The 108,110-nt window shown below is 36.2% G+C and overlaps 5 protein-coding genes across 6 annotated transcripts; 2 read left to right on the forward strand and 3 right to left on the reverse strand.

Annotated features, from left to right (window-relative positions):
* Positions 1-371: 371 nt before the first annotated feature.
* Positions 372-24,349, forward strand: LOC123663996 (biotin--protein ligase). 2 transcript variants are annotated; one of them, XM_045598631.1, is made up of 15 exons: positions 372-507; positions 703-962; positions 1,179-1,332; positions 2,289-2,671; positions 2,765-3,168; positions 6,407-6,602; positions 10,050-10,174; positions 11,470-11,602; positions 13,200-13,376; positions 15,922-16,107; positions 16,832-17,017; positions 17,665-17,768; positions 23,077-23,177; positions 23,578-23,794; positions 24,175-24,349. In XM_045598631.1, the coding sequence occupies exons 1-15, from the start codon at positions 372-374 to the stop codon at positions 24,347-24,349; spliced, it is 2,937 nt and encodes a 978-aa protein (XP_045454587.1). The 2 variants fall into 2 exon arrangements, 1 of the variants encoding a protein (XP_045454587.1); XR_006744730.1 differs by lacking the exons at positions 372-507; positions 703-962; positions 1,179-1,332; ... (9 more) ...; positions 23,578-23,794; positions 24,175-24,349 and adding an exon at positions 9,678-9,770 and having other exon boundaries at positions 10,050-10,129.
* A 5,153-nt stretch (positions 24,350-29,502) lies between these two features.
* LOC123664269 (regucalcin-like) lies at positions 29,503-34,318 on the reverse strand. Its single transcript, XM_045598862.1, has 6 exons — positions 34,235-34,318; positions 32,860-33,016; positions 31,845-32,042; positions 30,741-30,959; positions 29,943-30,058; positions 29,503-29,793 (listed from the first exon to the last, which is right to left on the reverse strand). Exons 1-6 carry the CDS (start codon positions 34,316-34,318, stop codon positions 29,563-29,565), a joined length of 1,005 nt encoding a protein of 334 aa, XP_045454818.1. The 3' UTR covers positions 29,503-29,562.
* A 3,223-nt stretch (positions 34,319-37,541) lies between these two features.
* On the reverse strand, positions 37,542-59,115 carry LOC123663995 (SWI/SNF complex subunit SMARCC2). The gene is made up of 19 exons (XM_045598630.1): positions 58,869-59,115; positions 58,543-58,662; positions 55,301-55,414; positions 53,325-53,493; positions 52,692-52,846; positions 51,283-51,426; positions 50,947-51,071; positions 50,015-50,121; positions 48,606-48,727; positions 47,750-47,931; positions 47,151-47,292; positions 45,628-45,748; positions 44,834-44,973; positions 42,944-43,142; positions 41,426-41,580; positions 41,026-41,140; positions 40,094-40,237; positions 38,517-38,723; positions 37,542-37,744 (listed from the first exon to the last, which is right to left on the reverse strand). The coding sequence occupies exons 1-19, from the start codon at positions 58,983-58,985 to the stop codon at positions 37,638-37,640; spliced, it is 2,685 nt and encodes an 894-aa protein (XP_045454586.1). The 5' UTR covers positions 58,986-59,115; the 3' UTR covers positions 37,542-37,637.
* Positions 59,116-65,259: 6,144 nt separating this feature from the next.
* Positions 65,260-72,400, forward strand: LOC123663924 (regucalcin-like). The gene is made up of 6 exons (XM_045598566.1): positions 65,260-65,409; positions 66,865-67,000; positions 68,790-68,993; positions 69,456-69,674; positions 71,779-71,891; positions 72,135-72,400. Exons 1-6 carry the CDS (start codon positions 65,323-65,325, stop codon positions 72,381-72,383), a joined length of 1,008 nt encoding a protein of 335 aa, XP_045454522.1. The 5' UTR covers positions 65,260-65,322; the 3' UTR covers positions 72,384-72,400.
* An 8,621-nt stretch (positions 72,401-81,021) lies between these two features.
* Positions 81,022-100,921, reverse strand: LOC123664052 (mitochondrial glutamate carrier 1-like). Its single transcript, XM_045598670.1, has 8 exons — positions 100,888-100,921; positions 100,147-100,207; positions 96,740-96,874; positions 95,111-95,260; positions 83,950-84,083; positions 83,115-83,313; positions 82,556-82,696; positions 81,022-81,201 (listed from the first exon to the last, which is right to left on the reverse strand). The coding sequence occupies exons 2-8, from the start codon at positions 100,188-100,190 to the stop codon at positions 81,063-81,065; spliced, it is 942 nt and encodes a 313-aa protein (XP_045454626.1). The 5' UTR covers positions 100,191-100,207; positions 100,888-100,921; the 3' UTR covers positions 81,022-81,062.
* Between the last annotated feature and the right edge of the window lie 7,189 nt (positions 100,922-108,110).

Raw genomic sequence — 108,110 nt, forward strand, 5'->3', positions numbered from 1 at the left:
ACGTATGGTTAACGTAACGTAACTGACAAAAGTAACCGTGACTTACGTTAACGTAAGTCTCAGGCATTTGGGAAATGCAAAATTAGGCACAGAATTTGAAATTATCTCAATTTTTATTGCTATGAGCCATAGAAATTAAGGTTTTTGAACAATTAAACTTAATTGTCTACTCTTCTATCTACATATTGGTGTTTCTGTTTAATTTTTATATAATCATTATTGGATTTTATCTGCATAAAAGATGGACTTTAGAATCGATAATCAAATACTTGGCGAGTATAATATTTAGTTCAATAGCGTATTGATCAATCTGAGTGAAATGGTTTGGTATTTTGTTTCGAAAAAGTTCGTTTGATTAAAAATCAATAAGCATGCTTTTTACACCGATTTACATTGCAATGACTTTTATTAAAACTTGGCGTATTCGGTCATTTAGAGCTCGTCTTTTGGAGTTTCTGAGTGGTAACACGAGTGTTGCATTTTGTAAAGTGCCTGAAAATGCTGCAGGTATGTAACTAAAATTTTTATCTTAAAAAGATTCATCAGGAATTGAATTGTGATTAAAATTTATTTAAATCTAATTAGACAACATGCAAGAAATTTTCATTTAGCCCTGCTAATAATAAAAAATGCAAAAGTGACATCATTTTCATCAAAATATTTTTTAAATGTCGTATATGTTAACTTAACCATATATTACAGAAACACCAACCCTGAGCTCAAAATTATGCACGAACCCAAAAAATGCATATTTGTGTGACCTTCTCGACTACACAAATGCCTCAAGGATATGCAGTATGAAACCCACCCAGTGTATAGAAATTAATGATTGGGTCTCCTGTACAGGGGGGTTGCCCTTGGGTTCTGAAGACACCACACCAATATCTGATTTAGATCTTGAATTACTATTGGAATGTGAAATGGATCCACATGAAGACAGCTCACAGCACAGTATAATTAATGTAAGATCAAATTACATAAGTTTTTGCATATCAGCCAGTATTTCATATGTTACATTGCTAATTGATTTCAAATGATTGCATATGTTTTATTGGACTTATGTCCAATGTTAAGTTTAAAATATTAATCTATTCAAGCGTCAAAGTTAATTAGTCATCATCTCATCAGATCATAGTCGTATATCAAAAAAAATTTAATTTACAATTTTTTAATTACAGTTGGAAACAATGGGGAAGCCAATAGCATGGAAGGCAGGTTCTCATTTGGCGATAGTTTTAAAAACAAACATTGAAAACCTTAGTATTGTTGGATTTAATTTTATTGGTGGAGAATACATCATTGACCATAAACTACCGGTTGTTAGGATACAAAGTAAGTATAGCGAAGGAAGGTATCACAAAATCTATAAAGTTTATCCTTAATTACATAAGGAAAAGAATACATAAAGTGTATTATTCAAAATTGACTAACATTAAAGCTGGCATTATAATTGGATAGTATTAATGTAATTTTGTTTTATAAATTAGTTATATCTTTTGTAATACAATTTGTCAGTACACAAACACAACAATTCTAAATAAAATAATATTGATTATATTCCTTATGGAACTGAAGAAACAAAAATATAAACGGTCATTGTAATTCAATCATCAAGTATCTTAAACTATTTTGTAAAAATACAATAGAAAAGTATTTACCTAGCAGAATAGTTTGTCTAGTTATGTATTTATATGTTTTAAAAATACACATTTAATGTTAATTTGGAATTGGATAATTGTATTAAATATCTGTCTCTGTATTTAAATAATTTAAATTTTAATCATACTGAAGACATTCTTATTAGGTGTATATATATATATATATATTTAAGTATGTAAGTGGGTTATTTATGTCAGAATATTGTATCATCTTCATTACATAACACACACATAAACATTTACATTTAATATTTATATAGACGCCGCGTTGGCGCAACGGTTACAGCCATGGATTGTACCTGTTGCGCTGGCGGTTGTGAGTTAGATCCCCGCACATGACAAAAATTTGTATTGGCCATACAGGTGTTTGCCGTGGTCTGGGTGTTTGTGCAGTCCTTGTGGGTCTCTCCACCGAGCCTCGGAGAGCACATTAAGCCGTTGGTCCCGGTTGTTATTATATACACCTGATAGCGATCGTTACTTATGGTAGGGAATATATCCGCCGATCCACGTTGGAGCATAGTGGTGGATTAAGCTCTGATCCTTCTCCTGCATGGGGAAAGAGGCCTATGCCCAGTAGTGGGATATTACAGGCTGAAGCGTATTTATATAAATCCTTTTTCTTTCTAGCTGTTCAGATATCTGGAGAACCAAATAAAGCTACTGATTTATCAATGAGAGGGCTCCGAAGTGAAATTCAACATAGTCTTAAACAATCCAGAGAAGAATTTCAGTGGCCTGTACATGCTGCACTATTACGTAAACTGTCAAAAGTAGTCGATATTAAATCTGATAGGAGGAGTGCTCCGGAAATGAATGGTGGAAGTGACCAAGTCTATGAATCATCTGTCAGTAGACGAAATGTTACACTAACTGATGTCAGTACCATCACAACTAAATCTTTGTCTGCTGAAGATGTCAATGAGCCAGAGACCACTAAAGCGTCTACTTATACTGAAATCAAAGTGTCAGAAAAATCGCCCGAAAAGGTTCCAGAGAAGCCATTAGAAACTGTATTACACAAATCTTCTGAAAAGAAAATTGAAAACTCTCTTGAAAATAAACTTGGCAAATCACCTGAAAAAACACTGGAAAAATCGCCAGAGAGAAAAATTACAGTTCCCGAAGAAGTAGTTCTTGAGAATGTTACTGTTGAAATACAACACAACATAACACCCAAGAAGTCTAGTCTGAAATTAGATCTAAAGAAGGGAACTAGTCAGATTTCATCTTCATTGTTAAATATTTCAAGTCAGATAAAATCTATTACAACTCACAAGCGAGTAGTAAGTACAACTGCGCCAAAACGACCACAAAGCCAGATGGAGACAACTACTTATATAAAAGAAGAAACTCCAACAAGTTCTCCGTCTCAAATGACGCCAAAGTCCACAAAAAGTTCCCGTCCATTAGTGAATACTAAGTCGCCAAATGTTTTAATTTATTCTGATAGTGTAGTGGCTAGAGATAACTTGGAAGCATCTTTGAAAAAAGTTTTAGATTGTGATAGGTAAGTGCAGTTCCTTCTGCTTTTGGTCCTAACATAAGAATAAATTATTGCAAGAAAGTTACTTTGAAAAAATTTTGGTCATTTTTATTTATGCTTGTAATTAAGTTAAATTTAAGGCACAGTACGAAATAACCTTGTTATAATTAAGTCTTATTGGCATTGCATAGATAAAATGTAAAACATTCCTAGTTCCTTTTTAAAGCCAATATCTATTTACAGATTTCTTTATTCCAATCAATTGGCACATATTCTCCATAGTAAATCAAAATTATTATTTTCTTATCCAGCTTGTTAACTATGGATAATATATCCAAAAATTTCGACATAGTTACTTAAGCCCTTAATTCTTGACAATTGCCTGGAGTCCTGGAATCCTTGAGTTCTGAACTCCAGACACTTTTTCTACATCCGTGAAGGTGATGGTACTTGGATTTCCCAGGGTATCTTCGGTTTTCTGGCTCACAAGAGTCTTAACTAGCAGCATTGTGGAAATTGGCAGTGTGTCAACCTGGGTTGCATACCTAGTCCTAAAACTTACTGACACACCTTGCCCTCGCACACTCTGATGATAAAGTCGAAGACATGTATGAGTATATAACAAAGACCATACATGACACTACTTCGGCTTCCTACAACGCTGTTATGGGAGACTTCAGTGATCAAAATGAGAGTGCAAGATCGCGATGAATCGAAAACTGGACCACACGGATTTGGGAGCAGGAATTACAGGGGGTAGTTGCTTGTTAACTTTCTCGAGTGGCAGTGGACATGGCAGAGCCCTGATACTGTGACGAGGAACGAGATAGATTTCTTCATAGCGAATAAAAGACATATTCTCAATGGTTAATAGATTTAACACCGGCAGCGACCACGGCTGGAGCGAGCGCTGTTGATGAAATCTACTGTCCGACCTTTGCTGCCCAAAATACTCTGTGTATTAATATATACTCTGAATAGTTCCAGCCGAAACTCCAAAATCGAGTGGATTAACTGGAAACCACAAGCGACGTGAACGAGATGTCTTCACTACGTTGTCACTTCAACGTGGTGAAGACGGTGTATACTCTGGATCGCAGACACTTTTCGCTGACGAAATTAATGAAGTAGTCCAAACTCTCGTGAAACCTAGGATCTGATAAAGCGGAGGCGTGAAATCTCCACTGCTTAAGCAGCTTCGCCAGAACAGAAGGCTCTTTCGAAAAAGCACAAACTCTTAAGGAGAGAACTTGGCTGCTCAAATATTAGGGAGTTTTTCCACTGAGGAGAAGTTTTCTTGCGATGCTTAAAATAGCGAATAGCAGAATCGTTTGTTCTCGCCCTCAGATTCGAGAAAAGGTCGAGAAATTTTATGGAGTGTTGTACTCGTCGAGCGAACACAATTCTGGGACTCGGGACACTGAAGAACCACGTATTCCATTGGTGCGTCAGTTTTTCGACAACATCTCGGATATAGTGGTCGACGACATTATTGAAGTGCCCTTAAGCTTAAAAACAGCCTCGGTTTGAAATAGCTATAGCGTCATATATAACCTACATCAGTTCATCATCATCAGTTCAGCCTAATACAGTCCACTGCTGGACATAGGCCTCCACAAGTTCGCACAAAAACGGAGTGGACTCATGTGTTTTGCCCATAGTCACCACGCTGGGCAGGTGGATTGGTGACCGAAGGACTAGCTTTGTCGCACCAAAGACGCTGCTGCCCGTCTTCGGCCTGTGTATTTCAAAGCCAGCAGTTGGGTGGTTATCCCGCCATCGATCGGCTTTATAAGTTTCAAGGTCGTAGTGGAACTGTGTTATCCCTTAGTCGCCTCTTACAACACGCATGGGAAGAGAGGGAGTGGCTAAATTTTTAATCCCGTAACTCAAAGCATATAACGTACATTCAGCAATTATAATTATACAAAAGACTGAAAAGTATAATCAGCCGCTGTGTAAGGAGTTTGTAGACTACGAAAGCCTACGAGTCGATCGAAACCTAGCCTGTCCTTTATTCTCTGCAGAGATGTCATATCGACTGGCGATATATCGAGATACTGAGGCGTGTGTACGACGTGGCGACGATAATCGTCCGGAGTAAGATAGAAGGATGAAACTGCTTACCAATATGCTGAAGGATGTCTTTTAGACCTTGGAGTGGTGAGTGACGAGGCATCATGGTCAACGGCGTATACATCTGTGATCTTCGTTTCGTCGACGATGTCGTTATCTTTGTGGAGACGTGAGAGGAGCTAGCAAAACACCGGGCGGCCTAAACATCCTTCCCTAGTCAGAGTCCCCCCGACGATGTCGTTATCTTTGTGGAGACGTGAGAGGAGCTAGCAAAACACCGGGCGGCCTAAACATCCTTCCCTAGTCAGAGTCCCCCCGACGAGTCAGTATCGATATGAATTTGGACAAAACATAAGATATGCTTAACAAACAAGTCGTACCGACACCGGTATCGGTATACGTACGAAGATACTAGTCTACGAATTCAAAGTCAAGAATGAATGTGCTATAAAGCGGGCTATGCTGGGGTCTCTCTCAAAGATTGGATCAGAAATGAGAGTATCTGCGAGTGAACGAAAGTAACCGACATGTAGAGTAAGCAAGTGGAAGTGGCAGTGGGCTGGTCATCTGTGTCGCAGGATCGATGGCCGTTGGAGCAGTCGTGTCCTGGAGTGGAAACTGCATATTGGCAAATGCAGAAAGGGCTGCTTTCCGGCCCGCTGGACAGACGATCTACGTAAGATCGCCGCTGAGGGTTTATAAGGACTGCGGAGAACCGGGAAGCTTGGTGTGAGTTTGGGAAGGCCTTTTTCCAGCAGCTGACTGTAATAGGCTGCAGCAAGCTAGTAAGCATATTTTATGCCAAACAATTATACACAAAAATTACATACAAATCGCTCTAGATATTTAAGAGGAGTGTGACAACAAACACCGAGAGAGAAGTATGTTGGATTAGTGACTATGAAAGTTTAAAATGTTATAAAAGATAACCTGTGTAACGTCAGAAGAACAACAAAGACAGAATTACATGTTGTATTTCATAAATTTATTACATCGATTCTGACAGGTTGAATAAAGACTGGACAGTTTTGACAATGGACTTAATTATTGCCACTGCGCCACATTTTAGATTGATAATTACCATCGATCAGGCAACTAATCGTGCAATAATTGTAACAGAACGCTATGATAAGGAAGGGGAATAAGATCAGTAAATAAATACGTGATAATTATATGTGGTGGTCAGGTATACGGTGTATGGCGTGTCACGTGAGACGCTGTGCGCTGGCGCATGGCGAGGGCGAGCCGCACTCGTGGCGGTGGCGGGCTGCGCCGGGCGCGCCGCTCCGCTGCTGCTGGCGCACCTGCTGGACGGCGGCCGCCTGCTGGCGCTCTGCTCCGACCTGCTGCACACCGTGCTGCCGCACTACAAGACTGCCGAGGTGTGTGAGTGTGTGTTAAACTCGTCACTTAGAGACACGCTGCTGCTGGCGCACCTGCTGGACGGCGGCCGCCTGCTGGCGCTCTGCTCCGACCTGCTGCACACCGTGCTGCCGCACTACAAGACTGCCGAGGTGTGTGAGTGTGTGTTACACTCGTCACTTAGAGACACGCTGCTGCTGGCGCACCTGCTGGACGGCGGCCGCCTGCTGGCGCTCTGCTCCGACCTGCTGCACACCGTGCTGCCGCACTACAAGACTGCCGAGGTGTGTGAGTGTGTGTTACACTCGTCACTTAGAGACACGCTGCTGCTGGCGCACCTGCTGGACGGCGGCCGCCTGCTGGCGCTCTGCTCCGACCTGCTGCACACCGTGCTGCCGCACTACAAGACTGCCGAGGTGTGTGAGTGTGTGTTACACTCGTCACTTAGAGACACGCTGCTGCTGGCGCACCTGCTGGACGGCGGCCGCCTGCTGGCGCTCTGCTCCGACCTGCTGCACACCGTGCTGCCGCACTACAAGACTGCCGAGGTGTGTGAGTGTGTGTTACACTCGTCACTTAGAGACACGCTGCTGCTGGCGCACCTGCTGGACGGCGGCCGCCTGCTGGCGCTCTGCTCCGACCTGCTGCACACCGTGCTGCCGCACTACAAGACTGCCGAGGTGTGTGAGTGTGTGTTACACTCGTCACTTAGAGACACGCTGCTGCTGGCGCACCTGCTGGACGGCGGCCGCCTGCTGGCGCTCTGCTCCGACCTGCTGCACACCGTGCTGCCGCACTACAAGACTGCCGAGGTGTGTGAGTGTGTGTTACACTCGTCACTTAGAGACACGCTGCTGCTGGCGCACCTGCTGGACGGCGGCCGCCTGCTGGCGCTCTGCTCCGACCTGCTGCACACCGTGCTGCCGCACTACAAGACTGCCGAGGTGTGTGAGTGTGTGTTACACTCGTCACTTAGAGACACGCTGCTGCTGGCGCACCTGCTGGACGGCGGCCGCCTGCTGGCGCTCTGCTCCGACCTGTTGCACACCGTGCTGCCGCACTACAAGACTGCCGAGGTGTGTGAGTGTGTGTTACACTCGTCACTTAGAGACACGCTGCTGCTGGCGCACCTGCTGGACGGCGGCCGCCTGCTGGCGCTCTGCTCCGACCTGCTGCACACCGTGCTGCCGCACTACAAGACTGCCGAGGTGTGTGAGTGTGTGTTACACTCGTCACTTAGAGACACGCTGCTGCTGGCGCACCTGCTGGACGGCGGCCGCCTGCTGGCGCTCTGCTCCGACCTGCTGCACACCGTGCTGCCGCACTACAAGACTGCCGAGGTGTGTGAGTGTGTGTTACACTCGTCACTTAGAGACACGCTGCTGCTGGCGCACCTGCTGGACGGCGGCCGCCTGCTGGCGCTCTGCTCCGACCTGCTGCACACCGTGCTGCCGCACTACAAGACTGCCGAGGTGTGTGAGTGTGTGTTACGCTCGTCACTTAGAGACACGCTGCTGCTGGCGCACCTGCTGGACGGCGGCCGCCTGCTGGCGCTCTGCTCCGACCTGCTGCACACCGTGCTGCCGCACTACAAGACTGCCGAGGTGTGTGAGTGTGTGTTACACTCGTCACTTAGAGACACGCTGCTGCTGGCGCACCTGCTGGACGGCGGCCGCCTGCTGGCGCTCTGCTCCGACCTGCTGCACACCGTGCTGCCGCACTACAAGACTGCCGAGGTGTGTGAGTGTGTGTTACACTCGTCACTTAGAGACACGCTGCTGCTGGCGCACCTGCTGGACGGCGGCCGCCTGCTGGCGCTCTGCTCCGACCTGCTGCACACCGTGCTGCCGCACTACAAGACTGCCGAGGTGTGTGAGTGTGTGTTACACTCGTCACTTAGAGACACGCTGCTGCTGGCGCACCTGCTGGACGGCGGCCGCCTGCTGGCGCTCTGCTCCGACCTGCTGCACACCGTGCTGCCGCACTACAAGACTGCCGAGGTGTGTGAGTGTGTGTTACACTCGTCACTTAGAGACACGCTGCTGCTGGCGCACCTGCTGGACGGCGGCCGCCTGCTGGCGCTCTGCTCCGACCTGCTGCACACCGTGCTGCCGCACTACAAGACTGCCGAGGTGTGTGAGTGTGTGTTACACTCGTCACTTAGAGACACGCTGCTGCTGGCGCACCTGCTGGACGGCGGCCGCCTGCTGGCGCTCTGCTCCGACCTGCTGCACACCGTGCTGCCGCACTACAAGACTGCCGAGGTGTGTGAGTGTGTGTTACACTCGTCACTTAGAGACACGCTGCTGCTGGCGCACCTGCTGGACGGCGGCCGCCTGCTGGCGCTCTGCTCCGACCTGCTGCACACCGTGCTGCCGCACTACAAGACTGCCGAGGTGTGTGAGTGTGTGTTACACTCGTCACTTAGAGACACGCTGCTGCTGGCGCACCTGCTGGACGGCGGCCGCCTGCTGGCGCTCTGCTCCGACCTGCTGCACACCGTGCTGCCGCACTACAAGACTGCCGAGGTGTGTGAGTGTGTGTTACGCTTGTCACTTAGAGACACGCTGCTGCTGGCGCACCTGCTGGACGGCGGCCGCCTGCTGGCGCTCTGCTCCGACCTGCTGCACACCGTGCTGCCGCACTACAAGACTGCCGAGGTGTGTGAGTGTGTGTTACGCTTGTCACTTAGAGACACGCTGCTGCTGGCGCACCTGCTGGACGGCGGCCGCCTGCTGGCGCTCTGCTCCGACCTGCTGCACACCGTGCTGCCGCACTACAAGACTGCCGAGGTGTGTGAGTGTGTGTTACGCTTGTCACTTAGAGACACGCTGCTGCTGGCGCACCTGCTGGACGGCGGCCGCCTGCTGGCGCTCTGCTCCGACCTGCTGCACACCGTGCTGCCGCACTACAAGACTGCCGAGGTGTGTGAGTGTGTGTTACGCTTGTCACTTAGAGACACGCTGCTGCTGGCGCACCTGCTGGACGGCGGCCGCCTGCTGGCGCTCTGCTCCGACCTGCTGCACACCGTGCTGCCGCACTACAAGACTGCCGAGGTGTGTGAGTGTGTGTTACGCTTGTCACTTAGAGACACGCTGCTGCTGGCGCACCTGCTGGACGGCGGCCGCCTGCTGGCGCTCTGCTCCGACCTGCTGCACACCGTGCTGCCGCACTACAAGACTGCCGAGGTGTGTGAGTGTGTGTTACGCTTGTCACTTAGAGACACGCTGGTAGCGGTGGCGGTGGCGAGATAAATCTGTTGATTCAGCTACGAAATAAGATTTTCAAACTGAGACGTGGTACTTTTTTCAAAAAAAGGTTTTTCGCACTTATTTCTCGCATTCAAATTATATTATTCCATGTAAATTATCTAATTAAATCACCGAAAAACGCTTAAGAGCTATTTTTTTCCCATTTACAAAACTTTTGATCTAATTTCTAATTAAAAAAATTTGCTATTTTTACAGATTAGAGAAAATGAAGTAGTTCAATTCTCGTACGATAAATGGAAGTCAGTCAAAATGAAACATCATATTTTCTGCTATCAAGCTTCGCCGGCTAAAAAACAGTTTTCCACTGAGAGCGATCGACAGTAAGAATATACCCATTTATTTAAACAAACCTCACCTTCGTATATATTCGATGGTGACTTTGCTTTAATTTTCTTTTACTTCTTTCTATAAGATGATTGCTTTAGATTTACCAAATTCAATTAATTGATAAAAAAAGTTAAAAGTATAAAAATATAAAGTGATCGTCTTACCTGTTTACTAACTATCTAAAGCTACAATTGATCAATGTTTAACGTTTATGTATGTATATATATGTGCTAATTGGAAAACGCTTTGCACAAAATATAGGAAAATAAATTAAATTGTAATAAAATAATCGAGTCTATAAGAGAAATAGGTTCAATTTCCGACTACCATTTTTGAATCTTCAAATTCCAGAAAATGTCTCTGTTTATAAATTCACTATCATTTCTCTTATTCTTGATGGTTAAGCAAAACATCATTAAACAGCATGCATTTCTTAGGAGAATTTTGGGTCATGTATATTTCTTTAAAACATATGCCACAATCAGTGACGCAAGTTTCACACTAAGTGGTGACATAAACTCCTAGAGAAAATTCTTTAGAGGACAACCTTTTTGGTGATTTTTGTAAGTTTGTCTTAAAGAGTGTGTTGGATTTTAAGCGTTTTTAATGGTTTCAGAGCGAGTCAGGACGCTAATATGTGTTGGTACGCAATACGCTTTCTATTATAATAGATAATCAGAGCTTACTTTTAGTACGCATATCGCTACTGTCCTGTTTCTAATTCTATCGCTATCGATGTGTAGTATGAAGATGCCTTAACGTCTTGTGCAATGCGTATTAGTCGTATGAAAAGTCTATTTAAGTTATAAAACGTTGTCAATATTGAGTAATTTGCTGTATATAGAAATAAAATTGCTTGGAATTTCTTCAAAAAATATATTTATGCTATTTTTGTGCTATGATCTTGGGAATGTAAATGAAGTTTTATTTTATTTTATTATCAAACATGATTAAAATTCGCAGTACTATTTTGTTACTAACATAAAATTAATAATTTTAGTAAGGCATGCGTTGAAACATTTTAAATATAAAAAAACGGCTTTTTGCTGAAATGTTTTAATGTGTATTTTGATTAGTGTTGTAGTGTTGTAGTGTTGTACGATTCGGTCGTTAACAACGAAATGCGCAATGATAATAATTGGTACATCACTAATCTTGATATATTCAAGAATACTCATGATAATGCTTTGGTATTTAATTTTTATTTAAAATAATGTTATAATATTAACTTTATAAAGAAGTATGATCTAGCTACATAAGTTTGTGCTAAAGATAAAAAATAATATAGGCCATCAAAGTATACGGGTCATCCTGGTCACGAGTTGGACATCCAAGTATTGGCTTCAGAAGAGACCTGGCGCACACCGTCCTTGCTGCGAGCTACAGACTTAACTAATAATGGCGTAGCGATATTCTCGCAGGTAAGATTTATATTTAGGGTCCGTGATTTAACAAGCTTTTCGCTTTCGAAAGTCAAAAGTAGGTTTATTATTAACCCCCGACGCAAAAAGAGAGGTGTTATAAGTTTGACGTGTCTGTCTGTCTGTCTGAAGCGGTTCCCCAACGCGATACTCGTACATACTTAGCTACTTTAAGATTGAGTTTCTTTAATTATTTTTTACTTTTTAAAGGCAACTCAAGTTATTGTGTCGGGGTTATATTTTAATTTTTAATTTAATTTTTATTTATTCTTAATGTACACCGAAATACAGACACATATAAAGAAAGATACAATACAAGATGTACAAAGGCGATCTTATCGCTAAATAGCGATTTCTTCCAGATAAGCTTAGGGTACTGGACACGATACAGTAGCAGCGGTTAGAAGTGTGTACAAATTAAAGAGGAAAAATCAATAATAAATAGATAAGAACTACGATATGATAGACTTATTTATTTATTTATTTATACTTTATTGTACACCACAACTACATTTCAAACAATAAACACATTAAAAAAAAAAAAAAAAAAACATTTACAGACTGTGAAGTACAATGGGCGGACTTATGGCTATTTAGCCATTTCTTCCAGACAACCCAAGATCAAAATCAAAAATAGTTTTCTTCAAATAGGCCCCGCAGTTGGTATTTTAAAAATAATGTATAAAAACTGTGTTTTAGTACAAAATTAGTAATAATATCTTGCATGAAATACGACGTTAATAAGTCCACACATGTTTATCAACTATGTAATCCTGAACCGAATAATACGCTTTGTCTCATCATCATCATCACTTCAGCCTAATACAGTCCACTGCTGGACACAGGCCTCCACAAGCTCGCGCTAAAAATGGCGTGAACTCATGTGTTTTGGCTGTAGTCACCACGCTGGGCCGGCGGGTTGGTGACCGCAGGGCTGGTTTTGTCGCACCGAAGACGCTACTGCCCGTCTTCGGCCTGTGTATTTCAAAACAAGCAGTTGGATGGTTATCCCGCCATCGGTCGGTTTTTTAAGTTCCAAGATGGTAGTGGAACTGTGTTATCCCTTAGTCGCCTCTTACGACACCCACGGGAAGATAGGGGGTGGCTATATTCTTACTGCCGTAACCACACAGCACGCTTTGTCTATTAATTTATTTCTAATGAACACTTTAAATTTGTGTTGAAACCGTCGCAAAATTGTTTGTGGGATTTTATTATACATGCGAATACCGAAACACAGAAAGGAGACGCCCCTTTGCCCAGTCGAAAAAGTTAATGAATATAACAGATAAACAAAACAGACTATACATGATTATTTTAATTTACAAATGTGGTGAGTAAGGAAACCAAAAATGCTGATGATGTACATGCAGTGATAGCAGATGATGTGTTAGCAGCGTCTGATGTTACAGGTGTCCATAGGCTGCGATAATCGCTTATCATGGCACAGATACTGTTTTGTTTCCTTAGTTGTATAGAAAAAATAAAAAGTTCGGTTAGGATAGATATCATAAACAGTCCAATTTGATATTCTGGCTACGACATATCTATCTCAGTATTAATTATAAGCCAGTACATTTACCTATTTTATTTCTAGATTCATTTAGAAGCAGATCCAAGCGACTATCTAGGTGAGGAGGGTATTCGAAGTAACGAAGCTAGATTAGAAATCCTTCACAAAATCCTAGGAGACATTCTAGGTCTCCATGTTAAGGACTCCCGGGAAATATCTCAAATAGAATATACACGGGGCTATTTCCTCGGAAACCACGTGGTAAGACTGTTTCTATTATAGTTATCATCACCCGCATCGCCATCTTGTTATGTCATGGTAGCAATTGCTGAATTTTGGCGTTTATATTGTAGTAGGTACTCGTATATCAAAATTATTCAATACATAATTGTATATAATTTTTTACTTTAGTATAAACGTCAATTGCTAAAATGTAAACGTCAATGTTATTAAGTAAATTATTCAAATAGTGGTTATGTGCATACTTTAGAAGTAATATGAGTGATTTTAAAGTCTTAAAATATTAAAATGTGATTTAGGAGCTTTTAGAAACACCGTCATTTGGTATGTTACTTTATAATTGTGTCTGATGATCAGAAATTGATTAATATTTATTTTTCACACAGTCCTTGTACACACAATTATGTTTATACGTAGTAATAGTAACACATATACGTTATAATTTTGTCTTATTTAAATATAGACACATAGAAAATTCCAAATACACAAAACATACATACATAGACACCAAAGATAACTAATATTATTAAAACCCATATGACGCACCTATGTAAAACAATGTAAAGTTATAGGCCCCTGTATCTGTAGTAAATTATGTACATATTTACAAAGATTGATAGTTTATTTGGGCTTCAAGCAGTACAAAATACTAAAACAATATTTGTTCAATTAAACCCAAATAAGCTATTTAACAAGAAACATCTTTAGTTTCGAGTATTGTACTCATTATTTATACCCAATATTCACTGCACTAGGAGCCTCCGCCCACGTTTGATAGTAATACTAAATAATCTGATGAATGGATCAAAAATAGAACCACATCAAACGTGTTTTTGGTAAAATTGAAATTGGCGCATACTGGCCGATCTGATATCGGTTGAAAATCAAACCAGAATTCTCTTATTCTCTTCTATTCTTTTTCTAGGAATAACCAACTACTTTCTTCTATAGATTCATCTTTTTACGTTTTGTATACCTAAAGACCGTTTTCCAAAAAGGCTGGCAACGCACCCACTCCCAAAAGGGTCGCAGTAAAAGGGTTTACATATTCAAACCAATAAATAAATAAAATAAATAACGCTTTACACTCAACAGCCCCTCTAGGATCAACTCCTGGGTCGGGGGGAATGGAAACACACACAATAGACAAAGTACAAACGCCCAGACTGCGGCAAACATATATATGGCCAATACAGAGTACGCACAAGTACGCACCAGTGACGCACTTATTTGGTAAAAAAAAAATTATCATGCCGATTATTGGAGCTAAAAAATGTCGTTGGCGGAGGATCTTAATTATAGGACATATAGCACGGTACACATAGAGTGCGTACATAACGGTGGTGTTTGTTAGGGCGGATGGGCGGCGCGGGCGGGCGGGCCGGGCCACGTGACGGTGTGATGCCCGGTGAGCGGTAGCGAGCTAGCGTAGCGCTTGCTTCACTGAGATTTTACGAATATCATATCAAGGTGTTTTTAAATTATTACTAATTTGTACAATCAAAAGCTTGGTAATAGTAAAATCGATCGAAACATTTACGAACTCATATTGAATTTAAAGTCTTTTAGTTCATACTTCTATACTTTTTACTTGGCTATTATTTATATTGCAAATGGTTTGCTGAATCAGTTCGTAAGAATGTCTTCGTTGAGTAGTTCTGTTTTCAGCACATATATTGCTCATTTGAATAAATATTCAAAATACACAAAAATTAAAATTAGACTTGCATTAGTTATTTATAATTCTAATATTGATTGATTTCGGTTGTAAGGTCCGCGCTACATAAAAAGAAAAATTCTGATATAAATATTCCTAAAATTTCATTGCGTGTGCATATTTTTTATATTTCATAGCTTAAACTGTGCAGCATGTTATTATATCTGGACATTGCAAGCACTATTTTAAGTATCAATTCTTATATATATTTTGTTAGCTAAATGTATGAAACGAAATATATTTAACAGATAAGATTAATAAATAATTTACAACTAGAATTATATTTTAATAATTAGAATTAATATTTAGAATTATATTACTAGCGAATGCTATTTGTAGCATAGAATAAAAAAATACTTATTATTAAACTGTTGTGTGACGCTTTACGTGTTGCTTAAAATGCTAAATGACAATGCAAAATTAAGAGCTACTTAATTGTTTTTAGTGCATTACAAAAAATCTAAAAACTGTTCTTTTTTTCACGTTTATATTTGGCATGTATTTTAAAAATTATTGCTATTATTATTGACTATATTTCAAATTATAAGCTATAATTATGTATAAGTATTTGTATATATATTTAATGGAGGGTGAGTTTTTTAAGAAAAATTAAATTCGACACTAAATATGAATTTTAAAAAAATCATAGAAAAAATTCTTACCATGGAAAATAAAATGTTTCTTTTTTTTTTATAAATTGAACACAGGTATACCACTTGTAAAATAATTTTGAAAACTTTACGGTGTATAAATACTTTTGATTTTCCTATAATCAAATAACCTATAACCAAAGTTTTTTTTTGTATTACTTTAATACAGATTATATAATGCTTATAACTGTTTTGGTAGCAAAAAATGTCGCTCGTGGACAGTTGGTGCCCGGCGGTCGAAGGCAGGCGCGTTCAGAAATTCGACGACTTTACGATACAGTGGTGCATGAGAGATGAAACGCCCCTCCAACCCCCCTCGGAAAACTTCTTACCTGTTTACCTGTATGAGTGCCCGGAAAACTTCTCGACTGTTGAGTACTTTGATGTGAGTTTTAATCTTGTTTCTATTATAAATTTATGTTTCTCTATACATGATTTCTTTCAAAAAAAACTTGAGATATATCGTGTATTTATCATATAACCAAATAAATAACCAACAAACATCCTGCAACTTTGATGCCTGTTTGAGAATTGTTACCACGGTGTTTAATTTGTCAAACTTTAATTAGAAAATTTTTATTAGTCTAAAATTTTATAAAATTTCAATTTAATTACACAATTTCTTTTTCTTGTACTGTGTGGCTACGGTACTAACGAATTTAGCCACCCCCTCTCTTCCCGTGGGTGTCGTAAGAGGCGACTGAGGGATAACACAGTTCCGCTACCACCTTGGAACTTAAAAAGCCGACCGGTGGCGGGATAGCCATCCAACTGCTGGTTTTGAAATACACAGGCCGAAAACGGGCAGCAGCGTCTTCGGTGCGACAAAGCCAGTACTGCGGTCACCAACCCGCCTGCCCAGCGTGGTGACTATGGGCAAAACACATGAGTTCACGTTATTTTTGGCGTAAACTTGTGGAGGCTTATGTCCAGCAGTGGACTGTATAGGCTGTAATGATGACACAATTTCTTTGCAAAAAAAGGACACATGACTTTTGGGCACAGGGAGGAGAGTTTATCTAAAACTTCACCAGATATCACCACGGGGAGTAGGGGGTTAAAAAGTTGTTACGTAACAGAAAGTAAGTAATAACAGAAACGTGTTCCAGAACCTGAGTTCCGTGCACGTGGGGCGCGCCATGGTGTACGCGGACGTGGTGTCGTCCACGGCGCGCGTGGCGCGCGGGCTGGCGGCGCACGCGGCGGGCGCGGCGGCGCGCCGCCAGAGCGCCGCGCGCGGCCGCGCCGGCAACCGCTGGATCTCGCCGCCCGGCCAGGCCGCCGTGTCGCTGCAGGTCCCTTTTATTTGCGAACACAGGCCAATCGACTTTATTGCTTTTATTTATTTAATTTGTTTCAAATTTCCACGGTTGATCGCATACGCTGCCGGGAGAGGTCGTAAACGTTTTTCTTTTTTAATTTGCTGTTCTGGAAGTAACATAAGATTATTACTCGCCGCGATTATTATTATTAGATTATTATTAAACGCCGCGTTGGCGCAACGGTTACAGCCATGGATTGTACCTGTTGCGCTGGCGGTTGCGGGTTCGATCCCCGCACATGACAAACATTTGTATTGGTCATACAGGTGTTTGCCGTGGTCTGGGTGTTTGTGCAGTCCTTGTGGATCTCCCCACCGTGCCTCGGAGAGCACGTTAAGCCGTCGGTCCCGGTTGTTATCATGTACACCTAATAGCGATCGTTACTCATAGTAGGGAATATATCCAACCCGCATTGGAACAGCGTGATGGATTAAGCTCTGATCCTTCTCCTACATGTGGAAAGAGGCCTATGCCCAGTAGTGGGATATTACAGGTTGAAGCGTATTACTACAAAAGGTATGAGTGAATTAGTACAAGGTTACTAGAAATAGTCAGATACATGTCGGTAGTGCGCTACCCGCGGCGCGCTCGCGCAGCTCGCAGTAGTGGTGTGTGCGCAGGTGCGGCGCCGCGTGTCGCGCGCGCTGCCGCTGGTGCAGCACGCGGCGGCGCTGGCGGCCGTGTGCGCGCTGCGCGAGCCTCCCTACGGCGCGCTCGACCTCAGGTCCGTCTGACTCGCACTGTGTTCTCATACGATTTGTAGGTGCTGGTGCCGTGCGGTGATACAATCACTGTATGACGAGGCTCAAGCGACCGAGAAGCGATATAAAAATTTTTTATTTATTTATTTATTTATTTACTGATACACCAACAGCATAACATACTAAACATTACAATATCACGTTCATGTACATAGTCCGGTATGCATGCCAGTTACGGGTGCATACATCACTCGCCTTAGAAGACATTAATTAACAATTTTAGAGTTGCAGCAAATCATAAAAATATAGCAGAAGTATAACAATTAAAAAAAAAAAGAATAGTATAAATATCAAATTAAACATTATATTTATGTGCAGAAATGTGCGGTAAGTTTTTTTTTTAGACTTGTCCCTGAATCATGAAAGATATCAAAGTCTTTAATTGACGCGGAGAATCGATTGTACTCAGAACACATCCTCGATAATGGAGAATGTTTAAGAGCATTTGTTCTACCTACATGTTCAACAAGTATGTTATTAATGGGCTTTCGTGGATATCTGTACGGGATTTTAAAATTTATTTTATCAAGCAATTCACCGCATGCAATCTGTCCCGATATCAACTTTTTGAGGAATGTTAAATCTAGTATTATGCGGCGATTATAAAGTGAAATCATTTTAAAGTGTTTCAGCCGTAAGTCATAGGTGGCCTTATGAGAGATGCCCGAAGTGTGGTATGCCAGGTATCTAGTAAAAGATCTTTGTAGTCTCTCTATACGTTGAGATGGTGCTACGTATTGGGGACTCCACACAACCGATGCAAATTCGAGTTTGCTGCGAACCAGTGAGTTATAAAGGATTATTTTGGTTTGAGGAGAAACAAATCCTTTGGTGTTTCTTTTAAGAAAACCTAACATCCTGGCCGCTTGTTTTACCGTTGTGTCCATGTGCACTTTAAATTTCAATTTTGCGTCCATTATCACGCCCAAATCTCGAATCTCCTTAACCTCCTGTAACGTATCGGACTGTAATTTATACGCTGATGGCAATTGTACTTTTTTCTTTGTGTACTTAATGTGATAAGATTTCTTCGTGTTTATAATCATACCGTTTAATTTACACCACACATTTATTCCATCAAGATCAGCTTGGATGAGCTCTACATCATTATTCGTACTGACAGTTTTGAATATCTTGAGATCATCAGCAAAAAGGGAGTATTTACAATGATGTATAGAAGAAATAATGTCATTTATAAACACTGAGAAGAGAACAGGACCCAAATGGGATCCTTGTGGTACTCCTGAATACGCAACATACTCATGTGATACGTGACCGTTTAGCACCACAAACTGAAGTCTTTTTGCTAGGTATGACTCAAACCACTCAAGTAAGGTCCCACCCACACCAGACTTTCTCAATTTATGTATAAGACGCGAGTGACACACCTTATCAAAAGCGCTCGAGAAATCCATGTATATACAATCCACTTGTTGGCGTCTATCTATTTCTTTACTAAGGTAGGACATAAATGACACCAAGTTCGTTTGAACAGAACGTCCCTTGCGAAACCCATGTTGATATTCTGAGATCTGGCTTTCCAAGTGGCGCGTGACAATTGGGCAAACAAGGGATTCAAACAGTTTAGGTATACATGAAAGTATGGATATAGGACGGTAGTTTTTGACGTCTTTATTGTCACCTTTTTTGTACACAGGAACGACCTTTGCCTTTTTCCACAACTCAGGAAACACCCCGTCATGCAAAGACCTGTTGAAAAGCAGTGATAGTGGCAGAGCAAGAGTAGGGCCGCAGCGCTTCACAAAGATAGGAGGGATCTCATCCGGACCAGCACCCTTAAAGATATCTAGTTTATTAATGGCACGTTTGATTTCATTTTCACTAAATTTAATTTTACTCAAGTATGACAGACCGTGCACTGTGGACTCTAGACTATCAGGTAATACTATGTTACTAAACACTGATGAAAAATTTTTAGCAAATAAATCTGCGATTTTTGTACCAGTGTTAGCAGTTTGGTCATCAAGGGTCATTTCGGCAGGTATCGTAGTTTCACCACCTCGCCTATCCTTGATAAAGTTCCAGAAACATTTAGGATTCCCGATAATATTATTCTCAACCCGTTTTTTGTAATTTTGTAGGCATGCGTCTATCATTTTTTTACTTCGTTCACGAAGTAACTCATACTCTAACCTATCGCGTGGATTTTTGTATTTCATAAACTTTTTCCGCTTGCTTTCCTTCTCCAAGATTATTTTAGTCAGAGACTTACTAAACCATGAGGGGAACCTGCTTTTCTTTGGTCTCGAAACGGGGACGTATGTTTCCACGGTATTGTTCAATATACGGTAAAACACTGCGGTCATCTCGTTTACGTTTTGACACTTATCGAACTGTTTTGGCCAATTAATTTCCCTTAGATGAGCTAAAATTAGATTATAGTTCGCTTTGAAAAAATTGGGTCGGGGTCTTTCGGCTGATTTAAGAAAGTGTGGTTTTAGTTCCGGTACAATAATCAATAAAGGAGGATGCTTTCGGTCAATTTTACTTATAATATTTAAAGAATTAGTAACTTCTAACGTAATGCAGTTAGTCAGAACAAGATCCAGCACTCCGCCATCCTCGTTAGGAAGAGGGTTCATTTGTGTAATATTATTCAGCGCCATGAAATCAGTGAGTGCCAGACCTTGCGGTGAACCATAATTAAATGCACTACATGAAACACCATCCACGCCGCGAGACCAACCAATAAAGCCCATGTTGAAGTCTCCCAATATTATGACTTGGTCATTTCCGTCTAAAATATCGCTAGTATGCTCTAAAAACCGAGTAAGGCTTTCCAAATTTACTGGTGGGGGAAGGTATACCGCGCAAATTAATATTTTTGTGACAATGTTATTTGTTTTTACATCAATTGAGACCCATAGGTCCTCCGCATCGCTCTCCCAGTTTGAATGTCTGGAAGAAGGAATATGATTAGAAACAGCGACCAAAACTCCTCCACCGTCTTTTTTAGTAGTTTCTGAGCACAATCGATCTCTCCTATAAACAGTATAACGCTTATCTATAAATTCCGAATTCGTTACTTTACTATTGAGCCACGTCTCAGTAAATACAATTACGTTGTAGTTATTAATCAGAATATTTGTAAAAACATCCTCTGTTTTGGTTCTTAAGCCCCGCACATTCTGATAATAAATATTTACAGCCATTGTGAAAAACAATTATATAACTACTACTTGGATAATTCTAACACTTATCGAATACTAATACTAAAGCAACAATTTTAAGCTTTCGTCGTTTTTGATGTGAATAGCATGACTTTGCTCGTTTTTCCTCGCAAGTATTCTTCCATCCCGTATCCACACAAACTTGAACCCAGTCTCCTTGGCTTTCTTTCGGGCTGCGGCATGTAACTGTTTATTTGTGAGAGTAAGGTGTTCAGATACGAATACGGGTTCGCGACGTCCTCCGAGTCCAAGATGTTCGGTGCTGAGCTTATTATCTTTGTTCTTTTTATTGAATCGCGTCACTGCAGCCAACAGTTCATCGCGGTGTCGCTGACTGCGAAGCTTTACAATGACAGAACGGGGACGATCACTCTCCTTGTTTAATTTGGCAATTCTTGTTACATGCAGTATATCAGATTCAGCGATAGGACTCTCGACAATTCTTCCAAGTTGTTCTACAGTGTTTAGGAGGTTCTCCGACTTATGTTCGGGAATGCCGGTAATTTCAACGTTACAAACACGCATGTTTTGCTCTATCTGCACCAGCCTATCCGTCAGGTTTTTAACCTGTGATGCTAAGTTTTCATTCTTGGACACCAATTTATTGATTGTTTCCGATTTCTCGTTAACAGACATTATTAGTGCATCGTACTGTTTACTGATAAACGACAGGGACTCCTGGAACTCAGATACTTGAAGGTTTAAGTTGGTTAGGTGTTCGGATACTAGGGATTTAATAGTGTCAGTGATTTCCTGTTTTATAATTATGCGCAACCTCTCCTCGGTTACACAAGAATCGCCGCTATCAGACTTGGAACATTTATTCTTCACTCTCATGGTAACACTACTCTCTTCAGCTGGGCTCAGGATGCAATCCTCCTTAGAAGCGATAGGATGACCAGTGGCACGTACAGGAGTGTTCGAATTACCTGTCTTTGGTAGTTTACTGCGACATTGTTGGCAGTTCCATTTAATCCTACTTTCAGCATCCATCTGATAAAAGTGCTTAGATGTCAAGTTTGCGCAAAGCAGATCGTACCCAAGCTTACACGTGACACAAGTCATATACTCCCTCCTTGGCAGTGAATTTTGACACCCAGCACAAGTCTTCTGCGACGACATCGTACAGAACCAAGATGAGCGCAAGAAACAAACGAGCAATGTCCACTCAACTTTCTTTCACTTACGTTTAAAAAAAAAAAAAAATATAATAAAAAAAGTTAAAGAAATTTAAGCAAAGAAAAAAAAAAATTATAACAAAAAAAATGTTTTTAAGGAAGGATTTGATCCTTCGCCCTAACGAGTGTGCAGACGACCGGCAATCTGTGTGTTAGACACTAGACCACTCAGTACTCGTTTGTGTGCAGCGAAATTTTCAATCCGTATGAACTTTTTACGATTACTTCTTTGTAATAACGGGTAGATGTTAATGAATAAGTCCAATCCTTTGTTCACTAAGTTCAATTTATACATCAACAACGAAAGATTTCAAACAATTTTTTCCGTTTTAACACTCATTCACACACTTATTAATTACCGTTTCACAACACTTCGTTAGATTTTTATCTACTAAACACGCTGATACAACTCAATACTAGGATTTTGTGAATATTTAACCATTTACTAATATTTATCTTCCAGAACCACAGAAACACGTCTTCTCTCGATAAGCAAAAAAGTGATCCAAATAGAGGGCACTGTGCCAGTAACTACACGCTTATCCATAAATCCTAAAGATGGCGTTCGGAAATTAATATATTCTTCTTTTTAACTAAGTAGAGACAAACAATGACAATACAGCATTTTACGCACGCACGCAAGCACGCACGCACGCACGCACGCACGCACACACACACTCACGAACACACGCGCACACGCACACATGCGCACACGCGCACACACACACACACACTTTGTGTTTTAGACACTATATATTACACACACACCCGTAGTAATTGTAAAAGAGAATAGGACCAACAGTTCTACTCATTTTAAAACATTAATAGTAATTATAGTCACTCATTTTAAATGTAAATGATTGTTAGAATAGGTTTTAAATATTTCATTTTTTCGTTACTAGAATAAAATGGCCTAACGATGTGTACTACGGACGCGAGATGAAGATCGGCGGCACCATGACCACAGCCAATTGTGTCGGCGACGATGTTATGGTCGAAATAGGTATGTTGTATTACTTAGCGGGGAAATACATACTTATATTTTAATTGATTTCCTAATCTGTTTTTTTTTTTTTTTTGTAGAGCAAAATTTTAATCCTTTGCACTTTTTTCTCAGCGTAACAAGATCTTTAAACGTAGATTCTAAACTGATTTTAAAATTAAAATAAATGACATTTTGATATAAAATGTTTAAAGATTTTATTCATAAAATTAAAGTAATTTTTGATTTATTATTTAACATTATGATTATTTGTTGTTGGGTAAATTTAAATGGTATATCTTTTTTTATAATCCGCAAATTAATTGTTAAAATGTCGTCTAACTAAAATATTACTTAACAGATAGGACATTTTCAAACAAAAAAAAAAATTGAACGAAAAACCAACTCTAAATATTTTCAGGCACGGGCGTGAACATATCCAACAGTATTCCGACGACATGCGTCAACGACATAATATCGGAGTACAACAATAAAAACGGTACGACACTGCCACCGATATCGATTGAAAAGTTCCTCGCTCGGTACTGTTCGCAACTTGAGATATTACTGGATATGTTGGATGATGATAGCGGAGTTGAAGCCTTCTTGGAACTGTACTACCAGTACTGGATGCATAGGTAAGAGTCATTTAGTAATAGACAGTAGATTTTTGTTATTATACGGGCTAACGTACAAGCGTAAAGTCTGGAAAACCTCAATACCAAAAACTGAACTGACTACTGAAAAACAGTATTATTTCGCTGTTAAGAAATTGTGATGTTTTCTTGGAACAATAAATATCGAAAATTATACAGACTTGGTAATGCTTTTTAAATACATATCAAAAAATAAGTGTTGTGCTGAGTAATCTATATTCATAAACATATAAATGTTAAAAGACAATCAACTAACCATAGATATTCTGCCTCTCGTTTTACTTAACATCCATCCATAAATAACTGTTACAATTTTATATTTATTTACAATCCAAATTATTACTGAATAATTTTATTTTAAGTGGGGAAGAGATCAAAGTGAAAAGTAGCGAAGACGGAAGTCCGATCGAAGGCACTATATCCGGTTTGGACTCATCTGGATGGTTGCTGGTGAAGACTCCCAGTGGGGAGATTAAAGTTTCGCCCGACGGTAACACCTTCGACATCATGAGTGGACTGATAGCACCCAAGTTTTAATTTTATAATCGAATTTAATTTTTTTGCTTCTATGGCGCCTAACGATGCCGGAATATCGAGAATTTCGGGAATATCAGGAAATGGGGGGTGTTAATAATCTCCATAAGTCCCGTAGACTCAAGTGTTCAATAGTGACCGTGAAAGCTTAAAAACTTTTATCAAATTATATATATTTAATGATCTTATTAGTGCTAGTAGCTTTTGAAAATAATTTTGAGTAATTATTCAAAAGTTGGTGGATATTATTTGGGTGGTGAATTTTTTTACATTTGACGTTTAATGTAATGCCTTTAAGATTGACACTTAAGGGGTTACACACGGTCACACGGTCTTATACACAGGTCGTGCAACTACAGTGGTGGAGGTACGTCGGCTTAATGGTTGCGCTTTTCTTTTAAGTTTACGGCCACTAGAGGCATGAAGATCGTGGATCGATGGATGTGCTGTGCAACGAAGACAGAATAGCATTCTGTTTCTCTTTTTATCAGACGTACCGCATTTATCTTTTAAAATATAACTAGTTACAATGAAACGTCACTCAAACGGCGTGTGCAGTGCGCACCGCACCACGTGACTGCACACATCGATAGCAGTGACGTACAGCGGCGTTGACGCGAACGAAAAGTTATGACATTCTCGTACTGATCTCTCACCATTGAAATTGGGCTTAGTTGCATGACTTGTATATAAGACCTTGGGGTTAGGTGAGTTGACAGCCGAAGTAATATTGTAACATGTTTTTGCGTTTTTTTAATCAGAAAATGATTGCTGGTATTGAGCTGATTTTCTTTTCTAAATCTGTAAAGTATGTTAGAACTACATCATACATATTTTTATTTTAATAATGTCACTAATATAGGAGTTATAATATATTTCTCGGTGCTCTGTTCAAAAAGGCCTTTTGCGGTGACCACTGTAGTTTCTACACCGATCACTTAAAATCAAAACACTTAGTGAATTATGTTTTTGGATCATATTGTCCTTGATCGAAGATTTATCACACCCTGGTTGTTAGATCAAGTTTTTATTTTGTGGAAATATATGAGAGATATAACTGAATACTTTAAAATATATTTTACATTGTAGTTCCGTACAGGTATAACAGATACGCAAAATTTATCTAAGGTAGTATGAAATTATGAATTTCTTTATATAAATTAGGACACATACAAATAATTGTTCTTGCAAAAATGCGCCGATCGTATATCGACATACCGTCGAGGGTAGTATAACATATATAACTAGATTTTTTACGTGAAAAGTTGCGTCAACTTGTATTCCCTCTAACTCCAATAAATATTTATTCGTGTAGCCCGTTTGTGATAAGAAAAGTAATATAGTAAAGTAATAGAAAAGTAATATAGGTCAGAAAATAGTAATTCTTTTTAGTACAACTTGGTCTTGTTTAGTCTTGGTAGAGGCAATGTGGGACGTCCTCCGGCCCGTTGGACCGACGATCTATGTAAGATTGCCAGTGTAGGCTGGATGAGGATTGCAGAAAACCGGGATTTCTTGCGTGAACTTGGGCGGCCTATATCCAGCAGTAGACTACAATAGGTTGACTGGCAATTTGGTCAGCAAACAAGCGTAAGGCTCATTTCATAGTAACCGATTACCGTAGCTTATAGACGCCTACAACAACAGAAGCATCGCAAGCGCGTTGCCGACCGTACCCCTTACCTTCCCCAGGAGCTCTGCCCACCTTACTCACCACAGGAGCAAGACACTATATGAGAGCAGTATTATTTAACTGTGATCTTCTGTAAGGTCGAGGACCGAGGCTCTTTCCCAGTCGAGCTGCTTCAGATATTGAGCAGAATATTTCCTCCTGTGCCCAACCTCAGTAATCGTAGTCAAATATCTTAGCCACACCTACGTGCACACTTAAACGTAGTAAATTAGAACGCCGTGTTTTTAATTCACCAGTTAATGAAAGCGACTCAAACAGACTATTTTACTGTCATTTAATTGGTCAAGAAGTGTGGCAAGGTAAGAGACAGCGATAACTCATTATTTTCACGACGCGATTATAGTAACATATTTGCACTACCCGACGGTATGTCGAGTAATATGCAATGATCAGACTAAAATAGATCTTACTATCTCAGGTAGATTCGGTTTAGGTTGTGTAGGTAGTCGTAGCGACGCAGGCGTCATATTACGTTGTGTCGGTCAGCCATAACACTGCCAACGCTATATCGGATACGGTAAATAACTTATATGCTAATGTAGTATGTGTAAATACATTTTAAATAGAGCAGGATATTTTAAAGTATTTATCTATGTATATTGGTACAGTGAATAAGATATCAACTGTTGTAGCTACAGGCCACTATTAATAAACTTAATTTCGATGTCCGAATATCAAAGTTTTTGCACAGAAAGCCAACAAATTTGTATTACAATCAGAAGTTTCGTTTTCAGTTAACGTTTTATACAGATAATACAAAGCTTTAAGAATGTTTTTGTAGCTACGATGAAAAAAAAAATGACTTCACCACAAAATAAAAATTCACAAAAGATTACTTTAATATTTTCTAAAGTCAAAAAGAAAAAGTGATTAGAGTAGATTTGATATATTTGTCAATTATAAGCTCTAAATAAGTTAAGAATCTCTTTGGAAATGGCGGATGCCCATGTATTGATAGACATCGGTAGTTAGTTCTATTCAACTATTGTCATAAAGATTAAAAAATAAACTGTTGCTGCTTGTAAAATTTTAGATAGACAATGTTGCCATTAGAATAAGTCTACCTCAGTTACTCTGCTTCCATGTTATACCGTTATACCCAGTTGATGTTGAGACGTAGATGCATTTAATCCTTATTAATAGTTTAACAGTACATAGTGTAGTTACATTTTCTTATGTCAATACCCACCATTATGTTTATTTCTACAAAAATGTTACTTAAAAATAATATAATTTTTTCAATACTGGATACGAATAAGTCAACGAGTTTCTTTTAGCGCGAAAATGTTAATAAACCATTCCTATAAAAACGCCTTATTTTGTAAGCAAGTTGTTCATCTATGTATCGTTTTAGGGTATTTATTTTTTATTTATTAAAAAAAAATTAAAAGCCTATTTACAATGATAATTTTTTATTGGAATGTGTTATTAAGTTACATTTTCTATTGCCTTACTACTGAATACGTCACTACAATATCATTTTTACAGATATGAATTTAGTCGCATTTATTGTATAAGGGATTTTATTATTAGTTCATATTTAGTCAGCTATAATATACATAATGTAAGGGTAATGAACAATTTTCAAATTTTATTATAAATGTTGTTTAGACATTGTGATAGTATTTATGTGGCGATAATAATTTTGTAAGTGATAGTCACGTTGTTATGACAATTGAAAATACATTTAAAACATACATATAAGCGTATTTATATAAAATGCAAATCATAATTTAATGATTTTTCTTCAATTCAACAATATTAACTTACATTTTGCAATATACTGCACTTTTATTGTAAATATATATTAAGCGATGATTCTAAAATAATTTAGCATAATAATATTGAATGTTTTATTTAAATATTTTAAAAACTTGTGTTAGGGTAAAATGTGCCTAAGATTGCCACAATATGTGGTTGTGAATATTAATTGGTATGTTCGAATTTTAACAAATATTTCTTAATATCTCGGTGTGTTTGAATCGATTTGACGTTTAAATAATGTTGCTCTTATTGAAAGTTTGGAAAGATGAATGCAATGCCTATTTCTAAGAGTCGTTACATCACGTTAAAAATTCCTGTACTTGTACTTGTATATTTTAAGTTAATAAATCTGTTCTGATCTTTAATGATTAATTTCATTCGTATCTATGAAAATAGTTTTGTTGTTCATTTGACCTTATATTTACTATAAAAGGTCTTTCTAACATGGTTGTATTTTACTGGACGTACAATAAGATGTATAGAAGTAGTACAATGTTGAAGTAATGGCTTTGAATCAAAAATAAAATTATAAGTTTGTTTTTAAATCCAGCTAGTGTTCAAGTGTCTCTCTTGACTGTTTTGAAATATGCTAGTCATCTATTGCTGTTATTACCTGTTTTTCGTTGTTAATATTGATGGAGTCTAAAATGTTGTATTTTATTGTTATAAATAATCTTGTAAGCGCATGTTCTATAATAAATTTTTTTCTGATCATGAATTATTTTTTATTTTAAATCTTAGTTTTAATGATATAAAAGCATATTAAATTTAAAGGTACAAAGGCTACAAAAAAGAAAAAAATTATTCAAAATAAGTTAAGCTTCAAACCATTTATTTTACAGTTTTCAAAAGTAGAAAAGCATATTTACACGTGTATTACTAATATACAAAATTAACAATATTATTTTCATTTTAGAAGTTTTTTTAACATTTGTCGTTTCTCAATATAGATAAATTAAACATAATTTCTCATAATTCAGACGTAACTAATGCATTCCGTTTGTTCTTATTAACTAAAGAAGTCGCTTGTTAACTAAGAATAGTGGTCAGTAGGGACACTAAAAAAGTTTCGGTACTTTGAGCTATCGAGTACATTTCCATTCGATACCAATACTTTTGTACTCGATACTTTGCATTCGATACTTTTACTTAATGAGTACTTTCTGGTAGGTATCGTGTCGAATAAGAAATTGAGTTTTAAATGGGTAATATTACCCTTTTTTGGTCGACTGAAAATTGAAAACAGTTGTTCAGTATTTGTACGATAATTTGAAGCGATGACTTTTTTTTGGAAGTCGAAGTATCAATACTTTACTTATACTTTTATAAGTACGATACTTTTTTTCGATACTACTCATGAGTACAGTATCGATACTTGTATTCGATACCGTGTCCCTAGTGGTCAGTATTTTCACCACAATAGGACATAGTTCAGTTGAATTCATGGGTGACGTTATTTTTATTACACCAACATTAAGCCACCGCGGACCGCGGTACCAAAATTTGACAGCCCTTGTACTACCTAGCTCTTGTTCAACAGTCTTGTAATAAAATAGCATTAATTTAGACAACTATCGCACACTTCCGAAATGGTTCGACCGATTTTTATGATTTTTTTGTGTGTATATATTAGGATAGGTCGTAAAGTATGTATTATAGGTACCGCTAGGTAATTAGCATGTCTATATCCAGTTTTTTTGTACTTAAACTTTACGCATTTAACAGTTCGCGAGGTCAGCTAGTATACGAGTATATATTATTAGTAGTCATTAGCATTGTCAAATCGAAAACGATACATAGGAACGCCATAGCTCCCTGTTTCTCTAATCGTAAATATGGCTCCACTCAACGGTTCTTTTGAATGTGATTTCGAAGTGGTAACAAATAATTCATCCAAATTGGGTCCGCCCCAACACACAGAGGTGACCCGAGTGACCGGCAGCTTGTATGCGTAAACAATTGTTCGACTATCAGGATCTATGTGTAGTACCTTAAAACAACAAAATATTGTGAACTAATATAAAAAGAATAAGGTATACATGAAAATTATTGTATGGTCAAAAAACTTAAATCATTAAATCGATTCTGTTTTTGTTATTAACTATATATACTTATATAATTTACATTTGGAAATCTTACCGAACCGCCAAACATGATAGCGACCCATAGATGTCCTCGACTGTCTATAGTCATTCCATCAGGAATTGCATCTTCGTACCCATATTCAGATATATCTATAACAGTCCTTCTTCCACCTGAAAATACGAATTTTATGTTTTTATATTAACTACACGTTTTTTTCTGACATGTAGAATTTATAAATTAAAGTTTGTAAATGTAATGTATTGTTTGAAATAATGTTTAGTCACCAAGTCAGTTCAACCTATTGCAGTCCACTGCTGGACATACGCCTCCCCAAGGTCCCAATTTATCAAAACCAGCCAGTTACAAACTACAACCAACAAGATTTTATTGCAACTTTTTACTAGAAAATACGAAAAGACTTTTTCACCGACCTATTTCATGCCGTATGATTAAATACTTAAACAAACGAAGGGCCCTAATTTTTTTTTACAAAATTTAAACCATACTGGTATATATTTACAAATCATAAGCAACGGCTACTATTATCTTAATCAATAATATTGAAACGAAAGTCAACTAATAATAAGTAGTATAGCGCTAAAAAGCAACGTCCTAATAATAGCTAATTGGAGAGTCCCGAAATATGTGCGATCGCTTCTAATGCTCTTTTGCTTTAGAGCGAAGCGCGCATTTTGTTTGTTTCGAAATGTATAAAATAACTGTTGGTTTTACTGACCTTTATAGCGCTACCGGTGAGAGGGACCGGGTAGGAAAAATGGGAGCCCTTTAAGAGGACTCAGTGAGTACGCTACGCGATGAATATAATAGATACGGATTTATTTGCGTTCTTACTTATTTCGCCATTAATCGGATCGAAGTCAAAAGCCTCTATCTTCTGCGTCGGCGAGTCGATATAATACATAACACTATTGTTGAGAGACCACGTAAGACCATTGGAGATGGACACAGGTCGAAGCTGTATCTGGGGGTTTTTGAAAGTTTGCTGGCTAATGCTGTAAAATGTCGCCTTATCTGGGAGCACGTCGTCACCAGACTGAGGTCCTTTTGTACCTAGCATTATCAAAATAAAGTAAGATAAATAACGTATTACTATAAAATTTACACAATATTTTGAAATATCCCAAATCCCTAATAAATAAGTATTATAAATGTGATTGTAAGTTTGTTTGTTACGCTTTCACGCGAAAACTACTTAACTGATCATCATTTACTTTGTACACATATTCTTGGAAGTATTAGAAGTAACATATATAGGATACTTTTTATTTAAAAAAACAATTCGATTCGAGCGAAGCCGCGGGTAAAGCTTGTAAGTATAGAATATTTTAAACCAAATGTATGTTAAAAATGGGGTAAAAAAATAGGACGTTTCAAATAGGTATTTCATTTGACTAGCCCGTTGGCGCAGTTTGTAGATGCTGCTTTCTGTTCCGCGGGTTGCGGGTTCTATTCCCGCCTAAGTCTGGGTGTAATATTTGTATTCATATTTTTATATAATTATGTATTATTTCTATGTATATTTATAAAAAAAAAAATAGTTTTTAACAGGCGGCTGTTACCTGTAACACAAGCATTAAGTTGCTTACCATAGAAACAGACGACCGTGTGTGTATGTTAAATGATATATATGATGTGATATGAAATATATTGCATGTGCTAGCGTTTATTGGGGTAGGCTATCTATCTGCGTCTTATTTCTCAGGTCTTACTTAAAATTAGAGGCAGCCCGACTAGTGAAGTAGGTCTACCTTACAGAAGCAAATAGCTAAAAAATGCTGCTCTCAAATATATTATTTATTATTATAGTATTGAGGTGAGTAAGGTCTTCTGGTGTTGCAAGCGACCGTAGGCTACGGTATCTGTTTATGATCAGGTGGACCGTACATTTTCATAACGCCTATCTAGTAAAGAAAAAACAGTTTGTATATAACTAACCTGCCCAGAATCTTCCATTAGAGTCCGCTTTCCCTTCATTGATCAGATTATCAGGTAGACCTTCGTCAAATGTGGTGAGTAACCGAAGCGCTGCGTCTCCGGCTACGTTCCAATCCAAAAAGTGTAAAGCGGCGCGTACGGCTACCAACAAGCGATTTGAACCCTCTACTAGAGATATTACGTTGACTTGACCGTAGCCTGCGAAAATACGATTTATTTCATAATTTGTGTCACTCGTGTTTTACCCACCTAAACTACACCGACTACTTGACTGTTTAACGCGGAAAGAATTTTTTAAATATGAACACTGGTTACTTAAATGTAAAATAGTCAAACTTTTACGCCTTATTAATAACTAGCGACCCGCCCCGGCTTCGCACGGGTGCAATGTTGATACTAAATATACTACAGAATGTCTTTATTTATAGTGTGAAATTAGCTTATAGCATGGTTATTAACATAATAACAACATTCAAATATGCTTCGTTAGATTACATGTTGTTACAGAATGCGTTGAAGAAATAAAGGTTCACTGCTCGTTCCCCGTAGGTGATAGCGTGATAATTTGTAGCCTATATGTTACTTCTTAATAATATTCGTGCCAAATTTGAAGTAAATCCATGCAGTACTTTTTGAGTTTATCCCAGACATACATACAGACAAACAGACAAAAATTCTAAAAACTATATTTTTGCCTTCGATATCGATTGTAGATCACACCTCAAGTATTCTTTAAAAAAAATATTCAATGTACAGTTTTGACTTTTCTACCATTTTATTATATGTATAGATACTTATTAGTATAGGTATCTAGTAAGTGTTCGAACTGTAAACCTTATAAGTACATATATACTAATAAATAAGTATGTGTAATGTGATGTACAACATTTATTACAGACTACTATAGTAACTTGCAAAGACATGAATTAAAGAGACTCTACTTTTATTCCTCACCTCCACGGAATCAGTATTAATGGCCGTTAATTTTTTAATTAACTGTTAAAATATTACGAACCAATATGCTTAGTGTATATCTTTCCAGTGAAATAATCTAGTCTGTGGACATTCTGCTGGAGCGCGTCGACGAAGTAAAGCGACTGCGAGTGGTCGTCCCACACTGGACTCTCTGCGTGCGTGAAGATAGCAGCCTTGTTGCTGTCACTCGTGGATACCTTGATATCATTTTAATAAGAGCATATTTTACAGGTTGTGGATAACGCTATTTGACCGATGACCGTATCCAAGAGATAAAAGTTTTTGATATCTTATTCTTTTTTACCATTGAATTCAACTAAATGTATGAGATATTTCTATTTGCAAATATAAATCTTAAGGCAATTTGGGAGAAGCATATCCTAATGACCTATTATACCTCCTGCTTTTAAAATATATTCGCAACTTATCTGCAAGATAAACTTTATCCAAAACCGGTCAAACAGGCCCTAAGACTAACAAATCAACAGGTAATATATAAAACTTGTCAAATTATTCACAATTCCAACTTCGACAGCATTTGAAAATAAGCTGGTTTGTAAGAGGCTGTTTTTTTGAAACAAGGATATTATTTTGATATGAAGTATCAAGAAGTTTCAAAGCCGAACAGCTTCAACGGAAAAGGATTAAGAATAAGAGGAAATGTTGTGATGGAATATTCAGGGCAAGATTTTTAACATATCGAGAGATTGACTCTTAGGGATATGATTTGGTCTCATATGGAAATCAATACATATAATAAAAATGTAACAGGTCGTAACGCAGTGTAACGCTGTCTGTACATGGAAGATATATAAAAAAAATATTGGGACCTTTATCGACACAAAAAGTACCCAAAACAATGTTAAAATGTGTCTGTGCGTTTGTGCACGATAATTTCAGAAACGGCTTATCCGATTTAAATGTGGTTTTCACTAATATATTGTGGTAAGCGTCACTTAACATTTAAATAACTGTAACTATTAGTATTTGTTTCATGTCAATCGGTTTATAAATAAAAAAAACTTATACCAATTTAAAGAATCAAGTTGAACATGTAAATACCCAAACCACATTGTTTATAATCCAAAATAAACCAAAAGATATATCCAAATTTTTTTTTCAAGTCACTATTCCACGCGGACAGACGCTGGCACAGCTCGTTTCTAAATATAACTCTCTTATAACGTAAAATACAGTCCAATTGATAAGGTTATTTTTTCAAATCTGTTTAAAAACTCGATTATATTATTTCATTTGTTTTCTAATTGAGACTAGATTAATACTTATTTCAAGAGGTGGCGACGATAATTGATTTTAGACAAAAAAACGGTTCTCTTTAATTAACAAACTTAATTTTGTTTTTGATGATTGCACATAATAACATATACAATCCAATATTTTAAAACAAAACTTACCATAGAAATTTTGTGATGCTGTATATTTTTTGCAAATGCGTACCCAAAGCAGGCGATAATTAATAGAACTTTTAAGGTACTCATTTTAATGAAATATTTGAACGATTGCTTTATCACTTACGAATTTACAAAAAAGCGAACAACGATCATTGTTCTTACTACAAATGAATGGCAGTACCTACTTGTTCAGTATACGTTATTCAAAAGAATATAAAAAAAACCTTTACGTCTGCACAATGCGTAGTAAAAACGGAAAATTGGATTAAGAAATAAAACACATTTTCGTATTCGCCTTTTATTTTATAACAAGACGTTACATGTAATTCCTACGAGCTTACAGTTATTCTATCTATTTACAATACAGTCAATGCAAAAATTACAAATAAAATTTAATTATATCTGGATCATTTTAATTATTTCACACAATCGTTTGTCATAAAAATATAGAAACACTAGTTCGTAAAACCAACATAATATTTTTGAATCTACAATGATAAATAATGTGTCACGTTACTGTATTAATTGAAATAAGAAGTCTCTACCGCAAAAGATCGACTTTTACATAAAGTTTGAAACACTTGAGTACCTATTTAGTCATATTTTCTTGTATTATGAAAAGCATATAACTCGTTTAATAAAAAAGTGAAATAATATAGTGTAAAAATTATACGAATATTCTATGAGTCCTTATTAATATTATTATTTTTTAAACATCACTTACTAAAAATGTCTTAAAACATTAAGTATGAAGTTAAGATTTTTTTTTAATAAGAAGTAAAAATAATTCCAGAGATTCCAAATGAAATATTGTGTTGTAATACTATATGTAGAAAATGCTTTTAATATAGCAAGTATACTTCCTAGTAAATAGTTACAGCGATAACATACATCGAGTTCCTTTTTAGTCTTTGAATAGAATACGAAAATACCATGTTTTATATGCCTTTAATTTTCAAATTTATTGAACATTGTTCAATGTGATGTGTTGTTCGTTAATGACATTGACTTAATTACTAATTGCTTTTATTTGTGTCGAAAATTATTGAAAAATCCGTTTATGTCAGTGTTTAAATTTTTTTATAAATATTCATTAAAGGTTAATCGAAACCTACAAGGATAAATAATGTATGGGTTTATTTTTGAAATGTTAAAGTATGATTTATATGTATATTTTTCGTTCTCAATCAACCGATTAATCTTTATTACCGTAACGAAAGCTCTTAATTAATGAAATTTTGTACAGTCCTATAATTAACCGTTCAGGCATTCACATTAGTTATTGAGTAGAGAAGCGTAACATTGACCTAATTATGTTGCTGATAAAACGATCTCGCAAGTGTCAGCTAGGCCCTTACAGCTTGCTTTATTTCAACTAATAAAATACAATTTTTCCTAACTTTTTATTTTCACTATCAGAAACCAATAACTGGTAAAATTGCTCCTAAAGCTGAGAATACTGTATAATAATTTGTATATTTTTCATTTGTGACGTTTTCCTTAAGTTTGAATTATACATATTACAATATACTTGGGTTAAGTTCAAAGAAAAATGATTAATAATGTCACTTTTATTTCGTTTATTAGCTGTCATATTATGTTATCTCATTTTGCACTATTTTGAAATTGAAATTCTTTATTCTATTTAGTTAATACAGTCGTAATAATTTTACTGCTTAATTTTACAAATGTCAAAAATTCGAATCTGAAGGTGTAAAATAAAAGGAGCTTAAATTATTGGAATACTAAGACTATTATCATTTTTAAATACACTATTCCTATACGCTAAACTAGTTCTAACATTGATATTTTCATATAAAATATCCATTCATCAATATTATACCATTCTCACATTTACCATAAACGTACATAAATCGATGTTAATTTAGTCGTGGATCTAAGATTTTGTCGATGTGTAGTACCTTATAACTGATTATATATGCATATTAGGGCATTCAGCTTAAAAATGACTATACAAAAATATTAGTATGAAGGTAAAATTATCAAATCATGTAGTTTGTTTCATATATTTTAAGTTAACTTTTACATTTTTTAAGAATAAGAACATTTGAGACGGAGACCACGTTTAGCTGTTGGTTCCGATTCATTGTTACTAATAGTAGGGAATACTCGTATATTCGCCAACCCGCAGTGGAGCAGTGTGGCGAATTGAGCTCCGATCCTTTTCCTACACGGAGAGAAAAGCTCATGTCCAGGAGGACGTTAGAGGCCGAACCGTCCAATACGGATTTATTGAAAAGTTATACATAAATAAATAAACGCTTTACACTCAACGGCCCCCAGTAGGATTTTCTCCTGTATCGGGGGTCCGGAAACACACACAGTACACGAGCACAAACGCCGAGTCCGCGACCGACATCTACATGGGCAATACGAGTGTAAGTCGTGAGCGGGGATCGAGCCCACGAGCAGCGCAATAACCAGCGCGTGCCACGACGCGTCAAAAAGTTATTTTGTATGACATAATTAGTAGCTTTAGTACAACAAAACCCCGGAGGCACGAGTGGACAGCCGACGCCAGCCTAGGCGTGGTGCGGCGCGTCGGCGGCCGGCGGCTCGGCCGCGCCCGGCGCCGCGCCCGCGCCCGCCTCCGCCTGCAGCCTGCACCACAGTACACACTGTATACTTCATATATAGTGAGCATTTACATATGAGTCGCGATATTTTTTTTATGTCACTAGGTCGGCAAACAAGCGTACGGCTCACCTGATAGTGAGCGATTACCGTAGCTTATAGACGCCTGCAACACCAGAAGTATCGCAAGCGCGTTGCCGACCCAATCCCCAATCCTTTTTCTGTTTTGCCTTTTGATAACCCTACTCTTTTTATTTTAAACTCTCCTCTACCCCAAGGTTGTCTGGAAGAAATCGCTTACCTAGCGATAAGACCGCCTTTGTGCATAATATTGTTTTGCAAATTTTATTTTTAAAGATGTATGTTATATTAGCTTGTAATATGCACAATAAAGTATATTTCTTCTTCTTCTTCTTCCCCCCAGGAGCGATAGTACTCCTACTACTAGATACATTACTCAGGTACGGCTCGCCAGGAAATTTTATGCCCAAATTATGAATCACCCCGACTGGAGAAGTACCTCGACCCTACAGAAGATCACAGCTGAATAATACTGCTTTCAAGTGTTGCTGTGTTCTTGTTGGTGATAAGGTGACCAGAACTCCTGGAGCAATGCTTCTGGTGTTGAAGGCGTCTATGAGCTTTGGTAATCGCTTACCAGTAGGTGAACCGTACATTTGTTTACCGACCAAGTAACGTAAATAAAAACTGCAAATTTCACATTTTCACAAGTTTAGTTCACAAAATGTCGAATTTTAGTCAACTTTTTGTATTCTTTATAAATAATTACAGTTTAGTGCTAAAGTGAACTTTACCTTTGAATGGCATGGTTTCTTGCACGGAATTCAGCCGCCTTCAACTGTTCTAAATGAAACTGTTGACGTTCTTGTATTAGTTGTTGGCGTTGATACTCCAATCCTAAGAAATACATTAATATTATATATTTCCAATCTTTAATTGTCCAAGTTATAATTTATATTCTTCAATAACCTGAATATATTAAAAAAAAAAACAAGACAAGGACATTTGAAAATCTCTAGTTTCGAAGTATGAAACGTTTTATGAAATAACTGTGTTTGCAGGCAAACGAAGAAAAACCGACTTCAATTATATCGACAAGTAATAAAACTTAGGTAGACAAAAAATATGTCAAGTAAATACGCATTATCAAAGATTACTCCAAAAGTTGTGATCAGATCTCGATGAAATTTAAATATGACCACATCATAAACATCGGCTTTCGATTAAATTAAAAATCATCAAAATCGTACCGATTTTGATGATTTTTAATTTTATGATTAAATTATGATTTAATTTATGATTAGATTAAATTAAAATCATCAAAATCGGTACACCCAGTAAAAAGTTATGCGGATTTTCGAGAGTTTTCCTCGATTTCTCTGAGATCCCATCATCAGATCCTGGTATCCTTATCATGGTACCAAACTAGGAATATCTCCTTTCCAACAAAAAAAATATATCAAAATCGGTCCATAAACGACGGAGTTATCCCTGAACATACACAAAAAAAAACATATATATGATCGAATTGATTAGCCTCCTCCTTTTTTTGAAGTCTGTTCATAATTTAGAATGACGATAAATTTTCTTTGAAAAATGAAAAGATAATTGAAACTGAAATGAGATTTGACAGTAAAAATGGCAGAAACATGAAGACGTGGGCCCGCACCCTCCCGCTCGCGCTCCATGGTGGCCTCCAGCTCCTCGAAGTGGCGCAGCTTGATCTCCAGCTTCTTCATCTGCGTCTCCACCAGCAGCGCCACCAGCGACTTGATCTTGCGCTCCTCCACGCCGGCCAGGTGCTTGGCCTTCACGGCCGCCGCCGCCAGCGCCGCCGCCGCCGCCGACTGCAGCTTGGCGTCCACCGCCGCCGGCGCTTCTGGCGACGCAAACGATACCAGGGGTTTATTATCTTTATTAGGGACTTTTATACGTATGTACATGACAGTCCTATAGTAAACTTATCTATTATAAAACTAACAATTTTAACATTTTTAAATAAACTAAATTATAATACTAAATTATTACTAGATCTTAATTTAATACTACTAATTACAAACTCGATAACAGGGTTATGTCATCTTGCTTAACAAACATACTTTGTATAAGCTTGTCGACTCCTAACTGGTGTATTCTCTAGGTATTATGGGTCACGTTCCGCGTAAAAAAAACCTTATCCCCTTTTTTTAAATTTCCTGTCTTAATATGCGTGCTACTCTGGCAACGTACTTCTGCATAACCGTCCAACACTATCTTACTTAGCTCTCAAAAACATCGACAATGTGAAATACTAATACTAACTGTCGCATACTACTAAACAACCGTATATGGATACGAATTCTTTTTCTCGTAGTATGTTTTATTTTTGTAAATTATAGCAGTGTTTACGCGCTCACAAATTTATCACGCGGAACGATTCTATCAAAATAGCTCATCTATTACAAAGTCAAATTTAAAAGTAGGGGCTAGTTTGGTACACCAACAAAACCCCAATTTGAAGTAACTCAGTTCAGAGTCGAAAACCTTATATATTTCTTCAGTTTTATCTCAGTTCTTATGTCAATGTAATAGTTTTAATTCTTTTAAGAAATAAATAATCTTGTACTTAAATAATTTCTAAATTTAAATCAAGTCGATGGATTTGAGATTAAACATTTAAAGACACAGGCTTCTACAACACTATAAAACACTCTATAAAACAAGAATTGATGTTTTAAGTGCCTTCAAATCGTAATCAAAAACCTTTAATGTAGATTTAGATTTGGTTCTCTATATGTACAACTTTATTTTTCGTTTACTTTTTGTTAGATTGATTGATTCAGCTGTAAGACCCCACTGCTGGGTACTGGGGCTTCTTTTTATGTAGGAGAAGGATTAGCTTGCATACTTCAGAATATAGCCACCCCGTCTCTTCCCGTGGGTGTCGTAAAAGGCGACTAAGGGATAACACAGTTCCACTACCACCTTGGAACTTAAAAAGCCGATCGATGGCGGGATAACCATCCAACTGCTGCCTTTGAAATACACAGGCCGAAACGAAGACGGGCAGCAGCGTCTTCGATGCGACAAAGCTAGCCCTGCGGTCACCAACCCGCCTGCCCAATGTGGTGACTATGGGCAAAACACATGAGTTCACGCCATTTTTGGTGCGTACTTGTTGATGCTTACATCCAGCAGTGGACAGCGATAGGCTGATATGTGTGTGTGTGTGTGCTTCAGATTAAGCTTAAGTCATAGTTAACTGACCTGGCGGCGGTGTAGCGTCGTCCTTAGCCTCTTTACTGTCTTCACCCGGCGTCGCCTCTCCCGGCTCCTCCTTGACTTTCGCCTCGCCCTCCCCGTCTACTTCCATTGACTCTTGTTTAACCCCATCGCATTCTTTCTTTTCCGCTGCGTAATAATTGATATGATAATAATTTGTATCAATTTGTCGCTACGGTTGAAACTGCACAAAAATCTTATGTTTTTGGACTTCTACCATGTCTTTGTCACAAATACTGTCTATATTACGCAAATAATGATCACTAATGTACCAGTGACGCCATCTATTGGCACGTTATAGCTATGTCATTGTACATTGCATATGTTCGCCGGTGAAATAAAAGTTTAATTCTGTTCGAATCTCATAACTGGCGTTTCATTATACACCCAAAATTTATGAATAAAATCGAGTCGAAACTGTAAAATCGATAATGGTTTAAGCTAAGTTATGAAATATTTTATATTCGAGCTCCGTAGTAGGTAGATTCAATCATGGTATGGTTTTATCAACAGAAAACAATGTACACGGGTGATGAATTTGTTAATTTAGAACTTAATAAGGATACTATATTGAGTGTTTAACAAACCTGTGCCTGTGCTTATATTGTGTTTAAAATTATAATCAAAAATATCTTTATTCAAATAGGCTTCAAAAGCACCTTTAAATAGTCACTTTACAAATTAAAATTTTAATTCTTTTTCAAAGTGAAGCTATCACCGGTTCGGTTTGCAGATTCTGCAGAGCAGAAGCAGCAAGACACTCTGCAGTAACTCTTTAAAAAAAAGTATAAACTCTATTTTTATAGAAATTTGGGAATATCTTGCATGAGTACAGTATCACTTAAAAATCTCTCATAGTGTGCGCTCAAGTGATTTGAACACGTAGGTATGTCAGTATGTAGTAGACAGAACTATACCTGGCGTGGGTGGTGGTGCTGTGCCCGCAATGCCAGTGGCCGCAAGCGCGGCGGCAGGTCCGTGGGCACCGGCTGCCTTTACATGTGCCTCCATCATGGCTGCTGGTACCTCGTCCTATATACCATATATTTCAATTATTTTTTTAAATAAAATAAAGACTAATTTAACGTATTGTTTTTAATTTTAGTTACTTATTATCGAAAATGTGCTTAAAAAGTTGTATATTTCAATTTCCAAATCTTAATTCATTTTCTTAATTTTGACATACGTTTTTCAATGATGGTATAATCTACTCGTGTATGAGGCAAAGCTGCATCATAAGGAAGGGTGCATCTAGGCTAGGCAATCCTACGGCTTGATAGTAAGTAAATGAGTAATTAGTGAATAAAAAAAAACTACCTTAATAGCGGAAAATTCATCCATAGCGGCTCTAGTAGCTTTAGATGCAATGCGAGGATCCACTACTGAAGCTAAGAAGGCCACCGTACTCATAACAGGGTTGCCAGTCTTGCTGAATGGAATCGGCTGGTAAGCCAACGGACCTAGTACACCACCTGTCACAAACGAAGAACTATCAAGTAACACCACACATATTTATTTATTTTATTCGCTTCAGCCTGTAATATCCCACTACTGGGCATAGGCCTCTTTCCCCATGTAGGAGAAGGATCAGAGCTTAATCCACCACGCTGCTCCAATGCGGGTTGGCGGGTATATTCCATACTATGAGTAACGATCGCTATCAGGTGTACATGATAACAACTGGGACCGATGGCTTAACGTGCTCTCCGAGGCATGGTGGGGAGACCTACAAGGACTGCACAAACATCCAGACCACGGCAAACACCTGTATGGCCAATACAAATCTTTGTCATGTGTGGGGATCGAACCCGCAACCGCCAGCGCAACAGGTACAATTCATGGCTGTAATCGTTGCGCCAACGCGGCGTCTGTTTGTTTATTTTATTAGACGGCATATTTATTGAGAAAGGGACCAGAAGCAAATATCTAACTCAAAATTTGGAGTAGCCCGACTGGATAAGCACCATGACATTAAGGAAGATAATCCAAGCATACATAGCTAAATAATATTGTTATCAAATATTGTTGTGTTCCTGTGGTGAGTAAGGAAGCAAGAGCTCGAGGGTCGGGGATGGGGCTGACAAAGCTCTGGCAATACTCCTGGTATTGTTGGTGTCCATAAGCTACGGTTAACAGTAACCACTTACTAACAGGTGGCCAGTATACTTGTTTATCCACTTTGTAATAAAAAAAAACTGCCTGGGTTCCCAGTAGTCCCATGTCTTCTTTGTACGTCATGTGCTATTTTGCTGATCTGTGTATCTATCTTTTTTTTAAGAAATTCAATTTCGAAAAGCGGGATCCATATTCAAATCCCAGGATTATATTTGTAAAGTCGCGGGATTTTCGAGATTTGAAATAAAACAATTTCTTAAATACATAATTGTTTATCCTATCTGATTTCACATTTTATTTTTTGTTATTTTTACGTTCTTATTTTCGCAACGATACCAAGAAACAGACGACCAAATAGTATTTATTACTTAATTATAATAATTATTGTGATTTATTTTGATTGATAGCTGACAATATCTACGTTTTAATATTATATTTCTATGTTTAAATATAAAAAGTAAATAGCTGTTTCAGTGAAATGTTAGTGTTATTAATTGTTTTTAGTACAAAATACTAATGTTAAAATAATTAGTATTCAATAGTAATTATGGTTAGTTAATGACGCCATAGTATTAAGCTAAAAATATCATTACGATTGCAAAAGTCTGACTAAAATTGATTTTTATGTTTTTTAAACTCGTTTTTTGTGACATTTTAAAGTGTCGGGATTGCGTTTGGTCAGTCCCGAAATCCCGTAGAGCGTACAAAGAGGGCACTCACCGGCCGAGGTGTCGCTGAGGTAGGGGTCCTCGATGGGCAGGCGCAGGAAGTGCAGGATGCACTCGTCGTGCGTGCGCGAGCCCACGTGCGCGGCCACGCGGTTCCAGTCGTCGCGGTGCAGCTCCAGCGCCTCCAGCAGCAGCAGCGTCTCCTGCTCCGTCCACTCGCGCCCGCGCGCGCCGCCGCCGCCGCCGCGGTACTGCGCACGTGCTTTCAGTTATACGAGTGTCCGCTACTAGCTTAGCTTACAGATCGCCACGCCCCGCCCACCTCACCCACCGCAGGAACACGACACTACTTGAGAGCACTATTAACTGTGAACTTCTGTAAGGTCGAGGACCATAAAGGACACATAAAGATTCTGGAAGACATAGCCAAGGACATTCCGCTCATGGAAGCACCAAATGACAGAATACAGATCAAATATATTTTTAATACAAAATACAGCTAGAAGAGGATTCACGTGTAGCCTCAATTGGGCGAGACCTGAGTATCTTCACGGATGGCTCTAAAACGAAAACAGGGTCAGGAAGCGGTATTTTCTCCGAAGACCTAAATATTAATATATCACTACCCATTGGTACCTATAACACAGTGTTTCAAGCAGAGTGCTTGGCTATACTTGAGGCAGCCAGAACAATCGGGAGGAGGAACGTAAAGGATTCCCACATCCGCATATTATCGGACAGCATGTCAGTACTACAGGCACTGGATAGTAACTCGACCACGTCAGGTATAATCTATGAATGCCATAACACCCTGATGCAGGTAGGTGAAAATAATGACATCACACTGCAATGGATCAAAGGTCACAACAACACACGCGGTAACGACAGGGCAGATGAGCTAGCAAGAAGGGGGTCAAGTATGACAGCTATAGGGGCCGAACCGATTATGCCGTTACCTGCTTGCTGGCTCAAAGGCCAAATTCCACAACGCATGAAACGCAAACATATCACACTATGGTCCGAAATTGAGGACTGTAGGCAAGCCAAGTTGGCGCTGCCAGAAATTGATGCCAAATTGGCAAGAATTCTAATAAATCTGGACAGACGCCAACTGAGACTAATAACTGCGGCACTGACTGGACACGGTCCGTATAACAAACACCTATTTAATATGGGCATTACCGACAGTCCTCTGTGCAGAGCTTGCATGGGAACAGAAGAAACGGCTACGCATGTACTTCTTTACTGTCCAGGTGTAGCGGCTTACCGGGCACAACATCTTGGCACCCTGAAGACACTTCCGGAGATCTTCAAGAAGCTAAAAAAGCTTCTGAAGTTTCTGGAGGAGCTTGGGTGGCAAGAGTGAAGCGAATCACTCCCACACACGCAAAATAGGCGCAAAGTCGTCGAGTTGCGGAAACCAGCCCGTGTTAACCATACCATACCATACCATACCAAGGTCGAGGACCGAGGCTCTTTCTCAGTAAAGTTGCTTCAGATGTTGAGCAGAATATTTCCTGCTATGCTCTAACTTAATAATCGTAGTCAATTGGCTTAGCCACACGCCCACACCTCTTGATCAATAAAACGTAGTACATTAGAACGTCCCCGAAAGCCACTAACATTAAATACAGTACTATTTGTATCCACCGACCCGCAGTTATCCACTGAGACATAGTGGAATTAATCTCCTATATTTCTCATATATAGAGAAAGAGAGTTGTGCCCAGCTGAGGAATGTTACGAGCTGAATCAATCAATCAAATATTTGTATATTAAAGCCTAGTAGAAGTCAGATTTTATATGATTCTAGAACGATCTCGCAGGACGCTCTTATGATCACAACATAAGAATCGTTTCATTCTCCATCCATCAAGAACTTTTAATTGGAAAAATCATCAGATTTATCTTAAGAATATTAGATAATAAAAAAAAGAGTCACCTGATCCATCTTGAGTCCGGGTGCTGTGCCCAGCTCGATGGCAGGTTCAGGCTTAACATTAGGCTCCGGTTTGACGGGCGCGCTCGCCTCCGCCCCGTTGGGCAGCCCTGCCTCCACCTTCGGCACTGCCACGTTCTCTGCTGAACAAAATATTCAAATATAAATATTACATAAAACACATTACAACATTATTGAAAAAAGGCCAGGTCAAGAGTACCCTAAACCGAAGAGTATGTATGAAGGGAATAATGAAAGTGGACGAAGCAAAAGAAGTATGTCAGGATCGTAGCAAGTGAAAAGAAGTGGTCTCTGCCTACCCCTACGGGAAAGAAGCGTGATTATATGTATGTATATAAAAGAAACTAAGAAAGTGTTCGAATAATCCTAAAGTAATAGAGTCAGCAGACTTTCTATCTTTTCTTATCAAATACTCCAATCCAGCCTGTGGGGATAGTTGGATGAATGAAGGGATAGTTGTTTATGAGTACTTAAACGCTAAAACTACTACTAAGCCATTTTCATAATTTGTCAAATTAGAATTTCAACATAGGCTAGTTTATCCCAAAAATATTGTGTAATCGCACATTGCTGCATTTGTTAGTACCAAGCAGCTAGGTCAACTATATGATAGATTGTAAGCGGTTTCTGTATCTTGTTTAGGATAAAATTAATCCATTGACAGCATATTTTTTACATTCAATAACCAAATTACATACTAAAAATTAACATGGACATCAGACCATAAAATGTAATACTTTATCACATTCAACGATAGGTCAGTATCCTGGTAATACCTGGTCTTGGCTGGGTGGGTCTAGCCTGCAGCGGCTGTAAGCCTGAAGGTGTGTCCGACAGCACATGGAAGTGAGAGGTGGGTGGCGGACCCATGGCTGTAGGACGAGACTCTGTATCCACCTGCAAATGGCAATTGCAAAGTTTAAGTCTTAGAAATTAATTTATAAAATACTGTATTATGTGTTCTAATAAGTAATAAGTCGCCCACCAGGTTGCGGCGAGTAGAGAGTAGAGAGTAGAGACACACACACGCCTGCGCCAGAGCCGGTACCTGGTAGTTGATGAGGCCCCACTGCTCCAGGAAGCCGTGCACGCGCATGATGGCGCACACGTCGCCCGCCAGGTTGCGGCGAGTAGAGAGTAGAGAGTAGAGAGTAGAGACACACACACGCCTGCGCCAGAGCCGGTACCTGGTAGTTGATGAGGCCCCACTGCTCCAGGAAGCCGTGCACGCGCATGATGGCGCACACGTCGCCCGCCAGGTTGCGGCGAGTAGAGAGTAGAGAGTAGAGAGTAGAGACACACACACGCCTGCGCCAGAGCCGGTACCTGGTAGTTGATGAGGCCCCACTGCTCCAGGAAGCCGTGCACGCGCATGATGGCGCACACGTCGCCCGCCAGGTTGCGGCGAGTAGAGAGTAGAGAGTAGAGAGTAGAGACACACACACGCCTGCGCCAGAGCCGGTACCTGGTAGTTGATGAGGCCCCGCTGCTCCAGGAAGCCGTGCACGCGCATGATGGCGCACACGTCGCCCGCCAGGTTGCGGCGAGTAGAGAGTAGAGAGTAGAGAGTAGAGAGTAGAGAGTAGAGAGTAGAGACACACACACGCCTGCGCCAGAGCCGGTACCTGGTAGTTGATGAGGCCCCACTGCTCCAGGAAGCCGTGCACGCGCATGATGGCGCACACGTCGCCCGCCAGGTTGCGGCGAGTAGAGAGTAGAGAGTAGAGAGTAGAGACACACACACGCCTGCGCCAGAGCCGGTACCTGGTAGTTGATGAGGCCCCACTGCTCCAGGAAGCCGTGCACGCGCATGATGGCGCACACGTCGCCCGCCAGGTTGCGGCGAGTAGAGAGTAGAGAGTAGAGACACACACACGCCTGCGCCAGAGCCGGTACCTGGTAGTTGATGAGGCCCCACTGCTCCAGGAAGCCGTGCACGCGCATGATGGCGCACACGTCGCCCGCCAGGTTGCGGCGAGTAGAGAGTAGAGAGTAGAGACACACACACGCCTGCGCCAGAGCCGGTACCTGGTAGTTGATGAGGCCCCACTGCTCCAGGAAGCCGTGCACGCGCATGATGGCGCACACGTCGCCCGCCAGGTTGCGGCGAGTAGAGAGTAGAGAGTAGAGAGTAGAGACACACACACGCCTGCGCCAGAGCCGGTACCTGGTAGTTGATGAGGCCCCACTGCTCCAGGAAGCCGTGCACGCGCATGATGGCGCACACGTCGCCCGCCAGGTTGCGGCGAGTAGAGAGTAGAGAGTAGAGACACACACACGCCTGCGCCAGAGCCGGTACCTGGTAGTTGATGAGGCCCCACTGCTCCAGGAAGCCGTGCACGCGCATGATGGCGCACACGTCGCCCGCCAGGTTGCGGCGACACGCCGTGCTCGTGAGGTACTCCGTGGGGTTCAGCCGGTATGTGTCCAGCATGAAGTTCCTGCGACACGAGGGCACTTACAGACCAATATTTTCACAGAATTACAAGTTGCCGTACATTTTTATTATATACCCGTAGAGTGGCAAACGAGAATACGGTCCATCTTATAGTAAGTGGTTACCTTACCCTATGCATGCCTGCAACACTTGGAATATTACAAGAAGGTTACTGGCTCTACCCTAGATCCTCTCCAGAAGCTGACTAAACTAGCCAGAACTCACCAGAAGATAACTACATTATTTGGCTGTGATCTTCTGTAAAGTTGAGGTACTTCCCCATTTGGACTGCATATATTTTGTGCAAGATATCTCCCGCTGTGCCTTCACTCATATTATTAACAATATTATGAGCTTTGCACGTACAATTTTTTCTCGAATTAATGGTTTGAGTCTTGTATCAGAGTGGACACTATATATACTGAATGTAAAAAATTTCTAAAAGTATAATCTAAACAAACCTATACGCCAAGTAAATCTCAGGCGTCTTCGACTTGTTCTTGTTATTAAAGAACTCGGGTAAAGCTCGTTTTTCGATGGTGTGGATCGAGTTATAGTCGAACCACGCCGAGTACGACGGCACTACGATGTGGTGAGTCTGATCTGTTACGTTATCTTCTAACTCTTCTTTGGTCAGCATTTCCTGTACAACATGATGACTGTTATTATAAAGTATATTTTATAATTTACAGTTAACACTAAAGAGAAATAGTCCATTTAGTGACATTAACAACCTTACGTTATCATTTTATGAGACTTGATGAATAGTAATAATAATAATAAGATTTATTTATTTTCTCACCACAATATTGCTAACAGGACAGATAGGTACATAATAATATGAGCACTAATATTGTGGGAGACTGGTGCCTAAGCTAGGCTCGAGGCCTGTGTTTCAGGACACCAGGTCTCCACCCCTTAAAAAAGTACATTTCAATTATCATCATACGGGCATTAACAATTTTGTTGTAAACAATATTATATGAGATAGTAACTTTGTATATCTAAGGTTAGTATATTTTATGTTATTCGTGGTATGATATGGGTTAGGTGGTGTGTGTGTGTGTGTGTGTGTGTGTGTGTGTGTGTGTGTGTGTGTGTGTGTGTGTGTGTGTGTGTGTGTGTGTGTGTGTGTGTGTGTGTGTGTGTGTGTGTGTGTGTGTGGGCGTGTGTGCTAGTATGTTAGAAGTACTCTAAGTAAGGGCAGAAAGAATCGCTTCCGTGTCATCATAGTTCAATTTCATAGTAATAGTATTTGAAATAATGACAACACAACGGATAGGCTCCTATTATAGGACTACAAGCGGTGGCGCGTACCTGCGTGTTGGAGTCGCTGTGCTTGCCCTGCGAGTCGTCGTGCGCGTCCATGGCGGGCGCGGGCGTGGCGGGCGCCTCCGCCGCGCTGGGCTCGGCCGCGCTCGCCGCCACCGGGGCCGGCGCTGCGGGCGACACTCTTACTTGACATCATCTCTTACTTGACGCTCGGTTTTTTATACGACTAGGTTGGCAAACAGCGTCGGCGTAGCTTTTAGACGTCTGCAACACCAGAAGCATTGCAAGCGCGTTGCCGACTACACCCCACCCTCCCGAGGAGCTCTGGCTAACTTTCTTACCTCGGGAACGCAAAACAGTATGATCTTCTGTAAAGTTTAGGTACATCCCCAGATGAGCTGCTCCACATTTTGAGCAGGTCTCATATAGCATGTATGTATATATATGCTTACCGAACCCACCTTCAGCTTCATTGGGGTATAGCAGGAAATATTCTGCTTAAAATTTAGAGTCTAGCAGCAAGCAAACTACAAAAGTAATGTTGTCCCTGTGGTAAGTTAGCCAAAAATCCTAGAAAGGGTCAGGAGGAGGGTCGGCATCGCCCTGGTAATGCTTCTGGTGTTGAAAGTGTCTATAGGCTATGGTAACCGCTTGGCGCTTGCTTTTTTGCTAGCATTAAAGTATAAAAAAGCTTTGTTTCCATATTCAAAAACAGATGTCTTGGTCACGAACATGTTATGTTTGAAATGAGCAACATAAGCAACATGTACCAATCGTTTTTTTTTAAATAGAAACCTGGCTTTATTCTCCTTTGTATGTATTGTTATAAAAAATACTAATCACAATGCTAAGACTGAATGTACTACTACACCATTCTGAGTAAATACGAACATTAGAAAACAGTCTGAAAACTCTCCTACATCTTACTGTAAGACGTTTAAGCAAAGTAATCGCACCAATTGTGCAGACTTGAGGAATCTCCCAGTGGCCATAATTTTGCTTGGGATACACGAATTTACACTGACAGTAAGCAAGTATTACTAGTTTTATGCTTCTTGCTTTTACAAAATTCAAACAGTTTAAATTTGATAAAAAGCATATAAGAGAAATAAATATCTTAGACATAGAAAATACTTGTTTTTTAAGTTTTAGTTTAACATTACTAGAGTTTGTATGTATATATATTGTTTGCTTCAGCCTGTAATATGGTAACCAGACAGGAAATAAATATTTGTACAAATATCCACTCCTGCTCCTCGCTGTCGAAACCATTACACCAGAGCGTATATATATTAGTATTCATATCTAATTATTATATTTTATAACAGACTAAATTACAAGTTTTATTTTTGTTCCTATTTATGTGATTTAACTCTATTACTTACATTGAATAATAATAATAATAATACACAATGATAATTTTAACCCAGGGAATGGTAAAATATGACACTCACTGTCCGTAGAACGCTCGCTTTCGGGAGTAGGCGCGACGTCAGTGTTGTCTCTTGATGCGTTATCTTCTTCTTCGTCTCCATCATTATCACGACGTTTTGCCAAACGACTGAAAAAATAATAATACATTATTACTTTAAAAACCGTTAAATTCATAAGATAAGTTAAAAAATTATTTTAGAATTATTGTTTTAAAATTCGAAATAATTTTCTTTAGTAATGTTTCTATGAAGTAAAGCTAGATGGCGCTGCCCTACCACAAAATCATAATGATATTTGGTTATATTAACTACTTAGTGAACCGCCCTGGCTTCGCACGGGTGCTATGCTGATAAATATAAAATATAAAATAAATATTTGCATATAAGCGCAAAAAAATGTGTCTATTTACGACATCACATTAGAAGCATTTAAAACTATCAGTGTTTCTCTAGTATATCATGCATGTATGAATCACTCTATTTACTAATGAAAACCGCATCAAAATCCGTTGCTTAGGTTTAAAGATCTAAGCATACAGATAGCGGGAAGCGACTTTGTTTTACACTATGTAATAAAATAAAGTATAAAGATTTGGCGAAATCATCTGTGCTCGTTTGGCACTATTAGATATTTTTAATAAAGGTCTATACGTTTTTTGGGTATCTAGTAGCTTTATTGCCCTGACTCTATTGACTGTAAAATAATAAATGTATTACATAGAAATTTATAGAATATTGGACGGCTATTCGGCTTACTTTTAAGATATATGGCATTTAATAAAGATACCATTCAGCCAAATTAAAATACTACATAAAGGCACTTGTTAATAAAAAAAAAATACCTGGAACTTATTATTCTATCCTCAAAAATAAAACGTGAGCTTAGGTTAATTTTATATTTATATCTAAGTTTATCATGAAAATATTTATTCCAAATAAACTCAATGACTTACCTCTTCCTCTTCCCGTGTTTCTGCGGCGGCGGCGAGGGAGACCGTTTCCTCTTGCCTTTTTTACTTTTCCCTGAAGGCTCCGCGCCAGGAATTAGATCGTCGACTGATAGTCGCAACTTATGAACCTAAAGTATAAAAAGTAACCGATATTGACAAGAGTAAAGTTAAGATTTTATATCACAATAAAAATATTTTATATTTATTTTATCACAATCCACTAGGCAAGCGCGTGCACGCAAGCACGCGACGCGCACGCACACACACACACACACACGCACACGCACACGCACACGCACACGCACACGCACACGCTAACGCACGCACACACAGACACACCTTCTTCTTGCCGGCCGCGTCCACCTCGTAGTCCTCCTCGTTCATCCACTCGTTGTACTGCGGCAGGTCCAGCGCCCACGTGGCCGCCACGCGCCACGCCTCCGCGCGCGCGCACTCCCAGCTCACGCTCTCGGGCACCTCCACCTGACACGCATACATTAATACGTAAGTTCAACACACAACTGATAATAGTAGTTTATGCAACTGTCATATAATGAAGGGTATTAAAACACGAATGTGAGTTTATGAAACGAGCGCAGCGAGTTTCATAATAGTAACGAGTGTTTTAATACCCGTGTTATATGCAGTTGCATACACTACTTTACCTTCACTAATGCAATTAATCAAACAACAAGAGTAAAAGCTGACAATAGTTTATTTATTATAATAATTGTTCAAATTTTGGATGGTACAATTTTGAAAGTTAATGTTAATTATTGATCCAGCAGCTGTAGCGGTCGCGGGGCAAGCAGTAGAGCTCGTAGACGGAGTCGGAATAAGTTATTATATTCTTTTTCATATAATTTTCTAGATTTTTCTGGCAAAAGATTGTGAGTTAATTTTGCTGCCAATTCTAGAATATCCGGAGGCGTACAAATATCATCGTCGCTATCCATTTTTAACTTTTAATTTATTAAATTAAATTCACGCGTACGTGTATTGTCACAGTGATTTTGCCACCATTAAAATCTAACCAATGAAAGCGCAGCTGCGCGCATGCGCGCGATGTTATAATGAGATTTTACGATATCGATGTGGATATTATACCATCATGTGAAATTGCTTAAATTGAGTGTTTTGTTGTCTGCGCTATAACAGTAGTAATTATAAGTCAAGTATTGGAAACATAAGTAGAATGTTACAACATTAGTGTAGATAAAAAATATTATAAAATTACTAGCTGATTCGGCAAACGTTGTCTTGCCGCTAAACGCTATTTAAAGATAAGGGTTGATCGTAGAGGGTTAAAAATGTAGGGTTGTATGTATTTTTTGATGTTGTATCATAAAAAAAATATCAAAAAATTAAAAAAAACTTAGGGGCGGACTACCCTTAACATTTAGGGGGATGAAAAATAGATGTTGTTCGATTCTCAGACCTACCCAATATGCACATAAAATTTCATGAGAATCGGTCAAACCGTTTCGGAGGAGTTTAACTATAAACACCGCAACACGAGAAGTTTATATATTAGACGTACATCTCAGTCTTTGATCTGTATGGATCACATGGATGTTTTGTCTATGCATCTATCACCTTATAACTTTAAAAGAATGTAACGTTAGGCACAATTTACACCTACTACTATATTTTTTAACGAATTCAAATTTCATAATGTAATTTTATGTTTATTTGAATTTTCGAATAATTACTCAAAAATTAGATAATAATAGTCCTATAGTTGTTACCGGTAAATCAGCCTGCGCCCAAGTGTCGTGGCTGTCAGGGAAATAGTACCAATGTATTAGCACGTTGTTTCCTCGTCGGAACACCGGCCGAGCGTACTCCTCTTCGAGGGGATCCACTGCTGGATATATGATATGTGTTGCGTCTTCTTCGTCCTCTGAGAAAGATTGAAAAATAATGTGAACCTATACTAACATTAGTATTTATACTAATATTACTGAGTGAAAAATATAGTTTGTTGGAACATGGGATAATCACACACAATAATGACTTAGTTTTTATTTGTACATTGAAGAAGTCAAAAATGTTCTCTAAGGTTTTGTTAAAACTTTGTTTTATCATTGAAATAATATAAATATATAATAATAATATAATATAAATATAATATAATAAAAAAACTACTCATCTATTTCAGATAACCTTTTGACATGAATTAAAACATATATGATATTCTTTTTACCTACCACGAGTTTGTGGTCCTGAGAGTAACCAAGGACAAAGTAATCTATCATCAATTATATTGCTTATATAATATATTTAAGAAATGTGTATTTATGGCAGTTAAGTATTTGGTTCATTATGAATAATTCTGTGTGCGTCCTGCTTTTTACGTCTTATATTTAAAATTTTCTTACCACAAATTTCTCCTTGATGATTCACGATGATATCTTTAACTTTATTAGCCGTTGCCTTATCAACTTCCGGCCGGATAAAGACACACGGCGAACGTATCACCTCAGCTCCCAATAGAGAGGATTCGATTTCCATCATCATATTCACGTTCAGATCTTTGCGAGACGGATTCTGTAAACGGGGGATGGGGTAGAGGGGAGAAAGAGAAATTATAATGTTAGTGTTTGTTATTACATTAATATAGAATTTAATATTAATTATAATTATCGGTATGGATATTGAGCGCTGAACTTAAAACTTTATTTGAAAATTTTATGGATATACTGATTGAAATATTTAATGAATATTAATACTTTTACATTTTGTTTATTTTGTGGATAATAAAACTATACATTCTTGCGAACTCTGCTCGATGCGAAAAGCGATTACCACTCTGTCGTCGAGCGCTCAATATTCCAGCCAATACTTATAGATTGCCTAATTAAATACACTATGATATTTTGGACATTAATTAATGTTACCTTCTGAAAGAAGGAATTAGATTTAGATAATTTCAAACTGATACAGCATATATACTTTATAGAATTGCACTTGAAATAATAATATGTTAAAATAATAAAATATTAAAAAGGATAAAAAAGTTAGCATGCAACATTGAAAAAGTGAGTCAACAATCCCAATTCAAAAAATTAGTGACATAAACGAAAACTGTTATAACAAACATGTTACACAATATATTTTTGTTTATTAAGACAATCCACATATAAGCCCAGAGACACCTTCGCATAATGGACCTGCATGAAATGAGTGAAATGAAAGGATATATTATACACAGGAGTCTGCAAAACCGGTTTCTATATTACAATAACCGAGTTGTTTCGCTTGATGATACAGCTTGTAACATCCCACTTTTGGGCGTAGATTTCTTTCTCAATGAAGGAGAAGGGTCGGACCTTAATCCGCCACGCTGCTCGACTGCGAGTAGGTGGTTATATTCCTTACTAGGAGTAACTATCTATATGACGTATCTGTGATAACAATTAACAAGCAAGACTGACAGCTTATCGTACTCTCCGATGTACAGTGACGGTCGGTCGTTTGGCTTACTAGCTTTTTAATTTCAAAAACGAATGGTAAAGAACCAAAACAACTCGTTTATTGAAAATATTAACTGGGCTATCTTCACAACTACAAGGAATGTTTTGAAATTGATATCTATTGTGTGTACAAAAAAATATTGTGTCCCATCTCGTACATGTACAAATCTATATATACTTTAAAATTAGAAATTGTTATCAATTGCTTTACTCTTATTTTGTAAAAAAATAAAATAAAAAGATATTAAACGTGCTTGTACTATTAATTTGTGACATGTAAATATAAAACATTAAGTGCAGTTTGATTTGAAAATTTAGAAGAAAAAATCTTTTTTTTTTGTGTAATTTTATGTTTTAGTGTGTCATCGAAGTGTAATTGTTAATGACTTATATCATACCCACAATATCGTGCGATTGGACTAGCAATCAACATGACTCTCGCGAACATAATTATTGAGTAAATTAATTATTACGTATATTCATCAACGAAAATCAATTTAATGAAAAAAAAAACATAGCTTAGCATATAGATTTATTCATTAAGATTTACCGTTTACCAATTATACAAATTTTAGAAAATTTGTATTGTATATAATTTTTTGTGTGTTGCCAATTAAAACATATCAATCGCGGTAGGTTCTGTAGAATGAACAGTGTTCATAATGACTGTGAAAGTTAAAAAACTTATATATCAAATATAATTTCAAATTTTCTGATTTTATCAAAAATAGAAGTGATTTAGTAAAGTAGTCGCGAGACCCGTGTTGCGTGCAATATATATGCATTGTTATGCCTTGCGGCGGGGCGGGTTTGTCTGCGGGGCGGCGGGGCGGCGGGCGGCGGTCTGCGGGGCGTGTGCGAGGCGGCGTGCGGGTGCATACCTTACCGACCTGGAAGTCGAACTTGCGCCACCGCTGCTCCGACTTGAAGCGGAACATGGTGGCGAGCACGCTGCACAGGGACCCGCCCGGTTTCATATCCATGAATACTTTCATCTGGAAATTAATTATAAGTTATCCAAATGAAAGATTTTTTTTTGTATTTTTACCCACATAATATATTGATAGTTTCTCATGTAAGTAACTGTCTTTTAAATGAGAAAATAAATATTCTTTAAACCTAATACAACTTTTTTCAAATAGGCTTCAAAACACCTTCAAATCGTCAACCTACAAATTTGATTTTTAATAAGCTATCACCAATTCGGAATGTAGATTCTGCAGAGATGAATGAGAAAGAAATTCCGCAGTTACTATTTAAAAATATCTGTATTTTAATATAAAATTGGTAATATCTTGCATGAAGTACAGCATCACTAAATCCACATATCTTTATCATTAAGATAATCCTGCATCAAATAAGCTTTTACAATTAATTTCTTTTTAAATTTAAAGTTTGTAAAAAGTGTCTTTCAATTTATTTTAAGGACATTATTGTACTATAACTTATATTATTGAGGTTTGTTTTATAAAGTGTTGTGTAAATCTGTTTATTTATATGTTTAATCTCAGAACCCACCGAACTTTGACTAAAATAGGGCACAGAAGGATCCTGCTCAAAATCTGGAGACTGGGGAAACTTCAACATTACTCTATGCTGCTTATTCATGTCCTTTTTCTAAAGGTTGTCTGGAAGAGATCGCTCTTTAGCGATAAGACCGCCTTTTGTACATTTCTTTGTTGTTATTTTTTCTAGCATATTTTATGTTACACGTATTGTTTCTGGTTGTACAATAAAGTAAATTTGTATTGTACAGAAGATCACAGCTAATTTATACTGCTGTCAAGCAGTGTTGTGTTCTTGTGTGTTGCAAACGTATATAGAATATAGTAACTGATGGTGGTAAGCATCAGGTGAACTGTATGTACACTTGTTTGCAGACCAAGTTGTATTAAATAATTTCAATGTATATTTATTATTGTGCACCAACATTGATAGAATACCATCTCCTCTGGGTTGCTTGGCAGAGATCACTTTTTAACCGACTTCCAATAAAGGAGGAGATTCTCAATTAATTTTTTTTTTTTCAGCGATAAGCTCGCCCTTTTTACCTTATGATACTTTTACATAAGGAAAAGGGGAGAAGTGTGTAACATTTATTCATTTAAGAGTGAGAAGTGTGTAACATTAATTTTTAAGATATATATTTATCCTACTAATATTATAAACGCGAAAGTTTGTTTGTCAACTTTCATGATAAAACTACTGAATGGGTTTTAATGAAAGTTTACAATAATGTAGCTTATACATTCGAATAACACATAGGCTATAACTTTTAAAGATAGTGTGTGAATTGTCCAAAATATAATCGTTGATAATTGTCAAGTAAGTCGGAAAAAAATCTGTCATCTGTGTCTATTCTAGCGTATGCTGCAAAAATTGTAGAGTTTGCACATATATCATGTAGATGAGAGAAGCTTTCTTAACAGCATATATCTATCTTTTATGAGTAAGCACTTTTTAAGTAAGCCAAAATTGATAGTATATTTCTAATGCACATCTGGTAGTAACAAATTGATTTTTATGTCGCAGAACAAATTTTAATGAATTTTGGTATAAAGATAGATATTAAGAAGATAGGTAATAAGGTACTCGAAGTACTTCTACTAATACTGCGCAGACCAAGTCGCGGGTATCAGCTAGTTTTCAACAAAGATAGACTAGAGATCAGTATGTAACCTTTAAAACTTTTACCTGTAAAACTTTTTGTTACTTATAATAAAAAGTTTATGTGTTCAAATATATATTTTTTGGTTACCTAAAATATATACATGATTACTTAGAGTAAGATCACTACATTGGATTTAGATGGATATAATTTCTTAACTGTTTGTATAAAATACCCTTACTTTATAATAGAGTAATTTTAATAATAGTTTAACATTAGATCTATCGGCTTTATATTATTAAACAAGTAAAGGTATTAAATGAGTGAGGCATTTATTTATCTTACATTCATTGGTCTCCATAGAAAACAGCATTACACAAACAACTAATCTTATATATACAAGAAACAAACAAAAAAAAATATTAATAACATAAGTACATTTATTGATTTATTTATTAAATTAACTGATTACTAAATTTCACCAGCTTCATTCGATTTCAGTAATTAAATATTGTGTAGTAATCTTTACTGAAAAAAAAGAGTTTGGCACTCAAAGCTGTAAATAAAATTTTGAATTGGCTAACAAACTACAGTAAAATAAAAATAAAAATATTTCATTATAATGAGTAAAATTCATGTAAACATTAGAAAACAATATAAAAATATAAAATAAAGACTAATAATTCATATTACCTACAATATTAAATTTTAAGTTAAATTTCTGATCAAAATTTTAATCAAATGCACTTTACACTACATAATCAAATTGATTAAATACTCATACAAACTTGAATCGACTTATCGTGAGTATAAAGTACCTAATTATATGGTTACTTTGCTATTTACATCATCATGACAAATGTCTAAACAGACCTATTAAATTATGAGGACTATAATAAATTACATAATAAATTACATAATAAATGCAAATTTGCTTTGTTTATTACAAACAATCTAATAACATGTAACTGTTATCATATATACATAGACAATTATTTCAATAAGAATATGTATCTATTGAAAGATTTAACTGGTCATATGCTTAAATGTTTGTATATGAACCTTAATGTACAAATTTACGATTTTCTATTAATCAACTATACTTATAAATATTACATATACTTTCCTTTCCTTTACAGCCTATATAGTCCACTGCTGGACATAGGCCTCCACAAGTTTACACCAAAAATAATGTGAACTCATGTGTTTTGCCCATAGTCACCACGCTGGGCAGACGGGTTGGTAACTGCAGTACTGACTTTGTCGCACCGCAGACCCTGCTGCCTGTCTTCGGCCTGTTTATTTCAAAGCCAGCAGTTGGATGGTTATCCCACCACCGGTCGGCTTTTTAAGTTCCAAAGTGGTAGCGGTACTGTGTTATCCCTTAGTCGCCTCTTAAGAAACCCACGGGAAGTGAGGGGGTGGCTATATTCTTTAGTACTGTAGCCACACAGTACATGTACTTTGATAACAAGGAAATATTAGATATTAATTAAAGATATACTATGTGCTTACTGGAAGTCTCATAAACGGAGGATCAGTTGCATTTTTTCCCAACTTATTTTCTTGGTATTGAATAAGTTGAATAACAAGTTGCGCCAGACCTTCTTTTGTAGGAGGTTCCGCCTGAACATGCTGAAATTTATACAACGCACATATTAGTAATAAGATCTACACTTTACGATATATGTAATAAGCAAGACATCTTAATTTCACATTCCATTAACGATATGCATAAAATACAAAATAAGCACATTCGAATGGTTTCGAAAACAATTCTATTTATTGATTTAATAGAAAATAAGTAACAAAATGAACCTATAATATGTATTGTTATTCACCTTTTTGCAGTTTTTCTGTAACCAAACACGGATTTGGTCGAACTGAGCTAATGATTCCGGCGATTGAAAGAAGTCAACATTGGGGCCCCCATCTTTTTTAGGGCCTAGAGTAGTCATTGTAGAGATTAATCTTAATTAACGTGTTATTATGATCTAAACGAAGACAAATATAACCCCTATAATTCTTAAAATTTATATATAACCCAATAACAAAACCTAAGCGTCCCACAACTTTGTTTGACAACTACGTCACAACGCTGGCGGCAACAGAATAAAAATATTCTCACAGGTTATTAAACAGACAGAAATTAGTAAAAATAATAATGATTGGCACACAAGACGTGTACAAAACACGCGTGAAATTAAAATAAATCTTGTTATGGTATTCCATATGTCGCCATCACTCAGTAACGTAGCGTAGTTAAGGCGGCAGGGTGACCCGCCCCGGGAGGCACTATTTAAAGGGCGGTAAAATTTAACAATACTTAAATAATAAAAATATTTTGTAAATATTTGAACTATGTTATATTATTTTTTTAGCAACTAAAAATTTGGACCGAATGAAAGGAGCACAGAATTTTTAAATACATATTTTGTGGCGAACTCGGAGAATCCCTTACATTCTGTATACCTAATCACTACATAGTAAAAAACAAAGTCACTGTCTCTGTCCCTAATTCCTATGTCCCTATGTATGCTTAAATCTTTAAAACTATGCAACGCATTTTGATGCGGTTTTTTTTTAATAGATAGAGTGATTAAAGAGGAAGGTTTATATGTAGAATAACATCCATTAAATAGTGGAGAAATATTGTTATTTTTGAGGTTACTAATGTGATGTCGTAAATAATTCCATTTTTTCCGCTTACATTGCAAATGCAGCCTGAACCCTAAGAGATTTATCAAAATAATGTACTAAGTATTATACACATTGAAAAGGTCTCTTATGGATATCCCACAATAACATTTTTTTGTCATTTACTTTTTACGACAAATAATGGTTAATTTTCGAAGCGATTTTAACCAATACAGCATTCATCCTTATTTAATTAAATACCTTAAATAAATTGCTGATTAAACATAGATATATATGGCTTTTTACAGCATATGATTTAAATTAATATTTTCGAAGATATTACAGATTTAAAAATTGCGGGACGTAGCATTTCCGGCCGTTCCGGCCGGCCGGGGCGGGCGGGCGGCGGGAGCATGCCTATAAATAGCGCGTCGGAGGCCGTGGTTCTCCTGTAAGTCCTGTAGCACTTTGAATTTAGCAGCGATCGAACGCGTTTATTTTATGCGCGGGCAGTAATGATTAAATCAAAACTACTGGATCGGTTTTAATCATTTTTTCAGTGAATGACATAGGCTATATATTTTATACCCGTGCGAAGCCGGAACGGGCCGCTAGTTACATATTTAGTTGAATATAGTTTATTTCACGTACGGGAAAGTCCCTTTAAGCTGCGGAGAAGTACACGATTCTTTGAAAAAGTTTGAAAATTCAAAGAAAATTTTATTGATAGATCGTCAATTGTCCATTTTTTCAATTGTGTCAGTATTAAATATTACATTTATGTAATTGTATATTGGACTGTCTGTTGTGTTGTTCAAACTTTAATTTATTAAAACAAAAAAACCGCTGATGTGCGAGTACCGAGGGTTTCGTACAAAAAATAATTTTTAACAAAAAAAACCGACTTCAAAAAGGAAACTAAAAAGTGAAAAATAAATTTACTTAGTACAAAGTAATTCGTATTTTGATTTAGTTAATCAGAAATGATTAAATATTTTATAATTTTGATTGTGTGCCTGCCTGCCTGCCTGCCTGCCTGCCTGCCTGCCTGCCTTTTAAAAAAATTTTAGTGTTAGATAGTCCATTTATCGAGGAAGGTTATAGGCTACATATCATCACGCTAAGACTAAAAGGAGCGCAGTACCTACGAAGAATGTTTCAAAATCGGGGTTTCTTTTTTCCTTTTGAGAGCTTCCGCTGCGTGCGCTGTGAAAACAGTTAAAGTTTCGCAAAAATCATGTATGACAGAATTGATCCTCTTTAAAAGTTCTAAAAAAAAGTCCGTGACAGCATAATTATATCCACCTTTTAAGGTTGGCTCACTTTTACATAATTCGATTTCAATGAGTATCTCAGGAAATATCGCAGTTTTATAACATCGCAGCAAAATAATGATCAAGTATTGCGCGCACCTCTGTTCCACGCGAATGAAGTCGCGCGCAGAAGCTAGTTTATAATAAAAATTAATAACAATGGTATAAAATGTTTTTTTACATAATTAATTTGTTAAAAAATTCAAGTCTGTCATATAACAACAGTCAATAAATTTAAAATAAAAATAAAAAATCAATTTTATAAAACATTTTTTTTTAAATTGATTTAGCCACAACAAGTATAATGCTACCTTTAGGAATAGATTAAGTATACCAAACTAACGCAGAGACACTGTAAATAACAAAAACAAAAAACTAATTGAAAAAAAAAACAACTGATTGTAAAACTTGTTACAATATGCTAAACATTGAGGAATTTTAAGTGATGGCAATTAATTAGTCCAATCATATATCTATACAAATAGACACACATTTATAGAAATTACATATTAAAATCATAATCAAAATAAAATTAAATAAACATAAACTGATTGAATTAGTTAATTTGTGTGCATTTAAAAGTAATTAAAAAGAAATAATTTCTGATAAAGGCATAAATAGATTACAAAATAAAGCATGTTTATCAACTCTGACGCACAACAGGTGTTTAATTTTCAGATCGACTGTCTATTTTTATTCTTGGGCTTAATGGCTTTCAGTTGTGCCAGGGACCGACTGTCTAAATAGGCTCAAGAAAGGCTTGCCAGTCAAGATTAATACCATATCAAATGGTAAATAAACGAATCAAATAACGCAATCTATCGGCGTTATTAGAAAACGTCGTTACGCTATATGATTTAGATGGCGTCTCAATGGCGTCTCAATGGCGTCAATTAATGGCGACTTAACATCTCTCCCCGAGTCTGGGTGTAATATAAATATTTATTTATATATTTATATATGTTTTATTTATAAGTACGTTTATCGAATAATTGTATTTGCAGACAACCGAAAAAAAATCGACTTCAATTACATTGACAAGTAATACAACGTAGATCGACGAAAAAATAGTTAAGTAACTACGCGTTATCAAAGATTACTCAAAAATTAGTTATCAGATCTCGATAAAATTCAAATGTGACCAAATGATAAACATCAGCTTTTGATTAAATTAAAAATTATCAAAATCGGTACACCCAGTAAAAAGCTATTGCGGATTTACGAGAGTTTCCCTCGATTTCTCCAGGATTCCATCATCAAATCCTGGTTTCCTTATCATGGTACCGAACTAGGGATATCCCCTTTCTAACAAAAAAAGAATTATCGAAATCGGTGCATCCAGTAAGAAAGTTATGCGGTATAATACAACGTAGGTCGACAAAAAAAGCGTCAAGTAAAAACGCATTATTAGATATAACTCGAAAAGTAGTTGTTAGATCTCAAATAAATTTAAATGGGATCAATTGACACACACCACCTTTCGATTAAAAAAAAAAATTGTCGAAATCGGTCCACCTGGTCAAAAGTTCTGATGTAACATACATAAAAAAATACAGTCGAATTGAGAACCTCCTCCTTTTCTGGAAGTCGGCTAAAAACCAAATAACATTTTTTTCTATATCAGTCTCTCGTGACGTCATGTCTTGTGTCTTGTGTGTAAACAGTTAGATACACCTATTCTACCATCACATGACATTTGGAGCTTGACCTTAGTCCGTCTATTGCAGACGATTTAGACAGTGTTAGACACTTGACGCCGCGTTGGCGCAGCGGTTACAGCCATAGATTGTACCTGTTGCGCTGGCGTTTGCGGGTTCGATCCCCGCACATGACAAACATTTGTATTGGCCATACAGGTGTTTGCCGTGGTCTGGGTGTTTGTGCAGTGCTTGTGGGTCTCCCCACCGTGCCTCGGAGAGCACGTTAAGCTGTCGGTCCCGGTTGTTGTCATGTACACCTGATAGCGATCGTTACTCATAGTAGGGAATATATCCGCCAACCCGCATTGGAGCAGCGTGGTGGATTAAGCTCTGATCCTTCTCCTACAAGGGGAAAGAGGCCTATGCCCAGTAGTGGGATATTACAGGCTGAAGCTGAAGCACTCTTTAGGAAATCGCATAGATGCCTAAGCTCTGCGCCACCCTCTCGACCTCACTGGCTAGGCCCACAGGAATAACGAGTCGATACATGTGGAGCCAGTTCAGCTGCAGGAGTCTTTCGCATTTTAGAGCTATGCCACGAATGCTTGACGGAGACCCCATTCCGGGTTTCAAATGAAGTTTTCCTTCTCCAGGACCCTGACAATTTTGAGCCAGGTTTATGCCTCGGTCGCCTTTTACGACACACGGGAACAAAGGGGGTGGTGCTATTCTACTCGTCCGACACCACACGGCATAAAGACATAAAGCTACTTAAAAAAATGATATATGATTATAAATAAAATTGTGTAGCTATCATTACGCGGAAATATAATATAGTGTTCCGAATATATGTCTTGCGAACTATATTGCGTTGTTACCAACATAGTTAATAGCTCATTGTTTCAGCTGAATATATGGCAAAGCTCCTTAACTGTTAAACTCTACAGTCCTATAAAAACCTACTAAAACACACCATATTTGCTATCGATGCTTATGGATGTAGTAGGCCCTAAAAATAGAAAGTCATTTTAATTAAGTATTTTTTTCCTATCGTACCGTGTCGTTGCGTGGTTTTTTACCACCCGGAGCCCACCGAAAATTTGGCACACCTACCAATTCATTTAATTATTTTTTTTACCAAATTAATTTAACATACTCATTGCAAGCAAAATTTTCCTTATGTTTATTAACCGACTTCAAAAAAGAGAGAGGCTCAATTCTACTATATTGTTTTTATATGTATTACATTGCGGACGCGATGTGGAATTATTTATTGTTTATCATTTGAAAATATTTTGTGATTTTGCCGCCACCTTTCGTCAGGAGTTAGGAGTCGAACACCTTATATAATTATTTAAAAAAAAATGTAAGCCGTCACGTGACACGGCTGGCAGATGTGAAACATTTAATAAACATTTATTTTCTTTATATATAAAAATTTTTAATCCAAAAATTTCTTTAAAATTGCGACAACTCAATTATTATATTGTATGGTATAGTATATATTATATATTTGCTGTGTGGCTACGGCATTAAAGAATATAGCCACCCCCTCCCTTCCCGTGGGTGTCGTAAGAGGCGACTAAGGGATAACACAGTTCCACTACCACCTTGGAACTTATGAAGCCGACCGACGGCGGGATAACCATCCAACTGCTGGCTTTGAAATAGATAGGCTGAAGGCGGGCAGCAGCGCCTTCGGTGCAAAAAAGCCAGCCTTGCGGTCACCAACCCACCTGCCCAGCGTGGTGACTATGGGCAACACACATGAGTTCACGCCATTTTTGGCGCAATATTTTTGCGGCCTATGTCCAGCAGTGGACTGCAATAGGCTGAAATGATGATGATGATGATATAGTACATATGTTCCATCATATAGCGTGGCGATGCGTCGCCACGGCCTGAATCGCCACGCACACAACCAGGTTTAGCGTTGCCTATAGATGTTTCATGCGTGGCGATGCGATACCACGGCTGTATCGGCACGCCAACAATCAGGTTTGCCCTTGCCTACAAATATTTCACATCAAAGGTTGGTTGCACGTTTGGGTGCCTATATCTATGTTCAGATATTTTTCCGATCGACTGTCGTTTTGTTTATCTCTCTTAGAGATAATTTCCTGAGACGCGAAGGTTACGGCCGTGGATTTACAGATCACTGATCCGCAGCACATCTTATACAATCGGCATTGTCAACAATATCAAAACTTCTCACTGATCCACATCATTATTTTAATTCGCTAAACACAGCCACAATTAGGTAATATTTGTAAATTTAAATGGCAAGCATAATTAAGTGGAGATTGGCTGTTTTTCTGGTTACGGTAAAGTCGAAATCTATGCAACCTGTTTGAAAATTCTGTTTTCGATAGAAAACCTATTGTTCACTAAGGGATATTATAAAATGAGTTGGGATGGAAGGGCCATACGCCATAGGGCTTAACGTGCTCTTCGAGGCACGTTAGGAAGACCCACCAGGACAGACATCCAAACCGGGAAGGAATATCTGTACATCATACAAATATCAATCCCGAGCGGGAATCGAACCCACAAACCGTCAGTGTTTTAGGTAATTACTTGCAACACTACACCAGAGCGGTTGTTAAGTCGTTAAGTCGACTATTAAGCAACAAAACATTGAACGTATAAATACGAGCCGGACAAGTCGTGTACATTGATTGTGAGAATTTCTACGTAGTGCAATAATGTGGGTTAAGAGTATTTTTCTAATCCTGCTCTTGGTTACTATTACCGTAAAATCATTTAGTTCGACTACACCTCTTATAAAAAATGTAAGTAGTAGAGTTTAATTTTGTACAATAAAAGGAAATAAAAACAATTTTTTCCTTTGTAACAGGAAACAAACTCCAGGCCAAATTGTATGGATAAAATTTATAATGCAATTTTCCAGATAGTTTGACTTCCTCAAACATCTTTATAGGACTATACATACCATGTTAGTATGTTTCTGAAATCGTTCCAGTCTTATTTTTATATTTCGTGCTTTCTTAATAAGCATATTTTCTTTTTATTTCTATAAAATAATTGATTGTGGTCTTGAATTCATCCGAGAAAAAATAATTATTTTGATTAAAATACTATAGGTATTTGTTACCTATATACTAGATTTTTTTATTATTTTGAAATAAAAATAATAATATTGCTTAGATACGTAATATTATATTTCAAATTATTTAATATAGCAGTGATGAATTATTTATGTGCATAATTTTACCCTTCAATTTTACTTTGTATATTAGGTATGCTAGGCAACTGTGTTAAGGCTAAGCAATTATAAGGTTTATGATAATTCTGTCAAGTGAACGAATTGCTTTATCGTTAATTTTTAAGCCTTGATACCAAAGATAAAAATAAACAAAAATAAAGAAGATTGTTATAGGTAAGGTACGTATAGTATTTAGGACTTATATATCAGATGTTACTTTACCTTCCTTTTGCCTATGGAGATACTTCGCATAATTCAATTTATTAGAAAAAAAAACCAACTTTAATTACACGTGCCAGTGATGAAACAGACGAAAAAATTGTCAATTAAATACGCGTTATCAAAGATTACTCAAAAAATAGTCATCAGATCTGGATCAAATTTAAACGGGACCACGACAAGCATTAGCTATCGATTTAAAAATTCATGGTAATTGATAGGTATGTTACAACCAGTAAATAGTTCTGAGATAACATACATAAAAAAATTACAGTCGTATTGAGAACCCCATCATTTTTTGAAGTCGCTTAATAAAATAACTAGATTAGTACATTCAAATTATATAAAAAAATATAAAGTTTTGATTTTCATAATTTTTTATCCTGATATTTAATTTTTAAGTTTATTACAAAATGCTTAACAAAGATATAAGCATTAGATATACACAGATACTTATATGTAATTTGCCTGCGAAGTAGCTTGCGTCTTGCTTAATTATACCTCTATTGCCATAGAGGTGGCATAAGGTACTATTATATTATAATTAGAAGATATTGTTTGGCAATATTACTACTATTTGCTATCTTTTAAATTATTCATATTTTAATTTTATTTTTTAATAATTTATTCTTTTAACACTCAAAAGTTTGATACACGGATTCGTATAAACTTTAAGTTAACAGTTTTTAAGCAATGTTAATAGAACATAATTTAGAAGTAATTATTCACTGTCGACCTCCGTAAGTATCTGAAAAAATTATGTGCTTTTAAAAAATAGTTACCTAATTCTGTAAAATTACAGGTATACCGAGGGGGGGAGCACTTCGAAGGACCGCACTTTGCAAAAGACGAAGGTGCCCTTTACTGGGTGGATATTTCACAACAGAAACTTTATAGACTTAATGTGGACACAGGAAATGTGACAAAGAGGGATATTGGTAAATGAATACAATTATTTTATTATAACCACCAATAAACAATATCTTCAAAATCAAGTCAAGATTGTGCAACAATAACACATGGAGCATTTTAAGGTCAACGGTATTTATTCTTATAAAAATTTGCACAATTCACTTATACGATTAATACATTAGAAAGGATACATTATAATAATAGGTACAATTATTACGATATAGGATTAGAAAATGAGAGTAGAAAAGGTAGTACTATATTTATTTACCAGTTATATGCAGAAAAAAGGAACAAAACAATAAGCGACGAAACAAATACATAGATCTACAAATGTTAACTAGATGCGGCCAGACGAAATTTTAAATAAGAATCAATATTTATGGAATTTTAAATTGATATGATTGTTATTTTCCTTTTTTTTTCGTTGAGATTTTGTAACCTTTTAAATGAGAATTTTTTTAATACAAATTTAAAAATAATAAATTCACGTATTTTTTGCAGAGTAACTAATTTTTTAACGAGTTCTTGTAAGCTATTTCCTTATTATTTTTCATTTTTATTATATTTATTTGTTTCAAATTAATCTTATGCTCAAATACATGGAAAAATAATGTAACAGTTAAAATTAACGTGAAATTCGGCTCTTAGCGCCATTTGCATTAAAAAAATGCGTATTTTAATAAAAGGGTTAGCTGTGTCTGTTTATCTAATACGAAATGGATTTTCTCATAAATTAATATTATAATTTACGTTATTATTAGTTGCAACTAAGGTCCGAGTTATGTTTGTATACCTTAGCCAAATTTTTTAGTAAAAGTGTTGGAAGTTAGATTTTACGTAGGTACCTACTTAGTAATCTATTTCAAGACACAAAGTTTTCTTTAGGTTAACGAAATTCATCCCTATATAGAGTGTTATGTGGGTGTTATAGATCATGTTTCGCGTGAAAAATAAAACCTAGCCCTTTTTTAAATTTTACTTACTACTTTGTCTTAATGTAAAATAACGAGCTACACTGGTTCTGCATAACCTTGCAATGAGCGCGTAAGCACAGCTATAAATTACAATAAATAACATTCAATTCAGGAAAAGAATTCTTTCCAATACGCAGTTCTTTAGTGGTACTTACCTTTTCGTCAGTTTGTAATAATTTTACTTTTAAAGACGTGTTTACGTGCTCACAAAAGGTATCAAGCGGAATTAGTCTATCAAAGTAGCTCATTTATTGAAACGAATTCAAATTTAAACATGGGCTAGGACTTATAGTTTTTTTCTGTCACGCGGAACGTGATCTCTTACACCTACAGAACTTCCCCATCAAGTACACTAACCTATAGGTAAGTGATAAGTGTATATATATAATTCTATACTAGTGGTCGCAATTGGTCGAAATACGACCATAATAAATTAATTTAAACTATAAGTTTGAACATTAAGGTTCTGTTGTCAAAGACTTCTATAATAATAAAGAAAGAGTACCTATGCGTATTTGTGTCAAATACATGGTAGAGTGAGTAATGTTTCTTTTATTGATTTAATGTATGTTTACGCATAATAAAAAAAAATATTAGCAGTCTGCACTCTTTCTCTTTACGAGTATAAACTATAAATGTGCGAAATTTTATACTCACTTTTTTGCTTCACGTATTAATATATAGATTATAAATATGTACATGTGTAAGCGTGTGTGTATGTATATGTGCATTTATGAGTGTGGGTGTGTGTATGTGTATACATATAAAAAAAAAAATAAGAAATATGTATATTGCAACAAAAAAAATCCGCCAAAGCTAAATTGATTTCTGTTATTTGCAGGATATGGACCAGTCAGTCTTGTCGTGAGAGTGAAAGACCACACTCAGTTATTATTAGTGTCGGCCAGATCGGAGCTATACTTCTTGTCGTGGAACGCGACGGAAAGAGATACGTCTTTACGACTGCTTAGTGCAGTTGATATCGGTTTACCAGACAATAGAATTAATGATGGAAAAGCTGACGCTAAAGGAAGGCTTTGGTTCGGTATGATTTTTTTTTTGTTATTGTTATTATTTTGGGTTCTGTACTCAAGAATTACAATAAAAATCTTTATACCAGTAGGTAAAATAAATAATAAATGTATTTCCGTTCATAGCTTTCGTAGAATAAAGTATTCTTAAATTATTATTAGGTAAAGTCAGCTTTTTTATACAACTAGGTCGGCAAACAAGCCTACGGCTCATCTGATAGCAAGCGGATACCGTAGTTTATAGCCGCCTGCAATACTACAAGCATCGCAAGCGCGTTGCTGACCCTATCCCCAATCCCCCTAAGTGCTCTGGTCACCTTACTTACTACAGAAAGACAACACTGCTTGAAAGCAGTATTATTAAGCTGTGATCTTCGTAAGGTCGAGGTACTTACCCAGTCGGGCTGATCCAGATTTTGATATCTCCCTATCTCAATTAAAATTAAAATTTATTCAGCTTTTAATTATCACAACAGGTACAATGGGTAACGAAATAAACGATCGTGTAGAGAAAGATCAAGGAACCCTTTATATGCTAACGGATAATAATTATATAAATCCACAACCTAAAGTACGCCCTGTATCTGTTTCGAACGGTATAGCTTGGACCGCTGATAACAAGTTCATGTTTTATATCGACTCGCCTACGAGAAACATCGATGTATTCGACTTTGACTTGGAAACTGGCTCCATTAGTAAGTACATAAATTCAGTAACATTACTTTTATCTAAAGAAACTTTCTACAAAACAGTACTCGTAGGTACTTTTTAACCGACTTCATAAAAGGAGGAGGTTACTAAATTCGACCGTATAATGTTCGGGGATAACTTCGTCGTTTATGAACCGATTTTGATAATTCTTTTTTATTGGAAAGGACTTATTCCAAGTGTGGTACCATGATAAGGAAACCAGGATCTCAGAGAAATCGAAGGAAACCCTCGAAAATCGTAGTGACGACTAGTGCGTTTGTTCATTTTTTTCATCTACTTACGTTGTATCTATTACTTGTCGATGTAATTGAAGTCGGATTTTTTCGTTTACGAGCAAACAATTATAGTGTGATATTGTCAATGCTATTTTATTTAAATACTGTTAATAACCATATTATATCTCTACTAGAAATAGAATTATTTTTATAGTTACTTTTATAAGAAAATATTTTCAATTTTGTTTGTCGTTAGGTTACAAGATACATATTAACCGAAAAATTTAATATTAAATAAATAATACATTCTTTATTTGGATTAAATACTTAACAATATAAACAATTTCTTCGCTATACTGCGTGACAGTTTATCGGCGAACGCTTGTCAACATATTTATAGACTAGCGACCCGCCCCGGCTTCGCTCGGGTGCAATGCTGATACTAAATATACTACAGAATGTCTTTATTTATAGTGTGAAGCTAGCTTATGACATGGTTATTAACATAATAACAACAACATTCAAATATGCGTCGTTAGATTACACGTTGTTACAGAATGCGTTGAAGAACTAAAGGTTTACTGCTCGTTCCCCGTAGGTGATAGCGTGATAATATGTAGCCTATATGTTTCTTAATAATATTCGTGCCAAATTTGAAGTAAATCTATGCAGTACTTTTTGAGTTTATCCCGGACATACATACAGACAAACAGACAAACCGACAAACGGACAAACAGACAAAAATTCTAAAAACTATATTTTTGGCTTCGGTATCGATTGTAGTCACACCCAAAGTATTCTTTTAAAAAAATATTCAATGTACAGTTTTGACTTTCCTACCATTTTATTTGTAGTATAGATAGATAGTCTGGCCATAAATAAAAAAAAAAAACAATAAAAATTACATTTGAATTTGGAATCGTTAATTTTTATATGATTGTTCATTGTATTTTCTCATTTTTGCGTCAGTACATTGGAAAATATTATGTGATATCAAAATGCCAATAGCCAAATACAATTTTTAAAACTCTCCATACGCTTGGTATTAGTCAAATGTTTGTGTACCAGGCTATTGATAGGTATAATGCAACCTCCACTATTTGTGACAGAAAAAGATTTGGCCGTTCACGTAGTGGTCGTACGAAAAAAGCGATCAAAGCAGTAAGGGAAAGAATTCGAAGAAATCCTATCCGAAAGCAAAAGATTTTATCTAGAGAGATGAAGATAGCTCCTAGAACTATGTCGCATATTGCAAAAGATGACTTAGAATTTACAGCCTATAAGAGGCGCACTGGTCATTTCTTAACTGAGTCGTCACTGCGATTTACGAGAGTTTTCCTCGATTTGTCTGGGACTCCATCATCAGATCCTGGTTTCCTTGTCACGGTACCACACTTGGAATATCTCCTTTTCAACAAAAAAAAAAGAATTATCAAAATCGGTTCATAAACGACGAAGTTATCCCCGAACATACATAAACTTTATATATTTTTTGAAAAAAAAAATTAAAGTAAACATATTTATAAATTTTAATTTTATTTTATACTAGCTGACCCGGCGAACTTCGTATCGCCTAACACAAACTTTATCGTATGGTATTAAAGTTCAAATTGACTTTTAAGTATTATCACAAATCTTTTGTATGGGAGTATAGAAAAGTGTTGTTTTTAGACTTTTTCAGGAAATTTAAAATTTTTTTTTTTTAGAATTTTTCTCTCCGTAAGAACCATCCTCGTACTTCAAGGAATATTTTAAAAAAAGAATTACTGAAATCGGTCCAACCGTTCTCGAGTTTTGCGCTTAGCAACACATTCAGCGACTCATTTTTATATTATAGATTTGCTTTATATTCTAAAAATTATTTTATTTTCAGGAAACAGAAGAATATTGTTCAGTTTTCAAGCTAACAATATTACTGGCGTTCCAGACGGCATGACTATTGATAGAGATGGAAATCTTTGGGTAGCCTGCTACAATGGTGGAATGGTACTTACACGTTCATTTATTAAACTGATTTGTTCATCAATCTAAATTAATTCCGTTGAATAGAATTTATTTAATTAATTTTTCTTTTTTTTTATATTAAGAATAGTATTTTCTAAAATTAGTCTTGAAATAAACCAATATTTTTAACCCTTCTCTCACATAGACACCGTAACTACCAACGCCTGCCTATGCCCTAGCTGTGGGACGATACGGTTCAATTGAATTTTTTTTGTATACTTTTAGGTTATAAAAATAGACTCAAGGGCTGGTAAACTGATGGAGCAGCACAAGATACCAGCGAGTAAAGTTACTTCGGTAATGTGGGGCGGATATGACTATTCAACTCTCTATGTAACTACCAGTAGTCGCGGTTTAAATGCCGCGCAAAAGGCACAAGAGCCAGAAGCAGGGTCACTATTTGCTATATACTACACGGGATCAACGGGATTACCCGAAAATCAATTTGCGTTTGCTAACGCTGATAAATATTAAGATATTTATTTATATCGTTTTTGTTAATATAATAAGTATAAAAATGTTCGTACTATTTGAATTGACTGAAAAATAAAAAATTTGGTATACACTTACATTTTATTTTTCTATCCTTGTATAAAAAAATAAAGAACACACATTAAGTTACAGGGTCTACCTTCATTTATTTTTAAAAACCACTTTATTTTATTTATTTATTTATTTACACTTTATTGTTCACCAAACAAATAAAATAAACAAGCAACATTAGCAATAATACCTAGGAAAAAAAATTACAAAAGGCGGCCTTATCTTCCAGGCAACGTTAGGGCAAAGGAGATGATATATTGACGGTGTAGGTGTACAGTTTAATTTTGTAAAAAATAATGTGAAAGAACTCAATAAATAGACACACATACTTACATAGATAGATTGTTTACATACATACATACCACACACATACACACAGACACACTTAGGTGTAGTTAAATACGAAAAGTACATTCAAATGTTGATTTTATTAAATTCTGTATTAACTTAATAAAAAAGAAACTTTCAATGTCAGGTGTTAAGATTTTGACTTATATATTTAATATGGTCGATATTAGTAACAAAGTAAAGATTTCAGAGAATACTCAGTGATGATATTTTTACCAACAGCCAGGGGCGGATTGTGATTTTCTAGGGCCCTGCGCTAAAACTTCCCAGGGGCCTATTTTATGTTTAAATCAAAATTCACTTTATTCAAGTAGGCTTGAAAAGCACTTTTGAATCGTCATTTTGAAAGCTACAATTATAAATATTTTCTACATATAAATAAAACTGAAAGTCTGTCTGTGATTTTAAATAACTGGGTTATTTCAAGTGCATAAAGTTATTTACATGATACTAAAACATAAACAAAACATTTTAAAAAATTTCATCTGTCCGCTAATCTTCGGAGCGGCGGAACCGATTTTTATGGGACTTTCACTGGAAGATAGAGGCGGTTGTGGAGCAAAATATAGACTACTTTTTATGCTGGATCACTTGTTCGCTGTGTGGTGTTCAGCGTTAGAATTTACCACCACTCCCGTTCTTCCCGTTAAGAATAGAAAACAGAAAATGACTATAGAAAGAAAAGGATGGGCAGCAGCATGTATTACTTATTATAACATTAACTGTGGTCACCAACACGTGGTGCCAAGTATGGTGTCTATGCCTTCCCCTTCAATTTAATAGGCAAAATCCCGGTCCCTAGTCTCCGGTGGCTCCGCTATTCCTGGCTACGATAGTGACCATGGTTGCGGTGGGCAGGGAATGCTAAGAATCTCCAGCAGAGATTCGGCTACCGACCAATAAAATGACCTCTGCACCTAGAAACTCACAACACTAGAAAACTGAAAACGGACAAGAAAATATGTGAGCTGGAAGAAAAGTTAGACAAATTCAAATGGAGCATTATAGGATTATCCGAAGTCCGAAAACAGCGACAGGACACAGTAATCTTCAAATCCAGTAACTTTCTTTATCAACGGGAGGGCGAACATATGTCACCAGGTGGTGTCGGGTTTTTTGTTCACAAGTCCCTTGTCAGCAACTTGACGCAAATCGAGAATGTATCGGAAAGGTTATCTTATACTTAGAATATAAAAACGGTATTCGTTGAAGATCATGCAGGATGCAGGTATATGCGCCAACCTCGACACACTCAGATGATGAGGTAGAGGCTATGTAGAAGGACGTCAGTAGAGCTATACATTTCACGGTGGTGATGGGGAATTTTAATGCGACTTGGCATGCGAGACGGCGTCGAGCAGAAAGTAGGGCCCTGTGGGTACGGACAACGGAACCACCGAGTTCTCACTCTCAGTCATTTCACTTGAGTGACCCAACATTGTACCGAAGATATTACGGACGTCGCCCTGACGACCAATCAAAACTAATAAATTTGACATAAATATACGGATACGAACCAAATAGGAAAAACGCCACCGTTATCAAGTTACGTTAACATTACCTAATAGTATGTGGATGTCTGTCCGTGTGGTCCATTATTACAACAACTCTTTAACTAGATTTAAGTGTTATAGCTTTTAATATTTTTATAATGACATCGTCATTATCAGTATCTTTATGGATTACATATTTTATTGTTATTTAAATGACTGGAAAGACGATTGTGATACTTCTTTTTAACCGACTTCCAAAAAAGGAGGAGGTTCTCAATTCGACTGTATTTTTTTTTATGTATGTTACATCAGAACTTTTGCCCGGGTGGACCGATTTCAACAATTTTTTTTTATCGAAAGGTGATGTGTGTCAATTGGTCCCATTTAAATTTATTTGAGATCTACTAGATCGTTCAATAAGTCCCGAGACTAACCTGGAAATGGCGCATATATTAAAAACTCTTTTGATTTTTAAAAAGTACTGGTTATCAATACAAGAATATGTGTCAAATTTTTAAAAATGGAACAATAAAATTATTGATTTTGAAACATTTAAGTGACGCTACGGTTGTAATTTCGATACAATGGAAAAAAACGAGTTTCGCGTGTTGATAAAACATTGTTTTTTAATGGGAAAAAATACCGTTGAAGCACAGCAATGGCTTATAAAATGTTATGCAGGATCAGCTCCCTCTAAAGCAACCATTTGTCGGTGGTATGCCGACTTCAAACGCGGTCGCATGGACACCAATGATGGGGAACGCTCAGGTCGTCCAAATGAAGCAGTGACTCAACAAAATATTAACCAAGTCCTCAAAATCGTATTGGAAGATCGGAAGGTAAAAGTGCGAGAGACAGCCGAGATAGTGAAGATTTCAGCTGGTAGTGTTTTCACTATTTTACATAAAAATTTGGCCATGAAAAAGCTTTTTTCTAAGTGGGTGCCGCGTTTGCTTACAACTAATCAAAAGGAACAACGTATCAATGATTCAGAGCGATGTTTGGCGCTGATGAATCATAATAAAAAGGATTTTTTTACGTCGGTATGTAACAATGGATGAAACCTGGATATAACATTTCACTCCGGAATCCAATCGGCAGGCGTGGAGAGCGGCTGGTGAAAGCCGCCCGAAGCGTCCAAAGACTCAGAAATCGGCCGGTAAGGTTATGGCGTCTATATTTTGGGATGCGCATGGAATGCTTTTCATCGAATACCTTGAAAAGGGGCAAAATATAAATAGTGACTATTACATGTGCTTATTGGAGCGATTGAAGTACGAAATTGCGGATAAACGGCCTCACATGAACAAAAAGAAAGTGGTGTTTCACCAGGACAACGCGCCTTGTCACAAGTCCGTGAGAACGATGGCCAAAATTAACGAATTGGGCTTCGAATTGCTTCCTCATCCCCCTTATTCGCCAGACTTGGCCCCCAGCGATTACTGGCTGTTTGCAGACCTCAAAAAAATGCTTCAGGGTAAGAAATTTGACTCAAATAGTGAAGTCATCGCAGCAACGGAGGCTTATTTTGAAGCCAAAGACAAATCGTTCTACACACATGGGATAGAAAAGTTAGAAAAGCGTTGGAGGGGCTGTATCGCTCTTGGAGGAGACATGTTGATGAATAAAAATTAATTTTATAAAAAGACCTTTTTTAGTACTTAGTCTCGGGACTTATTGAACCACGTGTTATCAACTACTTTTCGAGTTGTATCTAATAATGCGTTTTTACTTGACGCTTTTTTCGTCGACCTACGTTGTATTATACCGCATAACTTGCTACTGGATGGATCGATTTTGATAATTCTTTTTTTGTTGGAAAGGGGATATCCCTAGTTTGGTACCATTATAAGGAAACCAGGATCTGATGATGGGATCCCAGAGAAATCGAGGGAAACTCTCGAAAATCTGCAATAACTTTTTACTGGGTGTACCGATTTTGATAATTTTTAATTTAATCGAAAGCTGATGTTTATTATGTGGGCACATATAAATTTTATCGAAATCTGATAACTACTTTTTGAGTAATCTTTGATAACGCGTAGTTACTTGACTTTTTTTTCGTCGATCTACGTTGTATTACTCGTCGATGTAATTGAAGTCTGTTTTTTTTTTCGTTTGCGAGCAAACACAATTATTCTTGTTCAAAAGTTGAGATTTCTTTTCAAAGTACTTTCTTTTTAGTAAAAAAGTTTAAAGAATAGGTAAATGATATATTTTTTTTTCATTAATTTGAATCATTTTGTCTATTTGAGACAATTGTGTGGAAAGTTCAAAAATAACCTAACTTTTTATAAAACTCGTTTAAAACGTTGGCCTTATGGGGCACTATGGAACGGGGCACAGTGGAATACTGTTCTAATGAACCTTAAATAATAAACTATTGTTAATAAGATAATAATTTTGTTTGCAGGCAAACGAAAAAAATTAACTTCAATTATATCGACAAGTAATACAACGTAGGTAGACGAAAAAATAGTCAAGTAAATACGCATTATCAAAGGTCAATCAAAAAGTTGTAATCGGGTTTGGATGAAATTTAAATGTGACTACATGATAAACATCGGCTTTCGATTAAATTAAAAATCATCAAAATCGGCGCACCCAGTAAAAGTTATGCAGATTTTTGAGATCTCATTATAAAATCCTGGTTTCCTTAGCATGGTACTATACCGGGGTTATCTCCTTTCCAACAAAAAAAGAATTATCAAAATCGTTTCATAAACGACAAAGTTATCCCCGATCATAAATAAAAAAAATATAAAATAGGTATATCGAATCGGTTGAATTGAGTAACCTCCTCATTTTTTGAAGTCGGTTAAAAAATTACAAATTTGATTTCGGTTAATTTTTTTCTAAATTACTTTTCATGTATATATCGATTCGATTCGAAATCGATATATAGCCTGCGGTTCCTTGCGTGCGACACAGCACGTCTCTAAAGAGAGTTTCATAACCGTAGGTCAGCTGCGCCGTAGTCGTCGATGAAATTGAAGTCGGTTTTTTTTTCGTTTGCGCGCAAACACAATTATTTTATATTTAAGTTGGCGGGTCAAAGGTTCACGGCCGAAGCTTTAGATTTGAAAAACAAATATCGTCAATTATTCCCCGGGCTCTGGGCCTAAGCCCAGTAAGATTTTATTTAATTTTTTTAGATCCAGCTCTGCCAGCAACATCCCAAATGAATCGGGTTTTATTTGTCAAAAAATATTAATAAATAATTATCGTAGCACCTAGTTTATTTCATAAATCTATTTAGGTAGTAATAAAAAAGAAATACTCAACTTTAACAATTATTTATTGTACATCTATGTCTAAAACATTTTCAATTTAAATTAACAGAAGCTTACGACGCAACTGATACCATGAGATGTTTTAAACATTCATAATATTAACATTTCGTTCCGTATATTTTGGTATATCTAAGAGGGCGTCCATAAATTACGAGAAATGTTTTTTTATTAATTTTCTGTGCCTCCCTCCCCCCTGGTGAGATGTTGTGAGATATTATTCAACCCCCTCCCCCATCCCCCAATCTCACGTAAGATTTTTCAAAATATGGGGTTTCTTACGTAAACGCGTTGGATTGTTATTTTAGAAAGAAAAAAAAATTGCTTCGTGCGTTGACAAACAAATATGGTGGTTTGACAGTCAGTAGATTTAAAACGTCGAAGTATGAATGAAATTATTTTCTTTCGAACGAATTAGTGAATGATCTTAATCGTATTACGATTACGCTTAAGATTAAATCTTAAGCATGTACAATCTGGATTAAATGGACCAAAATAGTATATTTTTTTCTGTTTCAATCAGAAAAAAAAGTATATTTGCTGAGGCCCCCCCCTCTCTCCTACGTAAGATTAGATGAGATTTGACTCGTCCCCCCCCCCCCCCCTCTAAACATCTCACGTATTTTATGAACGCCCCTAACTAAATATTACGCAAGGAAACTCGCCATATGAATTGCATATCTAGTCGAGTCTAATTGACAGTACAAAACTACAAATTATAGAAGCAAGCTTAAGCACGGATTTTTTTATGGCCGTAGCAATGGAAGGGCAGGGAATATAAAAAGACTTTATTTAATATCCTGCATACGAATAACACCAAATGAGATTTAAAAAAACATTTAAAATTTTACTGGAAGAATTATCAAACGCTTTAATTATTTCTATGATGGATAATAATCATATGCACAATTTATGACTAGCTCATATGTTTTTGTCTATAGTTGCTTCCCATAAAAACATAAAGAGATTTCTTAAACATGCAACAACATCGATTTTTATACATAATTTTTTAATATCGATATAGATTAGTATGAGATGACAAAATAATAAAATTGTTCAAGATTAAGACTGCAATAATAAATCACACTATTAAATAATTTATTAAAGAAAAACCGTTGATCAACAAATACATTCTATTTTTTTAATATGTAACAAATTGTGATTTTCTTTTATTTTTAGTATAGCCACATTATTTAGGACAAAACCTTTTTTTTCAATTTCTATTACACAAGACGTGTATAATACGTACATGTTAGTTATTATATGATACAAATTAATATTTGTAATAGTGAACAGACACGTACTAATCGACATTATGAACGAACATTCCAATTGACATCAATAACTATCTAGGAAGTGGAATAACACTTACAATACTTACGATTACATCTCATATAAATATTATTATTGTCAAATCGATAATTGATCATTAAAATCATGAAAGTGATAATACACACAAATATATATTAATTTATCATACAACAATTTTAAAGTAGCGCCACGTCAATAGACTTAAATGTTCTGATTAGTGAACTCTTCCATCTTTTTGTCGTTCTAAACATTTTATTTATCTTTAGGTATAGTGTACACTTATATATTTTTGTTGATTTGTAATATTTTTTTTGCACAATTCAACAAAATATTTTGTATTCTGGTGATGTTTGGATAATCTCTTTTTGTTAGTCATTGTTTCAATCATTTTAACAATCATATTTTACTTGTCAGACACATTTTCACGAGATTTTTTTTTTCGTGTTTCTGTTATAAGTATGTATAATAACATTATAGTACATAGTTTTTTGTTATTAGTAGTAAAAATAAAAATAATAACATAAAAAAATAAATGCACACATCATCAGAAACGAAAGCTAGCTGGGAACTAAAGCGTAAAAACATTTGATTCACCAAAAAATATATATCGGGTGATATATACCAATAATATCAACAAGCAGCAGTACTACTTAAAATTACAATAATGTATCTTTTATTATAATCTTTATTGAACTTTTTATTTAGTGTTACCATATAGGCACAGGCACAGTGTTACAGTAATTACAAGAATTATTATAGGGCTACATCTGCGTAACCTTGGAAAAAGTGATGGATATATATATATAGTGGCCTAATAGTTTACATAGGCTTATAGGGCTTTTAAACGATTGTTTTAATATATTTTGTAACTTTCAAATATACATCTAGTCTAATATATAAAATTCTCGTGTAGCGGTGTTTGTAGTTTAACTCCTCCGAAACGGCTTGAACGATTCTTATGCAATTTTGTGTGCATATCGGGTAGGTCTGAGAATCGAACATCTATTTTTCATCCCCCTAAATGTCAAGGTACAAAATACATAAGGTTTAGGTAGTCCACCCCTAATTTTTTTTAATTTTTAGATAAATTATTTATTTTTTATTTTTTTATGATACAAAATTAAAAAATACATACAACCCTAAATTTTCAACCCTATACGAACAACTCCTACTTTTAAATAGCGTTTAGTGGCAAGAAAAGGTTTGCTGAGTCAGCTAGATAAAATATAATATTATAGTGAGTTGTGAAATAGGTTTATGCTTAGTGGATCAAACAATAATATTTTAATAGATACACTATTGAATTTTAAGCTAAATAATACGTAATTTTAACCTTTCAATATAGCTCTACTGTCACAAAAAGAAATTAATATCAATATACAACAAGCACTATACAATTTGAAATGCTGATGGTCTTTTTTTGACTTGAATTCTTTTTGATGAATTCTTTCTACTTTTTGGACAAATGGACGTTTGCTCTACTTGCCAATTTGGTTACTATTTAATAAAATTATTATTATTCAAAATCGCAATGGAAGAAAATATCATAAAAAATATTAGTTTTCACACATAAAATGAGATTTAATACAAAAATAATATAGAAAACTGCCTACAAAATTCATAAATAAAATAAATAATCATAAGTTAAATATTTGCACAGCACAAATCTTAAAGATTTCTGTTAACATGTAGTCATTTACACGTGACTATGAGAACATTTTTTATAACAAACAGGACTTCACTAATTAAAACTAAACGAATTAAGCTGATTTCAAGATGTACTAAAACATCTTTGTGTTACGTATAACTTTGAGACATGTTAATTTCTAAAACTGTTTGGAGCAACACATTTAAAATATTACAATATTTTTTTCTATTTAAGCACTATTATTTTTATACATAAATTGACCACAGATACAATATTTTCTGTATTATCAATTAATTTTATTTGATTTTTCCAAAAAAAATACTCACTGAATATCTCAAAAACTCAATAATTATAACAAAAATCACAGCATTTGGCCGCCATCCAATGTCTTTTACATAAATTAAAAAAAAAAACGAAGAGCTATGTGCGTCTAAAAAATAATAAATTATTGCTATTTGTGAGTGAAATTAATAAAATAATTAAACGGCGGCAAATAGTTTAATGTCATATTGGTTGTTATTTATTTGATGCCTAAGTAATTTTCTGCTAAGCCTATATAATAAATACTTTGAGCGATACCGAATAGCGGTGCGATTACAATCATTCGACAAGCGCCGCCTTTGAAGAAAGCCGTTGGTCCTTCTTGTGTCAATGTTTTCCTGAAAAAACATAATAAAATTATTATAAACTGTTTTAAATGATAGAGCCTTGGCGTAGTCATCTGTCCTATCTTGCACCAATGCTAGTCATTAATCCAAATAAAGACAGAAAATTATTAATAATATTTTACAAAAAAAATCTGTGTTTGACATTTTTGATCTAATTATATGACGACAAATATTCATCTTGTCCGAAAAAACATGCGGAGAACGTATTTAAAAATAAAGAAAGGTCACGGAATCTGAATCTGATTGATAAACAACTGTCTTCCTAATAAGTCGTTTCGTAACTTGTTTTAATTTTGTTTATACTTAGCCCGTGTAGCAATCTGTGAAAGGTGAACTTAGTGAACTGTGTGACTTTTAAAATAGTTTACAATATAAGTGTACAAATTTAACTTATTGGTGTTTACGGAAACGTGGCTAAATAAAAATATAACTAGTAATGAGTTTAAAAATGATAGACGTTGTTTCGTGTATATCGTGGAACTACAAATTTTACCGGTCTGACGGCGGAGGACTTCTAACAGCTGTTCCCAAGTGGTATAAATATTACAGAGTAAACTCGCGGAAAACGAGTAATGAGGAATAGGTTTATGTAATTTTGGCTGTATAAGACTATCTCAATATGTGGGGGGTTTGTTAGGCCCCACCATTGAACTATGAGAGATTGGGAGTTTCATACAAAATGTGGAAAGAATTATACACAAGAAAAAGCTGATGTTGATATTGAGAGATTTTAAGTTACCAGTAATTAAATGGAACAAAGAAAATGATAGTGGAAATATTTTGATTGCTAGCGACCTCAATACAATTAGTTGACTAATAAATGATTATATATCCTTGACAGGATTAAAATAATATAAAAGTAATGCTAGTAATGCAAGTAATAAGTCGACACCGGAGTCGACAATACGATAATATTAATGAAAACTTAATCCTTAACCGAATATCCATTTAAAAATTGCGATAATATAAATGAAATGATAGATATATTTTGCATAGAATTACGTAAAGTTATAGAGGCAATTATACCAAAAATTTAATCAAGGAGTAAAAACAAAAGAATATCCTGCCTCGGTACTAAAAATTTAATTAGAATATTAGCAGAAGAAAAATTTATATAAAATTTTGTATAAAAATTATTAGAACCCACTTGACAAAATAGAATTTCACCTGCTTAGAAATAATTAAAAATCAAAGCACCCTGTTAAAAAATTATACACATAAAAAAAACAGTCAAATTGAGAACCTCCTCCGCCACCCTAAAGCCGTTTACTAAGAGAAAGAGATTGATTTAAGTTTCCTTAATTTTAAAGGTTTTTATATTATGTATCAGATTATAGAAACTCACGTGACACAATCCAAGATGGAGGAATACTGCCGTTCGTTGGACCCTTTTGTGATGGTCTGCATGCGAGTCTTGACGACGTCTAAGGGATTCACGGCTAGGGCCGCGGTAGAGCCCGCCGCGCAACCGGACATAAAGGACCACCTGGAAGTGATTAATTGGTTGAAAGTTTGATGGGTCGAAAGGTCGATGAGTTGAATAATATTTAAAGCCTAATTGATTTAGTGGTTGAAAGCTTAAAAGGTGGACTGATCAATTTGACAGACCAGACAGTTACTTTTGCTTTCATAATCGACGGATTTTACATTACCGTCTCTTTAATGGTGGGAAGGTTTTAGTATATGATATGTTGGTGATTACTTATAGTTTAAAAAATATAGACGGACAGAGGTCGCTATTCCGCAATGTCGAGTATAAGTAGTATGCGAATACGCTTTAAAAAACTTAATTTATTTGTAATTTGATTTAACATAACAAAATGTATTCATTTCCTTAATCCTTTCCTACCTCAATTAAACACCCTAGGCCCTAGTGTTATATAAATAAATAAGTAAAAAATTACCAGAACGGCGGCGGATCGGCGGGATTTTCTCTCGGTCCGAGGTCGTTGAGCGTCGCGAACAGAGGGAAATAGACAACACTAAACGACACGTCCCTAGCCGCAGTGGCCGTTACTCCCTTGTATAGACCGAATATACCGCGCTCACTCAACAGTCTACGAGTCAACTGCATCGCTGTTATACGTTCGAACTTACGGCCCTCTGCAAAATATACAAAAATAATTAATTTTACACTCTTAATTTTATATAACTAGGTCGGCAAACAAGCGTGTGAGTCACCTGATGGTAAGTAGTTACCGTAACTTATAAACCTACCAGAAGCATCGCAAGCGCGTTGCCGACCCTATTCCCAATTCCCCCCAGGAGCTCTAGTCACCTTAATCACCAACAGGAACTTGTGTTCCTGCTTCACAGCTAAATAATACTGCTTGAAAACAGTATTATTTAGCTGTGATTTTCTGCAATGTCGATGTACTACCACAGTCGGGTTGCTTCATATTTTGGGCAGGAAATTTCCTGCCGAGCCCTACCTCAGTTATGTATCCACTAGTACTACTATCACTACTCATAATGTAAATGTAAGCTATAGCGCTATATCGTATAGTGTAGGTGCGAGACGCAACAGCTCTACGTCAGTTAAAAAGTCGCCGAAAGGTATTCACGAGTGACTTAAACAGTCACTTGTAATTACTTTCGCCATATTACATAAACAAGTTATTTTCATATTAAAATTTTTATATGCATGTAAATGTGACAATGTGATTTTGACCAGGTTATATATATCCAGCTGTGCCCTAACCCTGTGGTAATAAAATCAATAAAAGCTATCAGTCTCACCTGCTTTAGCCTGGGCCGCGACTCTACCCGCGTCCTGCATCTGAATCTTGAGCAACTCCATAGGAGTTGTTATGACGATTTGACAAGCACCGGCCAACGCGCCCGCACACATCTGTCGCACTATTGGTAGTGATCTGTTTTACATAATGATTGCGCACTCAGATTTAGATTTTCAGTTTTAGACGTTACTACGAACACCAGTTTACCTGCAGTTTATAATGAGTATATGTGCTAAATAGATAAACAAAACATATAAATAATATTTTAATTTACATTGGAAGAAATTTTTTAAACCAAAACAAAAAATTTAAAGCAAAACACACCAAACAGTTTACTTATCACAAAAATACCGAAAAAACAAACAAACTTAGGTAGTGCACCCAGTGTTAGCAGTAAATAACAGTATCTACTTATTATTTTGCTCTAATCTCTAGTGTCTTGATAGACATCGCCTTTCTAATGTTATTGGCTTTATCAAATATTAACAACACTTAACCCAATGTCCCTAGTGTTGGCGGAGGAGAAAAAAAATCGGAAGAAAAAACTGGTACTCTTTTCAAAATTTCAAGTCGTTATACAAAAAAAAAAAAAAAACACTTAAATGTGCAACGAAGTTAAAACTTATAGTTTATTTGGGTAGATACAATGATTTAAGATTCCTAAGCACTTGTTGCTATCAATCATATCAATTGAAAGATGATGCAACGTGATTGTATAATAAAATGAAAACTTGACGGGAGTCTATTCTTATGTAAGATTTATTTATACATACATACATACATATAATCACGCCTCTTTCCCGTAGGGGTAGGCAGAGACTACTGCTTTCCACGATTTATTTATACTTGTAATAATACTAATACGAAGGGATTCAAAAGGCAGTGTTCCTTGAGACGGCCTGTATTGTGTGGGTGTTCCTCAGCCTAAAGCCATAACTAGTGGAATGCTTTTTTATGTTCTTAAATATTTTTATTTGACATATTTAAAACTTTAGTTAGTAGGGTAATATAGAAATATATAAAAACTGGGTTTTATTAATATACTGTTAGACCACCACATAGCAACTTTATTAGTACTTCAAAAACTGGTTGTAAAATAATTTTATTCCTATCCTATTTGTCAGATAAGTGCAGGATTTTACATACCTAATCGTTTATCATTCATTAACAAAATTATAACAAGTTAAATAAGTTCTAATTGAATGGATTAAATTAGAATAAATGAAGTTTGAAATATGGTATTATAAAGAGAAAATACGTACCTATGTACATTTTAAAAGATCTCATACTTTATATAGTTACGAAAATTAAAAGCGAGCTTAGAAATACGTATAGTTAGCTACATATAGCGGTTTCACCAATTTATTTTTGACCATCTGGGAATGTCAGGATAAAAAGTAGCCTGTGTTATTCTGGACCTCCATTTATGTACCGAGTATCATTACAATTAGTCCAGCAATTTCTTTGTTACAGAGTAAGCAGCAATCCATTCATCCTCACCAAACTATATATTTTATATTATTAGTATAATTAATTATATGGAAATAGGTTTTGCATTCTTCTTTGCATGAAGTAAAAAAACAACTCAAAAAATCAAAAAAAAAAATTACAACTCTTGTGTCAAATTTTAATTACACACTTTCAGTATTATGTTATATATATCACATTCTATGTACAAAACAATTATAACTGTGAGTATTCGTCACCGAGGTCTTATCAACATTTGAAATTAAGTAATACTCACTTTTTATGTTTTAAAAGTCATTTACCAGAGTATCGTAGGTATAATGAGTATATAATTGTGATATGGATTTTTTTAAATGAATTTCATTTTTCTATTTATATCTAATCTATACCCACAAAAAAAAATCGCCGAAATGTATCTGCGCATAACTTCAGAACGACAGCACCAAATCGTTTTTTTTTTTTTGTTAATTATTGTTAGGACAAGGTTTTATAAGAAATTACAGTTGCATACGTATTATTCAATTAACGAATACCTCTTAAGAACATGAGCCTCATAAAGTAGCCAAAGTAGCCATTCGCGGCACGACAATCATACTGACGAACGTAGTCAACGAACTGTTTACAATGCTGATTGTAACCTTAGAAGTTCCGTTTTTCTTTTTGAGAAAGTTTCGGGGTAAAAAAGCAAAGGCTACAAGTATATTATTTTTATGAATGTTGCGTCTATAAGTATGAAAGGTGTTCTGTTATAACCCTGATTAGTTACCCTTATTCCCTATTGAGCACTCCTATTCTGCCTATTCAGCATTTCTATCCTTTAGCAGGTGTTATTACTTATCCGCCACAGTCAGTCTCATTCCCATCTTCCATCCGCGCTAGACGTGTGCTTTAAAAATTAATTTTGTTTCCTTTTTTAAAAAGACTCTCGCCTTGAGGCTCCTAACATTGGTGGCAGCGGAAAAGGGATCTGAAAGGTCCCAGGAAAAACGTCTCTCCATTTTAAAGTCTAAATAAAATTCAATATTGAATTCATATATCAAAAGTGCGCGAGTTGAACGAGTTCCAAGGACGCTAAAATTGTGTGACAACCCCGATTTTGTGAAGTTTAACCCCTATCATAAATATAAATCATCAGTGTACACCTTATGCAACAAAACGCATGCAACAAGAACCTGTGACCTATCGACGCAATAACTGATAACCGGTCGAAGCAACGCTCGGAAGAAATACGATACGCAAGACGACGCGTGGGACGAACGGAAATGAATCGCATCGCTATCGCTCTAGCTGCATTACTGTAAGTCGAATTCATTTTTGTAATTTGGTCATTGCGAGTCATTTTAATCATCAACTGCTTATAATAATTATTGTTAATTATAATATAAGGACATTTCTGTACATATTATAAAAATAAAAATGGCAACCAGCAGAGCTCCGAGCCCAAAATTAGAAAATCCAGATATATACTTAACAACTGAACAGGACGGTGCTACTTGTACTCCTCCTTTAGAATCACTTCCATCTGGACCTATTACTAGGTCCAAGAAAAAAATTGCTACCGGAACTAAGATAGAATTAGATCTTTCAACTTTATTAAAATTCATAAAACCATACGATGGTTCCAGGGAAACCTTAAACGCGTTTCTGGTAAACTGTAGTAACGCCTATGACCTAGCCACAGAACCCCAAAAAGATATATTATTTAAATATATACTTTGCCAATTACAAGGTAAAGCCCAAGTAGCTTGTTCGATTAAAGAATTTTTAAATTGGCCACAACTCAAAGAATTCTTAAAAACACAATTCAGCGAGCGGAAACATTACGCTCATTTATTGACAGACCTTCAAGAGTGCAAACAGCACCCAAATGAACCTGTTAGCCAGTACGCGTTGAGGGTTGAAACTTGTTTATCGCAACTCCTCACCGAAATATCAATTAGTCACGGTCACAAAAGTAGAGAAATGATAGGGAGAACAGCAGCCATGGAAGAATTGGCACTTCATCATTTTCAAATGGGATTAACACCACGTATCTCAAACATAATCCGGTGCAAATCCCCAAAAACTCTTAATGAGGCTGTTAATATAGCAATTTCAGAGGAAAAAATTCAACAGTTTCTTTACAAAAATTCTCAGTCTAGCGCGAGATTACAAAAACCAAGAATTATTAAATCTAATTTTAATCAAAATTCGAATAACCAACAAAATTATAAATTCAATCGCAACTTTCCAAGCCAATCAATTTCAAAATCACCTAATAATTATTATAATAATCATAATCAAGCCCCGATCAATGGCCCAGAAATATTCTGTAGATACTGCAAGACACCTGGTCACATCCTAGAACAATGTCGCAAACGACAATATAACAATGAACGGTCTAAATTCAATTCAAATAATTCTAGAACACAACACCGTGTTCATTTACTGACTGATAACCCCGATGAGGGTACAAGTCATCCAACAAGTCCAGCTAGTCCCACAGAGGGCTACGACACCGTAGATTTTAACTCAAAAAACGAGTAAATGTCTCGTCCCGGTATCGTGCGGGACCTAGTCGAACACAAACCGATACCCTCATTCATGATACTAACTCTAAATCGAATAATTATAATTACCAATCCCTGACTCCGATACATGGAAGTCAAATTTCTCAAATCCAACATAATTCTAAGCCCGCGTCGTTACATGACCAACAGGCTAATATCATTTCCGAGCCCAATCACAAACCGGATAACCAGCCCCAACCTTATAGTGGCTATAATAATACTAAATCCAATATTTTTGAAATCACTAATGACCCAAGCATTATGCTCCTACCACATGTAATCGTGGAATCCTTAGTATCCGACATTCCTCTTTCCCTACTTGTCGACTCAGGATCTTCTGTAAGCTTAATTAAACATTCATGTCTGCAAAATCATCCTAAACTTATAAAAGAAACTATCCAACTTAAAGGAATCGACTCATCAGGAAATCCTATCCTGACACGAGGTCATTTTCAGTTAAAATTAAAAATAGCTAAATCAAACGTTTCTTATAAATTTCATGTTATTGATAAAATTCATTTACCCTATGATGGCATCATTGGTTCTGACATGCTCAACGCGCTTAATTGTAATATAGATTATAATAAAGATATACTCAAAATCGGGAAGGCGGCGTTAAAATTGCATTTCAATGATCCTGCCTATGTCATCCCTCCTAGAACTGAGCAAATTATCGAATGCTCCGTTTCAAATCCGGAATTAAAGGAAGGATTAGTTCTCGATCAAAAAATCTCCGATTCATTATTAATAGCCAATTGCGTAGTTCGGGTTAAAGAAAATAATAGAATAAATTTATCCGTAGTTAACACTTCCGAGAATGAAATTACCTTAAAGTCTAATTTAAACCTAAAATTGATCCCTATTGAGCCTTACGAATCCAACGGGTATCAATCCGCGACTGTTAACCATATAAATGCTTATTCTAATGCTACTAAACGTACAGAAGAAGTTCTAAAACAGCTTCGCGTCTCTCACCTTAATGAAGAAGAAAAGGGTGCCCTTATGCAACTATGTTCCGATTATTCCGACATTTTCCATTTACCGGGCGAAAACCTAACATATACGAATGCATTAAAACATGATATAAAAACAACCACAGACGTCCCAATTCATACTAAAACTTACCGGTTTCCTGAAGTGCATAAAACTGAAGTCCGTGATCAAATTACTAAAATGTTAGATCAAAATATTATTGAACCATCGAACTCACCCTGGTCTTCCCCAATATGGGTTGTACCCAAAAAGTTAGATGCGTCTAATATCCAAAAATGGAGAGTTGTTATAGATTATAGGAAATTAAACGATATAACAATTGGCGACACTTATCCAATTCCCCAAATTACAGAAATTCTTGATCAATTAGGCCAGAGTACTTACTTCTCCACATTAGACCTCGCATCCGGCTTTCATCAGATCCTGTTAAATGAAGACGACAAATCCAAAACAGCATTCACTGTCCCTGAAGGCCACTTTCAATTTCTCCGTATGCCGTTTGGCTTAAAAAATGCACCCTCAACTTTTCAGAGGTTGATGAATTCTGCTCTCTCCGGACTACAAGGTATACGTTGCTTTATATACCTTGATGACGTCATTTGCTATTCTCACGACATAAGAACACATATACAAAATTTGGAATTGATCTTCCAGAGAATGCGAAAATTTAATCTTAAGTTGCAACCCGACAAGTGCGAGTTCTTACGTCGAGAAGTCGCCTATCTTGGCCATGTCATTTCTGCCGACGGCGTCAGGCCGAACCCAGATAAAATCAAGGCCGTCCTCCAATTCCCCACTCCACAGAATCCTAAGGATATTAAATCGTTTCTCGGACTAGTATCTTACTATAGACGGTTCATACCCGATTTCTCGAAAACCGCTAAACCTTTAACAAGTCTCCTGAAGAAAGATCAGCCTTTTGTTTGGCAAAACCAACAGCAAATGGCATTAGAAACCCTAAAAAATAAACTCATTTCAGCTCCTGTTCTTTGTTACCCTGATTTCACTAAACCTTTTACGGTCACAACGGATGCATCAAACTATGCCCTCGGAGCTGTTCTTTCCCAGGGTCCCTATGGTCAAGAACGGCCAATCGCCTACGCTTCCCGAACTCTAAATAAAAGTGAAAGCAACTACAGCACCACAGAGAAAGAATTACTGGCTATTTTATTCGGATGCAAAACTTTCAGACCGTACCTCTACGGTCAAAGATTTAAAATTGTTACCGATCATCGCCCTTTAAAATGGCTTTTTAATCATAAAGACCCCTCAAGTAAATTACAAAGATGGCGTCTCAAGCTCGAAGAGTTTGACTACGAAATAGTTTATAGGAAGGGCAAGCTTAATTCAGCAGCAGACGCTTTATCTCGCTATCCCGTTAATCCTATATATCCAGAAATCGAGAACCCATTACCATCAAATAGCGATCCAACACTTCTACCAGAACTTTCTATTGGCGATAACGAGCTAAATGAATGGGCCAACGAGAATCCGTTACCATTAGTTAATGACCCTACACCTTTACCAGAACCACCCATGGGCAATAATGACCTTGCTGAATGGGCTGAAGTAACATTTAGCCCTTTAGATGAAAGAAATTTGGATTTCGTACCATTAACTCCTCCTATTGCTATTGAAAAAGCAACCACGCCCATTAAACCGAATCCAAACCCGATTATTGATCCCCAACCGTCGACCAGCTGGCAGGCACCATCTATACCTAATACTTCTAACTCTGAACCAGATTATCAAATACCGGAAATGTTGTCAATACCAACCAACGAAACAAATCTTGAATTAAATCCAGAACCTCAATCTTTAATTACGGAAGAAGCATCTCTTCCCATGGCCGAAAACCTCGGACCTTCTTTAACCCATGAAACCTTACCAATACCTTCAAATGAGGCAGGAAGTTCTGTCGCATCACAAGCATCTCTACACTTACCTGATGAAACATATAACAATTTCTTAAAATCACCTGCGAAATCCTTTAACACACAAATAATAGAACACAATAATAGCCTGCTTAAGAGCACCCAAAAATTGATTATAATACCTACCTCAGTAGACATGGATGAGTCTATGCCCTACGTCCAAGAAATAATTAATAACTGTCCAGAACCTGCCCGCAGCGAATTTTTGAAATTAGAAAGAAGTCCCTTTACCTGCTTACCTTTAGAATATGAAACTAAAACTTACCTCTTCGCGTTTACGAAAGTTCACTATTTCGATGATCATTCATACCCAGATATATTTAAAACCTTAAAATATTTACGAGATGAGATAATGATAACTTATCCAACTGAAAATGACATATGTATATCTGACTTCAAAAATCCCTTTGATAGACATTCCTTCGTAAAAATTTATAACATGTTAGGCTACCTGTTTGATGGAACTAACATTAGAATTCACATATATCATGATCAAATAATATATCCAACCTTAAACGAAATCCCAAAAATCCTTAAGGAGAACCACGACATACCTATTGCCGGTCATCTTGGAACCAACAGGATGCTTAACCGCATTAAAGAGCGATATTTCTGGAAAAACATGCGAACCGACATTGAATCCTATATCAAAAAATGCCAATCTTGTCAATCTAATAAAGCCCTGCGCAAGATAAACCGAGCACCGATGGTTATAACATCTACCTCAACTTCCCCATTCGAAAGATTATCCATAGACATTGTGGGACCTCTTCCTGAATCCGGAACAGCTAAATTAAAATTCATCTTAACTATGCAGGACGACCTAACAAAATTTAGTTTAGCATACCCAATCCGCAGTATCACCGCCGAAGAGACAAGCGAGTGCCTTTTACACTTTGTGTCTCTGTTTGGCATACCTAAACACATACTTACTGATCAAGGGACAAATTTCACTGCAGAGTTATTCCAAACAACGTGCCAATTTCTGAAAATCAAACACTTATTTTCCTCACCATATCATCCACAAACCCAAGGTGCGTTAGAAAGATCGCATTCTACCCTAAAGGAGTACCTCAAATCGTATATAAATGACAACCAGGACAACTGGCCTCGGTATGTTTACACAGCCATGTTAGCATATAATACAGCCGTCCATTCAACTACTCATTACTCCCCATACGAATTATTGTTCGGACATAAACCGCATATTCCAACATCCGTCTACGAGGAATCATCTACAGCTACATACCCCGAATACGTTAGAATGCTACAACATCGCCTAAAATTCACCCGCGACAAAGCATTAGAGTTTATACACAAATCCAAAACGACATCTAAAGAATACTACGACACTCGCACTCGCCCTGTAGAATATAAAGTTGGCGATTACGTTTTACTCAAAAATCATCTAAGGCTACGTAAAGCCTTATCTCCAATATGGAAAGGGCCATTCAAGGTAGTAAAAATACATGGTGACCACACGCTTTCACTACTCATTAACAGACGCCATGTCAAACACCATTATGATGAAGTTAAACACGCTGAAATCGAGGATACATCTCATTCTGGAAAATAAAATATTATAATTAAGACCATTTTACTCTATAACATAATATTTACAAATTTATCTTTCCTTACAGCACGATGGCTAATGCTCTTCAAGAGTATACCCGTCCAATCAAGTCTGGACCAGGCATTTACTTTGATCCAATCGGGAAACTTAAGATTAACGTCGGTCATCTAGATATCGTTACCGCTTACGATATGTCTTATATTGAACCGCATATGGAAAATATTAATTCTATCTTAGGTACGGTACGATTTTTATGTAGTCAGATCCAGATGGAAACAATAACAAACCTAGAATGTCATAACACCTTAGAACCACTAACTGTAAAATACAACGATATTGTATCAGCATATTCCTCTATTTCACATTTAATTGGTAGTAAAAGATTTAAGAGAGCCTGGATAGGTGCCGTAGGAACTTTATCAAAAACTATATTTGGCACTTTGAACGAAGATGACGCAATAAAATATGATAACGCAATACAAAATGTCCAAGATAACGAAAAAAGACTAAGTTCATTGATAAAAGAAAGTATCTTGGTCACAACTACAACCTTGTCCAAATTTAACGATACTCTCCATAAAATAAAAATCAATGAAGCTAGCCTTGATGAAGCCGTTAACAACCTCTCTTTAAAACTTAAAAATATCTCCAAAATTTCTGTTGAATTAAATTACAAATCGAATATAGATTCAATCTTGACTAGTTTAGAAGCATCCTTGCTTACATTGTCGTTTCAAATGGAGGATATAACAAACGCTATCTTGTTCAGCAGTCACAATACTTTGCATCCCGCTATATTACCTCCGAAACAACTATATAAAGAGCTTGTCGACAACTACTTACCAACTAATGTTAAACTACCAATAAGTTTAGAATTAAGGAATATCCATATACTATTAAATGTATCTAGTATAGCTTGCTATAGTCTAAATAATAAGATAATATTTGTATTAAGATTACCATTAGTTTCCCCAAGGGAATACGAATTATTTCATAGTATAGCGTTACCCACTCCACACGATTATGTAAACCCTAATACTTTTAGTCTTATAAGACCTAGTAATAAGTTTATCGCAATGACCAAAGATAAGACAGAATACTGTAATCTGGAATCGCTTACGGATTGCCAAGCAGTTAGCGCAAATGAGTACATCTGCTATATAATGAGTGTTTATCCCACAAGTGCTCATCCGAATTGTGAAAGTGAATTATTGTCAAAAGTGATCAATGTTCTACCCGTGCAGTGCAAAACCGATTTTCTTAGTGGGATATTAGACATTTGGATGCCCATTTCAGACGATAACTGGATATACATACAATCCCAGAACAATAAAGTGTATATGGACTGTATTAATCAGAAAATTTTGGAATTAGATGTAGTCGGTACTGGTGTTTTGAAGGTACCACAAAATTGTGTCGCGTCTTGTAAAACTACAAAATTAGTTCCTAGATTTAGTGGTTTAAGATTAAATATAAGTGTTCCTCGTCCTAATTTTAATTTAATAAAAGATCCTTGTTGTATTTTAGATAAGTTCCAAAATGAGATAAGTAATGAGCCCCCTATTCAACTTCAAAATATTAATTTGGATATCTTTACTTCAGAAACTAGCTTAAGGTTAAAATCTATGTCGAAGGAAGCTGATAAAATCATTAACCAGCACCAAATTATAAAATACGGGACTCACTACTCAATAGCTTTAATGTTAATATTTTCCTTAATTTGTATTTACTGTATGTTCAAAATTTTTATATGTATTAAATCGCAACGTCTTTCCTATCGCTTCCCTAACGTCTCGCAACCAACCCAAGAACAAGACATAACCCCTAATCCCGTTAATCCTGATAGGAATCCCAAATCCTCGGTAGAAGATCCTTCCCCTATTAAACCTGTCAAACTCTCTTCGGGTGAAATTCCTTCACCAAGCATTAGAGTCAAGGTGTGACCTTGTATCTCCTAAACTTCAGGCCCCTGAAGTTTATTCTACCCCGGGGAGGTGTTATAACCCTGATTAGTTACCCTTATTCCCTATTGAGCACTCCTATTCTGCCTATTCAGCATTTCTATCCTTTAGCAGGTGTTATTACTTATCCGCCACAGTCAGTCTCATTCCCATCTTCCATCCGCGCTAGACGTGTGCTTTAAAAATTAATTTTGTTTCCTTTTTTAAAAAGACTCTCGCCTTGAGGCTCCTAACAGTTCGTATAGTGTGTTTTCATATAATATACTTAGTTACGCGTTTAATTGTATGTAAAATTGCTTATGTCTATTGTACACGTCGACTGGGAATCAAATAAATAAACAATATTTACATAGATTGAGAGACACGTCGTATAGTGAAAAAGAAACGCTTTGCGACACCCGCAATCACGAACAAATTTATCTATAAACGACGTTTAGTGCGTGACCTCTTTATTGGTAATTACAATACTAGACTCGGTTATCGCTGTATCATTCGCGTTAAATTTCGATAAGTCAGATTAACTTAGGTTTATAGCAACTAATTTATTCTCAAGTCAGCTGTTGTTATTGAGATCCGATAATAAACTTAACATATCATAGTATCTTTTTTTTTTCTTGTTAATTTGACATTTTTTTTCTAAAATGTTACACCAAAAAAAATCTCGCCATTTAAATATAATACGTACCCATCCGGGAGAGTGAGATGATAGCGAAAGAGATCATTAGCCGCCAGCTTGATTGCCTTCTCCGGAGTAATTAGGATGATGTTGACCGCGGACCCTCGGTACATTCCGAAGTAGCCCTCAGCTCTGTATGTCTGTTTGAAACAGTCCAACCTGCGACAAAGATATAAAATATGATCTAAAGCCGTCGGTTTTTTTATCGAGGTGGAGCACAGCAGGAAATATCCTGGTCAAAATATGGAACAGTCCATATGGAAAGTACTTCAACCAACCAGAAGATGACATCAAAATAATTGTTCTCTCAAGTAGTGTGTAGTTGTTGTGTTCCTGTGGTTGAGTAAGGTGGCCAGAGCTCGGCTATGCTTTAGATTAAGTACAATCGAATAAGGGGGTTTTGAGGGTTGGAGGGCGGGGGGTGGAAGGAGTCCTATACTAGGTAACACTGCCACACTTCGAAACTCCATGGTTACTAAATAACTGTAAAGGCAAAGGTCTAAGACCATACAGCCTTATTTCATGTTATGTTTTTTACTTAAATATATTTTATTTTTATTTATTTACTGTTATATACCAAAAAATTCTATATTTCAGTTCATTTTATATGATAATAAATAGGTAAAAATAAATATATATTTAAGTGATAGACATGACATGAATAAAAAAAAATTGCCCTAACCTATCAACTTCAAAATTAGACCGTTTATAGGCATAATTTCGTTACAAACAAAAATAACCCTACCTTATCTAACTTTAAAATTAGACCTTTATAGGTATACAGTTATTTAGACAAAAATGGTGAATTTATGCTAACATTATGCTCTGGAGCGAAACGATAAGTGGCGCGCCATTTTTTTTAAAGCATCTATTTCTCAGTCGTTAAACATCAGTTGTATCGTTTGTTAAAAAACCGCGTGAAAACGTTAAATTAACGTGTGAAGTGTTAAAATCATCTGCGAAATGGGAAAATAACATGTGAAAGCTACGGAACAGAGCATGAGTACCGTAAGTTGTATCGTTTGTTCATCTTGGAGTGGAGATCATTTTTACGTACTCCTGTTTGAAAATAACTTGTGAAAATAACGTATGAAATGTGAAAATAACGTGTGAAAGCTGCGAAATTCTTTTTCTAATATCAAAAATTTAACCATGGATATCTCCATAACCATGGGGTTTCAAAGTGTGGCAGTGGTACCGGGGGTAGCGTCCTCCACCCTCTCTCCCCCTTCCCCTCACAATCCCGAAATTCGATCGTTCTTAATCTAAAGCTTTACCCAGAGCTCCTGGAGAGGGTTGGGGGTAGGGTCAGCAACACGCTTGGGATGCTTCCGATGTTGCAGGATTATATAGGCTAAGGTAACCTCATACCATCAGGTGGGCCAGGCTGTTCAGTTGTTTGCTGACCTTGTCGTATATAAAAGAAAAAAAAATACTTAATAGCCACCGTTAGTCGTGGTAGCGAAATTATAATATACTAACCCGCAGTAAAGTAACATCTTGACGTCTTTAAGACGTCAACTATTTTAAATAATTCCATATGGAGATAGCCTTTGCCCAGCAGTGGGACATTTAAACATAAAGCAATTCAATAGAATCATATCAAAATAACATACTCAAATGACAGTAATTATTTACATATTTTTATACTGTCGTTCGCCATTGGGTCCTACGGTCTGATTCTGCAAACGTGTCTTCACCAAGTCCAAAGGAAACACGACAGACACACCGATAATTCCAGCGATGCCCCCATTTATAATTTTTGGCAGTAAGCTGAAAAAATTTATAATGATATATAGATAAATTTACAGTAGGTATATTTGTATTATTATATCGATTATAATATGACAGCTAGACATATCGCAAATCACAAAGATTTAAAACTTATCAAATTGCTATAATTTTATTTGGGTACTGATCCCACCCTATCGTAGCGTGACGTTTTACAACTACAAGTTTATGTAATTAAGTGTTATGGCTTGGAACTGAAATGGTGATAAAGTGGATTTATTTTGATTCTTCTTTTACACAGAGAAAGAGGCCTATGCCGGATGAGTGGATGATGGTGTGAGAGGTTACAGGCTGAGTCGTGGATTTGACTAGTTTTGAAAAGTACGTTCTGTATTTTATTATCAATGGATACATGACGCAATGAATTTATATTAGAAACGGGATATAATATTATAGCTATAACGATTTTAAAAAAATAACAACAGCTTGCAAGTAGCCTTAACCAGCAAATCTCAAAAAGAATTTATCAATACACTGATAAGATTCTTTTTTTAAATACCTACTATTAATTATCAGGTTAGTAGGTTGTTTTATTAACATCAATGATTAAGAGCTACCTATACCCGTTTGGTGTGAATATTTACATTTATATAAATATATTTTTCTGTTTTCTTTCCGAGTGTCTTTGGTCAGCATTACGTGTTTGTTTGGTTTTAAGAATTATTTTATCATTTTCTTGGATAATAGTGATAAATTATGAAACGTTATTAGCTTCCATTACAAAAAAACAATAATACTACTTAAAAATAACATACCTACCTATTTACAAGAGTACTCGTATGAACAAAGATCACGAGACTTTTTGCTCATAAATGCAGTGTATTTGTGAAGTTTGGAAAAATTCCAAAAATTCAGAAAACTAAAGTGTCGTAGGTATAGCTTTTTTCACAATACTTTAGACAATCTAAGATTCTGCTGCAAAATCATTACGTTCATCACATATTGATAACAAGCGGTCAAAAATTGCCCGCAAATACTTTTAATTAAATTATTTACTTAATTTCTAAAAAAAATCATTCACTTCTTTGATTAAATGAAATATTCACATCACAGCATGTAGAAAATTTAAAAATACCATGGGCGTTGAAGCCCTTTCTTAGTAGCCAGGTGTAAGCACGTAATAATTTTTTTTACGTTCATGAGGTGTATTTCTGCTTTTTTATATCAAGTTAAAGCTTAATTTGTTATTGTTAGGATGGTATACCACTGCCTGTGAGAAAATTGCCGCAAATAAGAGTTGCTATCGATTAAAAATGTTGGTATCAACGATATCATCAAGAGAAGTGAAAGAAAGCTATCGCGCATCTCGATCGGTATCGGGTTCTCAAACTAAGAATTACATCAGACAAGTCATAATAATATTCTAACGATAAGTAATAATTCGGTGGTTCCTTAGGATAAAATTAATCATGAAACCTTTGATCTAGCTTTTGCCAGCAATTTTGTTGGCATATAAATTTTCATGTTAATTAATATATTATCAAAAGAAATACCTACATTATCCTAATTTTTGCAACCTATTTCAGCGATACGTATTGGTCGTAGCGTAATGTTATAGGGGGTTAATGGACGACCCCTAACAAGGAATTAACAAATTTATAGTAATATCTTTTCACATACGGCCTTGTATACACGCCATTAGAAGCTAGCATTAGTCACTGAACAAAAGTTTAATTCAATAAGTATTTAATATATAAGTAAATTCAACACATCTAACCATTATATTTACAATAAATTTCAATCTAGATAGCACCTAACATCTATAAATATTTGAATTGAAGCACACAAGAGAAAGATAAAAAAACAATAACATTATCTCATTGAAATTTAATACACTTGATTCTTACATGTAGGCTATTAATCACTTCTCTTCATGTAACAAAAGCCAGTTATATAATAATTAAATACAGAATTACAGAGTATTATTTTAAGAACAGTAACAGGAACAATAGTTAACAAAGTTTAACTAAAATAAATAGGAAATTGAACTCTATGTTTTAATACACAAGTATCAATTTATTATATTAATTGAAACAGCCTATTTACTAGAAGCTTGTCAATTACAATATTGAATTGTTACACATAAACTACTGTATTCATTATGAAGAGTAAAATACTTGGTTTTGTATAATATAATAATTACAGTATTTTACTGTATATTATAAATATTTTATACTGATATTTGACTACGACTTTTCTTATCAAGTTAATCGTCAATGAAAGAAAATTTTTAGATATAAATTAGGTTTACGTTATAGTGTTATACTTTATAGCACAGTCAATTTTATTTTTTATATAAAAATGACTGAAGAAAACTAAACAACAAAAAGTAAAGTATTAGTAATAATAAATATAATATATAAGAGCTTTTGTGTCACTGCGTTTGTGGTCGCACATAAGTCGTACACATCCTCCAAAATGGCTAAACTGATTTTTATTATAATTTTGTGTCCATGATAATATGTGGTAAAGTATATTTCATACTGCTAGATAATTAGGATATCTGTACCCAAAATGTTTGCCAACAGGAATTTAGTAACATAAAAATAATATGTGCAAATATAACTAATTATAAATCTTAATATAGCATTACATTTAGACTACAACAATTGGTCCCTTAGAATATATGCATTGCAGTTCAAACATTTTTTTGTAAAACTGGTTTTTGTTAATACTACAGAGACAATGGTGGGGAGCACTAGATAAGTTGTAAATGTATATGAGACTGTATTCGTTACAGTTTATAGATGAAAATAGATTGAAAATCAAAAGAATTTAAAAATTCAGAATATGAAAATATATCTATACAAATACATAAAACTGAAGTGTTCTTTTTGTTACATTAAAATAAACGCTTTTTAATAAATGCATAGAATGTATACATGGTACATATACCAAAATAATATTTTCTACAATTTTTTCTGTCTGTCGGTTTGTTCCAGCTAATATCTGAAACGGCTGGATGATTTTGACGGGACTTTCACTAGCAGATAGCTGATGTAATAAGTAACTTGGGTTAATTTTATTTTAGAAATTTATTTATTTTATAGCTCTGCGAATTGAACAATAACTTTTTTGTTAAATTCCATGCGGACAAGTCTGAGCCCAGCTAGTTGTATTATATATTTGTATGTATGTATCATATATCACCTACTTATCCTATCCTATCCTTACCTATCATCAACTTTTAATACTTTTAATTAGTTTTTAAATGGTATAATTTCACATGCATAGAATATCAGCTTAATACTTACTTAAACTGTTGTGGGGGTGGTTGGTTGGTTTTAGAGCCACTCATGCTTATTTATTAATTACCTGCATGATAAATAAAAAATATATGAACAAAAATAATTAAAAACAATTTAGTTTTATATTTTATTTTACATTTAAAAATATTCTTACTAGAAATTTAGGCCTTGCAATTTATTTTACAATTTAATTAAAGAGATGGGCACATTAGTTGTTTAAAAAAACAGAAAGTACAAAAATGAAATAGTGTTTAGTATTATAAAATAAAAATAAAATCATTTTTTACTCTAATTTGTTATACGAGATACTATTCCTTTAATTATTTTATTTTAATATATTTTTGGGGACACAAAAATTATGAAACACTCAAAATATACCTAGGATTATCCTTAAAACAAGATATTATCCACATTATACATTAACTCTATTTACTACAAAAAAGAAATAGTAATTATGATGAAAACAATGTTATCATTTGATACAACAATTATTATTGATCTTTGGATACCTAACGTGATATATTTTAACTACTGAATGAGTCGAGATTATAAGTAGTACCTTTGCCGTTTGTTTTAAGTCACAAAATTCATTATTTCATTTAATAAATTTTAATGTAATAATAAACAAAACCTTCAATAGTTTTTTGAAATTTTAAAATATAAATAAAATTATTGCATAAAAAAGAAATTTTAAGAACTAATGTTTTTTCATTTTTACGTAACATTGGTAAAAAAGGACGTACATACCTCTTCTTAATTATTTTATACACAATTTAAAAAACTACAAGAATTTAGATTAAAAAAAATGGCATAGCGAATTTGGACTAAAAAAATTCTAAATTTTGTACAACCTCAATCGATCGCTAGACTACCGGAAGAGGTTTTGCTACAATTATTATTGACATGTAAATGTCACTAAAGAAGAGTATTGCCAGTACATTTTAATAGTATCAAATGATGTAAAAATATATATTGAGAAAAATATTAAAAATTACTTAAATTAAATATTATTAAAAACACCGTTTGTATTAAACTATTTGATGAAATGGAAAACTTTTTTCTTTAGTAGGTATACTCCGCATAACCTACCAGCGCCGAATTTTTTATTAGCTACGGTTAATCATCAAAAGAAAGTTATAACAGTTATTAAGTTCAAATTATTGCTTTTTTTTTTTGAATTGCTTAAGCTTTGTTGATGTTTCTATTTTTATCGATATCTCTTTCGAAACTTTGTTCACAAAATATACATAAATAAAGTGTAAGAAGCGCTAAACGAGTTCAATAATCTGAGGACCTAATTTAACTTTAACGTAATAACAGTTTATTTTTCCTTTGTATACGTATGAAAAATCAAAAAAAAACAGTGGCGTAGCGAGAACGCTCGTGCCCTGGGCGCCACTCACAAAAGGGCGCCAAATGGTCCGCAAAATAAAAATTTTGCTGGACATAATATTACCTACATGATTTTAAAATTATTTAAAAAGGTATTGTGCCCCGGGCGCGAGTTGAGCTCGCTACGTCACTGCTTTTCAATTGAAAATAGAATTCAGTGGGTATTCGTAATTCTGATTGCTTTTATTATATGCGATTTCAAGATCAATCGGTATTAAAACTATTAACGTTTACTTTTACTTTGAAATAAAAGACGACTCGTATGATAAAGATTTCGTGTATTGTCTGACCAAGTTACAACGAATAATGAATAAGAAAATGATGAACGTTACAAATTTAAATATTTGAACGAAGAAAAAAAGTCGTATGAAGTTAGGCGAGGTCCCCCCGCCCGTCGTCCTCTCATTGGCTGATAAGCGGCAACTTCACATTAGAAGCGCCACTACCCACTAGATGTCGCTTGAACAGTGGGTTATGCAATTATGCAACTACTATTTTTGACATTTGATAAAAATATAATGTAGGTACTCTATTCTTTGTATAAAATTAGTAAATGCTATGAACCGTGAACCCAGTTCAGATAATTAGATAGGATAAGATTTATGTTTCAAATAAATATCGAATGATATATATATCAAAAAATCAAATCAAATCAAAAATAGTTTATTTAACTGTAAAGATGCACATTAGACGAAAAGAACAGTGAATCCCACACTAGGCAATGCCTGTGTCGTGGGATTCAAAAACTCAAATAAATAATTACCAGGCGTAGTGCGGCTTAAGAAGATAATAGGTATATTTAGAACTAACTATTGATAACTGAATTACAATAGAATATATTTAATTTGCGCGTGAATTGGTAAAACATACGAGTATCTATAGTGAGCCAGAACTAGAACTATATTGGTAGGAATGAGATTGACAGTTAAATTACAGAAATCTCAACCCAAAAGTTACAAGTAAAAATAATTTGCAATGTTACTAACTTGTGACTAACTTTAAACTGAATGTTGTCAGTCCGTTATATCTTGAAGTGTGTACGTTACGTGTATCGTTAGTATGTGTGTATTTGAGTGTGTTTGTGTGTGTATGTGTGTGTGTGTGTGTGTGCGTGCGCGCGCGCGTGTGTGTGTGCGTGTGTGCGCGTGTGTGTATGTATGTGTGTGTGTGTTTGTGTGTGTGTTTGTGTGTGTGTTTGTGGGTGTGTTTGTGTGTTTGTGTGTGTGTTTGTGTGTGTGTTTGTGTGTTTGTGTGTGTGTTTGTGTGTTTGTGTGTTTGTGTGTGTGTTTGTGTGTATGTGTGTGTGTGTGTGTGTGTGTGTGTGTGTGTGTGTGTGTGTGTGTGTGTGTGTGAAAAGTGAGCTCGAGCAGAAGAGTCAGAGGGATCAGTAGTCCTACGAATAGTTAGTCTCTTGGGGTCGGACGGCAAGCAAAATTACAGTCCACTACAATTACCTAAACACGAAGTATTTCTTCGGACTTGTCGTAATCCCAGGATAACAAGAGCCTATGAACCTGAGATTTAGCTTCTTTAATAGAGCTGTGCCTCAAATCACAGAGTCCCGATAATCTATTATATATGTGCGGTAGAAGAAATCTGGCAAATCTCTTTGCAAACGCCGTGTTGACGCGAGGTTTAGACATTTTATAAATTCGCTTTTGAATCATATCATCGCGATCTAAAGATCTCAAATTCTGCATGTGGACATATGTGACAGCACGCATTAGAAAAAGCCTCCGGACACTCAGAACTTGTATATATATAACATATAACACTACTGTGTGGCTTCTGTAGTAAAGAATATAGCCACACCCTTTCTTCCCGTGGGTGTCGTAAGAGGCGACTAAGGGATAACACAGTTCCACTACTACCTTGGAACTTACAAAGCCGACCGATGGCGGGATAACCATCCAACTGCTGGTTTTGAATTACACAGGCCGAAGACGGGCAGCAGCGTTTTCGGTGCGACAAAGCCAGCCCTGCGGTCACCAGGTCTGCGGTGCCTGCCCAGCGTGGAGACTATGGGGAAAACACACGTGCTCACGCCATTTTTGGCGTGAACTTATGGAGTTCTATGTCCAGCAGTGGACTGTGATCAGCTGAAATGATGATGATGAAAAAATTAAATATAATATATATTCTTCTATATAAAAAAAGCTGTGCCCACAGCTTCGCCCGCGTTGAAATCAGTATGTCACAAAGTTTTCCCGGCAAACTTCCAGTGAAACTCTCATCAAAATCGGCTTAGCCGTTCCGTAAACATTCCTCTTGAAGCCCTCTCTCCATTGGCGAAACCGCACGAAAATCCGTTCAGTAGATTTAGAGGGAATCGATTACATACACTTTTGGGGACTTTGTTTTATAACACACTAACTGTTGCCCGCAACTACGTCCGCGTGGTTATGAAGATATGCATTACTATTAAGATGCTTAAAGCAAATTATTTTTTTATTTCAGTCACTTGAAATGCTTGTCACACTGAGTTACTTTTTAAAAGGCAAAATTTAGTATAATTTAATAGTTATTTTTATAAAACCTCTCTATACATCACATTTTTAGTTTTATTTTCAGGCTACCGTATAAATAATCTATCAGGCGAACTTACTCTAGAACAGGCCACATATAACTGACCGTGAGAGAAACAATCTTTTAATTTGATAGCATCCTAAAATTTCTCAGTTTATTATTTTGCTTTTTCATTTTAGCGTTGTAAGTTTGATTGTTAAAGTGTTATTTAGTAATCTAATGGAAACCTGTTATTGGCTATACTATATAGCATATACCTAGCTGTAAGGTACATTGTTTGTAAAGCTGTTGGTTTTCTAAATAAATAAATAAAAGAAACAATCGTTTACGCCAGCTACTTCTATGTTTGTCCCTGCGCCCTATTAATAGTCATTGCATAATAACACAATTTAACTGGAAATTGGAAGCGCTTAAATTGAAGTTGGTAATCTGATGGTATTAGAGGAATCCACGGTATGAACACAATTTATCCTTGATACACAGTAGTAATAATGCATGCTTCAATTACGTGTTTATATAGAGTCTTTATTTGAAGTCTAGTTCCTTTAACCAGTTGAGGTGGATAAAGATTCCGTAGCAAAATTATCAGCGCACCTACTTTCAGGTACAAAGCATGAGGGGGAAATCCAGGTGGTTCCAGGTAATGTACATCATCATCGACTTCTTATACAGAGTCCAGCGACTCATATTTTAAATTAATGTAGTAATAATATAGTATTGAAGTGTAAATACGTTTAAAATATACTGCATGTAATTTACTTTTTAATATGGTTCTACGTAAATATATGCCACGGAATAGCGTAACGCACGTTCCTCCGTGACTCCGTGACGACAGGGGTAAATAAAAAAGTATTCTAGTAACGTAAAGGTTAGATATCGTAAAAAATATTTTTTTTTGTACTACTTTTAAGTGATCAATATAAATGTTTCTTGAACACATAGGGTTGCAAACGCGGTTATTTTTTTTTTCTTTAAGCCGACCCTGCTGTATATGTTTCATACAAATTATCAACCTTAACTAAACCCCTTAGCGGTGGGATATCGCAAAATCCGTTCTTAGCGGACGTCTCCTAACTACAATCTACTTCCCTGCCAAATTTCATTTTTGTCCATCCTGTAGAGATGGACAATCCAGCGGTTTTTGAGTTCTCGTGAGTCAGTGATCTTTCTCTTTTTAACCGACTTCCAAAAAAGGAGGAGGTTCTCAATTCGACTGTATTTTTTTTTATGTATGTTACATCAGAACTTTTGACCGTGTGGACCGATTTCGACCATTTTTTTTTTTAATCGAAAGGTGGTGTGTGTCAGTTGGTCCCATTTAAATTTATTTGAGATCTAACAACTACTTTTCGAGTTATATCTAATAATGCGTTTTTACTTGACGCTTTTTTCGTCGACCTACGTTGTATTATACCGCATAACTTTCTACTGGATTTACCGATTTTGATAATTCTTTTTTTGTTGGAAAGGAGATATCCTAAGTTTAGTACAATGATAAGGAAACCAGGATCTGATGATGGGATCCCAGAGAAATCGAGGGAAACTCTTGAAAATCCGCAATAACTTTTTACTGGGTGTACCGATTTTAATAATTTTTAATTTAATCGAAAGCTGATGTTTGTCATGTGGTCACATATAAATTTTATTGAGATCTAATAACCACTTTTTGAGTAATCTTTGATAACGCGTAGTTACTTGATAATTTTTTCGTCGATCTACGTTGTATTACTCGTCGATGTAATTGAAGTCGGTTTTTTTATATGTCGGTTATTATATATGTATATACATATAAATAATTGTGTTTGCTCGCAAACAAAAAAAACGAAACGTTTTAAAATACACCGGTTGTACAAAAAAAGGAACAAGACAGATAATATTTTGTGTTTCTGTGTCTTTCAAATTAGAATTCTGTTTGAACCGAAATTTATGTTGAACATATTGAACGTTAGGAAACTTTTTCGAAAGTAAAAGTACTGAACCTGCTTTTAAAATTGTTTATTGTTCAATTATAGCCATCTCCTATGAGGACAATCCCTTTCTTTACATGATGATTTCCGCTTTGAGTAGTATAAAATGGTTGATTTCAAATCTGCTAGCAACAACTTGTACGTCGGTGTTTCAAAAATCATTAGCAAAAATGTCCGCCAAAGTATTGGTGAGGATTAGTTCGTTATGTTTTTACAATTTATTATTATTAATAATTTTGATAAAATGAGTATTCACAACATACTATTCCTTTATTTTTAATTTTTGAAGTCTATAAAATGTACCATTTTTTTAAATAAATTGTAATATGTATATTTTTTCTATGTTAAAAAATCAGGTTTTCATCGCTGTAGTGCTCACTGCTTGTGTTGCGGACAAGCGTGCTGAGAAAAGAAGTGCAGTGGGATGGGATGTAGCAGGCTTCATACCTGGTTTAGGACAAGTGGCTGGTGTGGCGACGCCTAGCAGCGGTATTTAAATATTTAAGCTAAAATAACAACAATTCAGATTCTATTTTTATATGACTAGGTAGACAAATAAACTTATGGCCCACCTATACCACCCGGAACAGTATTATTTAGCTGTTATCTTCTGTAAGGTTAAGGTACTTATCAAGGCGAACTGCCCCAGATATTTTGCCAAATATATCCTACTGTGCCCTACCTCAATACATTCATAGATGTTTTATTCACGTCGTTCTAAATTACTTTAAGGTTGGTCACCAGATTCAAGTTCTGATGTAGCTGGTGCTATAGCAGCAGCGAAGTCTGCTGCTGCGGCTGTAATGGCAGCCCAAAAGCAAGTTGCCGCCGCAAAACATGCAGCACTAGAGCAGCAAAGCGCCGCTAGTGTGAAAGAGGCTGAAGCTGCTCATGCTGCTCATAAGAGGTTAGATATAGGAATGTCCACTAACTATTATATATTTATTTAAAAAGGCGGTGTCGTCCAGTTATGACCAATTTTTATTTCATAACTCGAAATATAGAGTTTTATACTTATAATTGTATTTGCTCGCAAACGAAAATAAAACGTATTTCAATTTACATCGACACGTAATTAAATACGCAATATTAGTTATAACGCTAAAAGACCTCATCAGATGTTGATCTTATTTATGTGGCACCACACGACAAACATTAGCTTTCGATTGAAAAAAAAATCATCAAAATCGGTACACCGGGTAAAAAGTTATGAGGTAACTAACGCATATGAAAAACATAGTGAAATTGAGAACCTTTTTTTTAAATTGTTTAATAAAAATAGTATGAGTTTTAAAATTTAAATACATTATTCTATTATTCGCTTTTCTCTTAAAGTTATTTATTCTTTAAATTCTAAAAAATAATCTAGCAAATTGTTTTTATATAGTGAGGAAGCAGCAAGATTAGCTCGAGCTCAAGCTTTGGAATCCGCTCAAGCTGCTGTTCACGCTCAGGCTCAACTCGCAGCAGCTAAAGGTAGGGCATCACTAAAAATCAGTGTTGGGTTTTTGAAATCCATGCTGAGGTACCTATACTGTTTTGAGGCCAACACATAGTTGCAAAAGGAATTTGTTTATTATTAATATTATTCATGTATTTTATTTTATCTTTTAAAACTATTTTTAATTTTTTTAAGTAAAACTTTCGTACGCACGCTTAAGAGGAAAGGGTACCGGGTCTTTCTCCATACAAACGTAGTCGACTGTTTTCTCCCTGGATAATGACACTAGATCAAATATTTTTGTGACATAGAACTCTTTGCTGCCATGACCATGCCCCTATGTTTTGATTTTTTTCATATTCTTATTATCATAGGAATTAGGAGACTTCAAAAACTCAAAATATTGCATAATTTTTTGTACATTTTCAGACACTCATTAAAAAAAATATATGCATATTTTCAAAAAAATGAAAACATAGGGGCATAGCCGAAGTCTTCTTTTATTTTCTAAAAAAAAAATTTTTAAAAAATTGCCATGTTTTGAGGAGAAAACAGTCGACTACGAAACACTGTTTTGGTCAAAAATTATATACCTAAAACGGTCTGAGCTGCAGTTGTCCCTTTCTTGCTTTTTGGGGGATAGG

This window comes from Melitaea cinxia, chromosome 21, assembly GCF_905220565.1.
Source record: "Melitaea cinxia chromosome 21, ilMelCinx1.1, whole genome shotgun sequence".
NCBI classification, from domain to species: Eukaryota; Metazoa; Arthropoda; class Insecta; order Lepidoptera; family Nymphalidae; genus Melitaea; species Melitaea cinxia.

Coding starts and splice junctions, on each gene's coding strand:
- LOC123663996 (XM_045598631.1), top strand. CDS start 372: ATGCTTTTTACACCGATTTACATTGCAATGACTTTTATTAAAACTTGG. Junction 11,603..13,199: donor GCGTAGCGATATTCTCGCAG/GTAAGATTTATA, acceptor TTTTATTTCTAG/ATTCATTTAGAAGCAGATCC. Junction 23,795..24,174: donor TACCAGTACTGGATGCATAG/GTAAGAGTCATT, acceptor TTTTATTTTAAG/TGGGGAAGAGATCAAAGTGA.
- LOC123664269 (XM_045598862.1), bottom strand. CDS start 34,318: ATGAGTACCTTAAAAGTTCTATTAATTATCGCCTGCTTTGGGTACGCA. Junction 33,017..34,234: donor AGCATCACAAAATTTCTATG/GTAAGTTTTGTT, acceptor AATGATATCAAG/GTATCCACGAGTGACAGCAA. Junction 30,960..31,844: donor TAATGGAAGATTCTGGGCAG/GTTAGTTATATA, acceptor TGATAATGCTAG/GTACAAAAGGACCTCAGTCT.
- LOC123663995 (XM_045598630.1), bottom strand. CDS start 58,985: ATGACTACTCTAGGCCCTAAAAAAGATGGGGGCCCCAATGTTGACTTC. Junction 52,847..53,324: donor TCATCAAGGAGAAATTTGTG/GTAAGAAAATTT, acceptor AATCTTTCTCAG/AGGACGAAGAAGACGCAACA. Junction 47,932..48,605: donor ACAGCGACTCCAACACGCAG/GTACGCGCCACC, acceptor CATGTTGTACAG/GAAATGCTGACCAAAGAAGA.
- LOC123663924 (XM_045598566.1), top strand. CDS start 65,323: ATGTGGGTTAAGAGTATTTTTCTAATCCTGCTCTTGGTTACTATTACC. Junction 67,001..68,789: donor TGTGACAAAGAGGGATATTG/GTAAATGAATAC, acceptor TGTTATTTGCAG/GATATGGACCAGTCAGTCTT. Junction 71,892..72,134: donor CCTGCTACAATGGTGGAATG/GTACTTACACGT, acceptor GTATACTTTTAG/GTTATAAAAATAGACTCAAG.
- LOC123664052 (XM_045598670.1), bottom strand. CDS start 100,190: ATGAGTGGCTCTAAAACCAACCAACCACCCCCACAACAGTTTAA. Junction 83,314..83,949: donor CGCGGCCCAGGCTAAAGCAG/GTGAGACTGATA, acceptor TATATTTTGCAG/AGGGCCGTAAGTTCGAACGT. Junction 82,697..83,114: donor GCCGATCCGCCGCCGTTCTG/GTAATTTTTTAC, acceptor AATCACTTCCAG/GTGGTCCTTTATGTCCGGTT.